Source organism: Cornus florida, unplaced genomic scaffold (genome assembly GCF_030987335.1).
Source record: "Cornus florida cultivar Cherokee Brave unplaced genomic scaffold, ASM3098733v1 CherokeeBrave_3.0.0_Hap2_Chr03, whole genome shotgun sequence".
In the NCBI taxonomy this organism is placed as follows: domain Eukaryota; kingdom Viridiplantae; phylum Streptophyta; class Magnoliopsida; order Cornales; family Cornaceae; genus Cornus; species Cornus florida.
The window spans coordinates 28,660,638-28,804,816 of record NW_026775573.1 but is presented as its reverse complement, the minus strand read 5'-3'; the positions used below and the strand labels follow the sequence as shown (position 1 = coordinate 28,804,816).

Genomic DNA, 144,179 nt, shown 5'->3' with positions numbered 1-144,179 from the left:
CAAACCTCAACTCCTATCTCTCTCCTCAACCCAACGCACCCAACCAACCTTCCAACCTTCTCTCTTTCTCGGCCTCTACAAACCAAACATCACCACCTCTTGCAACACAACAACAACCCACTTCCTCAACCATGCATGCCCATGCATGCCTCCACAAACCCACCACCCAACAACCATGCATTCCCACGCAACCCACTTCAAACCAAACTCCCCAAACCACCCTCCAACTCATGCTCACCACAACCCAAACCATCAACCTCCTCCCGGCATCTCTCCACCTCACAACCAAAAACAAACCACCCAACTCTCATCAACCCACAAACCCACCACCATCCACCCCTCAACCACCTTTAACCTCCCAAACCTTCACCAATCAACCACCATGCAACCACCTTCCACCCTCATCTCAACCAACCTACTCCAACACCGACCCCACCTCTCGGCAACCCCTCCATCCAACCACCCTCATCTCACCCCACCTTACATGCAAACATGCACCACCCCCCCACCTTTGGCATGTAAGTTCAAAAAAAAAAAAAAAAACAAAAAAAAAAAAATACATAATACTTTATATATATATATATATATTATTATAAAAAAATAATAAAATAAATAAATAAAATAATAATAACAATAATAACTATACTAAATTAAAAAAAAAAAAACAAAAAAAAAAAAAAACAAAAATTTTTAGATTTTTATCTTGCACTAAAATTCAGGTTAGTATTTTTATTTCTGTTTTGGTTTTTCTTATGAAGCCTATGCTTTTACTTGTGTATAGTAGTTATGTTTTGACAGGTCTTCCTGTCCAAGTTTGGGGGACGCCTTTGCGCATTCACATCGATGGATATTTTTGCATTCGTCACTCCACTTGGTAATATTGTTCTTTTACCTTCTTTGCTCTTATTTTGTTTCACTCGTCTTCACACATTGAGGACAATGTGACATTCAAGTTTGGGGGTGCAATAGGACATTTTTGGTTTCACATTTTTGCTAAGCAATGATAGTATGATTTGAACTTGTCGGGGATGAAGCATATGTTTGATACCTTGTATATAGAAGCAATTGAATTTTTGAAAATAAAGAAAAATTTGAGTTGAAATGATCATGTAGATTCAAATTAGTCTGTATAAATGTCTCAATTAAATTCTCGCTGGATTTGACACTCTTTTAAGCTTCACAATGCACAGATGCACATTGGAAACTTAACTGTGAGGCATGCAACTTAATCGACCTTGACCTTGGCCTAGTTAATCTGATTTGATGAACCTAATAGATGAATATCTTTGGCATGATTTAAGTTGTCTAAAAAAAAAAAAAAAAAAAAAAAAAAAAAAAAAAAAAAAACTGAGAAAGAAAGAAAAAAATGACCAGTTGACGTTCGTAGCCTTTCCAACTCGAGTTATTAAGCCCTTTGGAGTGTCTCTTCACTTAACACCCTGAAGCCATCTGGTTTGGGAGTTGTTGGCCTAACGCTTACTACAGGGGTTGGTTAGAAAGCTTAAGGGACTTAAACATTGCACGGTCATTCAAAAAATAAACTGGTAATAAACATGGTTTGTTGGAGTTCGTAGCCTTTCCAACTTGAGCTATTAAGCCCTAGGAGTGTCTCTACACTTAGCACCCTAAAGCCATCTGGTTTGGGAGTTGTTGGCCTAACGCTTGCTACATAGGTTGGTTAGAAAGCTTAAGGGACTTCAGCATTGCACAACCATTCTATGTTTCGCTTATGAGTTACAATAAATTGTCAATAAGCAACAAAAGTTCTCTTGTAAATAAAATCATGCCTTAGGGACCTCATTTAAAGGGGAATTCAATGATTTGAAAACTTGTGCTTTGGAATTGGAAAAGAAAGTAAAAGCCGCATGTTGAGAATCCAATTCACTTTCACTGAAGCTAGAGTTGATTTCCATTCAAGAGATGATAATTGAGTTATTTATATAGACTTTGATGTTGATGCATGTATGTGGAAATGTATTTAGCCAATTTTTGTATCAATGCTTCATATATGCAAGGTAGTCTTCCCAATGACTCCATCTCCAGCTCTTTTTCTATTTCAAGTTATTTTTGAGCAATGTATATATCTTATTTTACCATGGACGATATTTTTGTAGTAGCAAGCCCATGGTTGTCTTTTCATTAAGTTTTTCATTGTAGTTTTGCTAAGGGACTAGCAAAAGATCTATCAAAACAATCAACTTGGGCATGGTAGTGAGACAACCAATCCACCTCAAGTATCACATCATAAGTGTGCATGTCCAGGACCAATAGATTGGCTAGAAATCCGAGTCTGCCAATATCTAGTGTCACAGGCCCATCATTCTCATGTATAATAGCTGTATCACCCAATGGTGTAGAAATACCCTGAGGTCTAGTGCATACCCTCGTCCTCATCCCAGATAAAGTAACAAAAGTCCTAGCTACAAATGAGTGTGTAGCACCTGTATCAAATAAAACACGTCCATGCAAACCATGAATAGGAAACTTACCCTCAATAGTCTGAGGTGCCTGAACATCCTATGGCATGGGATTATACACCCTGTCATAGTGCAACTGTTGTGGTGCCTGTCCCTGAGTCTGCGGCGGTGCCGGTAAAGCCAGATGTGTCTGTCCCTGAATCCGTGGAACCTGTGGAGCTGGTAGAGGCACTGGCTCCCTCTGTCCCTGCTGCACATACTGTCTATGTCCCTATCCCTGTCCTGCTTTAGGGCACTGCTTGGTGGTATGACCATACTCTCCACAAGTGTAACAACTACCCTGGAAAGTACCAAATGGCCTCCTCTGTCGGTTAGCCTGTGGCTGACCCTGTCCTGCCTGTGGTCCCCCATTTTGTTGCCTCTGAATAGGTACCCCATTCCGATGAACATCTGAACCACCCTTGTGCTTCTTCCAAGGCTGTTGTCCCTGGAACTTGCCTTTGTCATTTTGCTGGTGACCATTGCCGTTCCCCTTTTCAGCTAACTGATTAGTAGAGTCTTTATCACCTCGCTTCTCACCACGAGCCTGTCTGATGTCCACAGTCAACTGATACTGTTGTAGAGCGGCGTCTACCACCTGAGCATAGGTAGTATAGGCTGGACTACCTGTAATAGCTCTCTTGATAGACCACATCAGTCCCTTGACGAAACTGTTACGCTTCTTCTCCTCTGTATCCACCTCCTCCGGTGTAAAGAGAGACAAGCGGGTGAACTGCTGCTCATACTCCGCCACTGTCATGTTTTCCTGCTGCAGATTTAGAAACTCGGTCTTCATAGCTGCCTTGACTGCATAGGGAAAATATTTCTCGTCAAAGCAAGCACTGAACTCATCATAAGTCAATGTCATCCTTTCCTCTGGGGTGGTAACTGACTCCCACCACTATAGTGCATCCCCAACTAGCTTGAAAGTAGCAAGCATCTGCTTCTGAACCTCTGTGCACTGAACCAAATGAAGATGACGCTCAATATCCTATTTCCACTGGTGTGCTGCTCTCGCATCGGTGGAGCTTGAGAACACAGGTGGACTCCCCTTCGTGAAAGAGCTCCTAGCCTTTCCCCAAGAATCCGTCTGAACAACCGGTGCTGGTAGTGGTGCCGGCTGTACCTGAGGCTGATTCTGAAGTGCAGCTGTTACCCCAGCTTCTATAGCCTGAGCAACGAGGTCATTGAGGTGAGGAGGAATCTCTAGATCTCTGACCTGGTCCAGAGTCTGTTGAACATTCTCCTGTTCCTCCTGAAACTGATCCATGTCATCTTGAAACCCAAGCCTTTGCTGCTCATCCTCTATTTGCTGACGCCGTAGGAGATATTGTTGCCTACGTGCCGCTCTCCTTTCCTTCCTAGTTCCTTGCATGTTCTATCCATTTCTAGCATTCTCCATTTGTTAACACGAAAAGACACACATCAGTACCATTTCTATACGAACCATAAGGAATACAATGAATCCTAACTTAAGCTCTACTCAATAGAAAACGCTACGCAAAAGTCTTATACGATAGAATCCTAGAGACACTTGAACCTGGAGTGCTCTGATACCAACTGTGATACCCCTCGGATCCGAGACACGGGTTGATCAGGCCCAGGCCCGAACCCGAGGGAATATCAAACAATTAATATTTTATAATGAACACGGAATACAAAATGAATTAAGAAATGAAATTAAAGCTGAAAGGAACTAAAAATCAAATCCACAAAATATTATAATTATTAAAATCCATCAAACTAAAACTTCAAAACTCCATCAGTTTACAACTCGGGAATCTATCTCTAGTGGACCCCTATTAAACATCCAAACGGAAAATAGAATAACTGTAATAAAACTATAGAGAGAGCCCTACATCGTCGGAAGAGTGAATAGAGACCTCTGCTCAGCACAACATGTCTAAGCCTGGAACTGTCGTGTACCTGAAAAATAGAAGTGGGTTAGGCCCACGCGCAAGTTCTATACTACTACAATCCAAACAGAGGCCCGATACGCATGTACATCCTAAACAATTCAACAATAGCTAATAGTCCATAAATATATATATAGTCACACTAAAGGACTCTCACTGGACTACAGGCCGGTCTCAACCTGAATAGAGGTAACATGCTAAAACGCACACGAAATGGGCATATGTACCTATACCTAAACAGGGTACACCTCTAACCATCATATCCAGCTATGCATCCCAATGCATATACGCTTCCTAACTGTCGATCCTGAGACTCAAGCCCATATCGAGGTACCATAACAATATATTTATAGTCCATCCCGAATCCTAGTAGTGCCGCTCAATTAGTCGTTTCCATGACACTACAATTAATAAGACTTAACCTTTAGTTAATCCAATTCTTAATCCAGAGTAGGTAGGTTTTGGTATTTTGAAACCAAACCATCCCTAGCATACCACCGTCCCATACCGGTGTATACTATCCAATCATCCAGCAGTTGATAACATCAACAATTAAAGTAAACATCAGCTAAATCCATATTTCCATTACTGATACTAACAGGCATGGTGTAAGCATCAATAAACAGAATCAGATATATACATAAACAGATTCAGTTTTATATCCAACATTGATACTAATAGACATAATGTAAGTATGAAGAATTATAGTTACTATATAAACACAAACTTACTCAGTTTAGATTGTTTCATTCAAACAGATATAATGATGAGATTATTTAAAATTATCATTCAATACTCAGCAGTTGATACTACAGACATTTAAAATAACCATCAACAATTTCATTTCCTCCAACAGTGATACTAGCAGTAATAGTGCAAGCATCAAGATAGAATTACAGTGTGTATATATACATGCTTAGTTTTGGTTGTTTCACAAAATCCAATTGATGTTAAATTTAAAACTTAGTTCCATTCAACACTAATGCATCCTACCCATATATAATTCAAATACAAGATCATGGTATATGGTGAAACATGTTCTAAAACCATTGTTCATCTCAGAAAAAACTATTATAGAGAGCTAACCACTGCAAGTCTATCAACTCCAATCATAGTATAATTATTTGTTCAAGTTCTTTACTATCCAAGCTATTCCAAGTGGACAGATTAATTAACACTCCTTCTGGAACCGTAACCCAGACATGAGGCTCATATAAACATTACATATTCAGTTCTAACCTCATTTGAAAAGTTCCAGAATCATCCACTGCATGAAAAACCAACTAGAAACTAAGAAAAAATTGAAAAACTGAGTAAGGAGACGTCTCCAAAAATTGGAGCCGCCTCCTTTAAACATTGGAGCCAGCTCCAGTTTCTTGGAGCCGCCTCCACACTAAGGGGAGCCGGCTCCCTCCAAAGGAGAGCCGGCTCCCTCCTTCTCTGCTTCGTCGTTCCCTCCTCCGATGGACTCTGCAGCCTCTACGCCTCACTGTTCTGACTTCCAAATCCTGTAACCTAACCCTAGTGTGTTCCCAATCCATGTTTAAGTCCTTATACCATTATTAATCATGAACTTAAATCAAGAATTTTGCACACAACTATCAAGTTTTAACAGTTTAATAACCATGCAACACATACTGGTGTGCATCAAACTTAAGCACGAAGAGAGAAACGTTTTAAGATACAATTAATCCTGGAACAGTTTAGGAATGCAAAGAACACGAAGCCTAAGGGAGAGAGTAAGGATAGAACTTGCCTTTTGAGATTTTTGTTAAAAATCTCCACGTTGTCTTCTACAATCTCTGGCGATTCCTACTGCAACTTCCTCTGTTCCTCGTCTCTATTTCCACAGACGTGTTTTGGTTTTACTTTTCTTAAAACCCTAAGCAGACTTATCTTATATATTTATAGGCAACCAAAAACCTAAGTCCAATTATATCCAAAGTCTGAAACTCGGCCCATAAACACAACCTAGTTTATAAACCCTGTCGGCTCATTAAATTAAACCTAAACAGAACTAAAACCCTAACCACACTTTTATACCCAGTCATTAATTAAAACATTTAATTATTAATTCAATTAAAGAAATAATAAAATTCCAAGTTAACGTAAAACAGAAAATAAAATACAATTTACAGAAAATTAAAGCCAAATAAATAATTAAAACAATTAACTTAAATAATCACAATTATCACAATTAATGTAAATAATTCAAATAATTAATTAAATCAAAGAAAACAAATAAACCAAATAATTAATTCAAATAATACAAATAAGTCAAGCAAGTCAAATAATTAAAAAGTCAATTAAAACATAAATTAATTAAATACCAGGACTAATTAAAAAGTCAATTAAAACATAAATAAAACAATTAATGAACAGAAAACAATTAAACAAAATACCGAGACTATCCTTTTGAAAATTAGGGGTATTACAATTCTACAATCCTTGAAGATCATTTAAAGAAGCTTTAATTGAGCTTTCATTTCCTCTCATCTCTCTCATTCACTCGTATACTATCTTGAGAGATTCAACTAAGGATTCAAAGGGCTTTTGCTCTTGCTTGAATTTTCATAGAGTTTGTGCTCTATCATACACTTGAGAGATTATAAGAGCTTATATTCTTCACTTATATCATCCTCTCTCATTCATATTTTTTATAGAGTGTTGAGCTTCATTTATATTCATATCTACTCTAGTTGTGAGCTTTGATTTGCATATCAAACTTTGAGAGATATATTTATATACAACAAATTTGATATTCATTTGTAAGGGCTTATGTGGTCTAAGGAAGAAGAAGCAAGCTAGCTTCAATTTGTAAGGGTTGGTGTGACCTAAAGGAAGACTAAGAGAGGTTGTCTCTTAGCAAGGTGAAGCAAGGTATTCCTTCATATAAAGGTTTGCTCTCCACCCATAAGGAGAAGCTATAGTGGATTAGGATGTCTCAAGAGGGATCTTGAGCCGAGGAGTAGGAGTTTCTGAACCTCGCAAAAATCACCGTGTTTGTAATTTCTCTTCCCTTATTTCTTTTACAATTGTGCTATAACTTGTTTACTTTCATATGTTGATTATTTCATAATTAGTTGTGTTGTTAATTAGAAATTGTATTTTTATAATTTGTAAAAATTGGCCACTGACTCTATTCACCCCCCTCTAGAGTCAATTCTTGGGTAACATTTACAATCTGGCTTAACCATTTTTTTAAGAATTCTCTTAATTTCATGATTGGATATTTCTACTTGGCCACTTGTTTGGGGGTGATAGGGAGAAGCAACTTTATGAGTGATGGAGTGTCTTTATACCAAAGTACGGAAAAACCTATTACAGAAGTGAGCACCCCCATCACTAATAATAGCTCGTGGCATACCAAACCGACTAAAAATGTTCATTTGAATGAACTCAACCACGATTGCCTGATCGGCGGTTTTAGTAGCTACTGCTTTAACCCATTTAGACATATAGTCAACAGCCACAAGAATGTATTCATTATGATTAAACAGAACAAAAGGACCCATGAAATCAATACCCCAAAAATTAAAAACGTCAATAACGAGGATTAGAGTTAAGGGCATCATGTTCCTTCTAAAAAAATCCTAGCTGCTAACATCTAAGGCATAACCTACAGAATAAATATGCATCCCAAAAGAGTGAAGGCTAAAAGAAACCACACTAAAGAATTTTAGCTGCAGTTTTCTTTGCACTGAAATGACTTTCACATGCCAAACTGTGACAGAAGGTTAGAATACTAGGAAACTCACTCTCAAGAATGCATCTATGAATGATTTGATTAGCACAATATTTGAATAGTTGAGGATCTTCCCAATAGTACATTCTAATTTGGGAGAAGAATCGATCATTTTCCTGCTTCGACCAAGACAAAGGAATTTTGCCTATTGTGAGATAATTCACAATATTAGCAAACCAAGGCAAATCCTTATAAGAAACCTCAAACAATTGTTCATCTGGGAAAGAATCATAAACTGGAAGTGAAGTTGAGGTATCCTCAATCAAAATTCTAGAAAGATGGTCAGCTATAACATTCTCTAACTCTTTCTTTTCCCAGATTTTATAATCAAACTCTTGAAGCAAGAGGATCCATCGAATCAATCGGGGCTTGGTTTCCTTTTTAGAAAGAAGATGTTTCAAAGCAGAATGATCAGAATAGACTACGACTTTGGAACCTAATAGATATGATCTAATTTTTGTCCAAAGCGAAGACAACTACGAGCAACTCTTTTTCAGTAGTGGTATAATTTAATTATGCACCTGAAAGAGTTTTGCTCGTATAGTAAATAACATGAGGAAGCTTATCCACTCATTGTCCCAAGACAACACCCATAGCATAATCAGATACGTCACACATAATCTCAAATCGAAGAGCCCAGTCAGGAGGATTTATGATAAGAGCTGAAGAAAGAAGAGACCAAAGCTTTTGGAAAGCTTCAAGGCATGATTCACCAAAGACAAAAGAAGCGTCCTTTCTAAGTAGATTACACAAAGGACAAGAAATTTTGCTAAATTCTTTAATGAAGCGTCGACAAAACCCGGCGTGCCCAAGAAATTATCACACTCCCTTTACGAAGGTAGGAGGAGGCAATTTGGAGATCCAATCTACTTTAGCTCATCAACTTCAATACATCTCTCTGAAATGATATGTCCCAAAACAATACCCTCTTAAACCACAAAATGGCTCTTCTCTCAACTAAGAATAAGATTGGTTTCCCTACAACGCTAAAGCATTGGGGAAAGATTTTGGAGACAGTTTTCGAATGTAGACCTGAAAATAGATAAGTCATCCATAAAGACTTTGAGAAACTTTTCAACCATGTCCGAAAAGATAGACATCATACACCTCTGGAATGTTGCTGGCGCATTACATAATCCGAAAGGTATGCATCTATATGCAAATGTACCGAATGGACAAGTGAAAATAGTTTTCTCTTGATCCTTAGGATCATTGGCAGCCTGATTATAGCCAAAATATCCGTCTAAAAAGCAATAATAGCTCTGGCCAACCAATCGCTCTAGAATCTGATCAATGAATGGAAGTGGAAAATAATCTTTTCTAGTAGTGAAGTTGAGTTTCTGGTAATCAACATACACATGTCATCCAGTAGTGGTGCACTGTGGAACTAATTCTCCTTCAGAATTCTCAACTACTGTAATACCTATCTTTTTAGGTACTATCTGAGTAGGACTCACCCACTTGCTATCTGAGATGGGATAGATTATTCTCGTATCTAGCAATTTCACAATTTCCTTCAAAACTACTTCCTTCATATTAGGATTCAATCTTTGTTGGAGTTCCCAAGATGTTTGAGAATCCTCCTCCAAATGAATCTGATGCATGCAAATTATGGGGCTAATTCCTTTCAAATCAGCCACACTCCACCTAATAGCCTTTTTATTTTGCTCAAGAACTTTTAAAAGACTACTTTCTTGGGAACTTGTCAGATTGCAAGCAATGATCACCGGGAGGGTGTCATTGAAACCCAAGAAAGCATACTTGAGCTTTTCTGGTAGTGGATTAAGCTTAAGCTTAGGTGGAGACTCTAAAGAAGGAATAGGCGGAGTACTAGAAAGTGGTGGAAGAGGCTTAAACCTAGATTTTCATGGAGGAAAATCTGTGATAGGAGTGGAATTAAGCAAAGAATTCACTTCAGCTATTGAGGAATCGATATCAAAATCTTTATAATTGGAGTGATTCAGGCAAACTTCTAAAGGATCCTTGGATAAAATAGTTGGGAGTGATTCCTCAACCAACTCATCAATAACATCAAGGAAGAAGTATTCACTATCATCATGGGGATGATGAATAGCATTGAAGATGTTTAACTTGACTTTTATATTCCCAAAAGATAAATCCATGGCTCTAGTCCTACAGTTAATGTAAGCATTAGCTGTGGCTAGGAAAGGTCACCCAAGAATGACTGGAATATACTTTTTGAAATTGTGGACCAGTTCTATATCAAGAACTAGAAAATTGACCAAAAAATAGAACTTGTCCACTTTTATGATTACATCTTCAACAATACCTCGTGGTTGCCTGACAGAACGGTCAGCAAGCTGTAGAACAACCGACTTAGGTTTTAATTCTTTCAAACCTAACTTCTCATACACCGAGTAAGGAATAAGATTAACACTTGCTCCAAGATCAAGAAGCAAATGCTCAATCACAATGTTTCTAATAATACAAGAAATTGTAGAAGCACTAGGATCTTTAACCTTTAAAGGAGTGTTATACTTAAGAATAGCACTGACTTGCTTGGTGAAACAAATTTTCTTAGGAACTTAGCTTTTGGATTTTTTCTTTAGAGTGCACAAGTCCTTTAGAAATTTGAAGTAGGCTGGAATTTGCTTTATAGCATCGAGCAGAGGAAGATTGATTTTAACCTGTTTAAAGACCTCCATCATAACTTGAATTTTCTCCCCTTGTTTACCAAAATGGGAGGGTTCCTTGAGACATTCAGGATAAGGCTCTTTTGGCTTATAAGTTGTCTCAGGGTTAGGAGTAGATGAAGAAGTGACTCCACCTTCAACTCCTCTTGTGGATTGTGGAATAGCACTTGAGAAAACATCCTTGGGATGTAAATGATGAATGATAGGAACAATGGGAATCCTAAGCCTTTCTTTTTCCTCCTGTCCTTTTTTAACTTGGTTATCAACCACTATACCACTCCTCAATGTAGTGATTGCCTGAACTTGCTCATGATGAATACTTGAGGAATTAGTTTCATCAATTATGTAAGTCTGCCCTTTCGGGTTGGCTATTGGCTGACTAGGCAGTATTCCATCCTCTCTTTGAGATAGAGTACTCGTTATTTTCCCAACTTGTGCCTCTAGCTTTGCCATGGCTTGAGCATGAGAATTCAGATGTTGGGTATTGGCTTTAAGATCAACAAGAGCATTGAGTACTTATTCTTTAAACGCAGAATTTCTAGAAGGAGGTGGAAGATTAGGAGCTTAAGTAGGTTGATTCCTAAACTGAGGTGGACGGTAAATACTAGATTGGTTGAAAGAATTATTTTGTGGAATAAGATTGGATGAATTTTGATATTGCCCCTAAGATTGGGGAGTAGTGTTTCCTTGATTTTGATTATGCCATGACAGATTGGGATGATCTCTCTAGCCAAGATTATATGTAGAATAATATGGATTATAGGCTGGTCTAGAGAATGCAGCATTCACTTGCTCTTGTGGGATCTCAGATGATTGTCCCAGCATAGGGAAAGCATCAGCAAAATGGTTTGGATTAATACAAATGGAACAAACTTCCTTAGGTAAGGCAGTTTGTGTTGTACTGAGTTTTCATTTAGGGCCTCAAACAGTTCTCAAGCATCAGCCGGACTCTTACGTAGAAAAGCTCTATTACTGGAAACATCAACCATGTTTCTATATGAGTCTATAAGACTGTCGTAGAAGATTTGTATTAAGTGCCATTGAGCAATATCATGGTGTGGACACTTTCTTAGAAGATCATTCTATCTTTCCCATGCATTATGGAGCTGTTCTCTTGGGATTTGGGAAAATGCCATGATTTCTCTTCTCATTTGTGTGGTTTTACCCATAGTATAGTACTTCTTCAAGAACTCCTATTGCAACATGTCCCATATAGATATGGAATTTGTTGGAAGGGACTGCAACCAAATTCTTTCTTTTTCCTTGAGAGAGAATTGGAAAAGACGCATTCTGAATGAATCATTAGTTAGAGTGTTTAACTTGGTAGTTGAACACAATTCCAAAAACACATCCAGATGCTTATAGGGATCCTCTATTGCAAACCCATAGAAGGTAGGAAGCATTTGGATTACAGCAGGCTTGATCTCAAAATGGGTTGTATCAACATCCGGAAAAACAAAGTATGAAGGAGAAATGTATGTGGTAGGAATAAAATAGTCCCTCAATTATGGTTATGGAGGGACAGGTGAAACCTATCCTCCATTCCCATTACCATTACCATTACCATTATTAGCCAGTGCATCACGTTATTCAGCCATATTATCAGATGAACTATCTATAGAATTCAGATATCTTTTAAGTTTTCTTAATTGACTCAAAGTTCTCTCTATTTCAGGATCATGCACTAAAGGTTTTGACCGGTTATGTTGAGTTAACATGCATTAATTCCACTAATCCTATAGAAACAAAAATAAAATATTCCAAGTAATAGAAAACAATAAGAACTCAGAAAAAGGTTAAATAAACTGAAGCTTTTTCTCTCTTAAGCGTCTTTGTCCTCACTGCTAATTTGTACCTGTAAAGAAAAATAATTAATGTGAGATATCAGAAAATCTGAAGACTGGTAAACCAAAATAACTAATTAAAAACTACACAAAATCTAATCTCCCCGATAACGGTGCCAAATATTGTTGACGTCTATCGCAATACACAATATCCTGTAGGATAGCTCTATGTAAAGAGGATGTCGAACCCACAGGGAGATGGAATTTGTATTAGTCGTTAAGTTAATCTCATGGTTTACAGGTAACTTGGTTGGAGAGTTTGTTGGTTGTCATGATTTAACAAACTAAAATTAAAACAAAATATTAAATTAAAGCAAATTAAACTAAATTAAATGATAAGAGAGAGAGGAATCTTAGGGCTTTGACTTCAGCATAACCATCATACTATAGTTAATTATACTAACTCTGGGAATCTAACCATGATATTTTTCAAATGAATTGAACTCAATAACATTCGTCCAATTCAGGTTTTAAAGAAAAATGTTTTACAAAATTAGCTAACTATAACCTATCTGCGGTTAGCGTGGACTGTCCGCCTACCTACTCTAACTACTTTAACTATTTTAACTACGTTGTAAACAATCCACCTTTCCTAAGCATAGACTATGAAAACATTCTTTTGCAAAATACATTAGAACACCATTATATAACCTCTATTCTTATGGCCGGCAGGGCTCCGCCAGATACTGTCCAATAAGATAGGTTAAGAATAGAAAACAAACTATTATATCTAAGACAAGGTAGTAACAGTTTATAATCTACTAAAGCATGAAAACCACTTGAGTTGTCTCAAGTGCTCATAGTCATATAATCAAGAAAATATATATATTAAAAATAATCCCAGAGTTAAAACAATCAGACCATAGTATTAGGTTGGGTTACATCAGTGCCCTAAGAGAGGAATTAGCTACTCATGACATGGTTGGATATCATCTGTGTTGAGTTCATCTCTATCATCACAGACGACACTACTCTTCTCAGGATCTTCACTTCTAAGGTTGTAGGAACCCTAAAAGCCACCACACCTTCAGTCTTCCAAATAACACCGTAAAAGATATTGAAATTTCAAACCTCTTTTATCAAGACTTGCACCTTTTTTTATAGAAGAAAATAATATTTGGTGGGCTTTGAGGTCTTCTGGCCCAACTGGGATGAGATACAGCTGATAAAGAGAGCAATCCCGTAATATTAATCTGACATGTCATGGAAGGCTCGAGCTTTAAGGTCTAGGCTCGAGCTTCAGGAACAGGGCTCGAGCTTCTCTGGATTGATGCTCGAGCTTCCATAATTGGCGCACGATCTTCACTTTGACACTTGACCAAATTTCTTCAATTATTTTTTGAAGCGTCTTTTTCTTCAACACTTAGAATATTTCTTGGATTGAAATCTTTTAATATTGCTCAATCCAAACTTTATGGGCCCGAGCACTAGGTACCAGGCTCAAACATTTGGGACACCAGGCTCAAGTTTCAGGACTCTAGGCTCGAGCTTCAGTTATTAGTGCTCGATCCTCAATGGATGTTGCTCGATCCTGGGGGTAAGGCACGAGACCTGGAAGCATTTAATTTCTGACACTTCATGCTCAGGCTTGAGGGTCAAGCCTCGAGCACCCTTTGGTAAGGCTCGAGCACATTAGAGTGAGGCTCGAGCTTTAAGGTACAAGGCTCGAGCTTTTTGGTTTTGTTGATTTTTTTTTTCTTTTCTTTATTGCGATGCTCAATCCTCCACACTTGGGCTCGAGCTCTAAGGCTTGAATTTCTTCAAACTTCACCAATTAAGCTCTCGGCTTGCTTTAATTGACCAGCAACGACTCTGTAAGCTTCGATATCATCATAAAGTCTCGGTTTTAACCATTCCTTTGGGAAAGTACCTACAAACACACATTAAACATAAATTAGTCTAACTATGGATAGAAGTATCACTTTAGGCCTTAACATATACATATTTAGGGGCTCAAATATGCATATATTTAGCGCTCATCAGTCCCCTCACAACCCTTTTGAGAACTAGGATCGTAAATCCTCTTTTTAAATCTTCTTTCGCCAAGACCTAAACGTAAATTTCTGCTAACTGTAGAAGACCCTGTAGAAGCTCCACCTGTTACTGTATTCCGTTGGAGAAGATACAAATTTTTACCTTGGTGCCCTATATCACCACAAGAGAATCCATCACGACCATCATTGCTCCACCCTCTGTTACAACCTTCTAACCTTTGGAGTCTAGCATACTTGCTGAAATGAGATTCATCTTCAGATCCAGTACATGTCACATATCTGACAATGTTCTCACCAACCCATTATACGTCTTGATCTTGATTATTCTAATTCCTAAAATTTTGAAAGCTTTCCTGTCTGCCATCAAAATCAAACCACCTTTCACCTCTTTATAGGAAAAGAAGGAATCCCTACTGGGACATATATGAATAGAATAACTAGAATTAAGAATGCACTTGTCATTAAATGACATACCTGAACACGAGGTTGTCATGAGAACATATTCGTCACTTTCTAAATCATTTGTTATAGCAGTTGCCACAGAAGCTGCTTCTTAAACCTTCTTTTTGTTATACCTATTCTTTGCCTTTAGCTTGGGATGCTTGATGATGTGCCCTATCTCGTGACAGTAGTAACATTCCAGATTTTTATGAGATCTAGATTTGCCCCTACTACCAGAACCTTTTGTCTCACTTTTACCTCTTACAAATAGACCCTCGGCCAGTTCATCTCCAATATTACCAGACACCTTTTTCCTCAACTCTTGATAGTTCAATGAGGATTTAATATCCTCCATAATAATAGTGTCTTTTCCATAGAGCAATGTGGTAACAAAATGCTCATAGGAAGGAGGCAAAGAACACATCAAAATAAGGGCTTGATCCTCGTCATCAATTTTAATATTAGTATTTTTCAAATCCGTAATAATAGAATTGAAATTATCGATATGTTCCTTAAGAGGCATACCTTCCTTCATACGAAGGGTGTAAAGTCTCTGTTTCAAGTAGAGCCTGTTGGTGAGAGACTTCGTTAGATATAGACTCTTCAATTTTAGCCATAACTTTGTCGCCTTCTCTTCATCAATAACTTCACACTACACCTCATCAGCTAGATTCAAAACAATGGCACTGCGCGCCTTTTCATCTACCACATCCTTGTTTTCATTCAACATAATTGTTGGTAACTTGTCCTTCCCGAACAATACCTTCTTTAGACCTTGCTGAGTCAGTAAGGCTTACATCTTAATGCGCCAAAGACTGAAGCTAATCTTACAATCAAATTTCTCAATCTCGTATCTGGTCGACATCTAAAAAACTCCCCAAAAAAAATTCTCGATGAATAATACCGTATTTGTGAATAGTACCTGAATAGTATCTATGAACAGTATTGTATTTGTGAACAATATCTGTATACAATGCACGAACCTGAGCTCTGATACCAGTTTGCAGTTTGTTATGAAATAAGGACCGAATAGGAGTTTATGAGAATAAAGAGAAAATTAATGACAAGAAAAATAAAATGGCACACACACAAACGAGACAAGGATTTGTGTGGTTCGGCTATGCCTACGCCCACGGGGAGAAGACAGAACAAAATTTCAATATAGAAATAAAGAGAAATAAGGTAAAATGACCAACACCCAAAACCCAAATTACACCCAAACTCTCTCACTTACAAACTGATATTATAAACTCACTCAATTTATTTGGGATGATCAAACACCATGGGAGCAAGGCTATTTATAACCAAAATATCATCACATAATTGGCTGAACTTGGTGACCACGCATAGGCTTGCAAAGCTTGCTGATCACAATTCTTGGAGGGTAAGCTAAATGATATCATGGGTGATGAAATCACACTTGCTGAGTTGGCAAATTTGAGCCACACAATTCAACAGATACTAATGACTCAAATTAGGGATAGCCAAACTTATCCTTAGTTATGACCGAACTCGAAATCAGTTTTAGAAGAAATTTAGTTAATTATTTGGAAAGTAGGGATTACCACTGGGTTCTTCAATGCCTTAATGAAAAGGACTTGAATTATAGAAAAATTGATTGGACGAAGGGAGCAAAGAAACTGTAAAAAAAAAAGGAAAATACAAGGAAAAGGAAAATAATACAAGGACAGTAACATAAAAGCTATATGATGAAAATATGATGTTTGGTCACGGACCTCTTGCACAGTCTTCTTATTATATTTTGTTACAAAATACTCCAATGTTAATATTATATTTCATTAAATAACTATAATTCCTCTTCTTATTGAATTATACTTAATCTAATTTTCTTATTTAAATAAATTATGAAAAAATTATACTAATTTGATTACATGTTCTCTATTAAATTTGCATAAATTTACCTTTAATTTTTTTAATTAATTATTTAAATAAAAATCTTTAGTAGATATTTTTTTTTTAAAATATTAATTAATTTTTTATTTTTATTGGATATATTACTTGAAAATAAGGTATTTTTTAATTTATTAATTTTTCACCAATATATTGTATGAAAAAGAAGATATTATTCTACGATAAAAAAGTTTAAACTGATTATAATAGGTTTTATAATAAATAATACAATTTTAATAATAAGTTAATCATTTTAGAAAATGGTAGTTACATATCTATATTTTTTTTTTCATTTTTATGATAAACTGATACTAATAATAAGATTAAAGAAAATATTATAATTAATATTTAGATAAGAAAAAAGATAATAAAAATAATCTGGTAAACTTATCTTTTGTGATGGATTTGTCCTTAATTATAACAAATTGTTGGTCCTAATTTGTATCAAGTGGTGTTTGCCTATTTAATGTCAAAAACTGGTGCAACAGAGCTTTCAAAGGCTTATTCCACCAGCATTGTGGTGTACAGTTGCATGAATCATCATAGAAGGGTAGTATTGTCTTTTACCATCTTGTGACACAATTACACAGGGGTTTGAGATAATACATTCCAGCTATTCTACCTCTTCAGGCTATAAAATTAATATTTTAAGGCCAACAAGGGTAAAATGGTCATTTAACATGATTTTGATGGTTGAAGACCCAAAAAGGGTAAAAAAAAGTCATTTGATAGGGTCATCCAATGATTAGGATGAAGTCCAGGGTTAATATGGTCATTCCCATGGTTAAAATGTAGTTAATGTATTTTATTGGTCCATATAGTAAATACTAGCAACATTAAATGTGTAATAAAGGATAAAAGAGGGAAATAAAACAAAACAATAAAAATTTTTTTTTAACCCAACCACGTAGAATCAACCACCCAAAACACAACTCTTCCCACACGTGGACTGATACTCCCCAGATATATACTAGTTTTTTTTTTTTTTTTTTTTTTTTACCCAAACACGTACCACCAAAAACACAACCACTAAACCACCACTAATATACCACTGAAACTGCCATGGAAACACCATATATATATATATATATTTATTTATTTATACCCCAAACAATCCGCTCAAAAAAAACAACTTTAACAAGTTTATGATCGTGGGTTACATACCAAAATAGAATTATTACATTTACTACTCTCAACATACTATAAATGCAAAAGTATGCCTAAAGAATATTGTTACAATGTTAATACAATATTTTTCAAAAATTACAATTTCATAACTATGTTTTTACAAAATCAAATGTAAATACAAAACGGGTCTAAAGAAAAAAGGAATACTAATCTATCTCTAGGCTAGTAGAATCATGTCGTCAACCATTAACTACACGTGTGAGGGTTTGTCATCAACCACGTCTTCGTCACAACCTGAAAAATATTAAGGGAATGAGTGAGCACAAAAGCTCAGTAGAAGTTGCCTAAGGCACACACTTTGGACTCCCTTGAGCCACGTAACACATAATGGTGATAAAAGAGAATCAGGATCATACATTAGGGATTTTATGGAATTTAAACCACATTTCAATCTAATCAATGGCATAGATATAACTTTACACACTATGAATACAAATGCAATGCAATGCAATGCATAACCATGCCTAAGCTTGGTCTCAAACCTACCCCAGTCCCCACCTGTGGCGGCTTAAGTTTTTCAACCCGGTGCGTCAGCAATGAACTGAAGGACTGACCCGATAACGGATCTGAAATGCAGAAGCGAAAGATGTGACGACCCTGGATTTTTCAACCCAGTGTGTCCTGTGATGACCCGAACCGGATCCGAGATGAGGAAAAAAATAAATAAAATAAAACAATGGTCTCAAGAGACACAACACATCCCTAAGACACCAAAGTGACACTCAATGAGGTCACGAAACCCAAAGGAAACAAATGCGGAAGCAACATTTCAAAAACGGATAAGAATGGACCTAGGGGCAAAAATGTCAATTCCAGCTTAAAAGTGGGTGCCACCAAGAACACCATTGGAAAGAAAACAAAACATTAATGAATTTAGACTTAAGAATCACTTGATTCGGAGTCCGGATGAAGAAGATGTGGCTAACGGAAGAAGAAAGGGCAAAACGGTCAAAAAGTGCAAACCCTAGATCATCTAACCGGTTACCAAGCCTTCCTAACCGGTTAGGAGACCAAAAAACTCGACCAAAACACTGCCCATGCACATGTAACCGGTTACCAAACTTCTCGTAACCGTTTAGATGTAAAGGGGGCAGAATACTCAGCAAGGAAAACCTAGTAGCAGGGGTTTTCCCGGAAAAAATAAGATTTTGAGACCCTAGATAACATTTTCTGGAAAAACACAAAGAAGAAAACCCCCTCCAAAATTGACTTTTCTATGTGACTCATGAGAAAAATTGAAAAATACGCATTGTGAAATGCCCAAAATGCCTCCCAATAAAACTGGTCCAGGGGCTACAAAAAGCTGCTAAATGGAAAAATAGAAGCTGAACCTTGCGATCGATTTCCGAAACCATTATGGCATTTTCAGGAAAAACACAAAGAAGAAACCCCACTAAAATCACATTTTCTAAGTGACCATGTGAAGAACAGAATTTATTTCCCAAAGGAAATTCCCAAAATACCCTTAGGTCAGATTATGCAACAAAAGTGTAAAATGAGTCCTTAGGAGGCTCATTTCACAAAAGAAGTAGCTTTGCCCGGAAACGACTATGCACGCAGCTGTAACTTACCTATTTAGACGTGCTACAATGGTCCATAGCTTAAAAATAAAGCCGATGCAAAATTCGACCCCCCAACTTGCAAAAAGGCAAAAATGGGACTTAGAACGAAAACTCGGAATTTAAAATTATGAAATGGTTTCAAAATACAGTTTGGCCCTTGGCCACACTTCATACATGATTGGTGAGACCCTACGAAAGAAACGGAATGAATTTCCCACACCCGATGCAAAAGATATGAACAATTAACTCATGAATTTTCAATATTTCCATAGAAAACCTTGAAATCAAAGGTGCATAAAAAACAAAATACATGTCATTGGCCTCCGGCCTCATCTCATACATGTTATATACATTGGAAAGAGTGCACTTATGTACACTTTACATATACGAATCAACGAGTACAAGTTTAGATAAATAAGGCTACAATTGGCATTCCGAGCCAACCTTCACAAAAATGGAAGTCTCCAAGTCCACATGTCATCCAAGCATAATGAGAGTCTCAACTTTAAGTCTTGTACCTAAAATATGCCCTAGTATCATAGGGTTGAGTAATATAAAGCTACTCGTAGGAAATGAGCATGCATCGACCTATGTTTCACAAGTTTGCATGATTTAATTATTGTGGTTCATTCCACCTAACATCTATGTCAAATGTGGGACTCAGGGAGCATCCTAGCTACCTAAGATCATTTCTAGCATCAATCACCTCATTCATGCAATTTTAACAACATAGGGTCGTGCTTACATAAAGCAACAACATAGAAGCATGCTTACACAAAGCAACAACATATAAATTCTCAAGGTTATCGACTTGAAATCTAAAACACAAGAACTACCAAAATGGGTCATGCCACCTAACGTCTATTTTCCAAATGAATTTATAGGATCATTCATAAGCCATATTTGAACACCAAAACACAAATCATGATATCAATACAATTTCACCAACATTAGAACTTCCGATACAACGCATAAAGCATGATTTCACAAAGTTAACATCCTGCAACAAAATATGGAGAATCAAATAAGAAACAGTAAGTTATAACATCATATAGTTATCAACTTGAAACGAAATGCGAAATCAACCAAAGTGGATACTTGGACGTCATGCCGGATCAGGCCGATACCATAGTTACTTTAGCGTTACTAGCCCATGGGTAACCTCCCTATATGTGCACTAGACTATATAGAGGGACAATCCCCCGTACTAGAACCAAGTCCTAGCCCTAGCCAAACAACGACATCCCCAAGTTTCCAAAATCAACAAGTTGTGCAACAACGTATATATCAACATGTATATATAAGATATCAACTATCTACCAAGCGCAACCAAATTTGGAAACATATACAATACATGCACAAGGTCTACAACTACTATGGCATGAAAAATGTCCAATACAAAGAGTGTAATTTCTTACATAAGGCAACAACATATTCATTAAGGAAAACACATTCTCATGAATATTAATATAACAACTATGTTATCCAATGCTCAAAATATAACCAAATGAACATACAACAAGTCCAAGTCCATGATCCTAATATAGAAGCAACTTCTATAACATGCTTGAATCCGTGGAACAATAAGATATAGTTTAATTAAATGAAAATAATTAAACTCCCTAGATTTCAATTCATTTCCAAATGGCCTCAAAATAATATATGTTAAAAGACATATCATGGTCATTACATATATCTAATCAAAAGTGCAAAGTGGGCAAGATACCATCATGTAGAATTTAATTAATCCTAAATTAATTAAATCTCTAATTTTCAAAAGTTACTCAAATGATCCCAAATAAATATATAACAAGCACTAAGTCATAGTCATACCATATATCAAGTCCAAAATGGGATACAAGGAATACACAATTTACTAGAATTTAAATCAAATTAAATTCATTAAATATCTAGATTTGAAAACCTATTCAAATCATTCCAAATTAACATAAAACAAAGATCAAGTCATGGCCATAACATATACAAAGTCAAAGGTGAGTTATAAGCAAACTACCATTAATCATAATTTCTCAAATTAAGACAATACAAGCATAAAAGTCATATAAGTATAAAAAAAACATACAAGATAACAAACATATAACCCTATAACATCCCCTACCTCACAAGAGGATTGTTCCTCTTGAATCCAAGGCAAGCAAGCTCAAAATGGCAAACCCTTCTAGGGTTATGAAAAGAAGGATGAGGGGAACAAAAAGTAATCCCAAGGTTCAGCTTGGAAATCAATGGAAGGCTCTCAAAAAATCAAGTCAAAGCTTAATGCTTTAAGCTTCATCCATGGAGGCTAGGGTTTATGATGTGGAAGATAATGAGAACAATGAATGAAGTGTGAGTGGAGGAAATAGAAATCCTCCACTCACTATGTGACCGTACACCATGGTCAACACACACATCTATGGTCAATTACACAAAAACCCTCCTTTAAAACCATAATCCCAAAGTGGCCCAAAGATATTTGCAAGACTAAATTGTGGCCTTACACTTGTCACCAATCCATGGCTCCTTCCTAGGCTTAATCCCACACCTACACTTGTCAACCATCCAAGACAACAAGTGTACCAATCCTAGGCCAACAAGTAGGTGAATCCTCACCCTCCAAATGTCATCATCCAATGCATCAATGTATTTCCACACAAATGTTAACAAGTGGACTAATGAGAATGTGACACTTTTCACACTTTTCAAAAATTACAAAAAGGTCCTTTTGAAAATATCTTCCAAATTTAATTACAAAATGGTTCCCAAGTTAAAAATTAATTACTTTATTTATTTACACTAAAACCCCACAAGTTAAGGATAATTACACTAAAGTATGCATTAATGCCCCTTTATGAAAGAAGTAAGCAACTAACATGCTTTTCTAGAAAAGTAAAAATACCACTATCATGGAAATAAAATATCATGAATGCATGCAAAACCGGAATCAAATCCGAGTATAAAAAGTGAGGTTGTGGAAGAAAAAAAAAAAAAAAAGATAAACGAGAAAAAGACAAAATGAGAATAGTGTTCGGAAAAATAATAAAAAAATATGGAAATGACACAATCCCCTAAGGAAGTTGTCAATCCAAGAAAAAGAGTCTCGAAAATCATTCCAGAGCACTCGAGACGACATTAAGTGATGAAAAACCGAACATAAAAACGAAAAGACAACGGAAAAAAAATATCCGTAAAAAATCTGAGAAAAAGAAAAGGAAGAAAATGACCGGGTCATTACAACTTTCCTGCCTTAAAGGGATTTCGTCCCCAAAATCCGGCCCCAACAAAACAAAAAGGCGAAACCAGGATAACTACAGAATACATCTCCGAGTATCCCACACAACATGTGATGAAAGCAATCCCAGAACTGAAAGACAAGGGGTAACCCCATGTCATTCGCACCCATGTGCTCATGACAAGACAACCCCTCAAAAGAAAAGTGATGACACGGCCACATGAAAAGTCAAACTTACACTAAGAACTCAAGGTTAGACAAAGGAATAGAAAACAACAACGATAAGCATCCCTCCTGACGAACCATCATACGGATCAGAAAACAACCACCAAAAGAACTCCAAGATAACCACATATCAAATCAAGGTATAGAACAAAGACAATGTGGTAGTACGAATAGCGACCAGAACCCGCCCACGACATACTCAAATGTATGGTAGCAATAACAGTGCCTAGTGCCCGCCCACACTTACTCGTCAGTAAGGTAGCATCGACGGCAACTAGTACTCGCCTACAACACACAACTTTGTACGGTAGCATGACAATATAAGGCACTAATTCATAACCTGCCCCCCACTAGGTCTACCCATGAAACCTCTCGATACCAATGGCATCAATGTCAAAAATGATCCTTACCAAAAGCACTACGGAGACCAACATTTTGTGAGAGTTGAGATATAGTCCAAAGATGTCTGGCCAGACCATCCTGGCCAATCCCAATACTCTGACAACAATGCCATAGGTACCGCTATGCTTAAGGCCTTAAATCCTCAATACAACAAAACCAGCATCACCAATGTCTCAAAATACTTCAACTAACAACATTAATGAAGAATCCAAAGCCTAAATAGCAAATCGGAACCTCCAAAAAGCAAAACGAACCTCTCCACAAAACATTTCCTCGAAAGGCCTACATTTTTCCCTGAAATAGATCAACTACAAGACCAATCACTAAGATCAAACATCAGATCCACATCCCTATCACGGATAACTAAATCCTCAACATACAAGTCTATTAAATGGCACACACATCAAAATGCCAACAACTAAGGTCACAAAATGAATATCTCAAAACCATGCTTGGCAACACCAAGCTAAATCAAAATTCCTCAATTTCTATCGATCCATAAACAACCACTGGAACTACGATTCCTCAAAACTATGCCTAGTTAGAGAAACTCCACAATAAGCCATATCCAACAGCAATCCTCTAAAACTTTTCCTAAAGTTAACCACATTCAAGTCTCCAAAATGGAAAAAAGTCTCCAAAAGACATTCTCAAAAGAGCATCGAGCTCACCTCACAATCAAATAAATCCTCAATGATATGGACACAAGTCCCCATAAAATGATCTCACACCAATCAACTCATTCTGACCACTGCAACTCCGTCAACAACCACGGTAGAAACTCCCCAAAGGAAGACACGAAAGAAAGGGAACCACCAGTCTTAAAAAGGATAACACCACGACTCCATCTCTGAAATGAAAGACAACAAGGTCAAAGACTTCACCCCCTACATGGAAGTAAGTCGACCAAAATTCATCAAATCCTCACCAAGGACTCAAGACAATGATAGTGATCCTCACAAACCAACCAACCCCAAAACTATACACAATGCAATGAAGAGAAGAGACTCACTCCTTGTGAAGTCCCTAACACGAACCAACACAAAACCCTTATGGAAACCCGCATGCACACTATGTGCGACCGAGGGAAACGAATGGAAAAACCAAACCTGGAAGTTATGCATATGACAAGGAAATGCCACTACTAAGAAGAAAATCTACTCACATAGATAAAAACCAAGGGTACATGCAACACGTCTCCACGTAAGTACAAAATCATGTTATAAAAGTATAGTAACAACATGGCATCTCTAAGCATATAAAAAAGGCATGCTAATGCCACACAATAAGAAGGCAAATATGGATACACCTCCACCTACTCATGCATCACCACATCATAAATAAAACTACTAACATGGTAGTAAACGAAACTGCATAAGACAAAATGATGCAACAATGAACCCTATGGACATCGTAGCCTATAGTGTCTAGGTAAAAAGAAAGACCAGTCGTAGCCATAAACTGACTCCAAAAACCAATGTGACAACAATCTGTCTCAAAATAAACATGAGCCCTTACCATAGTGGCAAGACTCTAACAATCCATCTCCAATCTAACGGTGACACTTCGAGTGACATGAATAATGTAATACTCTCACCAACCCAAAACATCGATCAATCGACTTGATCCTAAAAGCATCATCATGCAAAGAGAACTCAAAGAAAGTGGCAACAATGCCCACAACAACCAAACCAATCCCTACGATTGATCCCCAAAACAACCATCATCATCATCGATCAAAAGGACTACGCCTATCAAAACAAAAGACCAAGCTGATTCCATCTGAACTGCGCTCGTAGCTAGCCAGTACGGTAGCATGACAGTGCCATACACCCGCCTACAACGTACCCACCCACAAAAATTGCAATCTCAGGGGAACCTTTCAAAATAACCAAGGAGCCTAAAAGGTCCATAACCTCACCATGGTCTAAAACCAGCAATCCCAGCCCTACAACTGTGCCTAATGGCTCACCCCACTAGAACCTAAACAAAAGGTGTCTTTCCACCTACCTCAAAACCAAAACTAAGTCAACATCGACCTAATCCGCAATGAAACTGTGACTACAATCACCATCAACTTCAATCCGCACCTCAATGACCAATCCCGTGTCATGCCAAATATGCACCACACTCATGCACATACAAATCTAATCTAGCATACATCATACGTCATGCTCTTTACATTAGAATCAAAACAAGCTAAACAGATACCATACCACATGTTGCACATAAGCACATAAACACGCTATCAATCCAAAACATGTCATCGTGAAGCGTATAAGCACGTAAAACAAAGCAACAGAAATGTGACATGCACCCAAAACCCGTCGTCCCAAGGTAATCAAACCTGGGAGCTCTGATACCACCTGTGACGACCCTGGATTTTTCAACCCAGTGTGTCCTGTGATGACCCAAATCGGATCCGAGATGCAGAAAAAAATAAAATCAAACAATGGTCTTAAAAGACACAACACATCCCTAAGACACCAATATGACACTTATTGAGGTCACGGAACCTAAAGGAAACAAATGCGGAAGTAACATTTTAAAAATGGACAAGAATGGACCTAGGGGCAAAAACGTCATTTGTAGCTTAAAAGTGGGTGCCACCGAGCACACTATTGGAAATACAATGAAAAATTAATGAATTTAGACTCAAGAATCACTTGATTCGGAGTCCAGATGAAGAAGATATGGCTAACGGAAGAAGAAGAGGCAAAACGGTCAAAAAGTGCAAACCTTAGATTATCTAACCGGTTACCAAGCCTTCCTAACTGGTTAGGAGACAAAAAAAACTCAACCAAAACACTGCCCAAGCACATGTTACCGGTTACCAAACTTCTCGTAACCGTTTAGATGTAAAGGGGGCAGAATACTCAGTAAGGAAAACCTGGCAGCAGGGGTTTTTCCGGAAAAAATGAGATTTTGAGGCCCTAGATGATATTTTCTGGAAAAACACAAAGATGAAACCCTCCTCCAAATTGAGTTTTCTATATAACACTTAAAAAAAATCAAAAAATACGCACTGTGAAATGCCCAAAATGCCATCCCAATAAAACTGGTCTAAGGGGTACAAAAAGCTGCTAAATGGAAAAACAGAAGCTGAACCTTGCAATTGATTTCCGATACCAAGATGGCATTTTCTGGAAAAACACGAAGAAGAAATCCCCCCTAAAATCACATTTTCTAAATGACCATGTGAAGAACAGAATTTATTTCCCAAGGAAAATTTTCAAAATACCCTTAGGTCAAATTATGCAACAAAAGTGTAAAATGAGTCCGTAGGAGGCTCATTTCACAAAAGAAGTAGCTTTGCCCGGAAACGACTATGTACACAACCGTAACTTACCTATTTAGACGCGCTACAATGGTCCATGGCTTAAAAACATAGCCGATCCAAAATCCGAACACCCAGTAAGCAAAAAGGCAAAAATGGGACTTGGAACGGAAACTCGGAATTCCAAATTATGAAATGGTTTCAAAATACAGTTTAGCCCTTGGCCACACTTCATACATGATTAGTGAGACCCTATGAAAGAAACAGAATGAATTTCCCACACCCGATGCAAAAGATATGAACAATTAACTCATAAATTTTCAATATTTCCATAGAAAACCTTGAAATCAAAGGTGCATAGAAAACAAAATACATGTCATTGGCCTCCGGCCTCATCTCATACATGTTATATACATTGGAAAGAGTGCACTTATGTGCACTTTACATATACGAATCAACGAGTACAAGTTTAGACAAATAAGGCTACAATTGGCATTTTGAGCCAACCTTCACAAAAATGGAAGTCTCCAAGTCCACAAGTCATCCAAGCACAATGAGAGTCTCAACTTTAAGTCTTATACCTGAAATATGCCCCAGTATCGTAGGGTGAGTAACATAAAGCTACTCGTAGGAAATGAGCATACATCGACCTACATTTTACAAGTTTGCATGATTTAATTATTGTGGTTCATTCCACCTAACGTCTATGTCAAATGTGAGACTCAGGGAGCATCCTAGCTACCTAAGATCATTTCTAGCATCAATCACCTCATTCATGCAATTTTAACAACATAGGGTCATGCTTACACAAAGCAACAACATAGGAGCATACTTACACAAAGCAACAACATATAGATTCTCAAGGTTATCGACTTAAAATCTAAAACACAAGAACTACCAAAATGGGTCATGCCACCTGATGTCTATATTCCAAATGAATTTATAGGATCATTCATAAGCCACATTTGAACACCAAAACACAAATCATGATATCAATACAATTTAACCAACATTAGAACTTCCGATACAACGCATAAAGCATGATTTCACAAAGTTAACATCTTGCAACAAAATATGGAGAATCAAATAAGAAATAGTAAGTTATAACATCATATAGTTATCAACTTGAAATGAAATGCGAAATCAACCAAAGTGGATACTTGGACGTCACGCCGGATCAGGCCAATACCATAGTTACTTTAGGGTTACTAGCCCATGGGTAACCTCCCTATGTGCGCACTAGACTATATAGAGGGACAATCCCTCATACTAGAACCAAGTCCTAGCCGTAGCCAAACAACGACATCCCCAAGTTTCCAAAATCAACAAGTTGTGCAACAACATATATATCAACATATATATACAAGATATCACCTATCTACCAAGCACAACCAAATTTGGAAACATATATAATACATGCACAAGGTTTACAACTACTATGGTATAAAAAATGTCCAATACAAAGAGTGCAATTTCTTACATAAGGGAACAACATATTCATTAAGGAAAACACATTCTCATGAATATTAATAGAACAACTATGTTATCGAATGCTTAAAATATAACCAAGTGAACATACAACAAGTCCAAGTCTATGATCCTAATATAGAAGCAACTTCTAGAACATGCTTGAATCCATGAAACAATAAGATATAGTTTAATTAAATGAAAATAATTAAACTCCCTAGATTTCAATTCATTTCCAAATGGCCTCAAAATAATATATGTTAAAAGACATATCATGGTCATTACATATATCTAATCAAAAATGCAAAGTAGGCAAGATACCATTATGTAGAATTTAATTAATCCAAAATTAATTAAATCCCTAATTTTCAAAAGTTACTCAAATGATCCCAAATAAATATATAACAAGCACTAAGTCATAGTCATACCATATATCAAGTCCAAAATGGGATATAAGCAATACACAATTTTCTAGAATTTAAATCAAATTAAATTCATTAAATCTCTAAATTTGAAAACCTATTCAAATCATTCCAAATTAACATACAACAAAGATCAAGTCATGGCCATACCATATACCAAGTCAAAGGTGAGTTATAAGCAAACTACCATTAATCATAATTTCTCAAATTAAGACAATACAAGCATAAAAGTCATATAAGCATAAAAAAAACATGCAAGATAACAAACATATAACCTTATAACATCCCCTACCTCACAAGAGGATTGTTCCTCTTGAATCTAAGGCAAGCAAGCTCAAAATGGCAAACCCTTCTAGGGTTATGAAGAGAAGGATGAGGGAAACAAAAAGTATTCACAAGGTTAAGCTTGGAAATCAATAGAAGCCTCTCAAAAAATCTAGTCAAAGCTTAAGGCTTTAAGCTTCATCCATGGAGGCTAGGGTTTATGATGAGGAAGATAATGAAAACAATGAGTGAAGTGTGAGTGGAGGAAATAGAAATCCTCCACTCACTATGTGATCTTACACTATGGTCAACACACACATCTATGGTCAATTGCACAAAAACCCTCATTTAAAACCATAATCCCAAAGTGGCCCAAAGATATTTGCAAGACTAAATTGTGGCCCTACACTTTTCACCAATCCATGGCTCCTTCCTAGGCTTAATCCCACACTTACACTTGTCAACCATCCAAGCCAACAAGTGCACCAATGCTAGGCCAACAAGTGGGTGAATCCTCACCCTCCAAATGTCATCATCCAATGCATCAATGTATTTCTACACAAATGTCAACAAGTGGACCAATGAGAGTGTGACACTTTTCTCACTTTTCAAAAATTACAAAAAGGTCCTTTTTGAAAATATCTTCCAAATTTAATTACAAAATGGTCCCCAAGATGAAAATTAATTACTTTATTTAATTACACTAAAACCCCACAAGTTAAAGATAATTACACTAAAGTATGCTTTAATGCCCTTTTATGAAAGAAGTAAGCAATTAACATGCTTTTCTCGAAAAGTAAAAATACCACTATCATGGAAATCAAATATCATTAATGCATGCAAAAGCAGAATCAAATCCAAGCATAAAAAGTGAGGTTGTGCAAGAAAAAAAAGATAAACGAGAAAAAGACAAAATGAGAATAGTATTCGGAAAAATAATAAAAAAAAATATGGAAATGACACAATCCCCAAAGGAAGTTGTCAATCCAAGGAAAAGAGTCTCGAAAATCATTCCAGAGCACTCGAGACGACATCAAGTGATGAAAAACCGAACATAAAAAGGAAAAGACAACGGAAAAAAAATATCCGTAAAAAATCTGAGAAAAAGAAAAGGAAGAAAATGACCAGGTCATTACAAAAGAGGAAAGGTAACCTCTAAAGATGTACATCATCCCTAAGGCACCAAAAATGACTCCACATGAAGCCCTGGAGCTCAAATGAGCTAAGCAATGAAGCAAGAATACCAAATCTAAAAAGAAATAAACCAAGGGTAAAATGGTCATTTTAACCTAAAATGGATGCCACCGTGCATACCGTTGAAGAGACAACAAAAATTAACAAGGACAGACTCAAGAATCACTTGATTTGGAGTCCGAATGACAAAGATATGAAGATAGAACGAAGCGGCGTCCTGCGACTAAGCAACACCGGGAACCTATCTCACTAAAACTGAACTTTCACTACGGTTGGAGTCTCAGGGTGTGGTTGGTACCATTGGAAATCTGACTTCAAGCTCTTGAATTTAGGCTCAAGAATGACCTAATTTGGACCTCGGATGAGCAAGTTATGACCATTTGAAGACAGATCATCACTGCAGCCAAACTTAGTCGACTCAGTTGGCAACTGAGTCGGCTCTTTTAGGCCGAGAGTAACCGAGTTAGCTCTTTTGAGAGTTGAGTCAGCTGGGTTGGACTGAGAGCATAAAATTGAAGTCGAGATGAATCCAGTAGACTCTTTTGTGAATCGAGTCGGCTGGGTTGAAGAAAGAATCAGCTCCTTTGGAACCGAGCCGGCTCTTTTGGACTGAGGCATGCTGCAACAACTTTTTCTTGGAAAAAAATGCAAACAATAGAAAATGAAATGGAATTAGGATTTCCGAGACTAAGACGACATTTTCTGGAAAAATATCGTGAAGAAACTACCCCTAAAATCACATTTTCTATGTGACGAAGTCAAAACCGGAATTTATTTCCTGAAAAAAACCCCAAAATGCCCTTAAACCCTAATATGCAAGAAAATTGTGAAATGAATCCAAAGGAGGCTCATTTCACCAAGAAAAGAGTTTTTCCTAAAACCGGTCATGCACACAGATGTAACTTACCTATTAGGATGCGCTATAATGATCCATGGCTTAAAAATACCGCCGATGCAAGAAATGACCTATCAAACCTCAAATGCTCGAAAAATGTCCTTCAAAGGCAAAAGATGCAAGAATCAAACCTAAATGCAATCAAAAGTCCATTTGGCCATTGGCCACACTTCATGCATACTAAATAGGTCCTAATGAATGTGCTCGTGCACACTTTGCATCACTCGATTTGGAAATCAACCCTTAAAGGCTCGGATTTTCTATTTTAGCCAAAAAAAAAATGCATTGTATGAAACTAAAGTGCAAAAATGAAAACAAAATGGTGTTTGGCACTTGGCCACACCTCATACATTAAAGGAATGCTAAATAGTAAATTTTATACACAATGCACACTCCGGTGCAAAATAGCATACTAAAACACATGATTTTCATATATTCTCATTGAAGGCAAAAATTAACATACACGATATATATGTAATTCCAAAAGAGGTTTGGCACTTGGCCTCACATCATATACATAAAATGAGAATCAAAAAGTGTGCTTAGGCACACATTACAAGTTCAGAATCAAATATACACATTTGACATAAAAGGTTGCAAGCGGCATTTGAAGCCAACCTACACAAGAATTGAACCCTTCAAGTCCACAAATCATCCAAGCATGATGAGAATCTCTAACCTTGATTCCTAACCTGAAAAATGTCCCCACTACGTGGGTGAGTAACATAAAGCTACTCGTACGAAATGAGCATGCATAGACCTAGCATTTTGCAATTTTATCACCTTAAGGTGAAACATATTAAAGGGGCTCATGCCACCTAACGTCTATGTTAAAATGAGACTAAAAGGAGCATCCTAAGCTACCCTAGATCATTTCTAGTATAAATCACATCATTCATGCAATTTCAACAACATAAGAGCATGCTTGCACAAAGCAACAAGATATAGATTCTCAAAGTTATCAACTTGAAGTCTAAAATGCAAAAACAACTAAATATAACAATTTAGTATAATTAGAATTTCTAATATAACGCATCATGACATAGATTCTCAAAGTTATCAACTTGAAATCTAAAGTGTGAAAATGACAAAAGTGGGTTATGCCACCTAACATCTATGTTCTAAATGAATCTATAGGATCATTCCTAAGCTACATTTGAGCATAAAGCATAGATGTACTTAACAACATCTAAACCTGCAATGATTCATTAGAAATCATAAAACATTCATGTACTTAACAATATTAAAGGCATGCAATGATTCATTCAAAATTATAATGCATAAATGTACTTAACAACATTAAATCGCCAATAACCAAAACCACAAGTTACAATTAAACATTAGTTGTCAACTTGGAATTGAATGCGAAAACAAATAATAGAAGACTTGGACATCATGTCTCGGACTAAACCACGATCAAAATGGTTATTCCGGGAATTAACCCGCTGGGAAGACCACCCTAGTGTGCACTATCTCAAAGGGGAGAACTCATACCTCCCGTGCTAGAGCCAAACTCTAGCCATATCACAATAACAATGTCCCAAGTGACTTCAAAATAAATAAGTTAACAACTTATATACGTATTAAATAGTACACGAAACTACCTTCATGCACAAGTAGGTTAAAACCACACAATACATGCTCTAAATCTACAACTACTATAGGATGACAATGTCGAATCTTCAGAGTGCAATTCGTTATACGCTATAATAACATCACATATCGAATCTTCAGTGTGCGATTCGTTACACGTTATAACAATATAATCCAATATTGAAAACATAAACTCATAAATCCATTACAAGTCTAAAATCAAGCTTTAAACATACTACCAATGTTAAACACATGATTTAATCAGTGATGTAATAAAAATGGAAATTAATTAAGTAAAACAATTAATTTCTCTAAGTTTCAAATCTCAATCAAATGACCCCTTATTAACACATGTTAAACGACATAGCATGGTCATTGCATATACGAAATTAAAACTTAATTGGGCCATTGAAACAATAAGGTAGAATTTAATTAAAACATGATAATTAAAGCCCTAGATTCTAAATTAACATCAAATGGTCCCAAATTAACATATGCTAGTATACAAGTCCTAGTCATTTCAAATATCAAGTTACAACTCAATTAAGCCAAAGAAACCATTAAATATATTTTAAGTAATCATTTTAATTAAAATCTCTAGATTTTCAAATTCATCCAAATGCTCTCAAATTAAAGTATGTTAAAGAAGACGCCAAGACTTAATTTAATAGCATATCATAAGTTATTTCCATGCAAGGTACAGCTACGATAATTAACCTTTCACCAAAGAAAATTATTAAATAAAAGTTGCAATACTTTATCAAATACTCTAATTTTAATATATGTCAACAAATATACCAAAGCCTAATTTACTAGCATGCCACAATTTAATTCTAAGTTGAATATTATCATGATAATTAAACCTTAAACACAGAAAATAATTAAATTAAATTCTAGATTATGAACAAAAGCATGCATACAAGTTCTATAAGCATCAATAGCATACAAGACAATAAAAATTATAAATTATAACATCCCCTACCTCCATTTAAGATGAAATCTCAAATTCCCACCAAAAGAAAAATGCTCCGAATCTGACGATACTCCTAAGCTATGTCGGGGACAACATGGTGTTCAAAAAACTCCAAAGAGGACATATCAAAATCTTAACTTGACCTCAAACCCAAACTCAAAAAATGGCCAAAAATGAATTCTAATAAAGGGAAAGATGTGCGCTGTCAAGACGAGCATTAAACACTAAGGCACTACGACGTTTTAACAAAGGGAAGAAGCTCAAAGGAGGAGAGAGAGAAGGTGGCAGCCCCATAGTCTTCCATGAATGCCGGCCAAGAGGGAAGAGGAAGGTGAAAAAGTGAATTTTCACTTTAAGACATTCTATTTATAGTAAAACACTAAAAGTGTCTTGAAAGGGCCCCGTCGGGTCCGAAAAAGTGAAATTTGAGCAGACATGTTCAAACGGAGTAACACTGTGAATAAAAAAGAACCAAAATGAGAAAATATGAACAACAAAAGAAACGGCATCAAAAATCGAGTCCCGAGCAGAAAGATATACCCCAAACAAGTTCGACAGCAACTAGAGCCAGAAACCCTAAAACTGGGGGAAAACGACCATAAGGAAATTTTATGAGTACACGACTCGACGAAAACTAAAAATGAATCCCATATGAGGTTCCAGGCTCAAAATAAGACATTTAGCAATAACTTTCATTAATTGCATAATGGCCCCTCCAAAAAGTAAAAACTGTACAACTGGCCCAAAATGAAAATATCTTCCAAAAATATTTTCTTCGAAACCCCTAAAATAAAATATCTTCAAAAGATATTTATGAAAAACACCCCAAGAAAAGAAAAAGATTCTAAAAAACTATGCATCCATACCCCTATGGACACCGGGAGCAACCAGAGTACTTTACTGCAAAAGTAAAGATACGTATTTCATGGAAACAACTTAGAATGAAGATACATGAAGTTAAAAACCAACTCCAAGCACAGAAAGTGAGTTTCTACCAAAAAGTGACAAACAAGGAAAAGACAAAATAGGGAAAAGGACGAAAAGTGAATAGTGTCCAAAAAATGAAAATGTGGAAATGACACGGTCCTCAAAAGAAGTTGTCAATCCAAGGAAAAGAGTCTCGAAAATCATTCCAAAGCACTCGAGATGATACTAAGTGATGAGAAACTAAACATAGAAAGGAAAAGATCAACGGAAAAAAAAAAAAAAAAAAATCCGTGAAAATCTGAGAAAATGAAATGAAGGAAAATGACTGGGTTATTACACCACCTACGCTAACCAACTTTACCAAGGCGAGATTGATACTATCCTTGGTTCCAAATTCGACAACCACTTAGGGCTTAGTACCAACATTAAACGTCCCTCATTCCCTCTAGGTTAAGTTAGCATCGGGCTCGCGATACCCAGTCCATATCTAATTACCTCTTTCCCGCCTATTATAAGATGGCTTACTTGTCAATCTTATTAAATGTCCCCACTATGCCATGCATATGATTCAATTACATTGACTTGATTCCTAATTTCAACTATATGGCAACAATGGAAAACATTAGACAACCCCCACCTCAAGGTGGGATAGCCAAACAAGGCCTTATGGGAGCCTTAATTTCAAAATCCCTCCAAGCCATAGCAATAATGGTCTCAAATTGGAACCCTTGCCAATATCATCAATTTTCCCTTCTTGGTCTTCATCAAATTTGTAGCCTAAACCTTTCAAATATATATATAGAGAGAAAAGAGTTTAGAGATATCGCCCGGGGGGGGCCTTGGTCTTACAAATGGGTGGTTACTTAAATGCCCTTCCTCTTCCCTTGCAATACCATCTACATCCCATAAATATCTCCTCAATGTGTGTGAAATTAATGTTAATGCCCCTCACTTAAAATGAGAAAATTTGGAGAAGTTCCCAAGAAGGAAACTCTCTTAATGCCAGTGATGTCAATAGGCCAAGTTAGTAGACTCGGGACTGATCACGAAAATTGTCCCAACATTTGAAAAATCCTAAAAATAATCCCTTCACTTCTAAATGACTTAAAATAAATAATAATGCATTTCTAAAACCCTTGGCTCGATAAATGATCTAACCAATGTGAGATATTATTTTGTAATTTGGCAATTATCGTAAACAAAACTAGTCCAAGTCGAGTTGTAATTCAAGTTACTTATAATGCAAGTTATCAAGATCAACGGCGACTATGGAATTAGAAGGTTGTTAAAAGATGATATAACTGCAATCATCACATAAAGGAAGGACAACATGTTAGGAAGAAATCCAAAAAGGTTAGGACACATTCCATATTTGGCCAGTTTCAGAACATACCAAAAACAGTGCCTAGAACTTTAGAAATCAAGTCTGGCAGACTTAAACTGGTTCATGATTCTTGGAACTAGTTCAAGCCATTTAAATGTGGCCTAGAAATCATTCTGCCATCCTTGAACTGGTTCCCATTTTCTTGAACCGTTTCAAGTCTTCAACATTGGCCTCAAAATTTATTCTACCATACTTGAACTGGTTCCCACATTCTTGAACCGGTTCAAAAGTCCTGACAGCCCATGGAAAGTTCAGTTTCCTATTTCAGATTTCTCTCCTAGTTGGTCTATAATTGTTCCAGTCTTATGCACAAATTTTATCATATTTTCAAAGGGACTAGGACATTCTAAAACTCTATATAAACCTTGTCGTACACATAGGTTTATTGACGGCTTTTGCATTATCAGTTTATTATTCTTAAAAGCCTTAGAAAGATTTATGTCTCAGAAATTCTTAGAGAATTTTCTGTTTATCTTTCTAGAACACATACACATAAACATATAGTGAGTTTAGAGTTGTGGTGTTCGAATCCTGATCGTGATCATACAATTTCATCTACATTGATCAGACAAAAACAGATCTACTTCTACATCAAATCCAGAAATTGAATAGAAGTAAAACCAATCACACTTTGAAAGGGTTAGAGCATTCGAGGAGTGTTGTCTAATCTACCTGTTATTCTTCTACAAAGATCAAGCATAAGCCTGAGGTCAAGTTGCTATTGGACATGGAGTCATAAAACCAGAGGATTATTAGCAGTTGGTGTTTGGTAGAACGATAAGGTTTGAGCCAGAGTTAAAGTTCAATGTACTTTGTCTCAAGTATAGTGGATCGGTTTACTTTGGACTGCACAGTTCACAAGGTTTTTCCCATGTAAATAGTTGACGTATTTTATCAACTGGGGTTTCCTCGCTAAAATCCTGGTGTCATTTCTGACATTACTTTGCTTTATTTTATTACATGATATTAATTTATTAATTACAAAAATAAAGAAAGTTAGAAAAACAACAAGCTATGTTTTTAAATAATCAAAACTTTCGAAGTATATTCCGCTGCGTACAACTCACAAATTAGTATCAGAGCCAATCTCTACATATTGAGTTAATCCTTGTTGAAAGTTTTGTTTTGATTTCAAAATTTGATTTTTGATCATGTCTTATGCGGCAAAAGAAGGTAGTTCTAATCAATGTGGTCTTTTGTTTGAATGAGATAATTATAATTTTTGGAAATCAAAGATGAGAGCCTATTTACAAAATTCTAGTAGTAAAACTTAGGCAATAGTTGAATCTGGCTTTACACCACCTGCAGTAGATACAACTATTGATGGTAAAGTAATCAAAGAGTTAAAAGAAGTTTTTGCTTTTACTGCTATTGAAACTGAGCGTAATGATGCTAATGGCAAAGCTTTGTTACATGGAGCAACTATTTTTTCCAAGTTAGATCTTCATTCTGGATATTATCAAATTTGGGTGCATGAATCAGATATCCTTAAGACGGCTTTTCACACACATGAGGGCCATTATGAATTTTTTGTCATGCCATTCGGTTTTTCTAATGCTCCAACTATATTCCAAAGTTTAATGAATGATCTCTTTCGATCTTACTTGCGCAAGTTTGTGCTTGTCTTTTTTGATGATATTTTGGTGTACAATACTTCTCTCTCTGACCATCTTTAACACTTATCTATCATTTTTGGTATTTTACGTACTAAGCACTTGTGTGTGAAGGAATAAAAATGCTCTTTTGCTCAACGTTCTATTGGATATCTCGGCTATATTATTTCCCTTATGCATCATGACATCATACGCTTTATCACATGGTCATTATTTTTGGATATTCTTGGTATATGCTTTAATGGCATGTTTGGCTATTTTATTTGTCTGTCTTCTTTAATTATATCCTTTGTCAATTTGTTACAAAAAGGGGGAGAACTAATGTGATGTTAAGGGGGAGATTTTTTTTTTTTTTTTTGGATTGGATATTTCCTTAAGTAGGAGTTTTTATAAATTTTTATTTATTAAACTTCACTGGTAGTTGTTGCTTGATATTGTGCAGGAATTTAGGTCAAGCCATATATCCAAGAAGAGAAGATAACAATTATATTCCGTGTTTTACCTTTAAACCAATTTGTAATTTCTTTTTTGGTTTGGGTAGATTATTCAAATTGTTTTTAGGGTTTTGTCACGAACTTGCCAAAGGGGGAGATTATGAGATATTATTTTGTAATTTGGCAATTATCGTAAACAAAACTAGTCCAAGTTGAGTTGTAATTCAAGTTACATGTAATGTAAGTTATCAAGATCAAAGGCAACTATGGAATTGGAAGGTTATTCAAAGATGATATAACTGCGATCATCACAGAAAAGGAATAACAACATGTTAGGAAGAAATCCAAAAAGGTTGGGACACATTCCATATTCGGTTAGTTTCAGACTTTACCAAAAATAATGCCTATAACCTTAGGGATCAAGTCTGGCAGACTTGAACCGATTCATAATTCTTGGAACCAGTTCAAGCCATTTAAATTTGGCCTAGAAATCATTCTGCCATCCTTGAACCGGTTCCCACTATCTTAAACCAGTTCAAGTCTTCAAAATTGGCCTCGAAATTTATTCTGCCATACTTGAAATGATTCCCACATTCTTGAACCAGTTCAAGAGTCCTGATAGCCTATGGAAAGTTCAGTTTTCTATTTCTGATTTCTCCCCTAGTTGGTCTAGAATTGTTCTAAGTCTTATGCACAAATTTTATCATATTTTTAGAGGGACTAGGACATTCTAAAACTCTATATAAACTTTGTCATACACATAGGTTTATTGACGGCTTTTGCATTATCAGTTTATTATTCTTAAAAGCTTTAGAAAGATTTTTATCTCAAAAATTCTTAGAGAATTTTCTGTTTTTCTTTCTACAACACATACACATAAACACATAGTGAGTTTAGAGTTGAGTTTAGAGTTGTGGTGTTCGAATCCTGATCATGATCATACAGTTGCATCTACATCGATCAAACAAAAGCAGATCTACTTCTACATTAAATCTAGAAGTTGAATAGAAGTGAAAACGATCACACTTTAAAAGGGTTAGAGTTTTCGAGGAGTGTTGCTGATCTACCTACTACTCTTTTAGAAAGATCAAGTATAAGCCTGAGGTCAAGTTGCTGTTGGACGGGGATTCGAAAAGTCAGAGGTTTGTTAGCAATTGGTGTTTGGTAGAACGATAGGGTGTGAGCCACAGTCAAAGTTCAGTGTACTTTGTTTTAAGCATAGTGGATCGGTTTACTTTGGACTGCACAGTCCACGAAGTTTTTCCCATGCAAATAGTTGACGTATTTTATCAATTGAGGTTTCCTCGCTAAAATCCTGGTGTCATCTCTAACTTACGTTGCTTTATTTTATTGCATGATATTAATTTATTAATTGCTAAAATAAAGAAAGTTAGAAAACCACAAGATATGTTTTTAAATAATCAAAACTTTCTAAGTATATTCCATTGCGTACAACTCACAAATTGGTATCAAAGCCAATCTCTACATATTGAGTTAATCCTTGTTAAAAGTTTTGTTTTGATTTCAAAAATTGATTTTTAATCATGTCTTATGCATTGAAAGAAGGTGGTTCTAATCAACGTAGTCCTTTATTTGAATGAGATAATTACAATTTTTGGAAATCAAATATGAGAACCTATTTGCAAAATTTTAGTGATAAAACTTGGGCAATAGTTGAATCTGGCTATACACCACTTGCAAAAGATACAACTGTAGATGGTAAAGTAATCAAAGAGTTAAAAGATGTTTTTACTTTTACTGCTGTTGAAACTGAGCGTAATGATGCTAATGGCAAAGCTTTATATGCAATTATTACTTCTATTGTTCCATCTGAATATGCGCGCTAGATATTCTGATTGTAAAACTGCTAAAGAAGCTTGTGATATTTTGCAGGTTACTTATGAAGGAACTTCAAAAGTGAAGTTATCCAAAATTTAGATGCTTTCTCATAACTTTGGAACATCGTGATGAAAGAAGATGAATCCTTTCCTGATTTTTATTCTAGTCTTCTTGCAATAATTTCTGAACTGCATCACTTAGATAGAAGAGTTAGTGATATGAAAATCTGTAAGAAAATCTTAAGGTCGTTACCTAAAAGATTTCAGATTAAAGTTGAAATCATCATTGAACATTGGGATTCGACTACCTATAAAGTTGATGAAATGGTAGGTTCATTGAAAACTTTTGAGATGTAGAATTTTTATTTAAATCAGAAGGAGAAAAATCTTGCTTTAAAATCTATACAGGTTGAGAATTATGTGGATGATAACTCTGATGATGATTTTGTAGTTTTGTTAAGGCAATTCGCTCAGATCTTACAAAGACAACAGAGGAGAAGGAATAGCAACATAGCTAATCCTCAAAATTTTGGCAAGACGTCTGTAACGACTCTGGATTTTTGAACTCAGTGAGTCCTGTGATGAACCGAAAGTTGACCCAGTAACGGGTCCAAAATGCGGAAGCAAAACCAAAAATAAGGTCTATAAAGATATCAATCATCCCTAAGACGCCCAAGTGACTTTCCATGAAGTCATGAAACTCAAGGAGAATGAAAGTGGAAACAAAGGTCAAAACGGACAAAATCCATTAACTATGGGGCAAAATGGTCAATTTACAAATGAGAAAGGAGATTTGACTCTAAGCAAGTCAAATGAGGTCTATACAACCTAAAAAAAATCATTTCATAACATTCCAAGATAACCCTAAGGACTTTGGGCAAGAATCCCACAAGACCCCATTCCCGATTCAAGTGAAATCTAACACTGTTTCACTACAACATGAATAACCTTCACTATGGTTAGAATTTGAGAATGGCATTGGTACCATTAGGAAGCTAACTCAAGGTCCTTGAGTTGGGTTTAAGAATCACTCCATTCGGATGAGAAACAAAGGAGACAAACTCGTTTGAAATTGGAGAATCAATATTATTAAATAAGCTACCATTTATCTGTGACAATGTTGTTTCGGTCGACCGAATTGCCATTTTAGTTGACCGAAATGGACCCTGAATAAGGAATAAATGGGAGTTGTTTCAGTCGATCGAAGTAGAGAACCGATCAACCGGTTTGGCCTCAAACAGTAAAAATGGCTACTGGAATTGGAGTTTACTATTCAATTGAAATTTTAGAATATGTGCCTGTCGACCGAAATGCCTCGAAAACCTACTGATACTCTATTGAACATGGAAGACACACTTTGGAGCCCGTAAGCTTCATTCCACCCTCACACGTGAGTCAAAATCTAATTTCTACGAATGAATGAACATGTAAACATGCACGCAAGTGTAATATAACATTTTAAATATGCTACAATGGCCTACGGCCTCATTAAAATTCATTTACAAAATTTTACATGCTAAACCTCCAAAGTTAATGAAAATACATTTTTAACAAAATCTGGTGCCAAATAAGTACAGGTGCAAATATAAACGTGCTTGGCCCTTGGCCTCATGCCATACACATAAAATGAAAGTCAAAAGGTATGCTTAGTATAATACCCCATGTTTTAGATTAAGCTTTAATCTTGATTGAAGGGAGTAAATTTTGGAGACTTTCTTATTTTATTTGGGGAGTTTAATTTTATTAGAGGGATCTGAGAGGTCTTTGTGTAATAACTTAACTAGTGGTTGAGGTTTTGGTGTTTTATAGAATTTAGTTAGTAGACTTTAGGTGGCAATTTCCTACAAAGTCTTAAGACACGTTCCACACATGCACCACTTATCTGATGACTCACCTATTTACTTTTATATGCATTTTACACCAAACACAACCTAACACTATCAGATTGAAATTGTTCCGCACAGTTAAAGAGATTGAGAGAATAAGAGAGGGCTGAGATTGGGATAAGAGGGAAAAAGAAGGAGAGCTGGCCGAGAATTACTAAGAGGAAGAGAAAGGGGAGAAGGAAGGAAAAAGGGATCAAAGGATTTCCTCATCCCATGTTCATCTTCATTATCACTTCTCATGTTCTTTCATCATTGTTGTTTTCATCTCCATTCAGGTAGGGTCCTTCTAACTTGGGTTGCTATGAGTGATTTTGTTTCCTAAATCTCCATGCCTTACTTTTTACATAGATTCCCCTAATTTTGTTCTTGCTTTTGATGTCCATAAGCTGCAACTTGATTCTTGATTCTTTAGTGGGAAACATAATATAATTCTTGATTCATACTTTCATCCCTCTATTTGTTTATTCTAAGTTTCTGTTCTGTTTGTGGAAAAAATTGTTCTTATTTGTTTGCTTGAAATTCTATGTTTTCCATCATTGTAAAGCAATACCCTTTTGTGTATGAAATCCTGTAGGAACACTTGTTAGAATTATTCCTACTGGGACTCTAGTCTCACCCTGTTATTTTCAGGTGCCATGATCAAATTGGAGAAATGGAGTTACTGAATTTCATATAGATGGAGACTATCTTTATATTATGCATAAAGTGTTTGAGGAAATGTTTGTATGAATCTATATTTTAGGAATTGGTTGTATTGTGAGTTTCCCTATGTTGTATTTAAACCATTCTACATTCACTCAGAGACTGGTTTTACCTACCTTGTGATAGAATTTGTATTTGGAGCTTAAGTAAGAAAACAGGGATTTTGTATTTTGTAGAAGTTTAATTATTACCACAACTTCCTTTATGCATGTAGTACTTCTCCATAAAATTTCATAATTTTTACATTAGCAGATATTTTTATAAAAATTCAAGATTACTTGCTGTCCAGTTTTTACATCTGCTGGAAATCAGATTTGAAATAAATTATTTCACCGACTTCTTAACACCAGATCTTCATCAAAACTTTTAGATTTATTCTTTCATAAGTATACTACCAAAATAAATTTACTTTGCCAATTTCAGAGGTCTAACAAATTTTCTAAAAATTCTGAAGTATCTGCTGCCCAGGTTTTCTTCAAACTAAGTATTGCTGATTACTTCTCAAATCTGATTTTATTGGAAAACCTTTTGTGTCTCTTAGCTATGTTTCACTTTGAATCTAGTTTTCAAATCATTTTTGTTTACTCCATTTCGATTTAAAACGAATTTTCTACAAATTTTTAAGTAGTTGTTGCGTAGATTTTTTTTTACTCCTAACTCAGCACTCTTGTCCTGATGAATTTTTTTGTACGAAATTTGGAGTACCCATTATGTAGATTTTGAGGCTATTTGTGACGTGATTTGGAACAATGAATGGACTATGGATTTTAAATTGGATGAGTTTTGAAGAATTTATTTGGACGGTTCTGAATCATATTTTGTTTGTGACCCTAATTTCGGGTCGTTACACTTAGGCCCACATTACATATCTAGAATCAAATATACAAGTTTTGATATAAGGCTACAAAATGACATTTCATGCTAACATTTGCATGAAACGTAAACTTAAAAGTTACAAGTCATTTAAAGAGTGATGAGCACCACTAACCAAGTCTTCGTACTTGAAAAATGACCCCGGTAACTTTGGGGTGAGTAACATAAAGCTACTCGTAGGAGATGAGCATGCATCGACCTAACATTTTACAATTATATCACCTTAAGGTGAAACATGTTAAAGGGGCTCATGCCACCTAACGTCTATGTCAAAATAAGACTTAGGGAGCATCCTAAGTTGCATAAGTATAAATCAATATGAATCTTGATATATATACATATATGAAACGAATCAAGGTTGGGATAATCCAAAGAACGTGACAAGGTTTGGAATAGTCTATATAAAATGACAAAAAGGATGCTTGAACACAAGATCACATTATCAATGCAATTAGCTTGGTTAGAACATTCCAATTAACACGACAAGAAGAATACCCCGATATAAGTTAACAAGAACTACATTATCAATCCAATTAACATTATTGGAACATTTCAATTAACACGATAAGAATAGTACATGAAATCAAGGACAATGCATAATATCTGTGCAATTAACAAGATTGGAGCATTCTACATAACACAACGAGTTTTAAATCTTCTAGGAATAGCAACTTGAAATTTAAAGAAAGAAATCAACAATGTGGATACTCGGATATCGCCCAGATTAAAACTATACTCTAGGGATCACTTTAGGGCTACTAACCCATGGGTCCCTTCCCCTAGTAAGTATTATAGTGTAGGGAGCTCTTCATCTCTTGTACTAGAACCAAGTCCTAGCCATGTCAAATCTTGATTGATATCCTGAGTTCCAAAATCAATAAGTTGTGCAAATCAAGATAGTAACAAGATATAAGTAATGCATTAATCGCGTTTCATGCACAACCAAGATTTTGGAAACACACAAGTCATGCCCTAAATTCTCAACTATGATGGCATGTGAAATGTCAAGAGATCATAGTATGCATCTACGTAGACTACAAACTAGGATTTAAACCACAAGGAATCCATTGACGTAAATATACCACAAGTATAAGATTAATGATTTAATTATTTACTAAGCAATACATGGATAATTAAATCATTCAAAGACAATTGCGCTACTTTATTAAACAAATTAATGGAGTCAAGTTACAAAAAGTCTAGATACATGATAAAAAGTTAAAAGCCCCATGAAATACAAGTTACAATCATGTGAATTAAGTTCCATACAAAAAAAATAATTAAATATAAGTTTCAAAACTTATCCGATTATTCTCAAATTGATACATATGAAAGAACTTATTAAGGAAATCATGAATACCAAGTTAGAAACTTAATCAAGCTCATGGAACCATTAAATAGGTTTTAATTTATTCCTTTAATCAAAATCTCTAGATTTTAAAACTCATCCAAATGCTCTCAAATTAAAGTATGTTGTAAAACATGCCAAGACTTAATTTAATAGCATGATACATACAAGTGAATTTCATGCAAGCTACAACCATAATAATTAAACCTTCATACAAGAAAAATAATAAATGAAAGGTTTCAAAACCTAATCAAATATTCCTGATTTAATATATGTGAAAGTATATGGCATGCACATCAATAATATCAAATCAGAAATCCAATGGAGTGAATAGTACCCTTGGAATAAATTAATTAATCAAATAAATTAATTATCTCTAGATTTACTTATCAAAAAAAAAAAAAATTTAATTATCTCTAGATTTTAAACATTTCCAATTACTCTCAAATTCACATATGTTGAAGAGTATGCTAAGGCCTAATATAATATGACATTACATAATGATTTTAAACTAGAGAAGGCCACATGAATTAAATTTTCACTTAAGAAAAATATTAAATAAAAACTTCAATACTTGTTCAAATGCTCTCAATTTAATATATGTCAATGACCATATCAAGGGGTAATTTAATGTCATGCCACATGTTTAAACCAAGTTATAACCAACCAGGAAAATCAAATCTCACACAAGAAAAATAAATAATAAAATCTCTAGATCTAGTACAAAGACATGTAAATGAGTTGTATAAGCATTAATAGTGTGCAATAGATCAAGAATATAAACTATAACACCTCAATTTGAGATGAAATCTTAAATCCCCACCGAAAGAAAAATGCTCTGAATCCGACGATACCACGGGGTTATGTCAGGGATAACGAGAGTAACAACTTTAACCTTTGAGGTACCATGAAAATCCAAACCCCAACTCGAAACCCAAACTTAAAAATGGTTGGAAATGGATTATAATAAGGGGAAAAAGTAGAGCACGACGAGGCCTACGATAAACGTTAAGGCGGAAGACAAAATACAAAGGAAATCAAGTGGAGAAGAAGAAATAGTGGTGGCAGCCCCTTGGGCTCCCATGGCTACCGGCTAAAGAGAGTAAGAAGATGATGAAAAAGTGATTTTTGACTTTAAGACATTCTATTTATAGTAAAACCCTAAAAGTGCTCCGAAAGGGCCCCGTGGGGTCCGAAAAAATAGAATTTGAGCAAACGCGCTCAAACGGCAAAACTTCATAAATGAAAAAGAACCAAAATAAGAAAATATGAATAACAAAAGAAACGGCATCAAAAATCGAGTCTCGAGCAAACAGATATGGCCCAAACAAGTTCAGCAGCAATTGGGGTCAGAAACCCTGAAATTGGGGAAAAACGACTAGAAGAAAACTCTAAGAGTACACGACTCGACAAAATGTGAAAATAAATCCCATATGAGGATCCAGGCTCAAAATGAGGTATTTTGCAATAACTTTCGTTAATTGCACAATGGCCCCTACAAAAAGGGTTAACTGCAAACTGGCCTAGAATGAATATATCTTCCAAAAGATATTTTCTTAAAAACCCTTGAGATAAATATCTTCAAAAGATATTTATGAAAAATACCCCAAGAAAAGAAAATGTTTCTGAAGAACTATACATCCATGCCCCTATAAACACCGAGAACAACCAGCGTACTTTTCTATAAAAATAAAGTATGTATTTCGTGGAAACCACTTAGAATGAACGTATGTAAAGTTAAAAACCAACTCCGAACATGAAAAGTGAGGTTGTGCCAACAAGGTGACAAATGGGGAAAAGACAAAATAGGGAAAGGGACGAAAAGTGAATAGTGTCCAAAAAGTGAAAACGTGAAAATAACTCGATCTTTAAAGGAAGTTGTCAATCCAAATGAACGAATCTCGGAACCCATTTCCAAGCACTCAAGATGACACCCAGTGACGAGAAACCGAACTCGAAAAAGAAAATTAAATAGAAAAAATTTATCCGTAAAATTTGAGAAAAAGGAAATGATGGAAAATGGCCGGGTCATTACAACCTACCCTCCTTAAAGAAATTTCATCCCCGAAATTAGGAACATATCAAAAAAAGAACATAACAAAGACCAAACACGAGGTCAAACCAAATGACAGCTCATAAAGCACTGAAGGATAACTTCAGAAGTCTCAAGATCAACTGAAGGAATGCGAAGCCAGGAACTAAGACAACACCTCATACGAATTGGCCTGTCAACTCAACGTCGACTACTGAGAGAATCCCAAGATAACAAAATATTGAAACATGATAAAAGAAGAGAGTGACAAGGCAGCACGAACAACGACCAGAACCCACCTATAACATACTTAAATATATGGTAGCAATGACAATGCCTAGCGCTCGCCCACACTTACTCGTCAGTAAGGTAGCATCGATGGCGACCAGCACCCGCCCACAACCCACAATTTGGTATGGTAGCATGATAGTATAAGGCACTAGTGCATAACCTGCCCCAACCAGGTTAACTCAAAAAACCTATCGATACGAAGACATCAATGTCGAAAATGATCATTACCAAAAGCACTACGGGAACCAGGCATCTGCGAGAGTTGGGATAGCTAATCCTAAAACTTTGACAATAACATCATAGGCACCGCTACACTTAAGGCCTTAAATTCTCAATGCAAGTAGAGCCAACAACTCCAACTTTTCAAAACACCCATGACACTCCCAGACCATGTTGTGAAGCCACAAAGGAAAAAGAAATGAAATGGGGCCTCCCTATCCCGCGTCTCACTCCACCAGACAAGGACTATGATTCTACGCTCACATAAGCCTTACTCGCATCAACCATCAGACTAAGGTCTCGAAACATCCAACCAACAAAACAAACAAGCAAGTTCCTAACATAGGTCCTTACAGAATGAATTTCTCCTATCCCAGGAAGAAACTCGTAAAATAATAATGCATCCAAGCGATGCGACAGACCCCAAGTGACCATGTCAAAACCAGACATAAAAGTAAACAGCTAGCATGCAACATGGCAAAGGACTATCTACTCACACAAGTAGTAAGATCACATAAAGCATGATGATATGCTGCATATAATCATGTCAAGATGAATAAGCGTATACAATGTACTCAGACAGACAAGCATATGCTATATGCTAAGATAACAAGTATACACCATGTGCTAAGGCAAACGAGCATATATTATACACTAAGACAGTCAAGGTAAGCTTCTGAATAAGTTGCCACATAAGTAAACAGACATGTTATCAAATCAAAACATGTTATCAAGAAGCACATAAGTACATGGTACGACAATACACGTGAATGAAAAGCGTAAGGTATGTCGATATATGTCGCATACAATCATGCTAACATAAGCACGCAGACATGATATCACACCAAGACATGATAGTAACCCAAACCATGTTATCTGGGAGCATATATATACACATAAGGCACTCTTAACAAATAATAAATGTCTCAAAACACCTGAGCATGTGAACACGTTATCATATAAGACATGTTATCATACAAGACATGTTATCAAACAAGACATGATATCAAGATACAAATGACATATCAAAGCAAAAAAAACATGAGCATGATATGCACCCAAAACCATTCATCCAAGGTATTCAAACCCGGACGCTCTAATACCACCTATAATGACCCTGGATTTTTTAACCCAGTGAGTCCTGTGATGACCAAAACTTGACCCAGTAACGGGTTTGAAATACGGAAGTGAAACCAGAAACAAGGTCTATAGATATATCAATCATCCCTAAGATACCCAAGTGACTTTCCATGAAGTTATAAAACTCAAGGAGAACGAAAGTGAAACAAAGGTCAAAACGGACAAAATCCATTAACCAAGGGGCAAAATGGTCAATTTACAAATTAGAAGGGAGATTTGACTCTAAACAAGTCAAATGAGATCTATACAACCTAAAATAATCATTTCACAACATTCCAAGAGGTTCTAAGGACTTTAGCCAAGAATCCCACAAGACCCTATTCCCAATTCAAGTGAAATCTAACACTGTTTCACTACAACATGAATAACCTTCACTATGGTTAGAATTTGAGAATGGCATTGGTACCATTACCAAGTTGACTCAAGTTCCTTGAGTTGGGTTCAAGAATCACTCTATTCGGATGAGAAATAAAGGAGACAAACTCGTTTGAAGTTGGAGAATCAATACTGTTAAACAAGCTACCAAGTATCTGTGACAATGCTATTTCGGTCGACCAAATTGCCATTTCAGTCAGCCGAAATGGACCCTGAATAAGGAATAAATGGGAGTTGTTTTGGTCGACCGAAGTAGAGAACTGGTTAACCGGTTTGGCCTCAAACAATGAAAATGGCTACTGGAATTGGAGTTTATTATTCAATTAAAATTTTAAAATATGTGCCGGTCGACCAAAATGGCATTTCAGTCGACCGAAATGCCTCAAAAACCTGCCGATACTCTATTAAACATGGAAGACACACTTTGGAGCCTATAGGATTTATTCCACCCTCACACATGAGTCGAAATCTAATTTCTACGAATGAATGAACATATGCACATGCACGCAAGTGTAATATAACATTTTAAATATGCTACAATGGCCTACGGCTTCATTACAACTCATTTATAAATTTTTACATGCTAAACCTCCAAAGTTGATAAAATACATTTTTAAACAAAATCTGGCGTCAAATGAGTACAAATGCAAATATAAATGTGCTCGGCCCTTGGCCTCATGTCATAAACATAAAATGAAAGTCAAAAGGTATGCTTAGGCCCATATTACATATCTAGAATCAAATATACAAGTTTTGATATAAGGCTACAAAATGACATTTCATGCTAACATGAAACGTAAACTTAAAAGCTACAAGTCATCCAAGAAGTGATAAGCACCACTAACCAAGTCTTCGTACCTGAAAAATGACCCCGGTAATTTTGGGGTGAGTAACATAAAGCTACTCATAGGAGATGAGCATGCATCAACCTAGTATTTTACAATTATATCACCTTAAGCTGAAACATGTTAAAGGGGCTCATGCCACCTAACGTCTATGTCAAAATGAGACTCAGGGAGCATTCTAAGTTGCATAAGTATAAATCAACATGAATCATGATATATATACATATATGAAATGAATCAAGGTTAGGATAATCTAAAGAATGCGAAAGTTTTTAAGTTAATATGAATCACATTATCAATGCAATTAAGCAAGGTTTGGATAATTTATACAAAATGACAAGAAGGATGCTTGAATACAAGGATCACATTATCAATGCAAATAACTTGGTTGGAATATACCAATTAACACGACAAGAAGAATACTCGGATATAAGTTAACAAGAACTACATTATCAATGCAATTAACATGATTGGAACATTCCAATAAACACGACAAGAATAGTACATTAAAATAAGGACAAGGCATAATATCTATGCAATTAACAAGATTAGAGCATTCTACATAACACGATGAGTTTTAAATCTTTAAGGAATAGCAACTTGAAATTTAAAGACAGAAATCAACCAATGTAGATACTCGGATATCGCCCAGATTAAAATCGTACTCTTAGAATCACTTTAGGGCTACTAACCCATAGGTCCCTTCCCTTAGTGCGCACTACAGTGTAGGGAGCTCTCTATCTCCCATAATAGAACAAAGTCCTAGCCATGTCAAATCTTGATTGATATCCCGAGTTCCAAAATCAACAAATTGTGCAAATCAAGATAGTAACAAGATACAAGTAATGCATTAATTGCGTTTCATGCACAACCAAGATTTTGGAAACACACAAGTCATGCCCTAAATTCTCAACTATGATGGCATGTGAAATGTCAAGAGATCATAGTATGCATCTACGTAGACTACAAACTAGGATTTAAACCATAAGGAATCCATTGACGTAAATATGCCACAAGTATAAGTTAATGATTTAATTATTTACTAAGCAATACATGGATAATTAAATCATTCCAAGACAATTGTGCTAGTTTATTAAACACATTAGTGGAGTCAAGTTACGAGAAGTGTAGATACATGATAAAAACGTAAAAAAAAAACCCATGAAATACAAGTTATAACCATATGAATTAAGTTCCATACAAAAAAAAAATAATTAAATATAAGTTTCAAAACTTATCCGATAATTCTCAAATTGATACACGTGAAGGAACTTGTCAAGGAAATCATGAATACCAAGTTAGAAACTTAATCAAGCTCATAGAACCATTGAATAGGTTTTAATTAGTTCCTTTAATCAAAATCTCTTGATCTTAAAACTCATCCAAATGCTTTCAAATTAAAGTATGTTATAAAACATGTCAAGACTTGATTTAATAGCATGATACAAGTGAATTTCATGTAAGCTACAACCATGTTAATTAAACCTTCATATAAGAAAAATAATAAATGAAAGATTTCAAAACATAATCAAATATTCCCGATTTAATATATGTGAAAGTATATGACATGCACATCAATTATATCAAGTTGGAAATCCAATAAAGTGAATAGTACACTTGGAATAAATTAATTATCTCTAGATTTACTTATCAAAAAAAAAAAATTTAATTATCTCTAGATTTTAAAACATCTCCGATTACTCTCAAATTCACATATGTTAAAGAGTATGCTAGGGTCTAATATAATATGACATTACATAATGATTTCAAACTAGATAAAGCCATATGAATTAAATTTTCATTCAAGAAAAATATTAAATAAAAATCTCAATACTTGTTCAAATGCTCTCAATTTAATATATGTCAATGAACATATTAAGGGGTAATTTAATGTCATGCCACATACGTAAACCAAGTTATAACTAACCGGAAAAATCAAATCTCACACAAGAAAAATAAATGATAAAATTTATAGATTTAGTACAAAGACATGTAAATAAGTTGTATAAACATCAATAGTATGCAATAAATCAAGAATATAAACTATAACATCCCCTACCTCAATTTGAGATGAAATCTCAAATCCCCAACGAAAGAAAAATGCTCTGAATCTGACAATATCGTGGGGTAATGTGGGGGACAACGCGAGGAACAACTTTAAACTTTGAGGTACCATGAAAATCAAAACCTGAACTCAAAAATTGTCAGAAAATACGAAGCCTATGATAAACGTTAAGGCGGAAGACAAAAGTGCCCTGAAAGGGCCCTATCGGGTCTGAAAAAGTGAAATTTGAGCAAATGCGCTCAAACGGCAAAACTCCGTGACCAAAAAGAACTAAAATAAGAAAATATGAAGAATGGAAGAAACAACATCAAAAATCGAGTCCTGAGCAAAGAGATATGCCCCAAACAAGTTCAGCGGCAACGGGGGTCAGAAACCCTGAAACTAGAGAAAAACGACCAGAAGGAAATTCTAAGAGTACACGACTCGACGAAATGTGAAAATGAATCCCGTATGAGGATCCAGGCTCAAAACGAGGTATTTTGCAATAATTTTCGTTAATTACACAAAGGCCCCTACAAAAAGGGTTAACTGCAAAACTGGCCTATAATGAAAATATCTTCCAAAAGATATTATCTTAAATACCCTTGAGATAAATATCTTTAAAAGATATTTATGAAAAACACCCCAAGAAAAGAAAATATTTCTGAAGAACTATACATCTATTCCCCTAGGGACACCGGGAGCAATCAGAGTACTTTTCTAAAAAAGTAAAGATCCATATTTCATGGAAACCACTTTGAATGAAAGTACGTGAAATCAAAAACCAACTCCAAGCATGAAAAGTGAGGTTATGCCAACAAGGTGACAAACAGGGAACAGACAAAATAGGTAAAGGGACGAAAAGTGAATAGTGTCCAAAAAGTGAAAATATGGAAATGACTCGGTCCTTAAACGAAGTTGTCAATCCAAACAAAAGAGTCTCAAAAACCATTTCCAAACACTCAGGATGAAATCCAGTGACGATAAACATAACTCAGAAAAGAAAATTAAACGGAAAAAATTTATCTGTAAAATTTAAAAAAAAAAAAAAGAAAGGAGGGAAAATGACCGGGTCATTAGAACGTCAAAGTTTAGGTTTAATGAAAAGAAAGTAGAAAAATTAAAAGAAACTAAATTCACTTGCTGGAATTGTGTTGGTAAAGGTCATGCATCCAATGTTTGTCCTAGTTCTAGGAAAAAACAAAAGGATAGGAATAAAGGAAAAGCAATGAAAGTTTCTGTGTTTGAAAATTCTACTTCAAGTGATAATAATTTTCCTCATGATGATACTAATGATTTTTCTTATGTCGCTTTCCTTGAAAGAGGTCCAAATCCTAAATGAAGCTACAAATTGCAGTTAAACGAATGCATAGCGCATACATAACCTAAACAGGTTTTGTTACACAACTTCAACAAAAGAAAAGAAGTAAATGAATTTTTGGGAGAATACTTTAATTTTTCAAAGTTGTTTTTAGATACAATCAAAGAAATGTAATCTAACATAATTGACACCATTGTTTAGTTAAGTTTCATTTTCATTTCCCCTTTACGTGATTTCATATACATTAAGTTCTGATGATGTTAAATATTTGTGTTTCTTCAATATGCAGCAAAAGTTAAAAGAACATTGCGTGATGTCCAACCATTGCATTACATTTTTAAGATTGAGTCTTTCTCTGTACTCCTGGGAACAAAAATTGAAAATGTTGAATCAGATGTATTTGAAGCTGGCGGCTATAAATGGTGTGTTTTTTAATTGTTTTTTCTTCCATAATTTTTAGTTTATCCATGTTCTATACATCAAAACTAACTTAATCATTTCTATGTATTTTTGTTCAGGAAATTGTCTCTTTATCCAAATGGGAATGAGAAAAGAAATGGGAAAGATCACGTTTCACCATACCTAGTAATGTCTGAGACAGATAATCTTCCTTATGGTTGGGAGGTCAATGTGAACTTTAAATTATTCGTCTTTAATTATATACGTGACAAGTACTTAATTGTCCAAGGTAGCTTCTGTACTACACATTAAATGTTATGACATTTTATAGTGACATAATATTTATGTATGTATTTACATAAAATGTAGATGCCTTACCAGTAAGGCACTTCCATGGGATGAAGACAAAATTGGGTTTTGAGAAATTTCTTTCTTTCAAAAAGCTTCAAAATCCTTCAAATGGGTACCTCATTGATGACACCTCATTTTCATGTTTAAATAGAGTTATCTAAGAATTCAAGTTCAACCAATGTCACATGACAACCTAACCAAGTCTGTCATAAACAGCTGGAGTTAATTTATGATTGCCTTTTAACATGTCTATATTATATATATTGAAAATATTTATATTTTTCCATAAGTTCATTATCACAATATTGCTCCTAATAAAGACTGGAACATTCAAGCTTTTATTATAAAAAAAAAATAGAGATTATACAATTTGAATTAATATCCATCTAAAAAATACGAATATTGATATAAGATACAAATACAATACGATATGCTCAAGGGCGGAGGGAGGGGTGGGCAAAGGTGGGCTTCAGCCTACCCCAAAGAAGATTTTTTTTTTTTTTTTTTACTATACTACTTTTAGCCCAACCTCAAAAAAAAAAAAAAAAAAAAAAAAAAAAAATAGAAAAGAAAAAAAAAATAGCCCACCCCAATGAGCAACCCTGGATCCGCCCTTGGATATGGTACTGCGATACGACAAATCGCAAATAAATAGAATATAAGTACCGAAAGATTATGGCATTAATAAGAATTAGATTATATTTATATATATATATAAATTTATTTTTTATTAGCTTTTTAAAATATTATGAATCTTAATACAATCACTAATACAAATAAGAGTCCGCTTCATAAAATATAAAACAAGTATTCCTCATCATATGCATATCATATTTTGAACTCTTCTTTACAATTATAATATAATATTATTTGTTGACATTTGTGGCTCAATTCTGATGTCAGCTCTTGCATCACCCATTTACATCATTCATTGCATCATTATCTTGGCCTCCAAGAATTGTAATCAGTAAGCCGCCTATGTGTGATCACCAAGTCCCACCCTTTTGTGATCACCAAGTCCAGCCTTTTCGTGGTCACCAAGTCCAGAAGTGATGTATGAACACATTGTGGCTATAAATAACCTTGCTTCCATGGTGGTTTGATCATCCAAAATTAAGTATAAATTTGTTTAGTAAAGAAAAACAAAGAGTGAGAGAGTTTTGGGTGTAATTGGGTTTTGGGTGTGAGTCACTTAAGCATTGTATCTCTTTATTTCCATAGTGAAATATTGTTCTGTCTTCTCCCCGTGGATGTAGGTACAGCCGAACCACGTAAATTCTTGTCTCATTTGTGTGTACGCTAATTTTTTTTTTTTCTTGTCGTTTATTTTTCTCTTATTCTCATAAACCCCTATTCGATCCTTATTTTTGCAACAAACTAGTATGAGAGCTCGGCTCGTGCATTGTGTACAGTACTATTCACACATACGGTACTGTTCACAGATACTTTTCGAGTGCTGTTCACAAATACGGTACTATTCACCGAGGAATTTTTGGGGGAGTTTTTTTTTTAAATGTCGACCAGATATGAAATTGAGAAATTTAATGGCAAGATTAGTTTCAGTCTTTGGCGCATCAAGATGCACGCCCTGTTGACTCAACAAGGTCTAAAGAAGGTGCTATTCGGGAAGGACAAGTTGCCAGAAACTGTGTCCAATGAAGATAAGGATGAGGTCGATGAAAAGGCGCATAGTGCGATTCTCCTGAATCTTGCCGATGAGGTGTTGCGTGAAGTTATTGATGAAGACACGGTGGCAAAGTTGTGGCTAAAATTGGAGAGTCTATACATGACAAAGTCTCTCACCAACAGACTTTACCTGAAATAGAGACTCTACACCATTCGTATGAAGGAAGGTATGCCTCTTAAGGAACATGTTGATAATTTCAATTCTATTATTATGGATTTGAAAAATACTAATATTAAAATTGATGAAGAAAATCAAGCCTTTATTTTGTTGTGTTCTTTGCCTCCTTCCTATGAGCATTTTGTTACCACATTGCTCTATGGAAAAGACACCATTAGTACGGAGGATGTTAAATCCTCATTAAACTCTCAAGAGTTAAGAAAAAATGTGTCTGGAAATAATAGAGATGAACAGGCCGAGGGTCTGGTTGTAAGGGGAAGAAGTGAGAAAAAGGGCTATGGTAGTAGGGGCAAATTGAGATCTAAATCTAGGTCTCATAAAGATACTGAATGTTATTATTGTCATCAAAAAGGGCACATTAAGTGAAATTATCCAAAATTGAAAAATAAGAAGAAAGATAAAAAGGATAAAAGGGAGTCTAAGGATAAATCCACTAGTAATTCTTTTGATATTGCTAGGGTTGCTGAGGAAAGTTCCTTAGATGCCAAAAATGTTCTTTCAGTTTCTATCAGTGATTGTCACTCCAATAGTGAATGGGTTCTTGATTCTGGTTGTTCCTATCATATGTGTCCCTAGGGACTGGTTTTCTACTTACCGTGCTGTTGATGGTGGTACTGTTTTAATGGGGAATGACAATCCCTGTAAAACTGTTGGCATAGGCACAATCTAAATTAAAATGCATGATGGTATTGTTAGAACTTTAATTGATGTTCGGCATGTTCCTGATTTGAAAAGGAATTTAATTTCTCTTGGTACTCTTAACTCTAATGGTTACAAGTTTTCAGCTGAAGGTGGAGTTTTGAGAGTTTCTAAAGGTGCTCTTACTATGCTTAAGGGAAAATAGAGAAAAGGCCTCTATTTTTTGCAGGGTAGTACTGTGATAGGCACTGCTTCAATATCTTCTTCAGTTGATCAAGATTCAGAAACTACCCATCTATGGCATATATGTTTAGGGCATATGAGTGAGACGGGTTTGACAGAATTGAGCAAATAAGGTTTGTTAGGTGGACAGAAGATGGGAAAGCTGGACTTTTGCGAGCATTGTGTCTTTGGCAAGTAGAAAAGACTCAAGTTCAGTATAGCTCTTCACAGTACCAAGGGCACTGTTGATTACATTCATTCAGATCTTTGGGGTCCTTCCAGAGTTCCCTTTCTTGGTGGTTCTCGATATATGTTGATTTTCATTGATGACTTCTCCAGAAAAGTCTAGATCTATATCTTGAAGCAAAAACATAAAGTTTTCTTTAAATTTAAACAGTGGAAGGCCATGATTGAAAAACAAACAAGAAAGAAAATCAAGCGTCTTATAATAGATTACGGTTTAGACTTTTGCTCAGGAGAGTTTGACGAGTTCTGCAATAATAAAGGCATTGTCCGACACCATACAGTTCGAAAGACTCCACAACAGAATGGTGTAGCAGAACACATGAATAGAACTCTTTTGGAAAGAGCTCGTTCTATGCTTTTCAATGCTGGGTTGTCTAAAGGATTTTGGGCTGAAGCAGTCAACACAGCTTGCTATCTAGTGAACAGGTCACCATCAACTGCTATTACGTGCAAAACACCTGAAAAGGTATGGTCTGGTACTCCTGGTGATTATTTTAATTTAAGAATTTTTGGATGTCCTGTTTATGCTCATGTTAATGAAGGAAAACTTGAGCCTAGAGTCAAGAAATGTATTTTTATTGGCTATGCATCCGGGATGAAGGGATATAGGTTGTGGTGTCCTAATCCGAAGTCACCTAAGTTTATTACTAGCAGAGATGTTACTTTTGATGAGTTTGCTTTTCTTCACCCAAGAAAGGAGTCTTTTGTTACAGGTGAATCTCAGGGTGTTAAGCAACAGGTGGAGCACGACTTTGAAGCTCCAAAGAAACAAGACAGCACTCCAGTTCAGCCCGATGTTAAAGAGGTGTAGGATGATCAAATACCAGATGAGCAATAGTACAGTATTGCTACATGGAAAGAGAAAAGGAAGATTAAACCTCCTGAGAGGTATGCTTATGCAGATTTAGTTGTTTATGCTTTGTCTGTGGTAGAAAATATTGAAGATAAGGAGCCTTCCACTTACCAAGAAGCTGTTACAAGAAATGAATCTGCCAAATGGACTGTTGCTATGACTGAGGAGATTGAATCTCTTCATAAGAATCAGACAGGCCAGAAGATTGTTGGTTGCAAATGGTCTTCAAGAAAAAGGAAGGAACTCCAGGTTTTGAAGATTCAAGGTACAAAGCACGGTTGGTGGCAAAGGGTTATAGTTAGAGAGAAGTTGTGGATTTCAATTAAGTATTTTCACCAGTTGTGAAACATACCTCTATCCGTGTGCTGCTTGCCATGGTTCCTCAATTTGACTTGGAGCTTGAGCAACTTGATGTTAAAATAGCTTTTTTTACATGGTGAGCTTGAAGAAAAAATTTATATGCATCAGCTAGAGGGGTTCATTGTTCAGGGAAAGGAAGACCATGTTTGCTTGTTGAAGAAATCCTTGTATGGGTTGAAACAATCTCCAAGGCAGTGGTACAAGAGGTTTGACACTTTTATGGTTGAACATGACTATTTGAGAAATAGCTATAACAGTTGTGTCTACTATCGGAAGCTCTCAGATTGTTCTTTTCTATACTTGTTGTTATATGTTGATGACATGCTTATTGCTACAAAAGACATGTCAGAAATCAACAATTTAAAATCTCAGTTGAATACTGAATTTGAGATGAAAGATCTCGGTGCAGCGAAGAAGATTTTGGGCATGGAAATTCAGAGGGATCATCAAGCTGGTAGATTAAGTTTGTCGCAGAAGAGTTATATTGAGAAAATACATGAGCGGTTCAACATGCAGAATTCCAAGCCTATGAGCACACCACTTACTGCTCATTTTCGTCTTTCTGTAACTTTATCACCATAGTCCGAAGAGGTGAATGAGCACATGTCACGTGTTCCTTATGCTAGTGCAGTTGGTAGCTTGATATATGCAATGGTTTGCACTCGCCTTGATATTTCACATGCAGTCAGTGTAGTTAGCAGATATATGGATAATCCAGGAAAAAAGCATTGGTTAGCCATGAAGTGGATTCTTCGATATTTGAAAGGTACTACAGATATTGGCTTAGTTTATCAAAAGAGCAGTTATGATTTTGGCAGTGTTGTTGGTTTTGTGGACTCTGACTACGCTGGTGATTTAGACAAAAGAAAATCTCTGACAAGATACGTCTTTACACTCTCGGGTTGTGCAGTTAATTGGAAAGCAACCTTGCAATCTATAGTTGCTCTCTCTACTACAGAAGCAGAATATATGGCGGCCACTGAAGCAGTGAAGGAAGGTATTTGCTTGAGAGGTTTGGTTAGTGTTTTGGGTTTGTAGCAGAGCTCAATTGTTATTTATTGTGATAGTCAGAATGCGATATATTTGACCAAAAATTAAATGTATCACGAGAGAACCAAACACATTGATGTCAGATATCATTTTATTCGGGATGTCATATCAGAAGGAATTACTACATTGAAGAAAATTGGCACAACTGAAAATCCAGCGGATATGATGACAAAGTCCATTTCGGCTCTCAAGTTCAAGCATTGCTTGGACTTGGTTGGTATTCTCAAATTTTGAAATTGCCCTTAGGGGCTTAGTGGAGAAGTTAGTTTGCAGGGATGCAGTGGCTCATTTGAATTTTCGCCAAGGTGGAGATTTGTTGACATTTGTGGCTCAATTCTGATGTCAGCTCTTGCATCACCCATTTACATCATTCATTGCATCATCATCTTGGCCTCCAAGAATTGTAATCAGTAAGTAGCCTGTGCGTGATCACCAAGTCCAGCCTTTTCGTGGTCACCAAGTCCAGAAGTGATGTATGAAGACATTGTGGCTATAAATAGCCTTGCTCCCATGGTGGTTTGATCATCCAAAATTGAGTGTAAATTTGCTTAGTAAAGAAAAGCAAAGAGTGAGAGAGTTTTGGGTGTAATTGGGTTTTTGGTGCGAGCCACTTAAGCATTGCATTTCTTTATTTCTATAGTGAAATATTGTTCTGTCTTCTCCCCGTGAGTGTAGGTACAGCCAAACCACATAAATCCTTGTCTCGTTTGTGTGTGCGCTAATTTTTTTATTTTTTTTAATTTTCTTGTCAATTATTTTTCTCTTGTTCTCATAAATCCCTATTCAATCCTTATTTTTGCGACATTATTATTAGAAAAGTTACATTTTAAGTTCAAAACTTTTTTAAAATGTGTTTTAAAATATTTTAAAAGTATGGAATATGTTGTCAAAATATCGGATAAGCACCGAATACGTGATAATATAAAAAAGATCAGATACGAACTAAAAAATTTAAAAATATAATTTAAATGCCTATCATGGAAAAATTAAGAGCTTAATTTATTGTGAATTTGAAATTGGCTTGTTTGATTTCTAAGGTAAAGCTATTATTTGTTTCTATTTATAATAAATTCAGGAAGGTGTCGCTCTATCCCAAAGGAAATGGAGTGGAAAGAGGCAAAAGCCTATCTCTGTTTCTTAAAGTAGCTGATTCTGAAGAACTACGTGTACCCAAACTGTATGCGAAATACGAGCTGACGATAAGGGACCAAGTCAATGGTGAACATCATGAATGGGAAGGTAAGTCTCTGCTGCTTTAGGTGAACTTACTGCTGTATCATTTAAACTCGAGTGATTTGACGCCGAAGAACATCTTCTAATTATTATTATGGTGATCTTTACAGCTAGTGTCTGGTTTGGTGCCATGAGAAGGACCTGGGGATGCGCAAGCTTCGTGTCTCTAAATGATCTTAATGACAAATCAAATGGCTTCATAGTGAATGATACTATAATTATTGAAGCAGAAATTGCTATGTTGTCTGTGACTAATAATTTCTCTTAAAAAGTGTTCCATTACGTCTTCAAAGAAAAAAGAAACAAGTAGATGTGGGTGAAGGAGTTATTAAAGTGCTAAGTCTTCTTTTAGTACTCTTTTAACACAATATAACAAGCATTACAGAGGATTTTAATTAATTTATTTTTTTATCATTTACTCATCAGTTTCTAATTTCAGCGGATTATAGTCATTTCTTTAGATTTATTTATGTTGTTTATCCTTTTGACAAAATTAAACTGCTATTTAAAATAGTTGCTATTGTATTGTTTTAAAACATTTTGGCAAAGCATTTTGTAGTCGAACCGCTATGACATGAATAACATGATTTTGTTCTCTTTTATTTTTTCTTTTTTTTTGTTTTCCCTCAAAATATATTAGTACCTCTGTCCCAAATTATTAGTTGTTTCCCGTCTGAAAGTCAAAGTAAATAAAACTTATTATTTTAAAAAAGAAAAAATGCATTGATTGCATCTTCTAATTCTTAACAAGAACATTTAATATGAGAGGAGAGTATATCTTCTAATTCCCAACATGGACATCTAATAGAGAGGGAGAGTATTTAAAGAAGAGCTCACGACATGGACCTTTCTATAGATTGCTATATTTTAAATAAATTAAATACAGTTTTATTCCGCAACCGTGCTCGGCTTGCCCGAATTATAATAAATTCATGAGTTGACCCTAAATTCATTAGTTGACCCAACCCAAAGATGGCCTAGTCGGCTAAGCTAAACCCTTATTTTTGGTGAATTAGGGGTATCAACTCAAAAGGTTAACACACCTTGTAGGTGGATTGACCATTGCCCAATATAACCAACCGATGTGGGACTCGTCCACCATGCCCAATAATTCCCACCTCAAATGAGGCTCTACGGTGATAGAATGAGTCACTTGCCTTCCCGTCGGTTAAGGGATCTTGAGTTCATATGCAACTCTTTGAGACCTAGCTCTAATACTAGTTGTTGGATTAAATGTTTCCAACCCAAAAGGTTAATCTATTAAGTGGAGTGGCCCTTACCTCGTATAAGTCCTAAATTTTCCTGCCAACCGATGTGGGGCTTGTTCGCCTTGTCCAACAATCTTAATCCCTCACCAATAATTATGGTCAATTAAATTCAAAGAAAAAAAATCATAAATCAACAATAAAGTTGGCAATCAAAGGGCTTTTGGCTTACCGGTATAACCTCCCTATCCTCAAAGAGGAGGGGAGGGGTTCGAGTTCGAAATTTTAAACTTATGTTCATAAATTTAAAATTAAAACTTTGAACTAAATTTCTTTCAATTTCAAATGCAAGATGCTAATTTGGTGCTCGCATACACAGCATAAAATTAATCGTCCAAAATATTCGGTTTTTTCTTTTTCTTTTTCTTTTGGAAGATCAAGACTTGAGCTTGTTTAGCACTTGGCTCACGCGGCTCACCTTTTCACAAAGCATAATTACACTACAATTATTTTCTAGTTTTGGTCCAGCCATTTTTTAATTTTTTTTTTTTTTTTTAACTTCCGAGCAATATCCACCATGACAAAAAAGCAACCCAAGGAATTTTTGCTTAATGACAAAAATTCTCACCTCACGTTTTGAAGGTCGGATGTACAACAAGTAGGATCAGTAATCATGTTTGGAATTCAATGTGTTCTACCAACAATACAAAAATCAAACATGATTACCATTCCAAAAAAAAAAATTCAAACATGATGTTATATATGTCTTCAACAAAGAGCTAGATTACCATAATCTGACATTTAATAATAAATCAAACACTAATGAAATCAATTAAAATCCATTGCAACGATAAGTGTAATAGCAGTACTAAATGTTACTACAAGACTTAAAACACTTGAGGAATTCCTTCACCGACCTCCAGTTATCATGTTCCTTTTTCATTGTAGACTTAATGGAACTCTTTTTATGTTAAGCTCTTAGTCAGAGACATCCTTGTAAATTCTGCTTCAATAATTATGGAATCATTTACAATGAAGCCCTTTGATTTGTTATTGAGTTCACTTAGAGACACGAAGTTTGGGTATCCCCAGCTCCAAGCCATGGAAGTGAACCAGTCACTAGCTGCAAAGATGAATTTTGAAGGACAATTAACAAAATAAAAATAAATTACCAAAACAAAAGCTCCGGCAGTAAGCAAGTTTAGTAGAAATACAGTTCTTACTATCCATTTCGTAGTGTTTACCAATGACTTGGTCCCTTATCCTCATCTTGTATTCTGCATACAGATTTGCCGATTTAAGAGAGAGTTTTCCAGAATCAGCTACAAGAAGAAACACAGAGAGGCTTTTGCCTTTCGCCTCGTCATGTCCTTTTGGATAGAGCAAAGCTTCCTGAATTCATTGTAAAAAGACACAAATAATATCTTACGTACCTTGCAGATCTAACAAGCCTGCTGTTTCAATTTGACATCACAAAAAAAAAATAAAAAATAAAAAATAAAAAAATAAAAAATAAAAAAAATAAATCATAAAACATTGATCATACCAGTTCCGTCCTCCAATGTTAAACTCCTCGGAGTAAAGAACACTTAATGCTGAAAATTTATCAACCTTCCAGGTGTAAGTACTGTCACTTAATTCCTTTATGGACAAGCACTCACCTTTGCCTGCAAATTTCATAACAAAAACCTCCGCTCCAAATACACGGCTATCATCTTGGAGGTACCCACTTGAAGGATTTTCGAACTTTTCGAGACACAGAAATTTATCAAAACCCATTCAGTCTTCATCAAGTGGAAGCGCCTTACTGGTTCATCATCTACGTATATTCATAGCTATCTATATAAATATTATGTTATTATAGCAGATTTCAAAAAAATTAACATGTAATAGAGAAACAACCTTCAACTGTTAAGTACTTGTCACGTATATGACCAAAGACGGATAATTTAAAGTTCACATTCACTTCCCAATCACAAGAAAAATTATCTGCATCAAATATTGCCAGGTATAGTGAAATGTGATCTTTCACCTTTCTTTTCTTTTTCCCTTTAGTACAGAAAGACAATTTCCTAAAAACCCAAAATTAAATAGATATGAGTAGTTTAATTTTGATGTAGAGACGTGGATAAATTAAGAGTATGGAAGGAAAACAAAAAATCCAAAAACACACCATTTATAGCCACTAGCTTCAAAAACTTTTGATTCAAAATTTTTAGTTTTTGTTTCGAGAAGCAGAGAGAGATTCTCTCTTGAATATGTAATGCAATGGTTGACCATCACGCAATGGTCTTCTAACTTCCGCTACAATTAAACTGAAGACAAACAAACATTTAAAATCACCAGAACACTTTGTTTACACCCTTATTTTCCACTTTCCAGTTGAAGATTACCGAGGTCGATTTCAATGGAAAGGTACTACGATGTTCCAGTGGAAAGTCTTAGGACACATGGTAGCTAAAGAAGCAAATGGTTACAAGTGGTTACATGTAAAGTCATGGAACACATCTTGGGAAGTGAGCGGTTACATGCAAAGTCATGGGACACATGGCAGCCTAGGAAGCTGGTCGATTCCAATGGAAAGGTACTACGACATTCCAGTGGAAAATCTTGGGACACATGGTAGCCAAAGAAGCAAGCGGTTACATGCAAAGTCATGGGATACATCCTAGGAAGTGAGCGGTTACATGCAAAGTCATGGGACACATCCTAGGAAGTGAGTAGTTACAAGTGGTTACATGCAAAGTCATGGGACACATGGCAGCCTAGGAAGTGAGCGGTTCCAATGGAAAGGTACTACGACGTTCCAATGAAAAGTCTTGGGACACATGGCAGCCAAGGAAGCAAGCGGTTACATGCAAAGTGATGGGACACATGGCAGCTTAGGAAGCAAGCGGTAACATGCAATCTACCATTATTAAATTCTATATAGGGCATGATATTATAACTTAGAAGGTCTACTCAACTCCAAACACAGCATTTCAATACAACTTTACTTTTCATTGCAATGCACTTTCAATATGATTAGTTTCAGTCATGCACTTTACTTTTCATTAGATAATTGCTCCACTATATCATAGGTAATTTTACAGTTCCTCTTAGCCAGTTAACCATCCCGAAGTCCTTTATCAAAGGCAAAAAGAACCTAGATGTGTTCATTACAGACCTCTTCACAATCGCCTAGTCTAGCAGTTTTCCTTCTGGAATATTGTTTGGATCTCTCTTTGGAACTATTGCAGTTCCTGGCATGCCCATCAGGTTCCATCAGAGTCGGCCCCAGCTTTTTTCAGGCCAAACACAATGACACGCCCTGCGGGACATTCTAACGTACTGGTTCTATGGCGGGAGGAGAAATACATGGCAAATCTCTTCAAGATCTTGTCGAAATTGCAAGGGAATAGGCTATTAAACTTTTTCATGAAAGTTAACATGCCGTTCTAGGAATTCAACTAGTGCGTAATGCACTTCAGACAAGCATTGATGAATTGAGTGACTTCCGTAAACAGTTGCGCCTTGAAAGATAGTTACGAGAGCAATTACGAAAGCCTTACTTGGTAAAAGGAAATGGCTCCAAATATCAAATACAAACCCTTCCAGGAGCTCAACAACCCCCACCCGTGGTGTCGATTCCACTAGTAGTGAAGTCGATTACGCTAGTAGTGAAGTCGATTCCACCACTACTTCCATCACAGATGCAAGTTCCACCTAAGGTGCAGAACCCTTCAGCAGTAATGAAGTCGATTCCACCAATAGTAGCTCAACTACTTCCATTCCAGGTGTAGGTTCCAACTGAGGTACAGAACCTTCCACAGCAGTAGCTCAACCACTTCCATCGCAGGTGCAGGTTCCACTTGAGATGCAGAACCTTCCACCACCAACAGTCCAGAAAGTTCAATTTTAGGTCTAACAGAATGTTTCGCTTTCGAACATTCAGCAGCCTTTAAGCACACCACCACGGCCACTTATGGTCACTGTAATGGCATTCGAAATTAAACGTCATCCAAGGAAACCTCCTGATCAAGGAGTAAATCCAATCCGTTGGAGGAGGATTCCTTTGGTAGAGCCAAACCCAATTCTAGTGGTGCTTAGGGGGCATCCAATGGCCAACCTACTCAAAGGTTGGCCAGAAAATACAAGCCAACTTACTGACTTCTTCTAGCAAAATTGTGGCTTGGCCATGAGGAAGGTCGACAAACCTTTCCATAGCCGTTACCACTTCTTCCAACTGTAGAAGATATTTCACAACCAGATTTTCCTTCGGAAATGGCACAAGCTTCTCAATCATTGTATATTCTTCCACATGAAGAATATAACAGTCATAGTATTTTTCTTCCAATTTTGGAAAAAAATGCTACTATTTTATTTGTCCCAAATTCACATCTTGTGATATTTAGGGGTCAAAACTTGGCCAATCAACTATGTATTTGACTAGAAGATATACAAATTCATCTTCCTCGTAAACCCCCAGACCCTAGGGGGCAACGAATTAAAGGCTTCAAATCTTCGTTTTAGTTAAATAAAACTGCTTAAAGTTTTCGGCCCAATGGCACATTCTGGCTGAAAAGTTTTAGTTATATCAATAAGAATATCACATGGCAAATTCTCACTCACATCTAAAATTTGATATGCCTTACAATTCTTTAAAGAATATCAGGCACATCAAATTTAGGGGGTAATGTTTACACCCCTTATTTTCCACTTTCCAGTTGAAGATTACCCAGGTCGATTTCAATGGAAAGGTACTATGACATTCCAGTGGAAAGTCTTAGGACACCTGGCAGCCAAAGAAATAAGCAGTTACAAGTAGTTACATGCAAATTCATGGGAAACATGGCAGCCTAGAAAGTGAGTGGTTACAAGTGGTTATATGCAAAGTTATAAGACACATCCTAGGAAGTGAGTGGTTACAAGCAGTTACATGCAAAGTCATAGGACACATGGTAGCCTAAGAAGCTGGTCAATTCCAATGGAAAGGTACTATGACATTCCAGTGGAAAGTATTGGGACACATGGTAGCCAAGGAAGCGAGCAGTTACATGCAAAGTTATGGGACACATCCTAGAAAGTGAGCGATTATAAGCAGTTACATGCAAAGTCATGGGACACATCCTAGGAAGTGAGCTGTTATAAGCAGTTACATGCAAAGTCATGGGACACATGGCAGCCTAGGAAGTGAGCGATTCCAATGGAAAGGTACTACGACATTCCAATGGAAAGTCTTGGGACACATGGCAGCCAAGGAAGTAAGCGGTTACATGCAAAGTCATGGGACACATGGCAGCTTATGAAACAAGCGGTTACATACAAGCTACCATTACTAAATTCTATAAATAGGGCATAATATTATAACTTAGAAGGTTTATTCAATGCCAAACACAGCATTTCAATGCAACTTTACTTTTCATTGCAGTGCACTTTCAATATGATTAGTTTCAGTCCTGCACTTTACTTTTCATTAGATAATTGCTTCATTTTTATAGGTAATTTTACAGTTCCTCCTAGCCAGTTAACCATCTCGAAGTTCTTCCAGACCTCTTCATAATCGCCTGGTCTCACAGTTTTCCTTCTAGAATATTGTTTGGATCTCTCTTCGGAACTACCGCAGTTTCTGGCATGCCAATCTGGTTCCATTGGAGCCAACCATGGGTTTTTTTAGGCCAATCATAGTGGCCAGCCCGATGGGACATTTTAAATGGAGTGTTTCCATGGCAGGAAGAGAAAGACATGGCAAATCTCTTAAAGATCTTGTTGAAATTGCAAGAAAACAAGTTGTTGAACTTTTTCATGAAAGTTCACGTGCCGTTCTAGGAATTCAACTAGTCCATAATGCATTTCAGACAAGCATCGATAAATTGAGTGACTTCCGTAAACATTGCCCCCAAAAAATTATAAGAATTGGGGGGCAACAAAATTGGACGTGAGGCTTCAAATCTTCGTTTTAGTTAAATAAAACTGCTTAAATTTTTTGGCCCAATGGCACATTCCGGCTGAAAAGTTTTAGTTATTTCAATAAGAATATCACATGGCAAATTCTCACTCACATCTAACATTTGAAATGCCTTACAATTCTTTAAAGAATATCAGGCACATCAAATTTGGGGGGCAATGTTTACACCCTTATTTTCCACTTTCAAGTTGAAGATTACCTAGGTCGATTTCAATGGAAAGGTACTACGACATTCCAGTGGAAAGTCTTAGGACACATGGCAACCAAAGAAGTATGCGGTTACAAGTGGTTACATGCAAAGTCATGGAATACATGGCAGCCTAGAAAGTGAGTGGTTATAAGTGGTTACATACAAAGTCATGGGACACATCCTAGGAAGTAAGCGGTTACATGCAAAGTCATGGGACATATGGCAATCTAGGAAGTTAGTCGATTCCAATGGAAAGGTACTATGACATTCCAATGGAAAATCTTGGGACACATGGCAACCAAGGAAGCGAGCGGTTACATGTAAAGTCATGCAACACATCCTAGGAAGTGAGCGGTTACAAGCAGTTAGATGCAAAGTCATGGGACACATGGCAGCCTAGGAAGTGAGTGGTTCTAATGGAAAGGTACTACAACGTTCCAGTGGAAAGTCTTGGGACACATGGCAGCCAAAGAAGCAAATGGTTATAAGCGGTTACATACAAAGTCATGGGACACATGGAAGCTTTAGAAGAAAGCAGTTACATGTAAGCTATCATTACTAAATTCTATAAATAGGGCATGCTATTGTAACTTAGAAGGCCTGCTCAACACCAAATATAGCATTTCAATACAACTTTACTTTTCATTGCAATGCACTTTCAATATGATTAGTTTCAGTCCTGTACTTTACTTTTCATTAGATAATTGCTTCACTTTCATAGGTAATTTTACAATTCCTCCTAGCCAGTTAATCATCCCGAAGTCCTTTATCAAAGGCAAAAAGAACCGAAAGGTGTTCATTCCAGACCTCTTCACAATCGCCTGGTCTCGCAGTTTTCCTTCTAGAATATTGTTTAGATCTCTCTTTGGAACTACTACAGTTCCTGGCATGCCCATCCAGTTCCATCAGAACCGGCCCCAGCTTTTTTTAGGCCAAACACACTTTTTATATAAAATCTTCTAAAGGGAATTAAAAATAAAAATTAACTTACCACCTGCGGCAATCATGTTAGATGACATTTCTTCTGCTAAATATAAAATGAAAGAATCAATTAAAAAAACATCTTGTGAATGTCTTGATGATGACTATTGCTAGGCTTAGGTAGTAAGAAATAAAGGACTCAATGTTTATATATGCATGTAGATTAATCCGTACCACACTAATAACTTTAGAATACTACCAATGCATCTGGAATAAAGCCCACAATGCAAAAAATGATAGTCTCCCAACATAATCATTTACTTGTTTATTTTTTTGAAGTTCTCTACCTAAAGAATATAAAAGAAGTCTACAATAACATAGAAATAAATTTAATAGAAATCAGTTTTGATTAAGAAATTTTCCAAGACCCAACAAAACAAAAAATACAACTCGATAACTCATGTTTTGATCACGAAATTTGTCAACAAATAAATAACTTTCTAAGCACAAGTCCAATGGGGCTCGCGGTAATGGGTTTCCGCGAGCCCAAGCATAATATTTGGTGAATGCAGCCCCCAACGCGCTCATGGTTTCTCAAAATTTGGCGATCCAGATCACAATTGTGGGCCTGACACATGGGCCCTTTTTTTTAAAGTCCACTGAATTCAATTCCGCAACGTCTCTAAGGGAATGTTTGGCCAGACCTTTGCCCAAAAATAGGTTTTTTGCTAAACTTTACTAAATTAAACAGCCGTTAGGCAATGTTTGGATGACATAAATAGTGCCTAAATGACATTTTAGTCCCAAAAAAAGTTAAATTTTAGTTTTTTTTTTTTCCCTTTTCTGTACAAGACTGAAATTACAGCCTAAGGTACTGTTTGGCAAAGCCAAACAGTGCCTTAATGGCTATATTTCCCCAAAAGAGTTAATTGAACCATGAAATAAAGTTGGGATTTTTATTAATCGATATTGATTTATTGTGGATTTTAATATAATGAATGACACTTCATATCAGTGATACGTTTTAGTTAATATTGTGGTCAATAAATTTGGAAGTTAAATTGAAGTCTTGCACTAAATTTAAGTTGGGAACTCAATGATTCTGTATTTAAATTTGGAGGACCGACATTTTGGTATCAGAGCTAATCCCTTCTGGAAATGGGGTGAGGGTCAAGTTAACGAGGATGTTGGGTCCAAGAGGGAGTGATTTTTATGTCGATGTCTTCTACCAGTGAAGACACGTTTTGAGAATTATGAGTACATACAAACGGACAATATTCATATGGTTTGGGCGAGTCCTAACAATAGGTGTCCTCATTTCTCATAATAATAGTCTCCTTTTGCATAATTGAATATGGCACACAGTTCGACCTTATCTCATCTCGGTCTCCTATACAATTCGACCAAGCTCCCAACATCTCAATCACTTACTACCATTCAAACCAGTATCAACATCAATCATAACACATACCCTTTACACACCCCTATGCTACATGTCCTAAAACTAACCTTAGTTGAAATTTACTGTTTGAAATTAGTGCTAATCAAGTAACTTTAGGTCAAAATTAAAGTGGTTCCACTAAGCTTTTGAGGTGGGTCCAAATTGGAATGTGTTCCTCTTTGAAAGTGGATGAACTTGGTTTGTTTACTTGCTCAAAATCATTTCCACAGTGAGAAATTAGATCTAAAGTGAGGTATTTAATCATGGTTTCAAGAGTTGAAAATGGATTTGTCCCACATTGAAAGATTGAAAAATATAAGTTGTCGTTATATATGCTTGCCTTTACATTTGGTTTTGGGTCCAAGGACACCACAATTTTCTGAAATGGAGAGAACATAGCCCGTTGTGTCAAATCCATCCAAACACACATGTACACTGTCTGACACGCATACATTACCCGACCCGGTACGCTTGGCCAGTCCAAGGTTGGGATTAGGCTTTGTACAACTTAAAAGTCTTATAAGATTTGGATTTATTCATTTGCAATTTGCACTTCCGAGTTAAAATTTTCTTCCTTTTTATATATATTATACATTCTGAATCTAAGTTTAAGAATTTAATCCGACTCTGAGGATCCATTGTAAGATTCAGTCTAAGGATCCATTTTGCGTTTAAGTCGGGAAGCCGTCTTACCAATATATTCTTCTGAAAGCCGTCTTAGCAATGTATTCTTCTGCAATATAAATCTGGTTGTACCTAGAATGTCCATCCATGAATGAAAGAATTTCATTATTGGCAGCGGAATCCACCAACTGATCAGCAACAAGCATGGGGTATTCATCTTTTAGAGTTGCAAGATTTATATTCCAGAAATTCACACATACCCTTAGCTTGCCATTCTTCTTAATAACTGGAACTATGTTGGAAATCCAGTTAACATACCTAGCGGTTCTTATAAAAACAGACTTGTGTAGCCTTTCTATCTCTTCTTTGACCTTTGGAATAACTTCTTGGGACATCCTTCTTGGAAGCTACTTAAAAGGCTTGAAACCTTCCTTGATTAGTAGCTTATGCTCTACCAATTCTTTAGAAAGTCCTGGCATTTCCTCATACATCCATGCAAAGCAATCTTTGTATTCATGAAGTAAGGAAATCAATTCTTCTTTAAAGGTTGGTTCTAAAAGCTAACTAATGTAGGTAGGCCGAGGGTCTTGCTCCGTTCCAAGATTAACATCCAAAAGTGGATCTTGCACTCTGTCCTTAAGATCATCAAACTTCATTGGTGCTGCTTTCAAGTCTGCCAGTCGGATAACATCCAACTTGTCTTCAGTATCTTCCATAATCTCCAAAACATTGGTTAAAAATGAGGTACGGGCAGCTGCAGTCCTTTTCAGCCGTAGTTTGACTAGATATACTTTCAACTTGGCAAGGCAGCAATTAACCGCCTAGACAAGTATTCTATCTTCTTTAGGTTTCTCTTCTATAAAAATTTTTGTTTGAAATGCAGCATTAAGCAACGGCCTTGGATAGAATTGTTGGCCTTGGTATTCCTTGGAATAACTCCCTTATGTCATCTTTTATAAGAGTCCATCTCATTGTGGCCTTCCTTGGATGGCCTTTGTTATCCTTCTCAATAAATCTGATTAGAACGAATTCTTCGCTATATAACTCAGCATCTGCATGGTAAACCCTTGCCAAAAATGGCTGGTTATCAACCTCCACCACTTTTACCTCATCTTCATCCCAAAAATATCATCATTTGATGGAGTGAAGATGGAATGCAAAAGTTTGGGTGAATCCATTTGCGGCGTAAAAGCAAGTTATAGGCCGTTGTGGACTCAATAACGAAGAAGGCTGTGATTGAAGTTCTATCTTCCACCGTTAATTCCAACGGTAGAATTCCTTGTGTCTTCACTATTCCTCTCGTGAATCCACTAATGGATACATCAGTTGGAATGATATCTTCAGGCGATTTTCCAAGCATGTGCATGACATTGACTAAAACAACGTTCAGTACTAGACCATTATCTACCAGAACTCTTGCCAAAGGTCTCCCTTCCACCAGTACCTTAATATATAGAGGCTTGAGCAGTTGAGTCATGCCATATGGTGGCTTTTCTAGAATGATCTTCTTTGGTGCCCTATGGCTATTTTCTTCAATCACAACTCCCTTTAATTTCTGAAGATGCTCAGCTTCGTCTTCGAAAATCTCTTCTATATGGCTATCATTATTTGGTTCCATTATTAAAGGCCCGAAACTAGACTGTCCAGGGCTTTCCATGGGTTGACTTGTGTCTACTACATCTCCTTCCATTGAAGTTGGCTGATTTGGTTGTGGCTCAAAAAATAAAGGAAGAACCACTACCATATTACAAGTAAACTTACTCGGAAGGCTACCAAAACAAATCTTTTTGTTGGAACCGTTATTGATTTCCATATCTATTTCCTCTTTTGTAGGAGAGCTGTCTGTTATCAAGGAATTTTCCACTTCTGAATCAAGATCTAGCAAATCATCAGGATCTCTTTCCTTTCCTTTAGCTGGAAGTTCTGATAAATCTGATGTCTTAGTAATCTTCTTTGGCTAGTTGGACCAACTATGGTCTTTCTCCCATAATTTTCTTCTGTCAGCCCTCTTCATTTGCTACTTTCACTTTTATGTGTAAGTCAAATAGGGATCATCATTAATAGGAAACTTGGGATGATCAAGCTTCTTTCAATTTTCATTTTGCGTGGGAGGCTTAACCATTCTTGGATGGAGATGCTCATTCCCCTTTCTGATTCATACTTCTGAGGCTAATTTTGGCCTAGAATACCTGTCACCTTCAGAGGTTCTGCCATGCCACCTGTTGCTTTCATACCTTCTGCTAGGACTGGGCATTGCCTCAAAAAAAACTCTATTCCTTTCCAAACTCCTTGGAAGGAATTCTGGTTTCCTTGCTAATGACCTTCTTTTTGTATGGACTCAGCTTTCCTTCTCTAGAATGGTTATAGTAACTATGTTTTTTACCTTTTGGAAAGTTAGCCGGTCATGGACCTTCCTTTTCTGACCTTGGTCGTCATTGGAAAGCTTCTTGTTCTACTTCTCTTTTGGAAAATCTCTCTGGCAACCTTCATTCTGAATTTTACACTTGGAGCAACAACCTTGCTGGATTAAGGCAATCTGAGCCTCTCATAGTTGCCTTTCTAACTCAGCCACTGTTTTCTCCATGGATGCTGCTGTCTTAGGAATTTCTAGCTTTCCGCTGGCCGTTGGATCTGTCAAGTCCACCTTCTTTTTGGTATATTTCGGTATAATAGAAGCAACGTTTATTGCAACGACCTTGGGGAAAGGATTTCCATCAACACCCATCACCTCTGATTTTTTGTACACTTCAGCCTACTGTCTTCAATTGCTTTCTGCATAATATTGCGAAAGACTATACAATTGTTAGTGGAATGGCTCCACAAATTGTGAAACTTGTTATACTCTTTCTCAGCTATTTCAGAAGTCATTAATAGCTTGTAGCCAGTTGTGAAGATTAGTTGTTTGTCAACCACAAGCAAATAAAAAATTTGCTCGGCTTTAGAAATGTCAAAGGAATAGTTTCTGGAAGAATCTATCTCTTTTCACTTGGAATCGGAAGCAACCTGTAAGTTGGCCTTGGCTGATTTTGGTTTTGTCAAAGCCTCACAAGTATAGGCCTTCTTTATGTTGAGCTCAGCTATATCAACTTCCAAATCTCCCTCTATTTCGGCAACAAACACCTCATAGCTAGGGTCACGACAATAAGTGCCCTTGGAAAAAGACTTACAATCTTGCTCTTTATGAAGGAGGTCTTCGTATTTAGCCACTCTGCTGGCCAAATCAAATAAATTATGGAATTACACTCTTTTAAACTTCTTACGAAGTTCAAATTCTAAACCATTAACAGCCATTTTTACATACTCTTCTGGTGGCAAGGACAAATTACATTTGTATTTGGCCCTTCTAAATCTGGAAAGGAAGCTATTTACCGACTCTCCAGGTAACTGATGATGTCTGGAAAGGTCTGCCATAGACACCTCAGGCTCGGTACTATAGAACTGAGTATGGAACAAGTCCTTAAATTGCTGCCAACTTTGGATGGAGTTGGCTGGCAAGTTGAAATACCACCTAAAAGCATAACCAGTCAGTGTATTTAAAAATAAGCGTACCTTTAGCCATGGATTAGCTGCTGTTTTCCACATTGGACAGTGAAACGGCTGATATGTTCCAATGTGGACTACTTGCCCTCTCCATTAAATGTTGTGAATTCTTAAATTTTGAAATTCCTCGGATACTCAACTTCATCAATGAACTCCGGATAGGGTTTTCTGTAAGCTGGTCTTCCACCCCTTTGAGTTAGGCCAAATTCTTGTTAGAGGAATTATGCAAATTGGCCTCTATCAAGTGTCATGGGCTGTGGAAGGTTGTTATCTCGCCTCCTTTGAGGTTGGTTGACTCCTTGATGCCCCCCACCTGCCATTGGCAGTGGGTTGGCATCTGCATAGTAGTTATTCCTCCTTGGTCCAAAAGTGGCTCCCTTGGGAAAGGATGCCCCCCAACCGCTACAGAAATGGCCATGTGTGGCCTTGGAGGTGTGGTAACTGCAGGATGAATGTTCACAGGTGGAACATTTTGCTGTCCTTGAGGAATAGTGTATGGCCATAGTTAGCTAGACTGATTATGCCATGTCCGCTGTGGGAATGCCGTAGTTAGAAAGTTTTAAAATTGCTAAGTGACTAGCATGGGCACTGATTATGGAATGGTCATCTGTGCCACAGGAGGGGTCACAGGTGCAACTGGAATATACGTCTATGCCATTGGAAGGAACTACATCTATTACAAAGTTAGAAGGAATGAACTTGCATGTTATTGAGAGGGACTACCTTCAACAAAAGTAGCCAGCCTACTGACTTAGAAGGCTGACTATTGAGTCTTTTCAGAATTGCTTGGTCTAGGGGCCATAGCTTGTGTTAAGCTTCCAATGGACCGCTCCAATATAAACTCAAACCTATGAGAGATTTGGTCCACCATTTCTGCTAGCTTCCGCTCGTTAGCAAGAGCGGCAAGAGCTCTTGCATGATCTTGACTAGCCTTAGATTGGACTTGCGCAACTCTGGCTAAGTCTTGGGCTACTCTTACTTGGTCTTACGCAAACCTATCTTGTTGTATGGCCATTATGCGGATATTATCCACGATAGGACCATTTGCCATTGTTCAGGCAAAATTTTCCACCATGTCGTTGTAGTTAGGTGCAAATCGTGAACCTTCAGCTGGAAGTTCACTAGCTTGTAATTCTTCAATCTCGGTAGGGACTTGGACAGACTTACCTTGCCTTCTTCCACCGGCCATTGAATAATCTGTCTAGATGTCCCGCTAGGTGTACTAAAATGTTCGGTTCACAAAAAAGCACTAGTTCCGCTCTCTGGAAAGTGTGGAATGTGGATAAGATAGAAGAGTGTGAGTGTACGGGCATGCCAAGAACTACAGTAGTTCCAAAGTAGAAATCCAAACAGTAATCCAGTTGGAAATTTGTGAGGATCAGGCGATTGTGCGAAGGTCTGGAATGACCACCTTCGAAGGGTCTTTTTTGCCTTTGAACAAGGACTTCAAACTATTCTATGGCTAATGGAAATGAAGACGATATTGAAGGTGAAAGGCTGGAAATTTAGAGATATGAAAATGCAGTGTTTGGACGGAAAGTAGCAAAAGGAGTGTTGGACTTAACTCAAGTGTTATGAGAATTCATCACATGGAATGAATGCTATACAAGATAGCAAAGTGCTAGACTCAACTTAAAATGATGTACATTCATTGCTGGAATGGAAATACATGTACTAGCAAAGTGCTAGGTTTAGACATAGTGCAAACTCATTGTTGAAATGAGAAATACATGAAAGCAAAGATGCCTAAGTTGATGTGTTGATAAAGCAGGGCTTTGAGTAGCGTTGAGCAGGGTTTTCAAGCTAGCCTTAAGTGCTCTATTTATAGAGCTCTTCCATACATGCAGCAGCTTGATGTGGCAACTTCAGCAATTTCCACATGGACTGACTTCGAACTGCCAAGTGTCTCATGATCTCTTGGCAGTTATAACCCCTTTCTTCCATCTTCTTCTTTCTCTTTATTTCCTCTGATGCACAACTCTAGCCATGTTCTCTAGTCTTCCATGAACTTGTATCGTGGGTAGTTTCTTTGGAGTGAACTTTCCACTTGTCTTCTTCATAAATTTACACATGTACCACGTCTTCGTATTTTTCTTCTTTCTATCGTAAATTCCTTCTCCAATTCAGACACTTTAAGCATCTTAGCCCTGTCATCCATAATTTACGACAACTGTTTTTAGTTAGTGGTAGTAGTTGCATGAAACAACACCACTTTCAACTTTTGCATTCATGATGAGTTAAGTATCCCACTTTCTTTGTCGTCCTTCCTTTTGCAGAGTCCATCCTTCTGTATAATTTCTATATATATCATGCATGTATATAGAAATTATTTATATACCCACATTCCCTTGGCTTTAGGTAACCTCTTCTGGTTGGACTTTCCTTCCTTTTATGGTGTCATATCCTTCAAAATTACAGCGGCTTCTTCTCATTGTGGGTGTGTATCTAATACAACATATATATATATATATATGTATGTATGAATATAAATCATTGCCCACATTCCTTTTCCTTTGCGACCCACGTTTCCTTGACTTTGGTAACTTCCTTCAACCAAATTTTCCTTTGTGATTTTTGGAATCTATGGCGTTGTGTACTCCTTTGTTTCAGCAACTCCTCATCGTGGTTGTATTTTTAGTACACACACACACACACACACATTCACGTATATATATATATGCATCCATAAATACAAATCATCCCATGTTCCTTTTCTCTTGTAAGCTTGTATTTTGACATAGTAAGGTTAGTGACTGAATATCTACCAAAAATCCCTACATAGTAGGATAGATTTTTGGCACCATATTCTCCTCTTCCTTGTTTAGTCAACTTTGGTCTTGCCATAATGGGAAACCTCCAATTACTTAGGGATATATGATTTTTACCTATAAACCTTCTATAACAATAATTCTTTAAAAGAATTGATATACTATGGTAAGTTCCATAGAACTCGCCATGTGTTGAAAGCCAATTGGTTGAATTTGTTTTGAACAATTGCATGAGGTAGCATGTATGGTAGTATTTCCATACAATTCCAGAGTTGCGATCCAGTGTGGCAGGTTCCATTGGAATTCGTCACATACCTCTTCTCTATTGGTAGACCATATCAATAATTCCATGTCTCACCTTCTTCTTTTGGATAAATTACAGCACTAATCTAATGTAGCAAGCTTATTGAAACTCGCCACTTGTCGACTTTCCATTGGACAGAAAATAATGGAGTAAATAGGTTTGTTTGATAGCGTATGGAAAAAAAGAAGTTTAATTTATAAGAGAGTTGCATGGGTACAAAACGATTAACATAAAATTAAAGTTAACAATGGCATTTTTTGTGTTGGTCGCTAACGTATATTTGTTGTTGCTCTAAGAATTCGCACTCAATATCCCAACAAATGCTAAGTTGTCTTGGAAATGATATTTTATTAAATGGACACACAAATAGAAATACACATATATGATTTTTTCTTGGTTGGCTGTCAGATTATGGGTACAGCCGTATTGGAAACTGCAGTGGACTTAAATATAGCCAAGATCAAGAATAGCCAAGTCGACCCAATGCACATGAGAATGGCTAAGTTAGCAACCAGATTATAGGTTGTTTCATCAGCATGGGCGGCTCCAGCCTTAGGCATCTAAGGGCCGTCTAAGGCCCAGCCAAGAAAAAGGCCCCAAAATATTATAGTTCCCTTATATAAGTTATATTGTAATTGTTTCTTAAAATTATTAAACACTAATTCTAAAGAATTTATCTCCTAAAATAACTTCTTCTTCTTCTTTTTTTCTCTCTCCTCATTAGCATTGAGGATTTTTAATTAAACTTTAACCATGTTTATCTCCTAAAATAACTCCTTTTTTCTCTTAATTTCTCTCTCTCCTCCTCATTTACTGTTATTTAGTAAACCCTAACCAAAACACACACTTAATATAGTCCCAAATATTTAATTTCTTAAATAATTTTTTTTTTCTTTCTCTATCTTGTACACTTTTTTTTTACACCAGCACTATGCATATATATTGGTAAATTGCACCGCAGTAAAATTAAAGATGTTAGCCATTGTATGGGGAAGTGTAGAAACTTTCCATATTCTATTTTTCTAGTTTTTATTTTATTTTTTTATTTATTTATTTCTTATTCCTCACATTCATTCTCTCCTCTCTCAGCAAACTCAAAAGTTACAACGCATCACCTTCCTCAGTTCTCTCACGTTACAATTTTACAATATTCTTTCTTCTCGACTCAAGACTCAATATTCATTAGTCTCAATTTGAATGCACTTTTCTTGTATTGAAGAATTTGCAACAGCATTGAATTGGAGCTTTCTAAATCAAGTTATATTGTTCTTTTTCTTTAATTATTTTTTAATTTTACTAACTTTTGTTATTATAAATTTGTAAATATCTATATTTTTTTATATATTTGTATATTTGTTTGTGAGTTGTGACTATTTTTACCCATATTGTACGGTTGAATATACCTGCTAGAAAGTATGAATCCAGATTTGAAAAACCTAAAAAAAAAGAGAAGAATAAATAAACTAATTCAATCTCAAAAAGGGAGCTATTGATAAATTTGTTACAACTAATAATCAAAACCTAACAAAAAATTGATAAAATCATATCTACAATCAAATATGTCACAAGAAAGATTAAATGGATTGGCTATATTGTCTATTGAAAAAAATATTTTAACCATACTTGAATAAAATAATTTAATTATTAATTTCGCATCTCAAAAAGCAAGAAGGATGATTTTATTTAATTATTATTTAATACTTGATATTTTACATATTATGATATGAAAAAGCCACTTTTTATTTTTTGCCTAAGGCCGAGTTACATCGAGCCACCCCTTTCCATCAGTCATGCAGCAAGTACACTAACAAGAATATGGAGTTGCAACAACGAGTAAAGGATACTTTTTGCTTAGGGTTTGACCAGTGCCTTCAATCAAGGCCATATCTTCGTCTCTCGCTCCACCAGGCAAAGTAAAATCAAACTTATGAACAAGCTTAGCTAATGCAAGCTCATTAATAGGCTCGGCGAAATGGATTCCGGGACAACCTCTCCTACCAGCTCCAAATGGAAGAAATTTAAAGTCGTTCCCTTTGTAATCTATAGAAGTGTTCAAGAACCTATCTGGCCGGAACACTTCAGCATCTTCCCACAATAATGGATCCCGCGCAATTGCCCAAACATTGATTAATACTTGTGTGCCGGCCGCAATGTCGTAGCCCATTACACTGACATCTTGAATGGCTTCTCGAGGCATTAGAAATGGTACTGGAGCATGTAACCGCATAGACTCCCTGATCACTGCCTTCAAGTAATGCATTTTCTCTAAATCATCCTCGGTTATGTCGTCTTTGCCTTTGGCTATTCCTCGAACCTCATTCTGTAGTTTCTTCATGACTTTTGGATGTCTTAAAAGCTCTGTCATTTCCCATTCAATAACTGCGGATGAAGTATCGGTTCCACCTACAAACATATCCTACAAGAAACAAAATATTGTAATCTACAAGTTGTCAATGTCAGTCATACAAAATGAAATCACACGGCAGTGATAAATTCCCAATTCCTTCGATTACTATTGTTGGAAGATGTTACATTTGCAGAATATCGTAGAAGTGATTTAAACCTTTAAATCATATGCAAAGGTATTTATTAATTGTCACTATATAATAATTCTTTCTTGATAAATAATGTGTGCAATGGAGGAAGTGGCCTTCAATCAGCATGGAAAATTATGTTAGGGAAGCATTATGTGTTCAAAGTTGAGTTTATTAACAAATTATCCAAAAGAATATTGATAAGTAAACTGCATTATACTATTAATTTTATGTGAGTGGGGAATGACATCATTAAATATGATGATATCATCATGTCATCTCCCACTCATGGAATGTGTCGACTCTAGGATTTTGTGTCATTACTCTATAAAAATAAAAATAAAAATAAAAAAATCAAAGAGACAATCAGTGGTTATCATAACTAATTCATGCCTAGATCAATTTGGTAAGTGTATGAATTTTAGTGAGAGAGATAAAGTCAGACTTACCAAGATGAGAGCTTTAATGCTATCTCTGTGAAGAGGAAATGCAGTAGTACTGCTGTCCCTTTGAATTTCAATTAGCACATCTACAAGATCCTCTTGCCCTTCATCATGTTCGTTACTCCCACAACCATCGATGTCTCCTTTTCGACGATCCATATGCTCTTCTACCACTCCCTCCAAAAACTTATCGAGCACTTGAAAAACTTTCTCCACTTTATCATTCAAACCATTGATATGATTCAACCATGAAAGCCATGGGATATACTCCCCCACATTGAAAACACCCGAGAGCGAGACCTCCATAAAATCACGAAACAGCTCCTTTAACTTTATATCACCTTCCACGCGGTCACTGTATTTCTTTCCCAAGGCCACGCGACAAAGAATATCATTTGTCAGTAAGATTATATTTTCTGTCAAATTTACTGGTGAAGAAGAAGACTGTTTAATCTTCTCCAACATAAGGGTTGTTTCTTCTTCTCTCACTCTACGGAAAGACTCAACCCTTTTGTTACTAAGAAGGTGAAGCGCACAAATACTTCTTAGTTGCTTAAAATACTCTCCGTACGGAGAGAATACCATGTCCTTGTCATACGTAAGTCTACTGGGAATTCTTGATTTAGGTCTGTTTGAGAAGTTGAGATCATGGGTTTTCATGATCTCGCGAGCTGCATCAGCAGAGGAGACGATGAGAACAGGCTTGCTGCCGAAGTGAAGCAGCATGAGCTGGCCATATTTTTGAGCTAATGATTGGAGGGATCGATGAGGGCTTAATCCAAGTTGGTGGAGATTTCCAATAATTGGGAGCTTTGATGGAGAGGGTGGCAGATTTCTTTGCGGTTTTTGGTTGGACAACCATTTCAGAAGGAATACTAAGAAGAAGAACAAGGGAAGAAGAGAGTAAAATAAAGAGTAGAATAAGACCATTTTTTTTTTTTTTCTTTGGCTCTAGAATCAATAGAAAACTTTACCTTAATTGTGTGCGAGTATAGTATCTGCTGCTACAGGGCTATATATATGGAAAAAAATTCATATAATATAGAACATTTCTAATAAACAATTCATATAATATAGAACATTTCTCTGTTTCCACTTGATAGAATATAACATTTCATATAATATAGAACATTTCATCAACTTCTCTGTTTCCACTTGATAGAATTTAATAAACAATTCATATAATATAGAACATTTCTGCATCAGGACAAGCAACGGTGATATCCATATCGGCCTAACAAAATATGAAATTCACAAGATGAGAAGACAAACAATAATACAGCGTTTTTAAATGATACGTTTCACGTAATCACATTATATATAACAATGCAGAAAGTTACAACAATGCTTGATTAATTAAAAGTCAAACCAGTGCAGTAATTAATATAATGGACTTTCTCATGATTAAATTATTAACTATAGCAAAAAAAAATCAGAGAGAGATTGGTGTACAATCTATGTTCAACATCTCTGAATCCTTTACCAACTTTTGTTGAATGCAGTGGGATGGATAGACATATAGCAAGAGCTTTAGAAATACTTAATTAATTTTACTTTGTCTCAATTGGAAGAAGAGGATTGCCACCCAACGCCGTTGTTGGATATTTTTTTGGCTGTCCATTGTTGAACCACGGTAGCAAAGGAAAGAATTTGATTTTATTACTTAATTAATTTTACTTTGTCTCAATTGGAGGAAGAAGACTGCCACCCAATCACGTAACCACATTATATATAACAATGCAGAAAGTTACAACAATGCTTGATTAATTAAAAGTCAAACTAGTGCAGTAATTAATATAATGGACTTTCTCATGATTAAATTATTAACTATAGCAAAAAAAAATCAGAGAGAGATTGGTGTACAATCTATGTTCAACATCTCTGAATCCTTTACCAACTTTTGTTGAATGCAGTGGGATGGATAGACATATAGCAAGAGCTTTAGAAATACTTAATTAATTTTACTTTGTCTCAATTGGAAGAAGAGGATTGCCACCCAACGCCGTTGTTGGATTTTTTTTGGCTGTCCATTGTTGAACCACGGTAGCAAAGGAAAGAATTTGATTTTATTACTTAATTAATTTTACTTTGTCTCAATTGGAGGAAGAAGACTGCCACCCAATGCCATTGTTGGATTTTTTTTGGTTGTCCATTGTTGAACCACAGTAGCGAAGGAGGAGAGAATTTTATTTTAGGGCTAAATGCTCTCCTAAGAGCTGAGGTTATTTTAATTGCTGAGACATTATACTCTGTTCTACAATTACATGGATAAATGTTTTAGATTGTAATTACTGAACTACTAAACTTTGTTCAGTCAATTACATGGATTACTATTGTGGATTTTAATTGTTAAACTACTATATTATGTTTTATAATTACGTAGATGTGATGGATTGTATGCACCGGTATGGGACGGTGGCATACTAGGGATGGTTTAGCTCAAAACGCTAATTCCTACCTCTTCTGAATTTTAATTGTTGAACTGTTTTACCTGTTCTATCAATTATATGAATTTTGTAGATTATATGCACCGGTATGGGACGGTGGCATATTAGGTTTGGATTAGATCAAAACGCTAACTACTACCTATTCTGGATTTAGGAAATAGATTTAATTATAACATTTAAATCCTAATTAAATGTCGTGTCTTGGCAACGAATAGTTAAGCGGCACTTCATTGGTTTTGGATGAAATTTATATATATATTTATGGTACCATGATATGAGCTTGACTCTCAGGATCGTTGGTTAAGGAGCGTATATTGTGATACCCCCGAATTTCCGGATGCGGGTTGGCTAGGCCCACACCCAATTACCCAAGGATATCAAACTAATTAGCAATAAACGAACACTAAAATATAATTAAGAAAACAGGAATAAATAAATTTATTGAAAAGAAACTAGAATGGTAAACCAAAAGTAAAAACCTCAGAATAAAATTTTTATAAAGAAAGTATTAATCTGATACATCCAACTTCTCCAATTCTAGTACAACTCCGGAATCCATCTGGTGGACCCCTAATCAAAACCAACACTGAGAAATGAACCACCGGAAAGGAATCCAATGATAAACCATATAGGAACCGCCTACGTCGTCGGTAGAGTGAGTAATCGTCTCTGCTCAGCACGAACAAGCTCTAAGACCTGATACCGTCCGTTACCTGAAAAATAATAGTGGGTCAAGCCCATGAACAAGTTCTATCCTAACTACAATCCAAATAGAGACCCGATACGCAAATACATCCTAGATGTCTCAACCATATCTATATAGTCCGTAAATAGATATATACATATAACCACACTACAGGACTCTCACTAGGCTATGCTGAGGGTCTCAACCTGAATAGAAGGTAACATACAAAAATGCACCTGAGTGGGCATGACTACCTAAGCCTAACAGGGTATACCTCAACCAGCATAGCTAGCTACGCATCCTACTGCATATACGCTCTCTAATCGTCGACTATGAGGCACAAGCTCAGATCGCGGTACCATAGTTTATATATATAAATTTCCATCCAAACCATTGTAGTGTCGCTTAATAGTTTGTTGTTATGACACGACATAAAATTAGGATTTAAATGTTCTAATTAAATCCCTATCTATTCTACTAAAAGAAAATATAAACAACCATCCGTTATGTCTTTCAACTATTTTAGTTGACAGGACATGCATCCATGTAGGATTTAACTATTTTAGTTAATCCATTCCGTATGTATGAATGGGTTGAAATTAGCGTTTTGATCTAATCTGTCCCTCCGTATACCACTGTCCCATACCGATGCATACCATGCATATGATCCGTAAATGATGCAATATTTTATGCAGTACATCAAACAAATCCATATAATCCAAATAGATAATAAACATAATTTAAACAGTTCATCATCTATAATCCAAATACCACACCTATAATTGCTAGAACCTGATTTACTAGTTCAGCAATTATCGTCCAAGACTATGTAAAAATGCATAACAATTTAGTAATTTAAATTCCATTAAATCCACAACCTAATTAATTGCAGAAAGAGTTTCATATCTCATCAGCACAATAATCCAGACTAAAATCCATGTAATTGCAAACAAGGTCTAAAACTTCAGCAATTACCATCATATACTTAATCCATGAAATTTGCAGAAAGGGTTTATTATTTCAGCAATTAAAATCTAAAATATGTATAGGACAATTCTAATAAATAATTGACTCTATAATGTATTAAAAATAAGTTTTATAACCATCCTAAATCCCATTAAAATGCTAAAATTTAATTAAGCAATTAATCCGTCTTTCATCCGTTAACAGTATAAAAAGTTTATCAATTTAATACTGTTTGTCCCACTAACTCAGAGGCCAACTTTTACCAATCTAAGGTCTTAATAACACCTAAAATAAACCCTTTAATCCCTCTATGAAGTCCCAAAATTTTCAGAACAGTTCCCATGCTCCAACAGTAACCACAACTCATAAAAAAAAATAACAGAATGTTCACTATAGAAGAGAGCCTACTCCAAGACTTTGGGAGCCGGCTCTACTAACCTTGGAGCTAGCTCTACATGTGTGGGAACCGGCTCCCACTTCTATGGAGCTGGCTCTCACCTCCTCTGAAAGCCTCCTGCTCCGATGCACTCCGTTTCAGCCCGTCTGCTCCATCTCCGGCCATTCCAACCCCTCTGTTCCCCTTCAATACTGAACTTAGCAGCCTTATCTAATCCCAGTAGCATCCCCATGGTTGGTTTACAGTGGGTAAAAGCAGTTACAGTAATTACAACAACACTAGTTTAACATGCTTAAAGAATAACACTGGAACTCAAACAAGCACAACTGAAACAGAGTGGATTGCAACACATACAGATCATCAATAGAGCATATATCATACATGTAAAACTTAGTTAATGATTAATTAAACTCTAGAGACTATCTAGGTGCACAGAACATGAGCCAACGGGAAAGAGGAAGGAAAGAACTTGCCTCTATGGTTTTTGAATAAAACCTTGTCGCCGTCTTCCTAGATTTTCTGATGACATCCAAATCACTATCAATCTCCTATTGCTCCACCTTCCCTTCTCCTAGGTCCATCCTTTAATCCTCAACCGAACCCTGACGACACAACCCTTTGCTTTCCTTACAATCTCACTCTCTGTTTTCTCTCTATAACTCTCTATTTGTGAACGAGTGTTTGTGAATGAAGTTTTATTGATTCCTAACCCTAAGCCGACGTCTAATGATATAATTTTAATCTTAGAAAGAAAAGAACAACCACAAAAATTATAATCCAAATCGGTGAAATACATGAGAGAATACACGTAACCCTAAAATTATAACATATATTAAATTATGATAAACAATACCAATTTAATTATTAATAAATACCAATAATTAAAACTACCCTATATGCATATATACCCATATATACATGTATATACTTCCATGGGTAAAAACTGTACTCATTTACATTATTCAAACAGTCCGTAATCCCATCCAAGCCCCACCTCGTTTTAAAGATAAATAAATAAAATAACACATTTAATTACACATTCAAATGCCACCTAAGTATAAAATTCAATTAAAACAACAATTCAATTAGCCAATTAAACATCTAGACAATCAAGCAAATAGTCAAAATTGTAATTTAAAAACCTTTAAACAATTAATTAAAAACACTTAAGCACACACAAACAACTAAAATACAATCAAATAAAATAATTAATTGCCAATTATATCCTTTTGAAACTAGGGGTATTACATTCTTCCCCCCTAACAAAAGGAATTCCATCCTCGGAATTCACGAAACTCTGAATTATGTTCATTAAAATTCATTTCCATTTCATTGTGGACGCTGCCTCTGTGTAGGAGCTCCACTGAATTCCAAATCCTCCACGCAAATTTATGGGTCTGATATAGAGGAAACACAAATAGTATTCAACACCTAAGTTGTATTTTTACATAAATAACATAAAAATTGACCTTCCTCAATAATGCACCTTTGCTTCTGATATAGAAGACATCTCAATCAACCATTTCCTGGTAGAAAATGCTAATGTATGAGTGTAACGATTAACAAAATCATACTGTCACCTCCCAACGGCGCGCAATCTATTACAAAGAAGAGTATTTCTCTCTGATGTTTCCGTTAATGAAGCCAAGGTTTTATTGTACAACTCTCGCTACCATTACAAACTAATAGATATGAGGTCTGCTTTATTAATATAAAAAAAATATAAAAAAAAAAAAAAAAAAAAAATTCCTCAAACATGGTCATACGAACCTTCTTGTGTCAACAATATGAGAAGTGAAATAAGCACTTCCAACTTTTCATAAAAACCTAGGATATTTATCCCAAGTATCTCCTCTATGATCAAATGTATATTCTCTATCCAATCCTCCATCTAGAGATATGAAGCACAGCTATACCTCCGTTATCAATGCAATGTAGAACTGATGCGAAGTCTAAAAGTGAACATTACGAGAATTAATGTCCATCAGCAACCGTGCTCAATCCACCACTCCTAATCCGTATGGAATTAAAATTCCAATAAATATCGATATTCTTGACTAACCATCCACTCCTAACTAGTTCTACACCCCTTGTCCAACAGGTGTTACTTGTATAGACAGTTATATACATGTCTCTTTCCAAATCTGTTCACTAGAACTGATATTTAATGTCTTAATGTTCCTTATAATCGTCTGAATGCATCGAGAAAATCTTCGAATTTTACATCTCAGTCACTTCGACATCATTCACAGAATCAACAAATCCCCCTCCAGTACCTTAAGCTTTATCTGAGTAAGGTAACCCCTCCACTAGGGTTAGCTCCCATATTTGGAGTTAACTTTTTTTAGTACCTTGGTAATAGCAAGTGTCTTTATTATACAAGCTATAAGTTTCACTGATTTCTCAACAACTATCCGAAGGTTTAATTACCATCTCGGTTGTTAAGAACATCCACTTCCATACTCCCTCCCATTAGACAGAACTTAATGTAAAGTGTTAATCACCACTTGGATGCAGCTAAGTTGTCTCGTAATCCACTCTATCCATATGAATTGATGTTCTACTAGTTTCGAAAGAAACCAGCATTGAACTGATTAATTTAAACCCTAACCAATATCCCAACCAGATTCCTAACCCTTTTAGAAAGTCAGCAATCCTCTCAACTAAATCCGTGAAAATGCTTTATCATTTCCACTACAGTATAAAGAATGACTGCAAAGATCCTGTAATCTCGAATGGTCCAGCTTGAGTATATTAGAAGTGGTGTCAAAATCACTACGTCCCTCAGCTTGCCTATCCTCCAAACAACTGCTCCATATCATGAAGCATTTTATGTTGCACCGGGATGAATAAAGAACTAAGAGATGTGAATCTCAGTCCGTATATCCATCTTCCCATTTGTCTACAGAAAGTACCAACTAGTCCGGTACCACCAGCTTCCGTCTGCACCCATTGCTTACATCGAAGCATTGTCAAAAGCTAACCCTGCAACTGTATCTATGCATCACCAGTTAGTGGTAAACTTACCGATAATAAAATTAACCGGTAATTCTTTTCACAGATAGTCAACTAGTTATGACTTTTTCACACACACCATGCACCTCTTCCTTATGATAGGTGATCGGTCTCACCATCCTATCTTCGACACAACCTACCTTTGTAAAATAAGTAGTGTCAATTTGACTCCTTGTCCCGCTTCCAAGGAATATGGAACTTTTCCCATCCTCTATAGAGTCATCAGTGTTGTAGTAACAGCTAATTGTTATGACTTATGACTCTAAAAAAAAAAAAAAAAAAAAAAAATTATATTAAAAATTTCCACATTTTATACAGTGTAGAAACTTTGGTTCCTCCTCCAAGTGCAACACCAGTAACTCCTTCAAATGACACCCTCGTAAAAATAAAAAAAAAAATGTCTAGATCACGAATAGACTGATAAAGTGTTCAACAGTCCACTATCCTCCCTCAGCGTCATGCTAATAAATACCTACCAGCACGAAATTCTCCATCTGAACCATAATGGCATTATAGTGATCTTCACCTACCACATCCTCACGAATCCCCAAAGCATTAACAATCACCACATTATAGCGTTGTAAAAATGAATCCCTGCCTAGCATATAGCATATCAACCTAATCCTTTTAGATTAGTTGACTCATGTTGACAGTTTAACTATCCCATCCTAAATAGCATACCATATTGATGCGTATCCAGGTCCAATAGATTGGCTAGAAGTTTGTATTTCTACCCAATCTTATGACCATACATTCACAAATCCTAGCGTACATAGCGCTATTACCCATGTCATCAAAATAAGAGTTGGTTGATCACATACTTGTGTCCCCAACCAATCCATACTTCCAATCCGGACTAATTAACAAAAATGAAACACGTAATAACAAAATCAAAACACATAACAATCAAAGATGAAACACGTAGATACACACAATACACAAAACAACCAAAATATAATTCTACTTAAGACATACTCCATTCCAGAGAAGAAAACCTCCTTTGAACTCAAATTGCCAAATTAGGTCACAAAAGTTCATTTCGTAGTTTCGTTAGTAATCATCTAACCTTGAAACCTATCCACTAAACATAGCTTAACCACACAATCGTTTACTTAAGTAAATATCTAATGGCTTAACCCTCATCCTCCTTATACGCAGAATGCAAACCGTCTATCGTGGCTTTACAAAATAACTTAGAATGTCACAACCTAATCCCCATACACTCCGGAATGTGATATAAAATCACATTTTCATTCTAATAAGAACTCCATCAATTCTGACCCTCCAGAAAAGTACTTCTCAAATAACTCCCGGAGAGACGATACGAAACTTTAACTATATGTAGATTGGTTCACCCCAACCCTATTAGTATAATTCACTATACTACTGGTGCATAAGAACACACTTGTGCGATCCTTCATCCTCAAACTTTAATATCCCTTTTCTTGGATACGCCGAAATTTCCTCCCTTAAAGTCCTCTTCAGACTCCTACTCTTCGCTTGTCTCCTTTTTAAGAACAACTGAAGTTGTGTTGGCCCCGATATGCGGTGACCTAACACCTACACCTTACTCCTTCCTTGACTTATACTTTCCAAGTAGTGCCAACTCCGGAACTAAACCTTCAATCCCTAAGTTCTGTTTCTGGCAAAGAACTCGACAACATACTCCTTTACTTTGTTAGGTCAATATCACTTTCGTCGTAGACCCCATCCTCCTCCTAATGTCAACCATTCCATAACTATGGAATATAATTGACATTTGCTCCTCCTAACGAACCGTAAAGAGAGTACAACGAATCCTAACATGGCTCTAAGTTTTTTTAAGAGACGCAACGCGGAAGTCTTATAATTAAAACACTCCTAAGGACACTAGAACCTAGAGTGCTCTGATACCAACTGTGATACCCTCGGATTTCCAGATGCGGGTTGGCCAGGCCCACACCCGATTATCCGAGGATATCAAACCAATTAGCAATAAACGAACACTGAATACAATTAAGAAAACAGGAATAAATAAATTTACCAAAAAGAAACTCGAATGGCAAACCAAAACTGAAAACCTCAGAATAAAATTTTTATAAAAAAAGTATTAATCTGATACATCCAACTTCTCCAATTCTAATACAACTCGGGAATCCATATGGTGGACCCCTAATCAAAACCAACACTGAGAAATGAACCACCGGAAAGGAATCCAACGATAAACCATACAAGAACCGCCTACGTTGTCGGTAGAGTGAGTAGTCGTCTCTGCTCAGCAACAACAAGCTCTAAGACCTGATACCGTCCGTTACCTGAAAAATAATAGTGGGTCAGGCCCACGAACAAGTTTTATCCTAACTACAATCCAAACAGAGACCCGATACGCAGATACATCCTAAATGTCTCAACCATATCTATATAGTTTGTAAATAGATATATACATATAACCACACTACAGGACTCTCACTAGGCTATGCTGAGGGTCTCAACCTGAATAGAAGGCAACATGCAAAAATGCACCTGAGTGGGCATGACTACCTAAGCCTAACAGGGTATACCTCAACCAGCATAGCTAGCTACGCATCCTACTGCATATACGCTCCTTAATCGTCGACTATGAGGCTCAAGCTCAAATCGCGGTACCATAGTTTATATATATAAATTCCCATCCAAACCATTGTAATGCCGCTCAACAGTTCGTTGCCACGACACGACATAAAATTAGGATTTAAATGTTTTAATTAAATCCCTATCCATTCTACTAACAGAAAATATAAACAACCATCCGTTATGTCATTCAACTGTTTTAGTTGACAGGACATACATCCATGTAGGATTTAACTATTTTAGTTAATCCATTCCATATGTATGAATAGGTTGGAATTAGCGTTTTGATCTCATCCGCCCCTCCATATACCACCGTCCCATACCGGTGCATACCATGCATATGATCCGTAAATGATGCAACATTTTATGCAGTACATTAAACAAATCCATATAATCCAAATAGATAATAAACTTAATTTAAACAGGTTATCATCTATAATCCAAATACCATACCTGTAATTGTTAGAACCCGATTTACTAGTTCAGCAATATCGTCCAAGACCATGTAAATTACAATAAGTGCATAACAATTTAGTAATTTAAATCCCATTAAATCCACAACCTAATTAATTGCAGAAAGAGTTTCATATCTCATCAACACAATAATCCAGACTAAAATCCATGTAATTGCAAACAAGGTTTAAAACTTCAGCAATTACCATCCTATACTTAATCCATGAAATTTGCAGAAAGGGTTTATTATTTCAGCAATTAAAATCTATAATATGAATAAGCCAATTCTAATATATAATTGACTCTATCATGTATTAAAAATAAGTTTTATAACCATCCTAAATCCCATTAAATTGCTAAAATTTAATTAAGCAATTAATCCGTCTTTCATCCGTTAACAGTATAAAAAGTTTATCAATTTAATACTGTTTGTCCCACTGACTCAGAGGCCAACTTTTACCAATCTAAGGTCTTAATAACATCCAAAATAAACCCTTTAATCCCTCTGTGAAGTCCCAAAATTTTCAGAACAATTCCCATGCTCCAACAGTAACCACAACTCATAAAAAAAAATAACAGAATGTTCACTATTGAAGAGAGCCTACTCCAAGACTTTGGGAGCAGGTTCTAATAAGCCTGGAGCTGGCTCCAATAACCTTGGAGCTGGCTCTACATGTGTGCGAGCTGGCTCTTACCTCCTCTGAGAGCCTCCTGCTCTGATGCACTCCGTTTCAGCTCGTCTGCTCCATCTCCGGCCATTCCAACCACTCTGTTCCCCTTCAATACTGAACTTAGGAGCCTTATCTAATCCCAGTAGCATCCCCATGGTTGGTTTACAATGGTTAAAAGCAGTTACAGTAATTACAACAATACTAGTTTAGCATGCTTAAAGAATAACACTGGAACTCAAACAAGCACAACTGAAACAAAGTGGATTGCAACACATACAAATCATCAATAGAGCATATATCATACATGTAAAACTCAGTTAATGATTAATTAAACCCTAGAGACTATCTAGGTGCACAGAACACGAGCCAACGGGAAAGAGGAAGGAAAGAACTTGCCTCTATGGTTTTTGAATAAAACCTTGTCGCTGTCTTCCTAGATTTTCCGACGACGTCCAATTCACTGTCAATCTCCTATTGCTCCACCTTCCCTTCTCCTAGGTCCATCCTTTAATCCGTAACCGAACCTTAACCGCACAACCCTCTGTTTTCCATACAATCTCACTCTCTGTTTTCTCTCTATAACTCTCTGTTTGTGAACGAGTGTTTGTGAATGAAGTTTTATTGATTCCTAACCCTAAGCCGATGTCTAATGATATATTTATAGGTTTAGAAAACTAAAACCCTAATGCTAATTTTAATCCTAGAAAGAAAAGAACAACCACAAAAGTTATAATCCAAATCGGCGAAATACGTGAGAGAATACACGTAACCCTAAAATTATAACATTTATTAAATTATGATAAACAATACCAGTTTAATTATTAATAAATACCAATAATTAAAACTACCCTCTATACATATATACCCATATATACATGTATATACTTCTGGTGGTTCGCTCGGAGGTCATCAACCCCGAAAGTTTATGCTTATGTGTGGCCAAGTTTTATATTTATAAATTGCCACTACTACCTTTCACTAAAAATATAGCTAGGGTGAGTAGGGATCATCCCAAAGGATTGAGTGTCGTACTAGGTTGAGGAATCAAGATTAGGGTTAGTAGGTTGAGTGATCAAAATGGTTGTTGGTTGGTTGAATTAAACTAGATGCAAAATAAACTAAAGTAAACAATAATGTAATAGATAGAATAAAAGAGAGAGAGATCTTGGGGTTTAGAGATTACCACTAAGCATAGCTTTTCTGCACCTTAAATAAATTATTAATGAGGGGAAAAATATGTATTGCAACAAAATGTGTGTGTGTGGTTGTTTCAATAAGCATGGATGACAAATTAAGCATATATTGTCTAAACAAAATGGTGAATAGCACAACATATCAAATCAAGCCATTAATCATTTCTTTAAGCTCACAATCCAAACATATCACAAGGTTAGAGACACATGTCACTTGCTTTTCATAAGTATGGAACATCAACAACAAGCATGGATTGTCCTCCCATTTAATAGCTACACCACAACTAAGCTAATGGCATGAAATTAAACCAATTAAACTAAGGGAGAGGCACAATCTATCAAGAAATGAGTATGAATCATCAAATAAACCACAAGAACATGACATTAAACACTATGTCTTGACAATCTCTATATCTATAACATCAACACACATAAACATGCATCAATAACACAAGAAATAGAGACAAACACGTGAACATCTATTCTAGCATACATAGACATATGGATAGAATGAAATGATCATTTGGAAGCATTAAACCATATAAATCATTGAAGAAACAAGATTTATATATATATAAGTGTCAAGGCATGAATCACAATTCAAATCCCCTCAAAAATACATAAATCAAGAAGTAGAAAACATGCTTAGGGCTAACTCTAACCCCAAGAGGATGTCTAGCCACTCATGGATGATGTCCTCCAACCCTCATGGGCAAGCTCCATGGAAGAAATCTACTCCTTGGTTGATGAAGAGTCTCCAATGGTGTCTCTAGCATCCTCCTCTTCTTTGTTTCCTCCCTAAGAGTTCTCTAAGGTATGGCATGATATGATACAATATGATATTCTTTTCCTACAAAAAGTAATCCTTATCCTTATATAGGTAGGTCAAATGACACCCAAAATAAGCTGGGGTCGTACAGCAAATATTCCCCAATGATTGGATAAGGGATAACTTTTGTGAGCTAGAAATTTAACTTTTTCGCACTGGAGGAAGTTCGATCGATCGAACCTTGGACTTGGATCGATCGAACATTGCTGAGATCTATCGAACTTAGGCTGGATCGATCCTCAATGGTGGCACCTTTTTGGATAAAAACAAATCTGAGATATTTTTGGGAAAAGGACAAGAGTGGTTGGTAGGATGGTACAACTGGATAAGATCAATCATTTGGATAAGGACAAGAATGTTCAATCGATCAGAGATAGAAGTTGGATCGATCGAACTTTGAGATCTTTGTTCAGGGACAATCATGGCTCAGATCCATCTTGAAGTGCTGAGATCGATATAAGTTAGATCAATCGACCTTTCTTGAGATCGATCGAAGTTGTTGAAATTCCACTCTTTGCTTCCTTTTGCTCTACTTTGCTCCTTTCTTTGATTCATCCCAGAATTGCTTCAATCATGCTCTTATTTGGCTGAGTTAACTTATTTTGGGGATAAGTACCTGAAAATGGAAATAACACGAAATCAATACAAAACAATAAAATAAGATAGATAAAGGTTCTAGAATACCTAAGCTTAAGGGGTTTAAATACGCACTTTTCAGCGCTCATCAACTTCCATGGGTAAAAATTGTACCCATTTACATTATTCAAACAGTCTGTTAATCCCAACCAAGCCCAACCTCATTTTAAAGATAAATAAATAAAATTACACATTTAATTACACATTCAAATGTCACCTAAGTATATAATTCAATTAAAACAACAATTCAATTAACCAATTAAACATCTAGACAATCAAGCAAATAGTCAAAATTGTAATTTAAAAACCTTTAAACAATTAATTAAAAACACTTAAGCACACACAAACAACTAAAATACAATAAAATAAAATAATTAATTGCCAATTATATCCTTTTGAAACTAGAGGTATTACATATATGCATTAGAATGTATAGCTGGTTATAATGGTTGAGGTATACCCTGTTAGGTCTAGGTACTCATGCTCACCTTTGGGTGCGTTTTTGCATGTTGCTTTCTATTCAGGTTGAGACCCCCGTTGTAGTCCAGTGAGAATCCTTTAGTATGGATATATATATGTATGGACTAGATAGATATTGTTGAGATATCTAAGATGTATCTGCGTATCGGGTCTTTGTTTGGATTGTAGTTAGAATAGAACTTGTTCGTGAGCCTGATCCACTATTATTTTTTAGGTATCGGACGGTTCCGGTCTTAGAGCTTGTTCGTGCTGAGCAAAGACGGTCACTCATTCTTCCGATCGCGTAGGACTGCTATTTATTTTTAGTTTTGGATTTCCTTTTTAGTTTAGTGTATCTTTAGTTGGGTTTTGATTAGGGGTCCACTAGATGGATTCCCAAGTTGTATTTATATTGGATGTACCAGAATAGTTCTTTTATATAAAATTTATTCTGAGGTTTTCATTATTGGATTATCATTTTAGTTTTCTTTTAGTAATTTTTATTTATTCCTTTTTATCATAATTATATTCTGTGTTCGTTTATTGCCATTTATTTTGATATCCTCGGGTGTTCGGGCGTGGACCTGGCCAACCCGCATCTGGAAATCCGGGGGTATCACAGTCCCATACCTCTTTGGATACGTAGTCCCATACCAAGTACACCACCATCCATAATAAGTTACCAGAACACGTACAAGGAATACCATCTATTCCAAATGAGACTCACTCTAAAATAGGATCGTACTACCACACGTGCGCAACGCACAACACCATACTCCGTCTATCACTAAACATACTAAAAACATTGATCATTGACTTTTGACCCAACATTATGTTAAGAAAAGACTGACTTAGGGAAATAGTTGGCCAGGCCATTCCCATCGTCGATCTGACCTCAACACCAACATCGTTCTTGTCTTCAGGTCTAATCCTCAAGTATACACACATCAATCCCTACGCCTAACTCTAGACATACGGTCCATGACATACTGTCCAGCCATTCCCCACACACGAATCACATCACAACTGCTATATACTACTGCTAACTCCAAGATCCTAAGAAAACGTATACACCGGTAAATAAGCCACGTCTTACGCCGTTTCAATCATAACCTCTCAAAAAAATTCCCACAAAACTAAAGACTTCACCTCCTACCATAGAAGTAAGTCAAACGATCAATAACACACCCTCACTCGGGATCCTCAACAAAGAGAGAACTCTAAAAAGTTCTTTCGCTCATTGACATGCACAACTCCCATGTGGAGATGCAAATCATATAGACAACAAAGTCCTTGCCAGGACCAACACAAGAAGAAGGAAGATCAAGTCCCTCTACTGTAATCAAGTCCCTCTACTGTAATAGAACAGAACATGCACCTTTCGATACCTTGCATAAGCTATGCCAAGAAAGAGGAACTAAACAAAGATGAAACAACTCAATCCATAACTTGTACACTTAATATCCATATGCAAAAGAGAACAGTGTCCCTTCCCAAACACTAGGGCTAGACAACGACTCCTAAGACATCGTGTCCCATCCTGTCCAAAGAAGAACCTTATAAGCAAAAATCTAGACCTTTCTTTCATAGAAACAACTAGGTAACGCTGACCACTACATCAATAACCTTTAAAGTAACATGGATAAAACCCTTATGTCATTAATCCATTATTAAAACCGTTACATAAGAGCTCAACTGCTCATAAAATACACATCATTATCTAATAAAACTGTTTGGAATACTCATACAGTCTTACAAATACATCATTGCCTTAATACATGACAGTCATAACTGGTACATCATTACAACTTTAAACTCATACAAAATATATCGAACCATATCCTGCCCTAAGGGCTTACACTAAGCATCATTAACATCACCCAGTCCGGAACCATACTACAGGATATGCCCACTATCCTGGCACAAATGAACCCAACACTGCACAAAGTGCATAGGATTCTGCCCAAACTCACGGGTAGCCCCCATTACTAGAACAATAATGCACAGGCATCTCCTATCACACCTAATCTCGTAGGTATCCCCAGCTACAGCACTCATAGGTATCCCTAGTTACAAAAATCACAAGTATCCCCTATTACAACAGTCACAGGCATCCCCCGTTACTGTACCAGACTCACAGGTATCCCCCGTTACAACACGACACGACACACTGGAAACAACATGACAAGACGCACATATAACAATATAATATGACTCCTAAATAACTATGCAACACGACTGACAAACTACCGTGTAACACAACTTACAGACAACAATGCAACATGACTCACAGGTGTCCACCGTTATAACACGACATGACTCATAGGTAGCCCCCGTTACAACATAACATGACTCACAGGTATCCCCCGTTACAACATGACTCGACTCACAGGTAGCCCCCATTATGAAACTCACAGGTATCCCCCGTTACATCACAGTCACAGGTCGCCCCTGTTACATCACAGTCACATATAACCCCCCCATTACATCATAATCAATCAATGTAATGTTTCATCTCCTCTGTGGATAATCCCTCTTCATGTGGCCCGACTAACCACACTGAAAATAAACTCCAGAACTAGGTCGATCAAGTGGACACTCTGCCTTACAATGTCCTGGCTGTCTACAATGGTAACACACCACACTCGTCCCAGTGGACCCTGAAGAAACATCAATAATAGGAGTAGCACCTGCCACTCACTGCTCCTGAGAAAACAATGAAGCACCTCTATGCCTCTTCCTGTCCTAGCTCCCAGAAGAAGTACCCATACTCGTACCTCGTTCTTAAGAACCCACAGTACCACTCCTTTCTTACCAATCTTTGGCTTCTGCTTCTGCTATCAGTGCTCTCTTAACTGCCTCAGAATAATTCTTTAATCCCAAAAGTGTCACCCCCGGTCTAATAAAACGATTTAGACTGTACATAAACCGCCATGTCTTCTCTTCTTCGTTCCCTAGCACATCTGTAGCGAAACGTGAAAGAGAAGTGAACTTGTTCTCATACTCTATCACTGACATGTCACCTTGTTTAAGCTCGTCAAACTATGTCTTTAATTCCCGTATCTTAGTCTGCAGGAAATACTTATCAAAGAAAAGACTATTGAATGCATCCTAACTCATACTGTCAATGTCATGCGCGTTAGTCATGGTCTTCCACCATACTGTCGTGTTACTAACAAACTTATACGTGGCTAAAGTGATCTTCAACCGATAATCGGGCACGGCTATTGCCTTGAAATACTTTTCAACTTCATCCAACCAATCGTCCGCTACTAACGGATCTGGACCTCCCTCAAATGCTACTTTCATGAGTTTGTTAAACTAGAGCAGGTACATAAGATTCTGCTCCATCTCTGTCTCTTGTGGTTGAATAGCCGGTCGTGGTACAACTTGAAGAGCTGTGGTACTCGCTAAATTCTGAAAGGCTATGGCTACAACCCTTATTAATAGAACATCATCCTCTGGTACTTGTGGATTATCATCCATTTCTCTATCTCAGTCTTGTCCCATTGAAACCTTATCTAGTTGGGATAGCCCTTCACCTACTCGCTGTCCAACTTTATTCGGATCCATCTCTCTACGTCACCCTTAAGATCAGTTCTACAAAAGCAACTAAACGATCAAACAATGGTATATGAAGTAGCTCAATCCACGAGCTACGGTGCTCATACTATTCGTTCGATAAGAACTAAAACATTCAGAAACTTAGAAATGATCAAGCCCCTCACTTACGAAGGTCAAAACCTTTCGCAACTCAACATACAACACTGTCACGAACACTCAAACCTGTTAACAACAAAACCAACAAGTCATGCATACATCCACTCCTTAGTGGATGAACGACCACAACATGAACCCTAACATGCAACTACGTTCCAAAATAGAATCATATCTATCATGCTCATTTAAAAGTTGTCACATCCTAAACTATATGCTTCACATAACTCATGCTCAATTACTTGCAATAAAAACTTGTATAACATGCTTTTAATAGTACTAAACACTTAACAATTTAGCACGTGGTCAACTAAGTATGCTTTTATCAATAGTAAACAATTAACAAGTAATCACGTAACGAATCAAGCATGTACCAAGCAACTTAATCATACAATCAGTTACACATAAACAATTAACATCATTAATTAGGCATGCTTTAAACAAATTTAATCATTTCATTAACTATACAAGTGATTTCACGTAAGTATTTAGCAAACAAACATGCTTTTTCATTTACTAAACAATAAACTTAATCACAATAAACACATTATCATATAGCATGCTGACATTCAATTACTAATTCATGAATTCTAAAGTCAACTAACACGTAAGCACATAGCAGTAAATCACGATCTTGAACTAGCAAATAATAACCACATAAGTATGCAATGCCGTCAAGCCCAGTTCTAACTCCACTAGGTCAACCCTACCTGTCATCCTTAGGTTTTCGAACCTAAGGCTCTGATACCAATTTTGTAATGACCCAAACCCGTGGGTTCGAATTGTTAACCAGGTCCTTACTCGAACCCGAGGACATCTAAGTCAATCCACATCAAGCCTAGGTCAACACATCATCATTGTACCTTAATTAAGCTTCATGAAAGCTTTAAATCAACTTTCAAAGGTTTGGGGTTTAAATAAACCAAAAAATGAGTAAAGATGCACCAACAGCTCCATTTCAGTTGACCAAAATGGAGCTTCGGTCGGCCGAAGTGGCCTCTGAAGTGCCCTCCTGAACCGGTCGACTGAAATGGGGTTTTAGTCAGCCAAAGTGTAAAGTCTCAAGGCTGTGAAATGAATCGGTCAACCGATATGGCTCTGCGAGCTAATTCCTGCTACTGGACTTGCTGAAAATGTTGGAAATAAAGCAACACTTTGATAGGGACATTAAAATAAATCCACAACCTATTCCAAACACGTTGTAAAATGACTTTCTACATTTCTTGATTTAAAAACATCAACATTTTTATACAAAAATTACATCATTAACTTCATTCTAATAAAGGAATACATAGTCTTATAATTGCTCAATTTACATAGAAATAAAGTCAAATATTCATAGTTACATTTCATGACCATGCTAAGCAAACTTAATACACTTTTAAATGGTGCTTTACAAGAATGGTTCAAACACAAAAGATTTCTAAACACTCCTCTAACCCCATATTTGTGGTGGTTTGTTGTCCGCCATCTCTTTTCCATAACCTGAAAAATGTTAAATAATGGGGTGAGCTAAAAACTCAGAAGGAGGTACCTAAGGCACATCTCTTGAGACCCTGTGAATCCACATAACGAATAGAAATACAAATTGGGATTATACCATACCGGGGAGAAAATAACCAAAATATTAATATCAACAACCCAAGTCAAGAATGAACATGCCATGAAATGGGATGCAATGCCATGCATGTCTCTCCCCATTTCCAAAACCATTTCTCAAAATCCCCTTTTTATTTCTTTCAAAGCCAATTTTCCCCCTTTCCTTCCCAATGAGTGCATGAATGATCTCTACATTTAAATGCCATCCAATAAGAAATCTCCTTCCATGCAAATCAAATATCCACAATATACATGCTTTATAGAAAATCTCCAACATTTTATATCATACTTCTAAGCCACAAAATTCAACTCATGTAACATAATTGGTATGAAATATAAACATTTTAGCATGCTTTCTCACACAATACAAACTAACACACATAATCATATACTCCACATACAACAATTTAGTAGTCACTTTAAAGGAATCAACACAATTAAAGCATACTAGGCAACAATTTACCCAAGGTAACTCACAAAAATCCAAGAAATCGTGAATTAAACACCCCTACCTCACAACGATGCAAAAAGCCCCAAATCCACGCCCTAGGTTCGAATTTCCTAGGGTGCACCAAATGATGAATAGCTTACATTAATGTGTAGATCACGACAAGCTCTCTGTTTTGCCACAAACGGCACAACCAAACTCCAAAAGATGAGTGAGTAATCAAATAATGAAGATGGTAAAAGCAAAAAAAAAAAAAGGGAAAAATGAGAGAGTGCCGGGAGATAGAGAGAAAATGTGAGGCCTAAACGGTCTTATGGCCATTAAAAAGGAAAGTGGTAGGTCCCATCACTTTAAAAAATATTTTCCTCCTTTTAACTTCCACTACACATATAATTATACACACAACTATATAAGATCCACACAAAGCACACTAATTAAAGTAAATGAAGTGCAAATGGACCCAAACAACACTCCCGTACATGACAATTCCGGTAGCGGGTCCCACATGAGACCGTCCAGCCCGAAAAAGGAAAAAATGCCGAAATGGCAACCGGTGCATTTTCAAGAGTCCGGAACTTAATGGAATGCCCCAACTAGCTCTTGGATGCACCCGGCACACCCCACGGTGTTCGGCATATAAAACGAGAAAATACAAAAATACCCTCGAAAAATCAAAAAATTCCAGAAAATGAAAAATGGTGAAAAAACAGAAATATTACACGAATATTGTAAAGAGGAAGCCTATCTCTGTTGCACAGTTGATAAAGAAAAATCATATTCCCTCTGATGTTACCCTAGAGGAGTACCCTCATGACTTAAATTTTAGCATTGGTGAGGGTTTGAGAGAGGGCAAGATGCTCTTCTCAGCTCTACATTTATCTGTCTTTAGATTTCCCTTAAATCCTTTCTACCTTTAGGTTTTGTCGGTGTTGAATCTAACCCCTCTTCAGGTCAACCCTAATTTTTTTCACATTCTTTCTTGCCTTCTTTCTTTGAATAAGGTTCGTGGGCTAACCCTGAACCTAGCTGACCTCCTCTTCTGTTACACGTTAAATAGAATAAAAGGTGAGGAGGGTAGGTACCACTTCCACTCTAAGACGGGTAGATACCTTTTTTTCTGGTCTTAGTACCTCCGATAAGGAATGGAAAGATAAGATTGTTAAGGTAAGAGGGGCGTGGCACTCCTCTTCTGCTCAGTATTTCCCCGTTTGGACGAGTTTTCATACTCCTTCCGTCCTTGCGTTTGACGATTTAGGCGAGTCTTCTTGCTTTGTCTGTATAGTTAAACATTTTTGTTATATTTTTAACCTATTGGGTCATAAGACTAACTTTTTTCCTTCGAAATTTGTAAATAATCGGCTTGAGTACTTGCAATTGTGCGTCTGGAATAATATTTCCTCTGCTCAGTTCTTGCTCTCTTCTTCTCTTCTTGAGGCGATCTCCAAGGATTCTCCCGTGATTGTACAAAATCCTGAGGAGCCTATCGACCTTGAGGCTTTTGATTCTAAGGTTAACTTTGCTTCCTATACCCCTCTTCTTCTTTCTCAATCAGCAATAGAATATCCTCTTCCCAAGGCTCGTACGACCAAGAAGGAGAGGGAGGCGACTGCTAAACTACTGAAGGAAAGGAAGAATGCCCTTGTTGAGGTGAGCAAGTCCCTTCTCCCTTAAAAACATAAGGGAATTTCTTCTAGGCAGGCGCCCAAGCGATCTCTGGCGAAGGATGATCCTCCATCTAAGCGCCCTAAGCTCATGGTTAGGGCTTTTAAAGGCAAAGGGGCACTAGTTCCTGCTGTTGTTGATACCGCATAAGGTGACTTTGCGGGATCCATCAAAAGGTGGTTTTCCCTAGATGTTAAAGGCTGATGGTTCCTCTATCACCCTCGCCGATTCTATATACAAGGATACGGAGGTTTTGTTAGGCTTGGCCAAAGGAATGTGGCCGCCCAGAGATGAGATTCTTCAACAGCAAATAAGCGTTGACGATCTTCTTTCTCTTACTCCCAGTCTATCATGAAGGTAAACTATTTGGCCTTTCTTTTTTCATCCTTATCATTTATGTTTTCTGTTTATGTAACATGTTGCTATTTCTTCTGCATAGTTCCTTTCTGATGTTTGCTCTTCTGAAGAAGCTCTGGCCGACTCTCTTCAAGCAAACCAATCTACTGCCCTTCAGAAGAGGGTAGAGTTTTTAAAGGCTTCCCTCAAGGAGGCCAAGAAAGAAAAGGGTGAGCAATAGAAGTTGATCAAATACTTTGGCAGGAGGGCCAAAGAACTCGAGACGAAAATAATCTAGGAAAATAAAAAAATAAAAAATAAAAAATAATCAGAAACATTACATTATATGTATTTTCCTTTTCTTTTCTATTAATTCAGAAGATTTAGTTGGAGTAGGATTATGATTAGGTTATTTAGGTAGTCTATATATATGATATATAGATCTGTAGAAAATGGTTATTTACATATTATAACAGACAGAAAGAGGCGAGTTTTAGAGAGAGAACTTGTAAGAGAAAAAGAGGAAGGAAGAAGGTGCAGCCAAGGAAGGGAAGGACGAACCAGAAAGAGGGAGGAGCAAGGGTTGTTCATGGGCTAGGCCTCAAGCAGCAGAGGGCAACGAAGGTAACCCAAGGGTCGCCAGAAAGCAAAGAAAGAATAAAGAGAAGAAGATCCAGGTTTTCAATCCGAAACCCATAAGGTAAGTTCTTCTTCTAACTCTTCTCATTTGACTACGTGTTCAATAGATGCCTAGGACGTCAATTCCAAGATAATTAAAAAGTAAAATCAACCATGTTTGCATGTTTAAATGGATTAAAAACAGTGTGTGTGTATATGTTTGTTTGATTTTAAATCTTGATGCATGATTTCTTGTTTTAATTCATTCTAATAATGCATAATGGCTTAAAATAAATATTTGGGATCATTTGGGACTTAGTACAGACACTTAGGACCCTTAACGAAGGAGATGGGAGCGAGTAGAAGTCGTCGGAGTTGGAGAAGACGACTCGCAGTAGGAATGAGTCGACTTATTTCCAACTAAGTCGGCTTAATTGCTAAACGAGTCGACTCAGTTGGAAACTGAGTCGACTTGATTGATGAAGGAGCCAACTCATTTGAGAACGAGCCGACTTAATTGGAAACTGAGTCGACTTCTTCAGAGAAGTTAGGCTGGAACTTGGAAATGACGTTTTAAATTCCCATAATTAGTTTTGACCTATTTTAACTAAATTACATAGGTTAAATGGATTTGAAAATTTCCCAGAATGCATAATATACATTAATATGCTAGAGGATGTAATTATAAAGGCTCAAATTGACTAATATAAATTATAAATTAGTATTCAGAGCAAGGCGTTTTTAGTTAAGCATTTTAGTGGTATTTTCTGGCCCCTGCCCAGACCCTGCCAGGAAATATGGCTTGTTTGGACCGCCAAGTGTCCAAACGGGCATGCTGACAGATTTTCTGGGCTAATCCCGAAGTGTGCATTTCTTACTGGAATTGGCCCAACGAGCAAGACTCACCACTACGCCATGACGTAACCTATTTTTCAACAAAATACCATCGTTTAGGGCCTCAAAACGGGGTTTTTCTGTCCTATAAAAGCCTATCGAATATTTCTTGATTTTTGTTCATTATCGGATTGCACTGATATTTTATATTTAGTAGTTTTATCTTATTAGGTTTCTTTATCTATTGTTTCAGAATTTTTAGAGAAACTTTATTTTTAGGCTATTTTTTAAGTATTAATATCCTTTTGGGATTATATTTTCTTATATTATAAGGATTCATGTTGCAGTTAGTTTCCTTATGGATTTTTCTTTCATTATAAATATGTGTAATATAGATATCGGAATCATTCATTCAATTATCAGTACAAATATCATATTTTTCTAACATTATCATTCGTTTTGTGAATTCAAAACACCCTACTTTGTGGATTCAAAGTAAACCGCTCATTGTGAACAAATTTATTGCTTCCGCTTACGTCAGTCCTTGTATAAGAATGAACTTCCTTCTACTAAGTAACGTAAGTAAGGTTACCCAAGGAAATAACAACACATGTACCAAGTTAAAAGTGGTTGATATTCATTTAAAATGGGTTAACTAATAGACCCATTTAAGAAACATGATTCTCCATATTTGTTCTCCAAACTCTCTCTCCCAAAAGAAGCAAGCCACAATAACAACTATTAGGGCACAATATGGTCTCAGCAAGAATTGTCCATATATATATATATATATATACATATATACATAAATGATAATAATAATACTCCATTTGTCCCAAAAAAAAATTATCTTTCTTTCTTTTTTGGATTATCCCAAAATAATTGTCCATTTTCCTTTTTCAATCAATATATTTCACATATTTTCATATATGTCCTTGAAGTTTAAAATTTCAAACTTGTCAAAGTTTAAAAGAGCAAATTAATAACTTTTCAAGGAGACAAAGAATGTCCCAAGTGCCCCCTTAAAAATTTCGACTCCCCAAAAATGACTTCTTTTTTTTTTTTTTTTTTTTTTTTTTTGGGACAGGGGTGTAATAGTTATCACACCCTTCTATGTTTACTTTTAGAGAGTATAAGAAATGAAAGTTTTTTTTTTATGTTAGAACAATATCGTTAAGGGTGCTCAAAAATCTGGTAAAATGAAAATCCAAACTGGACCAAATAGGTTTGGTTTGCTAACGGTTTGGTTTAATCACGATTCCAAATTTGTGAAACTGTAAAGAAGTGGTTTAGTCACGGTTTGAGGTCCTTTAGGACCGAACTGGACTGAACCATTTAGTTATATATATATGTTAAATTATATATATATATATATATATATATATATATATATATATAATATTACAATCCAAATCATTTAGAAGTTTGCAGCAACTATCAATCTTACGATCCATTCTTAATTCACTTAGGTCTTATCAATTTATTAGATGATTATTATTTTTTTATTGATTTACCGTGGCTGAATTCTGTTGGTTTTTTGAATTGTGGCTGAATGTTTATTGTTGAATGGGTTATTAGCAATTCTGAATGTATTCACTTCAATTCAAAAAGTAACAAAGAAGAATGAATTAAAAGTTCTGAATATATTAGCAATTTTGAATATATTGGTCAACTTAAAAAAAAAAAAAAAAAAGAGAAACCGTAGAACCAATCTGGTTTCTTACGGTTTAGTTTGGTTTGGTTCCTTTAATCAAATGGTTTAATTTGGTTCTAGAAAATCTAGAACCATTAAGATCGGTTTGGTTCCAAAAAACTTTCAAACTAATCCAAATATATGCACCCCTAGATATCGGGGTGTATGCACTGAAAAAAAATAATAATAAAATAAAATAAATAAAATAAAAAATAAATTGTAGTATATTCTTAGGAACAGCGCCGCATTAACACAAGACGGAAGTATGAAAAACGGGAGCTTGGACCAGAAATTTGTAGTCCGGGCTCTAGCTCGCTTTACTTTGACCCAGGTTTGGCTGGGCCTACTTGAAACACAAGCCCGCCTTTCAAATCGTAGTCGGTTTCTAAAGGGTTTTAAGATTTATCCTACATTCCGATTTCATAGGCTGAACTCACTTTCTATCGATAAATTTTAACTCAATATTTTATTACACAAGTTACACACAGAATGTTGTGTTATTTTAATTTTTTAATACAAGCCGAGCCAATTTTTTATTACAGAGGGAAGTGGCATTTCTTTTTCGTTTTTTTCTCTCATAAATAAGCAAAGACTGAAATGAAAAGCAGAGAGAAGTTTCCTATTGCACTAGAGAACAAAAATGTACGGCTTCTTAGTCACAGACAAAGTCAAGAAGAGTATCTAAACATGAAGAAAATGAACATAACCTGCTGAAATTCGTCAAAATTTTATGTGAAATTCTTAATCACATACATGGTCAAAATTTCAGCTTCAACCACTATGTTATCATTCACTAAAAAGTCCTTTGACAAGTCATTGAGATCGCTGAGCAAAATGAAGTCCCTGAAACCCCCACACGAGGGATGATGATAAAACCAACAAGTATCTGCAAAAATATTTTCAAATGACAGCTTTTAGTTTAGCCACAAAAAAAAAAAAAAAAAAAATATATATATATATATATATATATATATATTGAAAAAAATAGTGAAAAACAAAGTTCTATACTTCAGTTTGGTGAATTTAAAATAAGCACTTGTCAAATGCAAGCCAATTTATCAAGTGTAGCTTGAAATAGTAATATGTTTTCACCTTCAAGTTCATGGTGTTTACTGTTGACTTGGTCCTTTAACCTAAGCTTGTATCTTGCATACAGTTTCCCATTCAGAGGAAGCATTTCACAATCAGCAAGTTGGAGATAGAGAGAGAGGCTTCGGCCATCTGATTTTTTATCTCCTTTGGTGTAGAGTAGTATCTTCCTGAACTCAGTACCATAAAAATAAATAAATAAATAACAGCCACATTATATCTATAATTAGAATTTTAGTAACATCTCCAAAATACCTAAATAACTAACTAACTAACTATATATATATATATATATATATATCATTTTCCACTAGAAAAATATAGAAGAGATCTTACCACTTCCATTCGTTGATTTTAAACTCATCAGGGTAAAGATATTCTTTAGCTATTGATGAAAACTTCGCAACCCTCCAAGTGTAGATGTTGTTATATAGCTCCTTTTTTATGGAGAGACATTCCCCTTTGCCTGCATGTTTAATAGCAAAAACTTCTGCTCCAAATACACCGCAATCATCAACAAGGTACCCATTCGAGGTATTTTTAAGTGTATCCGGTGAAAGAAATTGGTCCAAACCCCATGCTGTCTTCATCTTATGAAAGCGCCTTACTTGTACAACATCTACGGATATAGATATGTGCATACATAAATTGAAATATTATATTGTAACAAGAGATTATAAAAAAATTGTGATACAGAGAACTTACCTTCAATTGTTAAGTACTTGTCAAGGATGTGATCAAAAACAAAAAATTTGAAATTTGCATTAACCTCCCAACCACAAGGAAGTTTATCTGTATCAGTTATTACCAGGTACATTGAGATGTGATCTTTCACATTTTTTTTCTTGTTACCATTCGGATAGAAAGACAACTTCCTGAAAAACCAAAAACAAAATCCAATATATTTTAATTTCTAAATTACATTAATTATGAAAACAAGGAGAAAATTGAAGAAACTAAAGAGATTCAAACACACCACTTATAACCAGCAGCTTCAAAAGCATTTGATACATGTTTTTCAATTCCCGATTCCAAAAGTATTGAGAAAGATTCTATTTTGAATAGATAGTGTGCTGGTTGAACATCTCTTAGTGATCTGGTAACTGCTGCTATAAATTAAGAATATCAAAACGACATGACCAAAATCAGTAGTCATTTTTTCTTTTTTTTTAATTTGTCAATAATAGTTTCATGTGCCTCAAGGCACCCTAAAATCTATCACCAAATACATACATATCTGCGTCTCATATTAACAGACAATTACTGAAAAAAAATCAGTGATATGTGCAATACATAAGAGATCTTGACTTAAAATAAAATTATAAATAATTATGCAAGAACACAGGAAAATAAGAGAATATAGGCTATGGCCTACCGACTGTAGGAAAAATCATCGGTAGGAGTACAAACTTGCCCTTTTCTGCTTTCTCGGTTATGAGTCTTGTGAATTGTGCTAGGTTTAGATGGCCAAATATAAAGACAGTATGTCGGTTATGAGTCTTGTGAATTGTGCTAGGTTTTTTTTTTTTTTTTTTGATAAGTATGAATTGTGCTAGGTTTAGATGGCCAAATATAAAGACAGTATGTGTGCGTGCATGAATGTACATAAATCCAGGGCCGGCCCTAGGCATAGGCGACCTAGGCAGTGGCCTAGGGCCTCTAATTTGGAAGAGCCTCAAAATTTGGAATTTAAAAATATAATCAATATAGAAATTTTAATATTGGTCCCAAATATTTATATTCTTAAATAACTTTTTTTTCTCTCTCTCATTATGCATTTTTTACAACACCACTAAATTTTTCTTTTTTACATATTCTTTTTCGTACTTTTATCTTTTATTTATTTACTTTTTATCTTATTCCTCACATATTGTCTCTCCTCTCTGAGCTCTCTCAACAAGTCATCTCCGTCCTCTCTTGTTACAATTTTATAGTTCTCTTTCTTCTTCACTCAATACTCATTACTCCCATTTGAACCTATTTTTATTCTATTGAAGAATTTGTAGGAGCATTAGATTGGGGTTTTTTAAATCAGGTTCTATTGTTCCTTTTCTTTAGTTATTTTTTAGTTTTATTAATTTTTATTATTATCAATTTGTGTGTATATATATATATATATATTTCATATATTTGTATATTTTAACCAAACTTAAATACAATAATCTAATGGGAGAATTGCAAAAAATCCCCCTCGACTATTAGTCAGCTGCGAAAAACCCCCCTTATGAGTAATTTTAGCAAAAAACTCTCCTCAACTATCCCAATGGGGTGTTTTTAACTGATGTCCATTTAAGTGATATTTTCTGGCCCTGGGGCGCCACCCCCCTGGACCCAGGCTCGACCTAATAAATTGTTAGCGTAGTGGGTTCATGGTTGATGAGAGTTGTAATTATGATTCACGATATTAATTAGATTATTAATCACAAAAGGATAGTTTGCTGAAATTTATATTGTTACTTGTGTTAAAGTATATTTAAATGATTATAATCATGCTTGTGGAGGTTTATACAATTTAATTGAGATGTAGGTTAATTACTTGTGATATAAGTTAACTGCATGCTACTTAGAATTGTTCATATTGCTTAATTAAGTGTAATGGGTATCTGTATCATTTATATCATGTGTATTTCTGGATTATTTGATGTATATACATGCTTGCATCATTGTTTCGATTGGAAACCATGCGGGCTCAGGCTCAAAATGGACAATATCATACCACTACACCACACATGGTATGATATTATCCGCTTTGAGCCTGAGCTTGAGCCCACACAGTTTTGCTCTTAGATTTTACCCCAAAGGCCTCTGAGTCGTTACAAATGGTATCAAAGCCTGACCTAGCCGGAAGTGTGCCAACGGGGACGTCGGGCCTCCAAGGAGAGTGGATTGTGATGACCATGTGGGCAGGTATGACGTGAGTGGGTGCGAGACATCGGCAAGCTACCACACTGGCGGACTACGGGTGCATAATCCCACATCGCCTGGATAAGGGAACGGTAAAGTACTTATATGTAGATGTGTCACTCCAATTGATATGAGGTCTTTTGAGGTAAAGTCTAAGAACAAAACTGTACTGGCTCAGGACCAAAGCGGACAATATCATACCATGTGATGGAGTGGGTCGTTACAATTATTAGAATATGATTATGGATTAATGCACCATTGTCAGGATATGGGGGCATATTTTGGATGGACTGGCTGTTAAGTTTAATCTTATCTCTTCGTGTGAGGTCACGGAATCATGTGAATGACATGCCATTGAAAGATTATGGCGGATAGTTTATTTTATGTTTTGAATAGGATATGGATTTATATATATATATGGATATATGTCATGATATTAGCTTGAGATCTCAAGATCAGTGGTTAGGGAGCGTATATTGCCTTGGGATGCATAGCTGGATATAGTGGATCGTTGTACGCCCTGGTAGATCATGGTACTCATGCCCACCATGTGTGCATTTTGCATATTGGCTACTATCCGGTTGAGGCCGCCCTATAGTCCAATGAGATTCCTTTAGTGTGTATCTATGTATATACACGGACTACGTAGTTATTGTATGAGTTGACTAGAATGTATTTGTGTATCGAGTCTCTATTTGGGATGTAGTAAAGAAGCACTTGTTTGTGGGCCTGACCCACTATTATTTTACAGGTGTTCGTTAGGTTTAGAGATTGTTCGTGCAGATTAGAGTCCAGTCTTCATCACTCTTCCGATTGTCTACATAGGATTCTATTTTATGCTTTCAAACTTTAGATTTAGTTATTTATTTTAGTTATAGTTTTAGTTGGGATTTTATTAGAGGTCCACATTATGGATTCCCGAGTTGTAATCTATAGGATTATTGGTATTAGAGTATTTGGAGATTTATTTTATTGGGATATTATTCTTGGAGGATTTATTAAAGTATTATTTTTAGTTTTCTTTCAGCTTTATTATTTATTCTTATTATCTTTTGTAATTTGTGCTTATCTATTACTTTATTTGTTTAGTATCCCTCGATTTTAGACATGGACTTAATCAACCCGTGACTCTAGAATCGAGGGGTATCACAATTAATAACGGCTCGTAAGGATAATAAGTTTCAATATGAGATTTGTGAGCTTTCTAAACATACTAGAACCAGTTATATTTCTCATATGCATCGTGCACCTAGTATGTTTAATCTCATACATTCTAATATGTGGGGTCCTTCTCCTGTTATTGCTTTTTCGAGGCATCGTTATTATGTCACATTCATTGATGATTATTCCAATTGCACATGGGTATATTTACTTAAAAAGAAATATAAAGTTTTTCCTTTGTTCACTTAATTCCTCCAAATGATCAAAACTCAATATAAAACTGTTGTTGGAATATTACGTCTGACAATGGTCGTGAATATATTTCCAATGAGTTTCGGTCTCAACTTAACCAACAGGGTATTCTTCATCAGCTTACTTGCCCATATGCCCCTGAACAGAATGGTATTACAGAGCGTAAAAACCGCCATTAATGTCAGTTATTTAATGTCTTTTAAGTGGTATGAATATGCCAAAGTCATTTTGGCACATGGCGGTACTTACAGCTACTTTTCTCATTAATCGTACCCCTAATAGAGTCTTAAATGGTAAGGCCCCCTTACAAGTGCTTCAACCTGATATTACAATTTTTTAAATCATGCCTTGGGTGTTTGGATGTACATGTTTTGTTCATAATCGTAGCCCTTCTCGTACTAAACTTGATGACTTAAATGTATCTTTTTAGGATACTCTTCCATGTCAAAAGGTTACCGGTGTTATGATCCAGTACACAAACACATGTATCACTCTCTTGATGTCACCTTTCATGAGCATACCCCTTTTTATGGTTCTAACATTATCTTACAGGAAACAGGAAACTTCTACTCTTGATCAAGAGGCTTCTCATCTTGTTCATCCTCTTCCTATTTTCCAAGAAGAGCCTTTTCTTGTTGTTTCTTCACCCCTTTTGCAGGTCTATTCACGCTGCCCTCGTGCTCCCCCTCCACTGCCTTCATCCTCCTCAAACACAGGTTCAAGTACATCTCTCTCTCCTTTACATTGCCCTGACCTTGTTCTTGTTCCTGAGTCTCGACATCCAACTCGGGACCGCAAACCCCCTGCCAGATTTAGATTCGCTTGTAGTACAGATCATCCTATTTCGCTGTATATCTCTTATGATGGTCTTTCAGGATCTTACCGAGCCTTTCTAGGCAAACTTGATTCCATTTCCATTCCCAAAAAGTAGTCTGAGGCTTAAAAATGGATGCTTTGCAGCATAATGAAATGTGGGAGCTTATATCTCTCCCTCCTGGTGAAAAGACTGTTAGTTCCAAATGGGTATTCAGTATTAAATATCTGACTGGTGGCTCTATTGATCAGTATAAAGCCCGTTTGGTGGCCAAAGGGTTTACTCAGATTCCTGGTAAAGACTTTAATGATACCTTCGTTCCAGTGGCTAAATTGACCTCAGTTCGTTTGTTTGTCTCCCTTGCTACCTCTCACAATTGGCCTCTTCATCAGCTTGATGTGAAGAATGATTTCCTTAACTGTGATCTTCTTGAGACTATTTACATGGATCCTCCACCCGGTTTTTGGGTTGAGGGGAAGTATGCTGGAAAGGTCTATTGATTGCTCCCAAAGCTTGGTTCAGCCACTTCAGTGATGTAATTCTATCCATGGAGTTTATTAGATGCCATTCTGACCATACATGTTTTGTCCACCGTTCCTCATCTGGTCGATAGGGGTGGCAATTCGTGTTCGTGTCGTATCGATGTAAGGATATTATACTATATAGGTAAACCCAAACCCAACCCATTTAATAATCGTGTCAAGAATTCTCAACACTAATCCAATCCGTTTATTAAACAGGTAAACGTGTTAACCCGTTTAATGACCTGTTTATCAAAATGAGACATTTAATATTTAATCAAATACTAAATAATAGAAAAAATTGTCATAATTAACTATAATATTGGAAAAAAAAAAATCATAAGGCATGGACAAGGTTTATGTTGAAATAACTTAACTATCCATAGTAATTGGGTTTTAACGGGTAACCATATTACATAGGTTATATTCACGATTATAACATATTGAGTTAAATGGGTTATAAACGGGTTACACAGGTTGAACCCCTCAACCCTAACCCGACACGGTTAAGTAAACGGGTTAATCGTGTTGACCCTTTTATAACCCAAACCCGTTTATGCCAACCCAAACCCTTTTAACTTGTGTCATGTCGTAATTTGCCACCCATACTGGTCGATGTATCATTCTGCTTGTCTGTGTTGATGATATCATCATTACTGGCAATGACATCCCTGGAATTGCTCAAGTAAAGCTTTAATTGGCTAAAGCTTTTGATGTGAAAAACCTTGGGCAACTCAGATATTTCTTAGGAATTGAGATTGCTAGATCTAAGCAGGGTATCTCCTTATCGCAAAGGAAGTATGTCTTGGATCTTCTTTGAGACACGGGTATGCTTGGGTGTAAACCTGCTTCCACTCCTATAGATCCTAATTTGAAGATCTCGGCTGAGTCCGGAGATCTCCTTTCTAATCCCTCACAAAATCAGCACTTGGTAGGAAGATTGATTTATCTTACCAACACCCATCCTAATTTGGCTTTTGCAGTTAGTGTTGTGAGTCAGTTTATGGATGCTCCTCGTACAGCTTATATAGATGCAGTATATCATATTCTTCGATATCTTAAGTCCTGTCCTGGCTTTAATTATTCTATTATTCTAACAAGCAGGTTGGGCTATCCTGTTTCAGTGATGCAAATTATGCTGGGTCCAAGACTGACAGACGTTTAACATCTGGCTTTTGTACTTTCTATGGAGACCATCTTATATACTTTTTTTTTTATAAAAAAATTCTTTTTTTTCCTTCAATGGAGGTATTTTGAAATACCTTTTCTTCTTCTTTGCTTCTTCTCTTCAATACCAATCCTTGAACTCTAGACCTAAAGGTTGGTCTGGCCACATAAACCAACTCCTAAGCCAAAAAGTCCACACGAGGATCGGTGGAGACCATCTTATATCCTGGAAAAGTAAGAAATAACCTGTAGTTTCGAGATCTTCAGCAGAGGCTAAGTATCGTGCCATGGCTCAGAGTACTTGTGAGATTCTCTGGCTTCGATCTTTCTTGGAGGAGCTAGGGCAAGGTGAAAACAGTCCTCAGACTTGTTTTGTGATAATAAGTCAGCCATTACGCTTGCTTCAGATTCTGTTCTTCACGAGAGGACTAAACATATAGAGGTGGACATTCATTTTATCAAAGAAAAGGTTCGTTTGGGAATTATCAAGTCGTGCTTTGTTCGTTCCTCTAATCAATCGGCCGATGTGTTCACCAAATCTGTTGGTTCATCTTTGCTTCATTCCTCGTTTACCAAGCTGGACTTGATTGATATCTCTACCCCAGCTTGAGGGGGAGTGTTGAAATATCTTTATTATTTTTATTAGTTATTTTTAGCCTTTTATTAGGTGTTTTACGTAAGATCCCTATAATTATGGGATCCCGTAGATAAGATCCCTGTAATTATGGGATCCCGTGATAAGATCCCCATAATCATGGGATCACGTAAATTTTGCATATTTTCTGTCTTTCTTTGATTTGGTTTCCTCTCTTTGTACCATATTCTTGTATATAAATATAGATCTTGGCTCTCGGTTTGAATAAGCCAAAACCTAAAACTTCTCTTTTCATACAATTATTTTTCAAGTGTTGGTCTTGCTCCAGTGATTTTCTACTTTCTAGCAATAAACTTTATGACAAAATGATCATCAATCATTCAGTTCTATATCATTTATCAGCATAAATGATATAAACCATGTTTGGAATTCCACATGTTGTACCAACACTAAAAAAATCAAGCATGATGCATGAGATGTGTTTAACAAGAGATTTTCATGATCTCATATATACTTTGATAAGAAATCCAAAACTAATTAAATGATCAAATAAATCAATTAAAATCCATTATAATGCTAATTATAATGATCAGTACTAAAGGGTATTACAAGAAGACTTTTTAACACTTAATTCCTTAACCTACCTCTGCTTTTCATTGATTTCTCTTTCTTTGAAAATATTTAAGAGTTCTTAGTCATAGACAACATTGTGTGACAAGAATGTCCTAACTAATTTTGTATATATTTGAACACTGAATGGGTTTGTTTGGATGTACTTCAAGACTTGTCCAAGAAAAACTCCCGGTGTGCCAAAACTGAATGAGTGCCAAAATCTTATGTCCAAAAAAATTATTTGCATATAATTAAGGCAAACTTGAGGGAGTGTCATCAATATAATTAATCCCATCTTTTGTGCAGGGAAAGTGGAGTGTCCGTTCACAAAAAGGAAACTAGATGACAACACAAACTTGGAAGGTTGATAACATTTTTGTAATAAGTAACAAAAAACTTCACTCGGAAGTGTCTAATGTAGGAGGAAGTGGTACATTTTCATTTACATTTTGGTAAACTAAACACCTTTCAAATATTGACTTGTTGCAAAATGCACCAGTCATATTTGCAACCAAACAATAAAATGAGAATGGTCATTCTATTGTATTCCTACTTGCATTCCATTCCATTCCTGTATACCAAACGCAGCAATTTAATGAAATATCGGGCAAAAATAAGACACGTTTGAAGCACAGGCACAAAGAAGCGTATTAGAATGATAGTGTTCTTGCAAAATGCATTTAGACAATTTTAATTATGAGTATGACGATGAGATTTGTATTATGTAATTTAAGTGGTTAAAAGAAGGACAAACGTGAGAGAATGTATTACATAGTGTAAAATTGAAACACTTATCTTCCCTATAGATTGGCTAAATAACTGGGACCTCTCCTATAGTTTCAAATATAACACTAATCTCTCCTATCAGTGTTGACTTCAACCCGATAGTGTTAAACAACTATTTATACTTTTACTATTTTTTAATGTAAAATTTCTAAGTGCATTATCGGGTTTTAAGTTAACATTGAGCATGACAAGATTGTCAGATATTACGACAGATGAGCTTAGTGTTACTCAAACCTAAACTAGAGGGGAGATCAGTGTTATATTTGAAACTAGAGTAGAGGTTCCTAATATTTAGACAACCTACAAGGGAGGTAAGTGTAATTTTTCCTGGTATTTTCGTCATTTCATGTCAAAAGAGAAGGCTATTAAAGGCTTTTAACACAGGACAAGGGCAACCAAGTCATTTTCTGAAATTTCAGAAACAGCGGCGGCCCCGTGCTTTGTTTATGGAAAGATTTCTATCACTAGGAAACCACCAGTGCAAGCAAATTGTAAACACTAATAAAATGACCGTTTTTCCTGGAATGAATTTCATAGCAAGGGCTGCTCGCTGAAAAATTTCTTTTAAAACAGTTTTAACTACACAAATGCATGCCTAAACTCAACAGGTCAACAAATTTACCGAAATTAACCTCATCCAATTTTGCAGTTCTGAATGAATAGCATAGCAACCTCAAACTTCAAATGGAAATACAAATGTAGGCAAAAAGGGCAGATAATAACTTAATTGTCTGAAGTTTTCATCAGATGAACTTAACTGCCTGAAGTTGAGACCTCAGCTTTCTTATCCTCTATCTGCAAATATTCAATTGCTTGAGATGGTGGGGCTTCATGTGCTTCACCAAATTTCAGTCTGTAAATAGTTTCATAAACAGGACGCAGTGGCAAAATCACTTGAGCATCTAAATATGCATTACACAAGTGACACCAAACTGACAGATCACTGCTTCCAAAAGTAAACAAATAAAAAATGAGAACTCTGAAATATATTGTCCAATAAAAGAAAAATGAGAATACAGAAGGAATTCTATTTAAAATATAAATATATTTTAAAACATACCTGTAGCCTAGTGCCACACAATGTTTGCTCTGCTGAAAGTGATCGAGCATATGCTTGTTCACATAACGACTGCAAAGAACATCCTTACAGCATAAACATAACCAATTATCATCGGGGTGGTGGCACCTTCAGTAAGTAGTAGAATAGGTTAGGAAATGCATTTTCCTGTTAAAAGTTTAACCTTTGAATACTAAAAAAGGGTATCAAACGCCAACACAGATAGGTTGGCTGGAATATCTTGGTGGATATCAATGGCATAAATCAAACTATTTTCAAACAAACCTATTTCTATAAGAGGCAGTAACAGTCAATTTCAATTGCAACCAATAATGCTTTGGTACATGATTCAATTAATTTGCTGAAGATACAATCTTCCGTTTCATCTCTCTCACTCTTACTTTCTCTCTCTCTCTCTTCTCCCTCTTCTCCCTAGCTTCCTCTCTACTTTCCACCCGTCATGGTCTATTTATAGGCCATGACCCTCTTTTGCAGTTAACCAATTACATTGGGCTTATAGCCCAAAGTTCTCTTCCTTCTGGGTTGGGTCTTGTAATGGGCTTGACCTTCCTCAGTGGACCCCCCACGTTCGGCCCACTCCAGGGTGCTTTGGCATGAATCCTTCTTCAATCATTCGACCCGATCTCGTTTTCGCGATCCATATCCGGCCCATGCCACTTGCCGCATCCTCAACTGCCCCTATAATTACCCCTTATTGATTAGGGGGTAATTATTAGAGGCTGCTAATGATGACCTGACGGCTCGAGGAGATCGTGTAGGAGAATGGACGGTTAGATCTAGGGGTCGGCGCTTCGAGATTCAAAAAGACAACCCATCGCTTTCCTGACTCCTCGGCTCTCAGGCTTATCTCGTCTTTATAAGCTCCATCAACTCTCCATCGATCCTCTTTACCGTCTCTATCTCAACTTTTGCTGCTTGAATCCTCTCCGGCGATCTCTTGCGAAAGATCTTCCTTCCAGTGGCTTTGCAATACTTCTCTGCCGTTTTCACTCTCTAAGGTTAGTTTCATTTGCATTTTTCTTTTGGAAGACTTCTTTCTTCTCCCCGGAATCCTCATCCACTCACACCATGACAGTAGATCTAGACGTTCTTCGCATGAAACTTCAACTTCCTGATGATGTAGAAATTAGAAACTGCCCCTGGGAAGTGAATATTAGAACCAGTGCTGGCCTTCTTCCTGGTGAGGCCTTGTTTTCACTCCTCCATCTCAATCTCCTTAGATTTCCTCTACATCCTTTCTTTTGCTATGTTTTTAACAAGCTAAATCTTTCCCCTTTACAAGTAAACCCCAATTTCCTTAGGATTTTATCCGTTATACTACTCCTGGTTCGTGACAGAGGTCTGGATCTGGACCTCGTAGATCTCCTCCTCTGTTACAAGGTCAGCAAGATCAGAACTGACGAACCGTTTTACCACCTTTTTCCCATTGAGAAGAGGTCTATCTGCACATATAAGATCAAATCTGAGAAGGGCTGGAGGAAAAACATTATTGGGGTTAGGGGAGCCTGGTTCTCTCCAGCTGCGGAGGGTTTCCCTATCCCAAGCGCTTTCGGAAAGTGCTCTGTCTCTTTTTACAAGAAATATAAAAACCATAAGAGTGACTGTCCTTGCGAGATCTGCATTCCTCATTTTTGTTCTTTCTTGTGCCATTCCTTAGGCATTCCTTGTGATGACTTGAGCTACAGTGTGTGCAGGGATAGGGATAACTACTTGAAGCGGTACGTTCTGACCAACGTTCCCTCTTGCTCGGACCTTCTCACCTCAGATAATCTCCTCGACATCTCAGTCCTCGGCAAGACAATAAGCCAACTCCAGATCCCTTCCTTCGGTAGGAAGAAATCTGCCCCCAGGCCTACTATCACTCCTGCATCAAATTCCTCACCGGCTTCAGCATCTTCCTCCGCTACTCTTTCTGACACCACTCCTTCCACCGATCCATCCGCGATGGCTACTGACCCGGTCGCTAACACGGTGACTGCCAGCCCAAACGTTGCCCCCTCTGTCAACAATCCTCCTAGCTCTACTGCTGCTTCCGCACGGGAAAAGGCCAGAGGAAAAAGGCATCAACCCGATAGTGCTCTGAGCATGGATGACTTTCCCTTGTCCCAGAGGGTTAGGCCCTCTGGGCCGAATGTGATTTCCCTGGTGAGACCTCCTCAAGCTAGGCCCCTCACCCCTTCTGGGCAAACCTTCGCTTCAGGTACGGCGCCATGGAGCCCTCGCTTCGTCCGAACAGACGGATCGTCAGTGAAACCGACCGAGACCATGTTCAAAGATGGTCAAACCGCGATGGCCTACTACAGGAGTATGTGGACTCCCAAGGACATCGAGGTGGCCAAAGGTCTATCTCAGAGGGAGGTGTTCAGCCGATTCCCCTTGTCCGCCATGGAGGTAACTTCTACCCCTCAGTTAATAAATCTTTACATACTCTTGCCATTTATTTTCTTCTAACCATCTGTTCGGCTTAACCAGTTGTCCTGTATATCTCTACAGACCTTGTACGAGATGATGGCTATGCAGAAACAAGTTGAGCAGGTGAATGCCAAGGTCCGCGCGCTTTCTGACAGCCTTAGTGCAGCGAACAAGGAGAACGACAACTTAGCTGCTCAGAAGACCGGGTTGATGGTTCAACTTGGTAAAACCGAAAAAGAGAGGGATTCGCTGAGGAGGGAGACTGACTCTCTTTAGGATGAGCGGAATGCTCTGCAACTTGAGAAGAGCGTCTGGCAGACCGAACGGGAATCCCTTAGGGCCGAGAAGGAAGAACTGCTACGCCTTCTGAATGACGAGCAATCTGCTCGGATGGCCTTTGAGAAGAGGGCCCTGGACGAGCGCAATGCTTTGCTTGATACCATCAGCAGGGTAAATGGTGGTATGCTAGCTCTGCATGCTCGATTCTCTAGAGTTGGAGCCCTCAGATATGCTCAGGGGTTCCGAGAGGGTTACGCCGATCGCATCCCTGATGAGGGTCAGACTGGCTCTACCCCTGATGACGTTGATAAGGATCTGGATATTGACCCTCCTGGTGTTTATACCGATCCAGACTCCACCGCTGCCGAGGGGATATTTGATGAATGCCAGGAGATTGAATCTTCTCGGATCACTCCTACTCCTCCTGCCGCTCTGACTTTGGACATTTTTCCTGTGTCCACTTTAACTCCCTCTGCCGTTACTGCTGAAGATAACCCTCAGCAGAATGATTCTTCCAACGCTGCTGAGGGTAGGATTCAATAGAACGATTCTGTCATTCACCTTAACTCTCCACCTCGTGAGGATGGCGACACCACCAACAATGAGGAGGTAGCCCAACATCAGGAGGCCGACGAGGCAAACGCCTCTTAGTTAGGACCCCTTTTTTTTTTTTTTTAAATGTACTGACTTTGGCATATATGCCATCTTCACACCTCATTTTTTGTAACCTTCTAAAGCTTATTAATGATATGGCCGACTCTTGATCAAATTTTTTGTGTCAACTCTTCCTTTTTTTTTCTTTTTTTTTTTTTTTTTTTTTTTTTTTTGGTAAGTGTTTGGCGTTCGGCTCATTGTGCCAACTGCCATTTACTTTGCTCAGGTGCCTGGCGTTTGGCTAGAATGCCACTTGCCACTTGGCCCTCTAATTTTCTTAGCAAGTGTTTGGCGTTCGGCTCATAGTGCCAGCTGCCACTTACTTTGCTTAGGTGCCTGGCGCTCGGTTGGAATGCCTCTTGCCACTTGGCCTTTTGTTTTTCTTAGCAAGTATTTGGCGTTCGGCTCATAGTGCCAGTTGCCACTTACTTTGCTTAGGTGCCTGGCGCTCGGCTGGAATGCCTCTTGCCACTTGGCCTTTTATTTTTCTTAGCAAGTGTTTGGCGTTCGGCTCATTGTGTCAGCTGCCACTTACTTTGCTTAGGTGCCTGGCGCTCGGCTGGAATGCCTCTTGCCACTTGGCCTCTTATTTTTCTTAGCAAGTGTTTGGCATTCGGCTCATAGTGCCAGCTGCCATTTACTTTGCTTAGGATTTTAAAGAGGAGTGCAATCTTTATAAATCTCAGAAACTCATACATTCAACTGTTTTCAATTTAAAATAAACAAAATTCAGTATTGAATCTCAACTTTTTATTGATAATACCTCTTTAGAGAAGTAGCATTCCAAGGCTTGTTAACCAGCCTTCCGGCCATGGTTTCTGAGGTATATGCGCCTTTTTCTATGGCCTCTACAATTCTGTATGGGCCTTCCCATGGTGGCATCATCTTCTTGACTATCCCCACCTTCTTTTTCAGAACCAGGTCACCTGGCCTAAAGTCTCTGTGCTTTACTTTCCTGTTATGGCTGTTCGCAAGTGTCTGCTGGTAAGAGGCGAGCCTCACCGCTGCTGCGTCTCTTTTTTCTTCCAGCAAATCGAGGTTAAACCTTAGCATATTGTCATTATGCTCACGGTTCCATGCCAAGCTTCGAACAGTCGGAACTAAGTGCTCGACCAGTATAACTGCCTCGGTTCCATACGCCATGGTGAATGGACTTTCTCCGGTCGGTCTTCTTGGGGTCATTCTGTAGGCCCATAGGACGTTCGGCAGTTCATCTAACCACCTTCTTTTCCTTTCTTCTAGTTTCTTCTTGATGCAAGTAAAGATTGTTCTGTTTGTAATTTCCGCTTGTCCGTTGGCTTGTGGATGACTTACTGCTGCCAGTTTTTGATTAATTCCATACTCCTCCAACAGCTCTCTTACCTGCTTACTGTCAAGGTTGGTACCATTATCCATGATGATTGACCTCGGAACACCAAACCGGCAAATAATATTACTCCAAATGAATCGTCTCACATGAGTTTGAGTAACGCTCGGGTACGGCTCTGCTTCCACCCACTTAGTAAAGTAGTCTGTAGCCAGCAACACATACTTATTCTAAGCTCTGGCAGTTGGTATAGGACCAACTACATCCATCCCCATTGCGCGAAAGGCCATGGTGTGGCCATTACATGCAAGTCTTCAGGCAGTTGGTGAATCAGTGGTCCGAACCTTTGGCACTTATCGCATCTTCTGGACAATTCTTCCAAATCCCGCGACATGTTTGGCCAGAAGTACCCTTGATCCATTGCTTTGTGTGCTAATGATCTCCCCCCTGAGTGGTTTCCACACACACCTTCATGAATAGCTCGTAATATTTACTGAGCCTCTGTGGGGGTAACGCACTTTAAGTACGGTCCGGAAAAGGATCTTCTGTATAACTGGTTATGCACTATGGCATACTTTGCAGCATTCGCTTTGATTTTCCTAGCCTCATTTCTTTGTTCAGGTAAAGTACCATCCCGGATGTAAGTTATGATCGGATCAATCCAACTTGGCTCATATGGAATAACATTTACTTGCCAAGGATCTGAGCCTGAAGGCTCTTCGAAAATGGATGGCTGGTTTAATATTCCCACTGGAACCACCCTTGCCAATGTTTCTCTAGAACCCGAGGCGCTACATGCTAGCCTGTCGACATCTCCGTTACACTCCCTCGGAATTTGAATGAATTCAATTTTTTTAAAGTTCTGTGCCTCCCGCATAACAGCAGAACGATATGCTTCCATCGTTTCGTCCTTGGTTTCATACTCAGCCCTCACCTGCCAAACGACTAACTGTGAGTCACTGAAAACATTCAAATTCCTGACCTTAAGTTCTTTGGCAAGTTTTATTCCTGCCAGCAACGCTTCATATTCTGCCTCATTGTTCGTGGCTGCAAATTCAAGCCGGAGCACTTGGCTTAAGGCTGTACCTTCTGGCGTCTGCAGTTTGATCCCAATGCCTGCACCCATCTGATTTGAGGATCCATCAACGAAGAGTTTCCATAAGCACTTACAAAGATCCTCCTCCACGTCTTCTGAATCACATTTTAGTAAAAAATCTGCCACCGCCTGCCTTTTGACTGCTGTTCTAGGTTCGTATGTGATATCAAATGAGCTTAACTCTATGGCCCACTTCGTCATTCTTCCAGAGAGATCTGGTTTGTACAGGATTATTCTGATAGGGAAAGTGGTTAGAACGATAATAGGATGGGATTCAAAATAATGCCTGAGCTTTCTTTTCGCATGCACTAGCGAAAGTATCACCCGCTCTGCCTTTGAATAACGTCTTTCGGCCTCAGTCATTGTTTTACTAACATAGAACACTGCATATTGCTTTCCTTCTGCGTAATGGATCAAAACGCCACTTGTTGCGATGCTGGATACTCCGAGATACAGAAACAGCTTCTCGCCTGACTCTGGAGCTGACAGTACCGGAAGATTCTGCATATATTTTTTCAGAGCAGTTAACGCTAGGCGTTGTTCATCTCCCCAAACCTGCCTGCCGTGGCTTCGGATTATGTCAAAAAATGGCTTGTATCGATCTGACAATTTGGAAATGAAACGGCTCAGTGCAGCAATCCGTCCCGTAAGTGTTTGCACCTCTTTGATTGTCGTCGGCTCGGCATTCTTAGTTAGAGCATCTGCTTGGGCAGGGCTTGCCTTGATGCCTCTGAGATTAACCACGTGCCCTAGGAATTGGCCTGAACTTACACCGAACGAGCACTTGGTTGGATTGAGCTTCATTCCATACCGCCGCAAAACATCAAACACGCCTCGAAGATGCTGCACATGATCGGCTTTCTTCTTACTTTTGACCACCATATCATCAATGTAAGCCTCCACTGTCTTCCCTATTTGTTCCTTAAAAATCTTGCTAATAAGTCTTTGGTAAGTTGCCCCGGCGTTCTTTAGTCCGAACGGCATAACTTTGTAGCAATACGTCCCGCGTTCAGTAACGAAAGAAGTTTTTTCTTCATCAGCGGGGTCCATGGGGATCTGATTATAACCCGAATAAGCATCTAAAAAGGTCAAGCGTTCATATCCAGTTGTTGCATCCACCATCTGATCAATCTTTGGCAGCGGGAAGCTATCCTTCGGACAAGCTTTGTTTAAATTGGTAAAATCAATGCATACGCGCCATTTCCCATTTTTCTTTTGTACAACGACCACATTCGATAACCAGTCGGGGTAGTGCACTTCTCTTACGAACCCCGCATCAAGCAGCCTATCAACTTCCTCGGTAGTAATTCAGTTGCGCTCGGGGGCAAACCGTCGCTGCTTCTGTTTTACAGGTTTTGCATTGGGATTAACGTTCAAAGAATGACAAGATACCGAATGATCGATCCCGGGCATGTCCAGGTGACTCCATGCGAACACATCTACGTTTTGAGACAAAAAATCAACTAATTCCTGCTTTTCCTCCTCAATGAGTCGTTCCCCTACTCTGGTTGTCCGTTCCGGTCGGAACTGATCGATCTGCACATTAAGCAAGGGTTCTTCAGTCAAGCCCTCTGGTTCCTCCTCTCCGTTCTGCCTGGAGGGAGGCTCCTGTAATTGCTATCTCAGACTTACTGAACGAATGGGAGCTTTCCCCTTTCCGGCATGTTTCAGCGTTACAGAGTAATATTCTTTAGCTGCAACTTGGTCTCCATGAATGTCAATCACTTTGGTTCCGTCTGGTGCCAGGCATCTCATTACCTGATGCAGAGTGAAAGGAACACCTCGAACCCTGTGGATCCACCCTCTGCCCATCAGAAGATTGTAAGAGGGATAAATTTCAACAACTACAAAGGTTTCCATCAAAACCCTCTCGGCAGCATGTACCGCTACCTCCACCGTGCCGACGGGCTCCACTCACTTTCCATCAAACCCTACTAGCGGATTCCCGGTGGATTTCAGCTGATCCTGTTTGATCTCGAGCCGATCGAATGTATCTCTTGGCATGATGTTCGCACTACTTCCAGGGTCAATTAGAACTCTGCGCACCAAGCATTTGGCCACTGTCAAACTTACGACCAGCGGGTCCTCATGAGGGATCTGAACACGCAACAAGTCTGTCGCGTCAAACTTTATCTGCGTTGATGCGCTCTGCTGGTGCAGAGTGTTTATACTGTCTATCCTTCTCTTCATCCGTGCCTGACGAAGGCGTGTTCGAAGCAATTCATCTGATTCCTCAGTAGGTTCTGGCCGACCGTGAATTGTATTAATTACTCGAACTGGTTGCGTGTTGTGAGAATTCGATTTCTGATTCTTCTTTACATGTTCCATTGGCCGGTTCTGCTCCACCGCTGGTCCTTGAATATAACTTGCGAACTCCCCTCTGGCTATCAGCATCTCTACCTGTCTCCTTAGGTTCCTGCATTCGTTAGTCTGGTGGCCAAAATCAGAATGAAATGCACAGTGTTTAGACTGATCCCTCTATTCGAGAGGTTGCCTGATTGGTAAAGGAGGTCGGAACTTATCTTTATTTTCTTGGTACAGTCTTGCTAGGGTAACTTTCAATGGAGTAATCAGCTCTTCCTCTCTGGGTCTCTTCTCAGATTTACATGAGGAGCGTTGCGGTTGGACCTATTTTTGCCTGATCTTTGCTTTGGTCTTTTCTTCCGTGGATATAACAAATGTCTTCCGAGCGTTTGCCGCCTCTTCTTCTTCCAATCGTACAAATCCATCGGCCCTTTCGTTGAGTTCATCCATAGTCCTCGGCGTGTTGACCACCAAACTTGTGTGGAACGGGGAGCCACGATTCATAGCCAGAATGAATGCTTGAACTGCCGTTGAAGGGTAACATTCAATAACCATGCTCTTGGTAAGGTTAAACCTGGTTAGGAAAGCCTGAAGACGCTCTTCAGCGTGTTGCTTCATTGTGAATAAGCTCGAAATATCTTTCGCTGGATGCTTGTTTCCATAGTATTGGCTTATGAACCGATCGCACAGGCTTCGGAAACTATCCACCGAACCCCTCGGCAGGTTCTTGAACCAATTCAGAGCTGGTCCGGCTAGACTCGTAGGAAAGCACTAGCACATCAAAGAATCATTCTCAGTGTTTAGAGCCATTTTCAGCTGGATGTGATACACATGATCGATCGAATCAGTCGTTCCGTCGAATAGAATGAAAACGGGCATGAAAAATTTCCTCGGACTCGGAGCATTCAGAATCTCATCGATGAACGGTGAATCCACCGTTCGAGCTGCTGAACGGAGTGCTTCATTCTCCCTCTGGAATCCCGCGGCTGCTCTTGGTCTACTGATCTCCTTTCTGAGCTGTGATAGTCGAACGTCGTCATGGAAGGCCAGTAGGTTGGATCGAATGATCTATCCTCAACAAAGTCCTTGCGCCATGGAGGCATAGCTTTCTGACGAATCAACTCTGTTGCTTCACCTCGGCTGAGCGTTTCTTGATGTGGATCAAAAGTCATCGCTTCATTTCGCCTGATCTGCTCACGCCGTGGATCCATATGAATCGATCCTTCACGATCATCCATACGACGAAGATTTGGCGGCAGACCATCTCGCCGGATTTCCTCGCGGTGAGGATCAACTAGATTGTTTTCAACCTCTTCACCGTGATGTGCTGCATCGGTACGTGCACCTTCTTCGCCTACCGGAAGTGGTCATGGAATTACTGGAGCTTCTTGACGCTGTATTTCATTCCTTAGATCTGCATTTTCTCTCCAGAGAGCTTCGATCATGTTCATCAACTCATCGAGTTTCACTTGCTGGATGTTCTCAACCGTATTAGAGTTGTCATCCCCTATCATGATTCCGGATCGAAGCAAAGGCATGAATTACGAACTTCGAAACAGATCTAAGCGTTACCGATGCAAACTCCGCTAGATCTGGGCTTAACTTTACCGAATCGTGATCGCTGTTTGCTAGATCTGAACTTTTCTAGCTTCAAACTCGTCGGATCTGACTGCAACTGAGCAAATCGCAATTGCGTCCTTCCAAAGCAAATGCCTCAGAATCCACAATAATCAAGAATTCTCTCGGAGCAAACTACAATCTTACTGATCTGGATTCAACTTCCAGAAGTCACACTGCATATTCACAAACTCGATTGAACTAATATGGTACTGATCGGGCTCGAATTGATCTTCGTCCTCGTTTCCCACAGACGGCGCCAATTGAAGATACAATCTTCCGTTTCATCTCTCTCACTCTTACTTTCTCTCTCTCTCTCTTTTCCCTCTTCTCCCTAGCTTCCTCTCTACTTTCCACCCGTCATGGTCTATTTATAGGCCATGACCCTCTTTTGCAGTTAACCAATTACATTGGGCTTATAGCCCAAAGTTCTCTTCCTTCTGGGCTGGGTCTTGTAATGGGCTTAACCTTCCTCGGTGGACCCCCCACGTTCGGCCCACTCCAGGGTGCTTTGGCATGGATCCTTCTTCAATCATTCGACCCGATCTCGTTTCTGCGATCCATATCCGGCCCATGCCACTTGCCGCATCCTCATTTGCCTTAGAAAGATTTCTTTTACTTTCAAGGATACTTGAAAATTTTAGGTTCGAGGCATACAACCAGGGTCAAGCCAAATCATAACATATACATGAACTAGCATTCTTTCGAGGGAGTAGAGAATCAAGTTCATAAATTTAAGATTACACATTCGGATGTTCTATTTGGTTTGATGACAAAGAGGGTGAATCCTTCCTCGAGGTAATATAAATTTGTTGATTTGAATTTGTCTATATAAAGAGTGTATTAAATTTTGACTCTATATAAAGAGCCAGATGGGAAGACTGAGTGTTTGAGCCTCGGTGGAGGCATAACATATATGGTGGGTGTGTGTTTTGCTTGAAATTTTAGAAAAATATAAAAATAAAAAATAATTATAATTTGACTCTATATACATTGTGTGTGAGTGGGTTGCAATGTTGCGTCCCATTAGTATTCTTGTATGAATACTATGGGAAAATAAAATAGCTATCACTAATAAATAAAAGAAATAAATAAGTTCAAACATTTCAAACACATATAACAATCATATCAAATAATTAAAAATTATTATAAAATTATTCCTAGAACTAGTTTATTATGTTCATTTGTTTCAAAATGAGTGAAAACACTATTTTACTCTAAAAAAGAAAAAAAATTATACTATATAGGTTTGGGGATTTGATAAAATAATTCAAACTAATTATAAAACTATTCATAAACTCTTTTATTATGTTCGTTTGCTTCAAAATGAGTGAAAACATTTTTACTCTAAAAAAGTAAAACATAATATACGTTTGGGGTTTTCGATAAAATTTAAAAAATAAAACGCATACTTGTACCTAACACATGTACCTGGGTGCACGAAACATGGGAAGTATTATAAGTTATAAAGAAAATTCAATAAGATTTCAATAATTTCATAACTTTGAAGTAAACTATAAGGGACCAGTACTGCTTGGTGGCAGAAACTTAAGCTAACAAAAGAAAAAAAAAATTGATAAGTAAAACTTAAGCGAACAAAATGAAAAATGCTTAAGGGATGATTACACTTTAATATCCTCTATGGCATGTTTGATCATTGCACTTTATGAAGAATACAATGTATGAAACTCATCTTCAAATATGGAAGTTCATACTTTAACTAAGACCAGAATCAGCAGTTCAAAGTATGCACATTGCACACACACTTTTCCCCCAACTTCTTTTGAACTAGCAACTCAGTTGACATTGTTACTTACAAATTTGTCACTTGCTGAATATAATTTAATCCATATATGAAAAAATTACAGAAATTCATAATCATATAAAATTCAGCAAAAAAATCCAAAACAGTTCAGTTAGATTTGGTGAGATCGTAGCAAATAATTAAAAATAATATATATAATTTGCAGATTATTGGCTGCTCAAGTGGATCAGTAATGATTGTGAATAGGCATTTTCTTAATTACACAGTACACAAGTGTTGCATTCTATAACAATTGGTTACCAAAAAATCCACTACCCTTCTGTTTTCTTGCCCAATAATTTTTTTTGAAAATTTAGTTCCAAAAAAAGATGGATACAACTCAGGTGATCGCAAGTTGTTCGGGCTTCCACCCAAGCCGATTTGGACCACAAAAACAAGGAAGACGAAGAAGAAGCTTTGTCCACCATTGATGGACTGACTTTGCTGCTTCTCAATTGAATTGAATTAGATGCCCACCCAATTCGTGAATAACGTTCGCTTCTGTTTTATCTGAGAGTCCCACTTTTTGCTTACTCCATTGCTGCACCTTGGAATTATGAAAGATTTTTTTTAAGTCTTTCTTTTCTTTTCTTTTTAAAAGTATATTTTTCTTTTTATTTTTTTTTAAATAATTTTGGTACTACATGTAGACTCCCATTGGTGCTCCTTAGAATTATGATTGATAAAAGATTTTTAAAGCCGTTCGTGTCTTTTTCGTTTTTTTCTGTCAAGAAATGACTGATTGATTTTTTTTTTTTTTAATCATTGAAATGAATGATTGTTAAGCAATGTATAAATGTGGAAACTATAGAGTGGGCCGGTATGGGCCCAAGAGGTCAACAATATCCAAAAGGATAGCTAACAAGGAAGACTAAGAAACCTTCCAAACAGAAACTGAACCGCAAGCCCAATATAAGAAGACCCAAGCTATAGTAGAAAAGGTCCAATAATTGAGTTGTACAACTGGAGTCTTCTAACTGTTGGATCATCCATTTGGCACACTCCGTCACCGCATCTACCATTTGGGAGATTCAAGGATACAGTAACATTTGGGAGATTCAAGGATACCGTAACGGTATATTATAAAACTTTCCCAACAACTGATCTAAGCCAATTTTAACACCTAAATCCGGGTGAGTCAAAAACTCGCCACTCGAATAGGATAGGATATCCGATGATTGTCCGGTATGCTTTTATTTTTCCTATTCTCTATCAATTTCTTTCAAAGAAAATCACATTTTTTATTAGATTGGAATTTAAATGAGTGAATTAAGTGAATATATAAATTAAGGAAGCACGCACAATTATATCAAGTACGAGGACTGCTTTTTGAGCATACACCTTGAAGGGGCCAAAATCCCAACATAAACTTATTTTATATATATATATATACATTTAAGTTTAGTTAATTAATGAGGAGTTTAAATTATAATTAATTTAATTTAAATCCAATTCAAAAAAATTGTGTAGAATTCATGACACCTTTTGTACCCAAAAAAAATTAAATTAAATATTTTATAAGAAGTCAATAAAATGTTTTTTTTATATTTATTTTAAATTTATATCCAGTTTTGTAAGAGAATAAATAGAAGATTTAGGGATCTAAACAAAATTTTCAAAAGTAAAAACTTGTTTGTCCTAAATGATATTTATAAGGCCTATTTGTCCTTTAATGAAAAAATAAAAGACTTGGTAATAATTTTCCCATTCTTAAAAGTAATAGTCATTTTCTAGTGGTGGTCTTCTATATCATTTATCAGATCTACCACTGGAAGAGTTAAACAACTGAATTGTATCAGATGTATTTACCATATTTGGAATTTCACATGTACCAACGTTACATTTTCAAGATAGAGTCTTTCTCTCTGTTTTTTAAAACAAAAATTAAAAATTATGAACCCAATATTTTTGAAGCTGGTGGCTAACTGGCTATAAATGGTGTGTTAATTTTTGCTTTTTTTTTTTTTTTTTTTTCCCTTACATACTCTTAATTTATCCATGTCTCATATCAAAATTAAACTAATCATATTTATCTATTTTTGGGTTTTTAGAAAATTGTCTTTCTATCCAAATTGAAATAATCATATTTGTACCTAGCAATATCCGATAATCTTTGTTATACGTGTAGATGGTGAACAATTAATTTTCACAGACACCATTAGAAATTTCTTTTTTTTTTTTTTAATTGGTACTCGCACACACATGTCTCCACTGAGATTTGAACACTTAATCTCTCTTTTAGAAGTAAAAGTTTGGTACCGCTAATAATTAAAGTATCATTCACTATGAAACCCTTTGATTTGCCGTAGTGGGCACTCAGAGATATGAAGCTTCCACGTACCCAGTTCGTTATCATGGCACCACCAAATTAACCGGACACTAACTGCAAAGATGATTTTTTACGAAAAATAAATAAATAAATAAAGATTCAATCACCCACAAAAGAAAAAGCAGTTGAGAGTATAAAGTACAGTTCTTACATTCCCCTTCCAAGGTCAAGACATAAGAGAGGTTGTGTTAGATGATTTAAATATATTTTTCTTAAATGATGATTTAAATATTAAAATTACACATTTTAATACAAAGTTTTAAAAATAAATGATAGTTAACATAGTAAAAAATTAAAAAACGTGTTAGAACTGAAAAAAGGTCATACGGCCCATACAAGAAGGAAGAGGCATGAGGCTCCAGTAAGTTGTTGGCGCTGAGTTTTCGTAACTCAGCAAGTTGTTGCAAGTACAGCACACCAAATGGTTGATATAAATAATTGATATGATCAAATCAGTAAAAAGTCCATCATTCATGAGATAAAATGAAGTTAAGACACCATGAGTATCATTTATTCTTATTTTATTTCTTCATATTGACAATCAAAAGCTCTTCCCTGCAATTACAACCATGCAATCATATATAATTCTTCTTGTAAGAAGTTAAAAAAATAAAATATGCAAACTTTTTTTTTTCATATTTCAAACTCACTACAATTTACTATTTTGAAGTAGAGCTATTTGGTGTAGAAATTTTTACTGTTGAGACAGCTTAGTCTAGTTTAAAAATTGAATGATTTAAAATGATAGTCAAATTTTTTTTTTTTTTAATTAGTGTCAAAGATGTTCTTGCCCACACTGTTATACTCCCTTCTTATTGTGTCTTTTGATTTTGCAAAATCAGACCATGTAATAGTTTCTCACCAAAATAAAAGTTAATGATTTGCGCTTTCATGGTCCATTTTACTTGAACATGTGAAATATAATTTTTTTTAATTGGCAAATTTCGATGTCAAAACAAGTTGAGTTATAATTTTCAAGTTACCATATCAAGATCAAGATCGGCTACGGAATTGGAAGGTTGTTCATCTACGAACAAGGAAAGAACAAAACTTTAAAAAGTTGTTTCTCACTTAGGGCACTATACGTAAATGACTTAGGACACTATACCTATATGGTATATTCTTCAAATTACCAAAACATGATTTGTCAAATTTTTCATAATTCTGTCAAGTGGGAACCAGTACCAAGTCTGGAAACCGGTTCCAAACATGGATACCTGTACCAACTAATAATACTGTTTAGAATTTCAGTTTCCTGATTCTGTTCAAACTTCCTATTTGGTTTAGAATATTAACAAAAGTCTATTTTACCAATTGGGATTTCCTCGCTAAAAATTCTAGTGTCATCTCTGTTGAGGCTGTTGTTGAGAGTTAAATCTCTCCCTCATCACACACAGCGGAAGCATCATCACATCACATCAACACACATTCACACACAATACAATATTTTACATGTTTCACCCAACTCTAGGATTACGTCTATGGGAGAGAGAGATTTCACTACTATGAATTAAGGAAGAAAATATACAACCACATGTCAAAACCCCATTCACACACTCATCATCTCTTTTGAGACTACATGTATACACTCGAAAATTACATATGTTATTCCCTTTCTTCACAACACTCACCCTTAAACCCCTTACATATTTTTTCTCTTCTCTCTCTAAATCCCCTCACACCCATCTTTATTTATAAAGTCTTCAAAACCCAATTTCTTGTTGAACAAGTTTTCCTCAACTCGCCTACAAGGAGTTACCATATCAATTCAACTCTAAAATAGAAATTAATAGGACACAATTTCCTTCACAAATTTCAGCATTCCAAAATGGAAAAGGAAATTAATATCTGCATAGAATTTTGAGCCACAAACCCAACAACCTCCACCTTGGCTTGAAATTGGTCTTTACACGCTCCTCCATAGCTCCACCTCGAATGAAGATCGCTCCACCTTGAACAAAACTCCATCCATCATCCCCATTGGTGTTTAATTGCTCACGCATGGCAACTCACCAATCTTCAACTTATCTTCATCAATTGTTTTTCTTGCCTAAAGTAACAAACATCTCCTCTTCACTCTTCATATTCCCCTTTACTCTTTGTCGGGCTTAGAGCAAACCCCTTCATTCTTCACACTCCTTGTCCCATCTTGAGAACTAGCACTCACTATTGGCTTGTCCCCAAAACTTGTTCCTCGTGGGCTTCAACTCTAATACATTTGCCTTATCTTGAAATCGAGCATCCTCTGGCTTGTCCCAAGACTTGTTCCTCATGGGCTTCACACCATCACCTTCTTCATACATTCGTGTTATCATCAACTCTAATTGAATCTCCATGGCACCTGATCTACTCTGATAAACTTCGCAACAATCTTCTTCTACTGATCTTCAGGACCAATCACAGGCTCTAACCAACAAACGGCTCTGATACTAGTTGTTGGGGATAATCAACTCTCTCCAACCCACTCAACGGTCGATTGTTGTTGAGAGTTAAATCCCTCCTTCATCACATACAGCGGAAGCATCATCATATCACATCAACACAAACATATATGGAGATAACAATCACACACATTCACGCACAACACATTATTTTACATGGTTCACCCAACTCTAAGGTTATGTTCATGGGAGAGAAAGATTTCACTATTATGAATCAGTGAAGAGAATATACAATCACATTTTAAAACCCTACTCATTCACTCATCATCTCTTTTGAGGCTACATGCATATACTCAGAAATTACATATACTATCCCTTCTCCTCACAACACTCACCCTTAAACCCCTTACATATTTTTTCTCTTCTCTCTCTAAACCCTTCAAACCCATCTCTGTTTATAGAGTCTTCAAAACCCAATTCCTTGTTGAACAAATATTCCTCAACTTGCCTACAAGGAGTTACCATATCAATTCAACTTTAAAATATAAACTTATTTGGGCACAATTTCATTCCAAAACGGAAAAGGAAATTAATTTCTGCACATAATTTTGAGCCACAAACCCAACAATCTCTAACTCTATTACTTTGCTTTATTTTATTTTATATGAGATTAATTGTTTAATTGTTAAAATAAGTAAAGTTAAAAAGACACAAATCTGTTTTTAAAAATACAAAATTTCTAATATTATGCTGCATAAACTCACAAAACAATAACTAAAAGAAAATAACATAATCATACTTAATGTTACGGTATCCCAAGACGCCCTTACTCAGAAAGTTGATGCTCATTTTTTCTCCTCTAAAGGGGCTGTTAGGCATGCTTTTATTACCCATAAGGTATAATTAAGACCTCCAATTTCAAACATTTCTTCCCTCCCTCCTCTCTCCCATCTCTGTTTTTTTTCTTCTTTTTTTTTTTTTTCTCCTCTCATAATCACTTTGGACTGAATCGCCTAGTTTAATTTAAAAAAAGTCTTAACATTTATATATTTTTTCTGTTCAGGTTCGGGTTAGTTTGAGCTCGTCTTCCAGACAACTACCATGAATTCAACAAGTTGGATCAGTATTCACCATTTTGGAATTCAACATGCACCAACAATACAAATTAAAAAACATGATGAGATGTGTTTTGACAATGAGATTTGCATAATCTCACACTGAAAGTCTATAATGATCAGTAGCACTACAGGGCAAAATAAGAAGTCTTACAACACTTGATGGAGAGAGAGAGAGAGCCCATCTCCAATTATCTAGTTTCTTTTTCTTTGAATACATAATGGAACTCTTTTTTATGTGAAATTCTTAGTCTCAGACAACAACGAAAATTCTACTTCAATAATTAAAGAATCCTTCACTATGAAACCCTTTGATTTGTCATAGAGATCACTTAACCCATTCGCTACCATTGGAAGAGAACAAGGAACTATTTAACTTTTATTTTGCATACAGATTGGATTTAAGGGTGAGTTTTTCAGATATAGCTACTCCAAGAGACACAGATAGATATAAACCTTTATAAATTCCAATTCCTTTGGGATAGAGCACAATCTCCCTGAATTCGTAATAAAATTCACAAATAATAGCTTACCTTAGAAATAAACAAGCCTATTACAAATTAAGAACATCCAAATTTAGAGAGAACAAATAAAAAATGTTTATCATACCAGTTCCGCCCTCCAAACTTAAACTCCTTGGAACGTAGACATTCTTCACTTAATGCTGAAAATTTATCAACCTTCCAAATGTAAACTTCGTCACTTAGTACCTTTGCAATGGACAGACACTCACCTTTGCCGGCGAATTTCATATGGAAAACCTCCGCGCCAAATACACAGGAGTCAATCTATGAGATACCCATTTGATGGATTTAGGAACTCTTTGACACACTGAAATTTCTCAAAACCCCATTTTGTCTTTGACCCATGGAAGCGCCTTACTTGTTCAGCATCTACATTGCATATAAAAACCTATCTATATGAGTATTATGTTCTAAAGCTGATTCTGAAATTTTAACATGTCATAGAGAAAATACCTTCAATGATTAAGTACTTGTCACGAATATGATCAAAGACGAATAATCTAAAGTTCACATTAACCTCCCAACCATAGGGAAGATTATTAGTATCCGATATAAACCAGGTATAGTGAAATGTGATCTTCCCCATGCGGATAGAAAGACAATTTCCTAAAAATCCAAACAGTTCAGATTTGGTGAGATCGTAGCAAATAATTAAAAATAATATACATAATTTGCAGATTATTGGCTGCTCAGGTGGATCAGTAACGTTGGTGAATAGGCATTTTCTTATTACACAGTACACAAGTGTTGCATTCTATAACAATTGGTTACCAAAAAAACCATTGCCCTTCTGTTTTCTTGCCCAATAATTTTTTTTGAAAATTTAGTTCCAAAGGAAAATGGATACAACTCAGGCCAATAATTTAAAATAATACTAAATTTAATTTGTTATATGTTTTTTCACCCAAAAAAATAATTTAAATAAAAAAGGATGTTAAAAGCCATCAGTATCATTTAGGTTGATGTAAAATTAAAATATTTCCAAAGTCATAAGAACAATATTAAAAAATGGAAAAGTAGGGTTTGTGAGAAGATGACGAACCTATTGTAGGGAGTGTCTAGGGTGGGAAAGTGGGTGAGATCAGAAGACAAAGAAGTCAAAAAAGGCAGGTGATCGCAAGTTGGTCGGGCTTCGACCCAAGCTGATTTGGACCACAAAAACAAGGAAGACGAAGAAGAAGCTTTGTCCACCATTGATGGACTGACTTTGCTGATTTTCAATTGAATTGAATTAGATGCTCACCCAGTTCGTGGATACGTTAGCTTCAACTTTATCTCATAGTCTGACTTTTTGCTCACTCCATAGCTGACCTTAGAATTAATTGTGAATGATAAAAGATTCTTTAAAGTCTTTATTTTCTTTTGAAAAGCATGCTTTTCTTTTTATTTTACTTCTTTCTTCATATATTAATATCTCATATTAATAGTTTATTATCATTTTAATTGTCACCTTTCAAAAATTAATACACTATTTTTTATTATATTTTTAAATTAAAATTTCAAAATAAGTAGACTCCATTAAAAATAATTTTTTCATATTATTAATAAAAAAATCTGTCATTATGCATCTTTTCATGCACTACCTTTTTAGAAAAGGACAAATTTAAAAATGTATCTTTTGTCAGGCTAATAAAGTATCATAAAAGTTATTGTCTTAAAAAACTGTGAAATGTGGAATTGGACTATTATAAAAGGACAGAGGGGTATTGTTCAATAATTTCAGTACTACATGGAAGACTCCCATCGGTGCTCCTTAGAATTATAATTGATAAAATATTATGCACCGACACTTATCGACTGTCATACGTGGTTGTCCAACGTCTTCTCCGTCAAGCATGGCGCCGCCACCTCTTCTACCACCATGAACACTGCTCATCCACCGCCCAGTTCCATCACCTACCACCCACCGCCCAGCTCCACCCCAGTTCGCAAACCTGTCCCGCACTACCAAAGTCTGCAACGCTTAAATACCTAAGCATCCAATCGAAAACCAAACCATAACCAATACGTAAGCATCCAAACCAAAACCAAACCTCACAGCCGCAAAAACTAAATTGACACCATCTACACCGAGCTCGCTGTCGCTCTCATCGCCGGTCGTAGATCATCCACACTGGCTTAGGGAGGAGGGGCTCTCGGCTTTGATGATGTCCACTGCGCACCTCCCACCACCAGTCCAAGTGGCTTCCTTCATCAAAGCCCAAACCACCATCGTCACCGTCTCTCTTCCTTTGCATCGTCACCGGCGCCGGAGCTCCGAAGTTTTGCGGCACAGTCTGAGCAGTCCCATTCAGAGATCCGGTGAAACCGTTGTATAGAGCTCGTACAGAACCATCTCCTCCCAGATTGGCAGATTTGAATTTGTCGTCGCTTCCTAGACACGGAGGCAATGGTAGAAGGCCAGAGTCATCGGTGCCGGAGGATCCCTTCGGCGACCTCAATCCACCCCCAACGCCGAAAACGCCTCTAGAGAGGAGTAACTGTTGCTGAAGCAACAATGACTCCGCAGCCTGTGAATTCGGTCCCCCACCGCTGATCTGGTGTCGCCGGAACTTCGAAGCCAACAATGCCGACTCATCAAATTGGAACTGATGGTGTTGACCATTCTCTGGATTAAGCGGCCTGATCGTCTGACAATTCTAGAGAATTTCGCGAACAGATTGACGAGAGGTCCCAAGGTGACTCAGGGTTTGGTGCGGCGGAGAGGTCTGGCCAAGAATAGGAAGGGAGCTAAGAAAGCATTTGGTCGAGGAAGTCATCGTGAGACGACGTCGGGTTGAATTGAGAAGCCTGAAGTTGAATATGAGGGTTAGCGATTGGTCCACGACCAACCACCAACCACCAGCCATCAACTAACTGGGGTGGGGGTGGGGGTGGGGGTGGGGGTGGAGGTGGGCGGTGGGTGGCGGGTGATGGAGCTGGGAGATGAGAGGATTGAAAGAGATAGATGAGAGAGTAAAACTGAGACGAAGAAAGGGAAACCACCTGTGTGCGAGTTGGACCAATCCAGTATTGACACGTACAGTCGGTTTTTGTAGGGTGAATAATAGTAGTCAAAATTAGCATTTTCCATGTATAAAATATAAATGTGGAAACTGTAGAGTGGGCCGGAATGGGCCAAAGAGGCCAACAAAATCCAAAAGGATAGCTAACAAGGAAGAGTAAGAAACCTTTCCGACAGGACCTGAACTGTAAGCCCAATACAAGAAGACCCAAGCTATTGTAGAAAGCGTCCAATAATTGAGTTGTACAATTACAGTCTTCCAACTGTTGGATCATCCATCTGGTATACTCCACCACCACATCCAAATATTGGGAGACCCAAGGATACGGTAACGTTATATTCTAAAATTTTCTCAACAACTGATCTAAGCCAATTTTAACACCTAAATCCGAGTAAGTCGAAAACTGGCCACTCGAAGAGGAAAGGGTGTCCGATGATCGTCCGGTATGCTTTTGTTTTTCTTGTTCTTTATCAGTTTTTTTCAAAGAAAATCACATTTTTTTATTAGATTGGAATTTGAATGAGTGAATTAAGTGAATATATAAATTAAGGAAGCTCACACAATTATATCAAGCCCGAGGAGTGCTTTTTGAGCATATACCCTTGAAGGGGCCAAAATCCCAACATAAACTTGTTGTTTTATATATATACATTTAAGTTTAGTTAATTAATGAATATTGCATTAGGAGTTTAAATAATAATTAATTTAATGTGAATCCAATTCAAAAAAATTGTGTAGAATTCACGACAGCTTTTGTACCCAAAACAAAAAAATTAACTATTTTGTAAAAAGTCAATAATATATTATCTTTTATATTTTCTTAAAATTTATATCCAATTTTGTAAGGGAATAAATAGAAGATTTAGGGATCTAAACAAAATTTTCAAAAGTAAGAACTTATTTGTTCTGAAGGATATTTATAAGACCCATTTGTCTTCAATGAAAAATAAAAGACTTGGTAGTAATTTTCCCACTCTTAAAAGCAAAGTCCTTGTACAATCATTTTCTTTCTAGTGTTGGTCTTCTATATCATTTATCAGATCTACCACTGAAGAGTTACACAACCGAATTGTATCAGTAGTATTCACCATGTTCGGAATTACACTTGTACCAACGTTAAATTTTCAAGATAGAGAGTCTTTCTCTCTGTTTCTTAAAACAAAAATTGAAAATTATGAATCCTATGTTTTTGAAGCTGGGGACTATAAATGGTTTTTTTTTTTTTTTTTTTTTTTTTTTCTCCCTTACATACTCTTAATTTATCAATTTCTCATATCGAAATTAAACTAATTACATCCATCTATTTTTGGGTTTTTAGGAAATTGTCTTTCTATTCAATTTGGAAAGATCACATTTTATTGTACTTGGCAACATCCGATTATCTTCCTTGTGGTTAGGAGGTGCATGAGAACATTAAATTATTTGTGTTTGATCCTATACGACAAGTGCTTTAACTATAGAAGGTAGTTTTTGTGTTACAAACGTTAAATTTTTTAAAATTTGCAATAATAAAATAATATTTATATAGTTATGTATACATGTTGATGCTAAACCAGTAAGGCGGTCCCACATGATGAAAGACGGAATAGGGTTGTGAGAAACTTCTCTCTCTAGAAAATCAAATATATATGATTTGAATATAGGTTATCTTAGCAAAAACCTTAGAGCAAATCAGGAGAGCATTTTGATAACATCTCCCTGAGTGGAGAGCCAAGTGATTGGTTTGAACCTTTCCACTTTGTGGGGGCTTACACTATATCATCCACTCCATTATCCACTCCATTATCCACTTCATTCTTTTAAGTTTAGTGAATGAAGTGGATAAATCATAATATGGGTCCAAAATGATACGCCAATATGAAAATATGCATATAATAGTTGAAGATATAGTGTGAGCCTCACAAAGTAGAGAGACCCACACCATGGGCTCTACATATCCAAATAAAATGTACAACCGAAAAAAAAAGTTAAAAAAATTGACTCACTTGTTTCTTCAGTCTCTATTACCCTACATACACGATAATTTTGGAAGTATAGACACAATTAAATTAAAAGGTTAAAAAAATCTGGGTCCAACACCAACACATGTTGGATACTACTCCACAAGGGTCCGACAAGCAACGCAAAAATTAAATTCTTATATTTATTATTTTATTTTAATTTCTTCAAGTTATTTTAAGCCCCCTCACTCAAAAATGGGTCGGGTCAAAATATATATATCTATACTATTATTAAATGTGCAAAGTGTTTCAGTATTTCAGTATTTTAGTATTTATTTATTTATATAAAAAAATATTTATTAATTGATATAAAAATAGTTTTTGTAAAAATAGTTTCTATAAAATTTTAAAAATTACCTAATAAAATCAATCACATTCTATATAAAACTCTTATTTTTAGTTATTTTTTATAAATAATTATAGTTTCTATAAAACTCTAAAAATTACCTAATAAAATCAATCACATTCTATATAAAATTCTTATTTTTAGTTATTTTTTATAGATAATTATTACAATATAACCGACCCGGCCCAATTATGATTATGTCATTATCATAAAAGGACACATGTCATCATTCTATTCATCTAAGAAGCATATAAATAAAGGCATGGAAGAAGGAGAAAGGGGTACAGAAATTAAGAATTCTAGAAATCCTATGGTGCGCACCATGCACCACCAACCAAGGTGCGCGTGTGTAACACGTGCCAAGGGACAAGGCATTGGGAGGAGTTACTGGCGCGTGCCACGCGCCAGTCATTGCATAATCCCTGGCGCGTGAGGACCACGCGCCAGGCATTCCAAGATTCAGCTAGCGCGTGGGCGCGCGTGCCACGCGCTGCAACAAAGACAAGGCGTGTGACAGCGCGTGCCACGCACCACAGCACTCTCCCGGCGCATGACCGTGCGTGAAGGCGCGTGCTACGCGCCACAGCACTCTCCCGGCGCGTGTTAACAATTGCAGGGTCCTTCGGGCGCGTTCCAAAGGCCGTTTTGCTTTTCCAGGCGCGTACTTGACTCCTACAAGTGTTTTCAAGTGGTTGGAGGACCCTCGCGTAACAATTAGAGCACATAAATGTTAAAAGATGATTCCATTGGCCGTTTTTATTTGCTTTATCTGTCATTTATTGATGTATGTGATGCATGTAATAGATAATTGTTGATTAATTATTATCCATGCATTGGATCCATGATATTTAATTAAATGACTTGATTTATATTAATTAAATTATGAAAATTAAGTGGATCTGATTACTAATTAATTTGAGGGCACTTATTGGAAAATGAAAAATTATTTTTGTAAATTATTTTTAAAGTGTGCCTCCAATTAAATATTAGTGAATCATTTAAAAGTCTAATTATTTTCTAAATTTAATTGAATTAAAATCAAGACGTTTTTCATGCATCATATCATGTAAATGAATAAAATGAAAATCTTAATTATGAATGATTAAAAAATTAAGTAGGAGCGGGGATTTTTATACATTGTCCCATGGCCTTTGTTATTAACACTATTGTAATTAGATCTTCAAAAATAAGGCCCCACGCATGATTTGAAGAGTCTTAATATTACAAGAATGTTTGTCTCATGAAAATAAAAATATTAAATGTTCATTATAATTAGATCTTAAAAAATAAGGCCCTACGCATGATTTAAAGAGTCTAGATTATAATGACAAGATATTTAATGTTTTATTTTTCATTAGAGCTTTAATAACGTTATACACTCAATCTAAAATCAATAGTGTTAACTCCCCAACGGAGTGGTCTATACTAGGTGATTTTAGAAAGGCTAAACATAATCGGGAATCATTTCATATAGATAGACAAGGCATTGTCTTAAGAGATATGGAGATGATGGGATTTGCCCGCCAATATCAATAATGAACTTCGCCAACCGAATAAGTTATTGGCGTATTGGTTATCCGATTTTTCATGCAGTGGTTAAGGTACCCACATATTATTATTTTTATGGAAGTGCTCACCTAATAGCAAATGAATCTCTACAATAGTAATAATGAACTCCTCCAACAGGATAAGTTATTGACATATTGATTGGTTGATTTATTATATTACAAATTTGAGGGACCCGCATTAATTGAAAGGGATTGTTCACTAATAATGATAATGATCTTTTATTCAATTGAGATTTATTATATTATGTGGCTAAAAAACTCATTTTAATTTAAAATATGCATGATAGTATTAATAATTCACCTTGCATATTGTATGAATGCATTTATATTCAGATTAATTATGTCTAATCCAGTTTATCTGTTTGCTAACATATTCAATGTATGTGGACCTCTTTTATAATGACTGGAAAAGGAACTTAGATATTTTATTCACAACGTAAGGGTACAAAATGTATTTAATACTCCTATACCTAACTCATTTACTTTAAGATACTTAATGAGATGTTTTAGTGAGAATAGATAGGGTGTATGCCTACGTACTATGTCAGACTTGAACACCATCAAGATAGTCTAAGGAACTCCAGTATGAAATCGAATTTTGGAAAATGATTGTTTATTATTTAAAAATTAGCTGGAGATCAATAGGGCTGACTTGGGTGGTAAGTTTCAAGTTGACATAATTATTGCCTTGTTACCAAACTCGTTCGACTCTTTTAGAGTGAACTAAATAAAGAATCAGTTTGAGTTCACACTCACTGATATTCTTATAGAATTGGTAACAGATAAATGGATAATCAAGAATATGGGCGTTCCTATCAATCTAACCTAATCTATACCATCTTCTTCTATGCCTAAGTGAACGGGCAAAGTAAAGAAGAAGGATGATAATAGGACTAGGCTAACACAAAACATGGGTATCTAAAAGGTTAAAAGGAATAAGGCAGTGTATGTTGTGGGCGAAGGAAATTGTTTCTTTTGCCGCTAACTATGATACTAAAGGATAAACTGTCTATACAATGACGTGGCATAGGAAAATATATATTTAATCATTGAGCCATGTTATGTGGTTGTATCTATTAATTCCTGATGAATAGATTCTAGAGCCACTAAACATGTTTGCAATTCATTGCAAGGATTTCAGGAATCCAGAAGCCTCGATGATATGGAATATATTTGTACTTGACCTGATGTCAAGGTTGTAGCTAAGTCAGTGGGAGTATTACATCTGAAATTAGAGAGTATGAGGATATTAGTATTAGAGAACTATCTTTATGCACAGAAGTAAGACGCTATCTAATTCTTGTTTCACTTATGGTTTATAAAAACTGTATTGTTATTTTGTAAAACTGATTTAATAAAATTGAATAGATATGCGCATTGAAAGATGCTTAATATACTATAATCACAAACTCTTAAGATTTGCAGGATGTAGAAACTAATGTTGCATCTTCTAGATTGAATGTTAAGAGAAAAAAAATATTATTCCTGACTCATTGTATTTTTAGTGTCTATTTTTGTGTTATAATCAGTCAAAACAAGACTCAAAGATTGGTCAAAGAAGATTTATTACCTAGTGAGGCAGAGGAGCCTAAACCAAACTTGTGAATCCTGTTTTGAAAGATAGATAACTCTAAGGGCTTAATCAGCCAGATGAAATAGACATAAAAGACAATTGGAGTCGGTACACACGACACGTGTGGTCTTATGAACATCCAAGCAAGGTTACTCACGTTTTGGATAAATTTATCTGATGCGACACAAGTCTTAAATTTTTGGTATATTCCGAAAGTGTCAAGACTGACGTGGAGCACAGATTAGGTAAACTTATCAAAACACTTTGATCTGATCGTGGATATGAGTATTTCTTAGGATAGTGCAAAGACTATATAGTCAATGAGGGTATTGTGTACCAGTTTTTCGCAATTGATGCTCAATGGATTGAGGTGTCAAATAAAGATAAACAGAATTTCCGTTTAATATGGTTAGATCTATAAACAGTTATGCTACATTATCTCTTTTATTTAAGAGTTTAGCGTTAATGATATCGATGCGCATTATGAACTGCATTCCATCTTAGTCTGTCTCAAGGATACTGTTTGAGCTGTGTTTTTTACTAAATCTTAATTTAGATCACATGCACATATGGAGTAGTCTTGTACATGTACGCTTGATATGGACAAGTAAGTTGGAAGCAGATCATAAGCATGCTTGATTTGATGGCTACTCTAAATGCACTAGGACGGATTATTTTATGATCTCAATGATAAAAATTGATTGTTTACATTCACTGTTTATCTATAGGAGGATCATATTATGAATCATATACCTAATAGCATAGTGATAAAGAATATGGTATGAGTACCAGGTGTACCACAGATGAACACACTTATTATAGAAATTAAAAATAATATATGAATTCCCTATTGATGCGTCAGTATCATCTAATACACAGATTTCTACATCGGTACATTATTGTAGTGGGAAGATTATCATCTAATCCGACAGAATCATGTTTTTTGGTGAGACCATTATGGACATCCCTGTTAAACATGAGTTGGACCCAGTAAGCTACACGGAAGCGTAAACTGATATGGATACAGACGTTTTGGCGAGTTACTATGAAATCAGAGTTGGAATCTATGTATTCTAATAAATTCTGTGATCTTGTAGAACTTTCTAGTAGGGTGATTCCTATGGAAGGTAAGTTAATCTACAAAAAGATACCAGAAGATTTCTTAGTGAATAAATCATGAGTGTACAAGGGAATGTCATAATTTTTCTGATTCTATATATATTGATGACATCCTACTCATTTAGAATGATGTAGAAGTTTTGTCATCTATAAAGAGGTAGTTGTTCAATTACTTTTAAATGAAGGATTTTCAAGATGTAAGCTATATTCCTAGGATCAAGCTTTTGCAAGATCAGGTTAAAAGGAAAATAGACTTATCTTAATAATCCTACATTGATAAAGTTTTGAACAGGTTTGGTATACAAAACTCAAAGAATGAGTTCTTGCTTGATTGACATTGATTGCTCTCTCTAGTAAGTAGTTTTCCAAGACTAGCAGAGGAGATTGAGCAAATGAGACTGGAACTATATGCTTTGGCATATGGGAGTCTCATATATGCCATGGTCTATACCAAACAGGACAT

The 144,179-nt window shown here is 36.6% G+C and overlaps 4 protein-coding genes across 4 annotated transcripts; 1 reads left to right on the top strand and 3 right to left on the bottom strand.

Moving 5' to 3' along the window:
- Positions 1–78,885: 78,885 nt before the first annotated feature.
- LOC132301360 (3-beta-hydroxylase-like) lies at positions 78,886–81,189 on the bottom strand. The gene is made up of 2 exons (XM_059798617.1): positions 80,065–81,189; positions 78,886–79,497 (listed from the first exon to the last, which is right to left on the bottom strand). The coding sequence occupies exons 1-2, from the start codon at positions 80,986–80,988 to the stop codon at positions 78,886–78,888; spliced, it is 1,536 nt and encodes a 511-aa protein (XP_059654600.1). The 5' UTR covers positions 80,989–81,189.
- A 24,844-nt stretch (positions 81,190–106,033) lies between these two features.
- LOC132301358 (uncharacterized) lies at positions 106,034–110,887 on the bottom strand. The gene is made up of 6 exons (XM_059798616.1): positions 110,836–110,887; positions 107,371–107,503; positions 107,100–107,269; positions 106,731–107,013; positions 106,398–106,564; positions 106,034–106,191 (listed from the first exon to the last, which is right to left on the bottom strand). The coding sequence occupies exons 1-6, from the start codon at positions 110,885–110,887 to the stop codon at positions 106,034–106,036; spliced, it is 963 nt and encodes a 320-aa protein (XP_059654599.1).
- A 769-nt stretch (positions 110,888–111,656) lies between these two features.
- LOC132301357 (uncharacterized) lies at positions 111,657–113,823 on the top strand. Its single transcript, XM_059798615.1, has 3 exons — positions 111,657–112,016; positions 113,151–113,223; positions 113,621–113,823. The coding sequence occupies exons 1-3, from the start codon at positions 111,657–111,659 to the stop codon at positions 113,821–113,823; spliced, it is 636 nt and encodes a 211-aa protein (XP_059654598.1).
- Positions 113,824–115,943: 2,120 nt separating this feature from the next.
- On the bottom strand, positions 115,944–116,455 carry LOC132298716 (uncharacterized). The gene is made up of 2 exons (XM_059795096.1): positions 116,267–116,455; positions 115,944–116,149 (listed from the first exon to the last, which is right to left on the bottom strand). The coding sequence occupies exons 1-2, from the start codon at positions 116,314–116,316 to the stop codon at positions 115,960–115,962; spliced, it is 240 nt and encodes a 79-aa protein (XP_059651079.1). The 5' UTR covers positions 116,317–116,455; the 3' UTR covers positions 115,944–115,959.
- Between the last annotated feature and the right edge of the window lie 27,724 nt (positions 116,456–144,179).

Bases quoted from the DNA above. Each gene is read 5' to 3' on its own strand.
- LOC132301357 (XM_059798615.1), top strand. From the start codon at position 111,657: ATGGATGCTTTGCAGCATAATGAAATGTGGGAGCTTATATCTCTCCCT. The intron at 112,017-113,150 runs GTCTATTGATTG...TCTAACAAGCAG, and splicing joins AGGGGAAGTATGCTGGAAAG to GTTGGGCTATCCTGTTTCAG. The intron at 113,224-113,620 runs GTACTTTCTATG...CGCTTGCTTCAG, and splicing joins ACGTTTAACATCTGGCTTTT to ATTCTGTTCTTCACGAGAGG.
- LOC132301358 (XM_059798616.1), bottom strand. From the start codon at position 110,887: ATGGCGGTTTTTACGCTCTGTAATACCATTCTGTTCAGGGGCATATGG. The intron at 107,270-107,370 runs GTGTGTTTGAAT...TTGGTTTTTCAG, and splicing joins GAAGCTGCTGGTTATAAGTG to GAAGTTGTCTTTCTATCCGA. The intron at 107,014-107,099 runs GTAAGTTCTCTG...CTATATCCGTAG, and splicing joins CAAGTACTTAACAATTGAAG to ATGTTGTACAAGTAAGGCGC.
- LOC132301360 (XM_059798617.1), bottom strand. From the start codon at position 80,988: ATGGTCTTATTCTACTCTTTATTTTACTCTCTTCTTCCCTTGTTCTTC. The intron at 79,498-80,064 runs GTAAGTCTGACT...TGTTTCTTGTAG, and splicing joins GCATTAAAGCTCTCATCTTG to GATATGTTTGTAGGTGGAAC.
- LOC132298716 (XM_059795096.1), bottom strand. From the start codon at position 116,316: ATGCTCGATCACTTTCAGCAGAGCAAACATTGTGTGGCACTAGGCTAC. The intron at 116,150-116,266 runs GTATGTTTTAAA...TTTTGGAAGCAG, and splicing joins TGTGTGGCACTAGGCTACAG to TGATCTGTCAGTTTGGTGTC.